A 144,179-nucleotide genomic window follows, 5' to 3' on the forward strand; every position below is an offset into this window, starting at 1 on the left:
TGCCTCCCAGACAAGTTTTTCTTCCCACATGTATTAATCAAGACCCTTGGTAAGAAAAACTCAATTGAAACCAAATTAATCAAAAGGGGAATGTGGGAGCAGAGGCCTTCAAATTCCACTTCGATGTTTTGAAAGCTGGCACTCCTTACTGAAAGCTTCCTTGAATGGTTTTCAACAGCCCCCAGAGTGTGAATGCCTCCTTTAGCCTGGAAGTCCCTGCCACACCTGGACCCTGGTTCTGTATACAGCCACATCCTATGCCTTGCTCTCCTTCCTCGGGGCCTTTGCACATGCCGTGACTTCCACCTGGGATATTATTCCTCAACCTCTCTGTATTCAGCTCATTCTTAACACTTAGGCTTCAGCTCAAATGTCACTTCAGGGAGTCCTTTCCTGTCCACCCCAATCTGTCCCCTTTGCTTCATCCAGTCTCATTTCCTTATCATTGTCTGGAACACTCTCATCAGCATGCCCCTGTGGTTGCTGTCTTTCTCCCCACAGAGTGTCCCTCACATGGGCACTTTGCATCATCTGCTACAGTGTTTTTGATATCAAATACTGCTTGCCATTTGCATGTGCTCAGAAATACTTGAGGAATGAAGGGGTAGATGACTGCCAGTCCCTCTGCCTCAAAGTCTACATCACTTGAGCAGGTTCCCATGGGCTCTCCTGGATCTCTTTATGCCCCACTCCAACCTGATTGCCTTAATGCCACTTTGTCCATGTCACCCTATGCAACACTCAGAGGAATCCCAACTGCCTTTCTGTGGGCCACAGACTCTGCACAGTCTGTCCCCTGGAGCCCGTCTTTTGCCTTCCTGGCTCTCTTTCTGCTTTGGCCCCATTCACCTTGCCCCTGCCCCTAGCTTTGTAGAGCATTTCTCACAGCTTGTTCACACACTTCTGCTGTGTCCTCCTCTACCTCACCTTACACTCTTCAGGGCAAAGACTTCACCTGGCATGCTGAGCCCAGCCCTGTTCCCGGCATTTAGTAATGCTTCTTATATATTGGCAAATAAATAGCTAAATAAATGTAGTTGAATACTTACTATATGCCAGATATTAAGCTAAAATGAAAATATGTTATCGCACTTTCTCAGCCATCTTGCAAAGTAGGAACTATTATGTTTGATTGATTGAATACAGGAATGACTAAATGGATGAATGAACTTAAATGCAGGCAGAGCCACAGTCCAAAAGCACACAGAGGCCAGGAGGTATGTAATTTAGTGGGAGATACCCAATGTAAGGCACTAGTGAATGGAAGGAACCATGGCATGTTATAGGTTGGACTGTGCTCCCTCAAAATTTGTATGTTGAAGTCTTAACCCTCAGTACCTCAGAATGTAACCTATTAGGAGATACAGTCTTTGCAGATGGTTACATTAAGACAAGGTCCTTTGGGTGGACCTTAATTCAATATGACTGCTGTCCTTTAAAAAAAATTGGAAATTTGGACACAGTGGGAAGCTCTTGTGAAGAGATACAGGGAGAAAATGGCCTTTTACAGGCCTGGAAGAGTCAGGCCTGGAACAGATCCTTCTCTTGCAGCCCTAAGAGGAACCCTGTCACCACCTTGATCTTGGACTTCTGGTCCCCAGAACTGTAAGACCATAAATTTATTTTAAGCCACTCAGTCTATGACATTTTCTTGTGGCGGTCTTAGCAAACTAATACAGCATCCAAAGGCATTCACATTCAAAAATATTTTTCAACCCCAGTAAGCCAAATAAGACTCATTCAGAGGCCACATTCTGGCCAAGGGGGCACAGGTGGCAGCCCGCAGCTTCCCAGAGCCATGTTCTGTCTATCATGCTCTGTGGAAAGCCACGGTCAAACAGATTAAATGGGAATTGAATTGTGGTCTGGAGACAAGTTTGTGAGGTCACAGATTAAATGAGGCAGAGACTGGAGTCAGGGCCTCTGTGATGCTTGTGCCCTAGGCTCCAGAATCTTTCTCTACACAGAGCCAATTTGTCAAGGAAGAATTTAAAAGAAGAGATAGATTGAAGCAGCTTATACATGGCTGTCAACTAATACCCTTAGCACATAGTAACCAATACTCTGTGAAGCCCATGGGAACTACTGTTTAGACATATCTGTTAATTATTAAAATTGGACCTATTTTTCCCACTCCATTTAGTTGAGAAATTTAATGTCACACAGGAAAGTTAATTTCAAACTAACTTCCAAGAACCCTCTGTTGGAAGCTTCTATTTCATTTTTTCCAAGAGAAAGGAATCCTCAAAATCCATATTTGGGAGTGCAGACTTGGTCTGGTTTAGCAAGTTTGCTTCCTCATTCTAGGTGCCCCAGCTGGGGCAAAACTCTTAGATGGCCTGATGGAGCTGGGATTAACCAGAGACCACTTCAAGCCATCCAAAGCCATTTAAAACGTAAGTTGTGCTGGCTTTTCCCTATAGACTGAAGACCACCATCTTTTCTACATGGTTGTAAAAGTAAAAGGGTCTCTAGTTCTGGCACCACGATGAGAGACAGTATTCTAGTGGCTACACCTATTAAGGTCTGTTTGGTCCTGACTGTGGGGAAGGTAATGGTCTACCATCTGGTGGATAATACACACCACATGGCATTGCTCAGCCTCAAGGAAGCCTAGGAGGCCTCATTTTTGTAGTGAATACTAGAATGGCATGGTACAGAGCAGGCCCTAGTCCCACAACTAAGCCTCTTCCCATCATTAGCAGCTTGCCATGGCCTATCACAGTCTTCCCAAGACTCACTTCTCCCAAGCCATGCTGGGAAATGTCCTTGTAGAAGATGGAGGCAATACTGGTTTTTATCTGCTTCCTCTGGCTCTTTAACTCCATGTGATTCCATATGGTCTCACCAGATTGTCATTATGGTACCCAGCCCCTGGGCATTACCATTGGGCCAAGCATAGGATTATATCCCTCTGTTTGGGTCAGGAATGGGCACATGACCCCAAATCCCTGGGACTTATAGCTAGTGTGTGAAGATAGTCCTCCTCTTAGAAACAATTTTTTAAAATTCTGTGCTATAGGGATATAGACCCAATGTTTAGGAATGAACTTTCTTGCCCAGTAGAGTATTTCTGGCTGCAACCGGATAACAAAATATATGGTAATGATGATGATAGTTAAATACTTAAGTAGTATTTAGTGTTCTAAGCATTATTCTAAACATACTGTATATATTACCTCGCTGAATCCCTACAACTCTCCTCTTACCACCATCGCCATTTCATATAAACTAGGAAACTGAGGTATAGAAAGGTTAAACAATTTGCCTAAGTTCCCATGATGAGCAAGATTGAAATCCAGGCAGCCTGGCTCCAGAGTCTTTCCTCTTAATCACTTTCATAGAGTGAACAAGAGAAGGATGGAGAGGTGCCTTCAATTCAGCCCCTGGATGCAGCCTGAAGTGGATTTCCCAGTAACACAAGGCAATTCATCCCCTTTGCTTGAGCTGCTTTATTGTGTTGTCTGTCTCTGGCAACCAAAGGAGTCCTGCTTAATCCATCCCTCCAGTATATTCGTCCTGGGTAGAAGACAGGCAAAAAGCACCTTAATGTTTCCTGTAGTCAATTGAACAGAGCTTTGCTTACGAACATAAAATCCCTTCCCATGGTTCTGTTAATTTTATTCCACAGACTATAAAACTGAGTCCCAAAGATTTTGTTATTCAACATCCCCTCTTGATGATGTCATTCGAGAGTCCCCTCAGGTCTCCCTGACCCATTGTCTACGACCCTGACTACCTTAAAATCTTCAGTGCCGTTATGTTGATATGAAATACATAGCCCAACTACTTCCAAAAGTAACATAACAGCTTTTTGTAGGCATACATATGCCAGAATATTAGTATTTTTAACAATAGATTTATATATAATTCGCATACCATATAATTCAACTGTTTAAAGAGTACAATTCAATAATTTTCAGTATATTCACTGAGTTCTATAAGCATCACCAAAATAATCTGCAGAGAACAATTTTATTACCACCCCCCCAAAAGAAAACCCTGTATCAGTTGTTCTTCATTTCTCTCCAACCCTCTCCCCAGTCCTAGGCTACCACTAACCTACTTTCTGCCTCTATAGATTTGCCAATTGTGGACATTTTATATCAATAAAATCAAACAATATATATAATAGAGTTAAGGCTTCTGCATATGAAACCTGGGAGACACAATTCAATCCATAACACTTAATATTCTTTGTTCATCTAGGAAATTCTTTAGCTTTTGAGCATGTTGATCAGGGTACATGTGGGGAGCATGCACCATGTGTTAGAGTATCCTGTTGGAAAGCCAGGACTGAGAGTGAAGAGCTGGGCTAACCATGGACATTGTTAAACATACCTGTCTTAGGAGCCCTGTGTTTGGATCATCACAGGCAACTCCCTGTCGAGAACCACAACTACAGACCAGACCCACACAAAGATCTTCCAGAACAGAAACAAAGAAAGGTATCACTGACACTACAGCTCTCTTTTATCCAAAACTTCAGACCACAAAACTCCCCAACTATAGTAACATTTCTCAATTTTCACTTTACAGGTGTCTAACTGACTAGAAGCAAAGAGGTGACTGGGAACATGAAATTGTGTTCAACTGCAGCCTGGCTCTTCCTTAGTACCCAGGGTATGCATATAGCTGGCTTCACTTTTCTTCCAACTCTAACAAGGCAGCAAGAATGGAACACCAGGTTTTTCTATTCAGAGCTCTCCTTGGATATGGGGAGGGAGGGATGTAGGTAGCGCAGTGAAGGAGCTAAGTTATATTTAATTCTTTCTTGTTCTTGGCCAATATTCTAATAAAGTAATATGGTAGACCAATTAATGCTCAAAATATTTGTTACCCTCTCTGTGGCACCTATCCTGTAGGATAGTTATACAGCCCTTTCCCCTGTGATCATGTGGCTTTTTTAGCTTATCACATATGAAAAGGCACAACACATGCCATCTCTAAGCAGAAGCTCAAATAGCCTGATCATGGTTTGCTATCTTTTCTGCTTCAAGACGGACCATAATATTCCAGAGTGATGCTGCTCCATCAACATGGCTTCCAGAGTAAATATGACTTGAAGAAGAGCTGTAAAAGACTTGTAGCATAGTTGACAAACCAACCTTTGTTGTTGTAAGCTTTGAAGATTTAAGGTAATTTCTTATGGCAGCAAAACATAGCCTGAGCTGACTGAGCTGGGGATTCTTCAGAATCTGCCCAACAGCTCCCCATTAACTCAGTGGCCACCGTGCTCTCTGAATAGTATAGATTTTTTTTTTTTAATTTTCAGAAATGATGTAATTTAGAAGAGAAGAGAGAGCCATACCAAAATTATCTGGATCCTTCTTAGCCTGCAGTGGCACTTCAATTTGGGACCATGAAACCAGTCTAGAATCCAATGAAACCTATGAAGACTAAGCCCAATAAAAATGTATAATTGCAATAAAAGGCACACATTTTGTAAATCATTTCAAGCAATTCACTTCAAAGATCCTCTGAAGCCCATTCATCAAGTCTTGATTTAAGTTCTAACTTCCATTTTTCTTCAAAATTTCCCAGCAGCAGAAACTAAGTTGGAAAGCTGAAACTTGATACAGCACTTAGAAAACTTTCAACTTCCAGCCAACAGGGAGGCTTAGGTAGATATACTTTGTCTCCTTGCACAACCAAAAAAAGGACAACAACAAATGAAAGCAACAACAACAACCAGAACTTCCAGAATCAAACTGTATGGAACTCCAACAACTGAGGAATTAAGGAAGAAATATTCATTCGGACTGGTAGGAGGGGTGGAGACGGGCAGATGGAACAAAGAGGATGCATGGCAAGGCAGCAGCTGGTGGGCTAGGTGGTCTTGCATTTGCATGCAGATAAACTGGGAGGAACAACTGGGGCTTGAAAAAGACCATGGAACCCAGGATTCCAATGTGAGAAAATAAAGCCTCAAAACCTCTCACTGAAAAAAATCTGTGGGGGTTTCAGCAGTGGAAGAAACTCCCAGGCTCACAGGAGAGTTCATTGGAGTCCACAGGATACTAAAATGTACACAAACCACCCACCCACCAAGGAATCAGCACCAGAAGGGCCCAATTTGCTTGTGGGTAGTGGAGGAAGTGACTGAGAGCTGGAAGAGAGCTGAGCAAATAGCATTGTTCCCTCTCAGACTCCTCCCCTCCATACAGTGCCACAATGCAGCAACGTGAGTTGTCCTGCCTTGGCAAATACCTAAGGCTCCACCTCTTACCCCATAACAGGTGGGCTGAGACAAAGAAATATGGCCTAAATGAAAGAACAGATCAAAGCTTCCAAAATAGAACTAAGCGATGAGGAGATAGGCAACCTATCAGATACATAGTTCAAAACACTGGTCATCAGGATGTTCATAGAAATGGTTGAGTATGGTTGCAAGGCAGGAAAAAGCAAAGGCTATGCAAAGTGAAATAAAGAAAAATATACAGAGAACTAACAGTGAAGGGAAGGGAACTGGGACTCAAATCAACAATTTAGAGCAGAGGGAAGAAAACATTCAACCAGAACAGAATGAAGAAACAAGAATTCAGAAAATGAGGAGAGGCTTAGGAACCTCCAGAATAACTTTAAATGTTCCAACATCTGAATCATAGGGGTACCACAAGGAGAAGAGCAAGAGAAAGAAACTGATAACTTATAATGAAAAGAAAAACTTCCCCAACCTGGTGAAGGAAATAGACTTCCAGGAACTCCAGGAAGCTCAGAGAGTCCCAAAGAAGTTGGACCCAAAGAGAAACACACCAAGGCACATCATAATTACATTAGCCAAGATTAAAGATAAGGACAGAATCTTAAAAGCAGGAAGGACTGTCACAAGGACTCCCCTCTGCTGTAGTAGGAAGCAGCTATAAATAATACATGAACAAGTAAGAGAAAGGCGACAGTTACCTACCAAGGAGTTCCCATAAGACTATCAGTTGCTTTCTCAGAAGAAACCTTGCAGGGAAGAACGGGCTGGAAAGGAGTATTCCAAGTCATGAAAGGCAAGGGCCTATATCCAGCAAAGCCATCATTTAGAATGGAAGGCCAGACAAAGTACTTTCCAAGTGAGGTCAAATTAAAGGAGTTCATCATCTCCAAGCCCTTATTATATGAAATGTTAAAGGAACTTATCTAAGAAAAAGAAGAAGATCAAAACTCTGAACAGTAAAATGACAACAAACTCACAACTATCAACAACCAAACCTAAAAAAAAAAACAAAAAACAAAAACAAACTAAGCAAATAACTAGAACAGAAACAGAATTACAGAAATGGAGATCACAGGGAGGGTTATCAGTGGGGAAGGGGAGTGGGGAGACTTGGGGAAAAGGTACAGGGGATAAGAAGCATAAATAGTAGGTACAAAATAGACAGGGGGAGGTTAAGAATAGTATAAGAAATGTGGAAGCCAAAGAACTTATATGTACAACCCATGGACATGAACTAAGAGGGGTGGGGAATGCTGTTGGGAGGGGAGGGGGTGCATGGTTGCAGGGAATAAAAGGGAGAAAAAATGGGACTATAATAGCATAATCAATAAAATATATATATTTTTAGAGAACTTCCGCCAAGATGGAGGTGTAGGTGGGAACACTGTGCATCCTCTCACAACCAAGTTTAAAGTCAACAAAGTTTCAGTAACAAAAACGCAGCCAAAACACAGAAAATTGAACCATACAGAAGTCCGACAACAACGAACCGTTCAACCTGACCGGTAACAGGGTCGGAGCCAGCAGCAAAGAAGGGTCAGGCAGGAAAGATCTCCCGACCCAGGTGTACAGGCAGCTTTGGGCGGATCCCAGGTGTGGGGTAGCAACAGCGGACCCAGTGAGGGCACATGGAGGCAGGTGACCACGGTCACACATTTGCACTCAGATAAACCAGCGAGGGAGGACCAGTGAGACAGACCGTGCAGGCCCCAGTGGCAGGAAGCAGCAGAGGGGACCACCATTGCCCCTCTCTGACCCAGCCCCCACATACAGCGTCACAACCCAGCGACTGGGTCGCCCAGCCCTGGCGAACACCTAAGGCTCCGCCCCTCATACATAACAGGTGCGAACAGACGAAACATTATGACTGAAGAACAGCTCAAAGCCCCAGAGCCTATAATTCTAAGTGACCAAGAAATAGCCAACCTTTCAGATGCACAGTTCAAAATACTGGTGATCAGGATGTTCACAGAATTGGTTGATTTTAGCCACAAATTAGAGGAAGATATGAAGGCTAATCTGATTGAAATGAAGGGAAATGCACAGGAAACCAATAGTGATGGAAAGGAAACTGGGACTCAAATCAAGGGAGTGGACCAGAAGGAAGAAAGAAACAACCAAACAGAAAAGAAGGAAGAAATGAGAATTCAAAAAAAATGAGGAGAGGCTTAGGAACCTCCAGGACATCTTTAAATGCTCTAACATTGGAATTATAGGGGTTCCAGAAGGGGAAGCGAAAGAGCAAGGAGAAACCTTATTTGAACAAATAATGAAGGAGAACTTCCCCAATCTGGCAAAGGAAATAGACTTCCAGGAAGTCCAGGAAGCTCAGAGAGTCCCAAAGAAGTTGGACCCAAGGAGGAACACACCAAGGCACATCATCATTACATTAGCCAAGATTAAAATGAAGGAGAGAATCCTAGAAGCAGCAAGACATAAGGGGACAGTCACCTACAAAGGAGTTCCCATCAGACTGTCAGCGGATTTCTCAAAAGAGAAATTACAGGCAAGAAGGGGCTGGAAAGAAGTATTCCAAGTCATGAAATCCAAAGGCCTACATCCAAGATTGCTTTATCCAGCAAAGTTTTCATTTAGAATGGAAGGACAGATAAAGTGCTTCTCAGATAAGATCAAATTCAAGGAGTTCATCATCACCAAGCCCTTATTATATGAAATGTTAAAGGGACTTATCTAAGAAAAAGAAGATGAAAAATATGAACAGTGAAAGGACAGCAAACTCACAGTTACCAACAACCACACCTAAAACAAAAGCAAACCAAGAGAACAGCTAGATCAGGAGCGGAACCATAGAAATGGAGATCATATGGAGGGTTAGCAACAGGGGAGTGGGAGAAGGAGAAGGGGAGAGAAGGTACAGAAAATAAATAGCATAGACAGTAGGTAGAAAATAGATGGGGGGAGGGCAAGAATAGTATGGGAAATATGGAATCTAAAGAACTTGAGACATGCGGACATAAACTAAAGGGGGGGAATGGTGGGGGAGAGGGTGTGCAGGGTGGAGGGGAATGAAGGAGGGAATTAGAACAACTGTAATGGCATAATCAATAAAATATATTTAAAAATATATTTTTTTTTAAAAGAAAATCTTCCACTAAAGGATGGGGACCCTGTAACTCAGTTCTAGGTCATCACAATATTTAGCACAAAGTGGGCAATCAAGAAAAGTACATTGGACTAAACACAACCTCCATTTTGGGAGGTACCTCTTGCCTGACATTGTCAGTCAAGGCCACCCAACTATTAAGTGGCAACTGGATCTGTACCCTAAATCTACTGACTTTAGATCTGGTGTCGTCCGTAGGTCCAAGCTACTCAAATTTGGGTTACATGATACTGCTTGGGAAACATGACATATTTTTCTGGGACATCAGTTTCACTAGGAATTTTTTTATCATCTGCATATAACAGAAAAACCCAAAATAATAGTGTGTGATGGTTAACTTTACCTGTCAACCTGCTTGGGCTAAGGGACACCAAAACTGCTAGTTAAACATCATTTCTAAGTGTGTCTATGAGGGTGTCTCTGGAAGATATTGACATTTGAATTAGTAGACTTAAGTCAAGAACATCTGCCCTCACCAGCATTGAGGTCCTCAACAGAACAAAAAGGTGGAGGAAGTATGACTTCCCTTTCTCTCTGTCTCAGCTAAGACATCCATTTTCTCATGCCTTCAGACGTCAGCATTTCTGGTTCTCAAGTTATAGACTGAGAATGAAATTTATGTAATCAGATTCCAGATTCTCAGGGCTTCAGACTCAGACTGAATGAACCATTGTCCTTCTTGAGTCTCCAGCTTGAAGATGGCAGGTTGTGGGACTTCTCAGCCTCCATAATTATAAGCCGATTTCTATAATCTCTCCTTCCCTTTTCTCTCCCCTATTCAGTAGGTAGTTTTCATCCTTAAGGTTACATCATACTCCGAGATGACTGATAGAAGTCAGTCAGCCATCACATTCAAGTTCCAAAATGAAAGCTTGAGGAATGAGGCAAAGCAAAAAAGTCCTGTCTTCGCCCCCGTCATCAAAGACATTTCCTACAAGTGACATGACAGACACTTCAGCTTGCTTCCCATTGGCTAGAATGTAGTTAAATGGCCGGACTCAGTTTCAAGGGCGTCTGGGGAATGTTGTCTTATCCCAGAAGGGAATCTGCCCTGCTAACAATTGGAATTCCATTGCTTAAAAAGAAGGGAAGAATAGAAATCTGGCAGCAGTTAAGAGTCTTTACCACATGATTGGGAGAGGTTATTATTCTTACATTCAAATACAGCCCCTACTAATCAGACAGACCTGGTTTTCAGTCTGGCTGTGCACTGGGCAAGGGTTGTCTGGATGTAAAGCTAGGAGTGTTTGTGCACAGTCCAGGGTGCCTGTTTAGTGGCAGGTCAATTCAGACTCTTACTTCAAGGATGGACTCCTTGTGGGCAAAGACTTAAGGGTGGGCAGTAGATAGTGAAGGTAAATGTGCTGACATCTGATAATGAAGAGAAAGGCAGACCACAATCCAGGCATGGGCTCTCGCCAGGAATCAAGCTGGTAACCTTTTTGATGCTCAACCAAGTGAGCCATGGAGGTCTTCCTCAGGGAAACTGAGCTGGTGCTGGCATTCCTGAGAGGGTTTGGCTTATGTGGTTGGAGAGACGAACTAGAAACAGAGGGAGGCTACGGACGAGCTTTCCCATTCAGGAGTAGGTGTGGGAGGGCAGCTGGCTCTGTCTCCCAACTCCGGGGGTTAGAAGATGTACCTTGCAGGTCCTTGGAACCTGTGCCTTGCTAAATATATATTTAGCCCTCCCCAAAGTAGGCTCAATGTGGCTGGGGGGCAGGCAGAAAAGTAAACAGGCTACCCCAAACTTTTTAACTGAAGCACCCATTAAGGCAGAAGAGTATATGGGGTCTTGCATTTTATTTCTAAAATCCATATTGAGGTTGTATTTCCTCACACTCCATGCTCCTATTAGACTGTTCATTTAGCTACTCCTATGTGCCAGGTATCATGCTACCTCTCTCCCCTCCAGGGAGACATACAGCTTTTCCTAGGCTGACAGGGCACTGCCGGCTCCCAATCCTCTACCCAACCCAGCAACAGACTCCTCAGCAGCCTGGGGGGCGGCGGGGGCGGGGCGGGGGATGACTTTGGAAGGTGCTGAAGTGCATATGCACCACCAAGAAGATGCCAGAGCCTTACTTGCTTTCCAGAAGAAGGGTTTCTGGTGTGCAAGGAGTCAAGAACTCACCCCAGAGGAGGGTGACTGACTTGAGAGTGGATTGGAGAGCTCTGCTGACAGAGTGTGGTCACATCTCCCCAGAACTGACAACAGAGCACAGCTTCCTCATGGCACCAGGCCACGGCCATACTGTTGGCATGAAGACAGTGGGGATATCTTCCTGTTTGCATTCGTAATGCCAGACCTTCTGTATTTTGTGGTTTCTGAGTAATCTTATATCTGTAACCAAATAGGCACCTGAGAATGAAATGAACTATCCCTTTGCAAAGCCACTGTGGTTCCAAATGTGGCCTACACAGTGGGAACTGGCAGTTGTGTGGGACAGATACCCAAGCTACCCATGGCAGGGAACTACCATTTCGTGGGTGTCTACCAGGAGTCAGGAACTCATTGGCTCCCTAAATCCTTATACTGTCTCACCATTCTACAGGGGAAAAAAAGTGCGGTTCAGAGAGACTCAATCATTTTCACATGGTCACAGGGATGCCGTTACTACCTACGATGTCTTATCCACACGTCTTTTTACTAACCCTCTCCTGAGTTATATTAATTGGTAGAATGTAGGTCAAATAGGTTTTAAAAGCACCATGTTAAAGAAAGTTAAATGGTTTTCTTTTTTTCCTGCGGAACTTCTCAGAGCCTTCGCTATGCCAATATGACTAGAGCTCTAAGAGCACTTGTATATTAAACAGCATTTACCAAACTTATTCAGAATCCAGCCTAAATGGAGTTCCAAGGAACGTATTTTGAGCAAGCTACCTTTTCAACTTCAGGAAAACTGAAAGCCAGGACTGTGGATGAGGCAGCCCTGGCTCATTTCTGATTCCTCCACTTACTACCTGGGGTAATGGGTTAAATTCCTCAACCTTGCCATGCTGGGTCCCTCATCTGTAACACAGGCTGGCAGTGGCCGGCTCCCTGAGGCCCCTCCAGGCCCCTCCCAGCCACTGAGGGCTGTCAGTGCTCACCTCCTTCACAGACCATGAGGTAATGGCAGTGCATGCCAGAGGTCAGAAATACTTTTCCCTTAAGGTGCCAGATAACAAATATTTTAGGCTCTGGGGGGCCACACACTCTCTGTCGCAAGGATTCCCCTCTGCTGTAGTAGTGGGAAGCAGCTATAAATAATACATGAACAAGTGGGACATGGCTGTGTGCCAATACAATTTCACTTATAGATGCTGAAATTTGAATTTTATATGATTTTCGCCTGTCACAAACATTGTCCTTTAACTTTTTTCAAACACGTAAAAATGTAAAGACCATCCTTAGCTTATGAGCTATGGGGATGGTGTGGCTGCAGTTTGCCCCACCGCTGCCCCAGCTGTATTCAATGCTGTCACTGTGAGGATTAAATGAGTTAACACTCTGAAAGCACGCGAAACAGTACCCATAAATTGTGCCACTTTTTGCCACTTAAATACATTTTGCTATGATGTCCCACCATGTTGAGTAGAGCTGGTTTAGAATCAGAATGCAATGAGGAGCTGTCACTGGGCTGAGAACATAAAAGGAGATCCTACAGTGAAGCATTGTTCCAACCAACCCCAATCACACGTGTCTCTGTTCCCACTTTATTCAGACTCATTTGAGCAAAAGTTCCCACCTGGATTACCAGCTTCTACAGAAAAGTGGTGAGCCTGGTCAGGTGCCCAACAAAGTGGTCCTCACCTTTTGCCGGCCACATGGGGAAACTGGTCCATCTGTCCATCACATGATAGCTCAAGGTGAATGGGAGACTCGGAATTCTCCCTTTCCTTACCCCATTTGTTGCTGGCCTGTGTGCCTAGTCAGGATGATCTCTGCTAGCAGGAGTCTCCTGGAAACTTACAGTAGAATTGACTGCAGGGTCTTGCCTCTCAGGCACACCTCAAACTTTTATATTTTCCACTCCAGCAGATTGTTATAATCTCAGCCTATGAGATCACTGTCAGCTTGTCCAAATGGGTACAAATTCCTTTAAACGTGAAGAGACAATGAATACAATTTATATATCTGCATTGCTCACCCCATACACGGAAGCTGCTGCAGTGGCTGAATTACTCACACTGATAAAATAGTTCTCATCTAGAATTGACTCATCATGAGTGTATTTATGGCTCATCTAGTGGTTTGTAGCTCTAACTTTTCTATGTTAGGGACTTGTGCCATTTGTGCCTGAATGAAAAAAATCCCATTCTGGAGTACTAGATCTACTGGGGTGATCACTTCTTAAGTTATATAAACCTGTAACCACTGGTTTGTACACCTGAAACTAATATGATATTGTATGTCAACTCTAATTGAAAATTGAAAAGTCAAATTTCAAAATCCCATCCTATGTTTAGTATTTTTAGTTTTTCCAATTATTTTCCCCTTTGCCCCCACTCCACCCAGCCCACCCCCTTTCCAGTCAATCTCAACCCCATTGTCCATGTGCATGAGTCCTGCATGTATGTTCCTTGACTAATCTCTTCGCCTTCTTTCAAGCAGTACCCCCTCCCTCCTTTCCTCTTATAGCTATCAAGTCTATTCCATGAATCTATGCCTTTGGTTTTATTTTCCTCATTAGTTTATTTTGTTCATTAGATTCCTCTTACAAGTGAGATTATGAGGAATACTATGCAGCAGGAGGAAAGAAGGAATTTGTATGTTTTGTGACAGCATGGATGGTACTGGAGAGTATCAAAATCCTATTCTCAACTAATAAGAAGCTCATACATGTGTGTTCATGTATATGTAACATAGCAACTAACATTTATTAAGTTCTTACTGTATGGTGGTGCCCAGGCACTTTGTAGATCTTTAATTCTCCCACTGACTCTGAACTTTTTCTCTTTTAATAATGACAGTACAGTAAACATTTAAACAATCAAATTTTAATGAAGAATAGCCACATTCATTGTTCACACTACTTGTAGAAACAGAAACACTGTGCAGCTGTCAAAAATACCACCGAGCTTTATTTACATGTGGCCTTTCCACCAACTGCTCCTTTTTGTCAAGAAAATAAGTAAGTAAATAAAATTTAAAAATGAGATAAAACAATTACAAAATAAATCCTCACTCGCTGCTGGTGTTGACATCTGTGAAGCATTAGAACATAAATCTTGCTCCCCATTATTGAAAACACTGTAAAATACAAGCAACCACTGGAGCATTGGCCCATGGCCCCTTGGAACAGAGAACAGGGCACTACATGGTGTTTCAGAGATGAGAAAATAAGCCTAGGGAGGCTGACTTCCCTAAGGTCCCCTAACCAGTTGGGAGTGTTGTCTCACTGGTTCACTCCAAAGGTATATATATGCTGCTGTTTCTAGGAATCCCTTTGGTGTTGTGCCTTGTTATTTGATAGTTCCTGAGGTTGACCAAACTGGGTAGGTCCCTGTGTAGCCTACATGGCTGGCTGGCCTGTGGGTCTTACATTTAAAGGTCAATACTGGACTCTTGATCTGGTCCACTTTTGAACAGAAAGCTGAGCCTTTTGAGGAGTTGAGTGTTGGACACTGATTTCTCGTATGTCCCGACTCCTGCAAGCCTCTCTCAGCCAGCCTTTCTCTTGGAATTGCTCCAGTTCCAGGGAGTGCCGCACAATTGAAGAGTTGATTAAAAACGGCCTTCTAAGGTTCCCAGATGCTTTGGGTTAGTTTTTTCAAAGGCAGGAATGACAAATGCTTTCTTCACAGGAACAGGGGTTGTGACACACATACAGCCATTTTGAGGGCTGGGAGTCTGGATTCAGCTGAAAGAGTACTGATTGATTAGTGATGTCTGGCACAAGCCTGAGGAGAATAATAGTGAGGAGTGGCATGACTTTTTTGCCAGGTGTAGGTCACAAGAACCTGCAGGAGTGGGCCATGTTCAGGCTGTGCCCTCCTCTCCACAAACGCTTCCCCGTTGGCCATTTTTAGCATTGCACTGGATGTATAACTGAGACTCTAGCAATGCCTGAGGCCCCAAAACCCCAGCCTCATGGTTAAAGCCTGGAGAGAAGGCATGTTTACCACACAGATCTTAACACATGGACTCTACTTTCAGTGTAGGGTCTGAGCCTCAGCCCATCTTCCCAGACTTTTCTTACAACCTTTTCTATAAACACCAGAGCCTTCAGTGGCTCATTTCTATTGCGCCTAACAGCCCAGGCTGCTGGGAAGATTGTCCCTTCCTGACAGACTCTACCAGGCAGCCACATTAGATTCAGCTTCATTTGATTAGCCAACAGAATCTTGATCAAGAATTTTTAACCTAACACAAGGATGGCTCAGAACCTTTAAGGTTCCTGAGTAGCTCTTCAGAACTGCTGGGAGGCCAGAGACAAGATAGACCAAAGGACTCTGACATCTCTCATCTTTTCTTTGGTGCCTCAGGCAGATGCTGAAGGCAGAGCATAAGTTTGGGCACTTTCTTACCCTTTGACCAAAGTTAAATCAGCAAGAGCTATTGACCACAATGGTGTCACATATAGCCATGGTATTCCTCAGTAGGAGTCTGAACATGTGGAATCTACGCTGGGGCCTAGCCTCTGCCTCCCTTCTCAACCTTGTAACTGGAAAAACCCACCCTTTTCCTAAAAGGCTTGTACTTCCATTATAGGGACCAACATCTTGCTGCATGCCTCTATCTAGTGTGGAAGGCAGCTTCCATCCTCCCCAAATGATGAAACCAGTGTGACCAGCAGCAGGGACGCTCATGGAGGACTCCTCAGGTACCATCACTTTATCTGTATCCACAATGGAAGTGGTACCCATCAGACACTATCTGTTCTCTGCCCTTCAAGCCTTCCGCATCTCCCCAAGAGTTCTGAGGAGCCAGACTTAGGTTGACTCGGTCCTGCAGAACAATGACAAGGAGAATGGAGTTTGCCAAGTTTTCTTTTACCAGGACAAACCGATTTTCAAATTAGGATCCTGTACCATTTATAATCTCGTCCCCTCAGTGTAAGTTCAACTGTTGACTCAGGAAAATGAAGAGTAACTGGGGATGGATCCTGAAGTTTGTAAGTGGTTTCCATATTTTTTTGGCAACAGCAGCAGTTTCCCAGCAGGCTTCCAGGTTTGACACTGCCTTTTGTTTACATTAAGCCACACATTTACCTAACTGCAGTTGGCCAGAAACAGGCTGTCTTCCGAGGATTTTCAGTATCACACGTTGAATTACCCACTAAACCATCACCTCCATTCCCTCATTTAGTTCCTGGCTGCCTATTTCAAAGGATGTCCTCACCCACATTTTTTTCAAAATTTGGCCATTCTTGTATTCAACTGCATTTCCTGCTACTACCATGTGATGAGATACGCAAACCAACTTTAACTTTTAATAAACAACTCAAGTTTTTAGCCTCCTATTCACACTGAGTATATTCTGTAAATTAAAAAATTCTGAGTTCAAAAAGGAACCTCCATTCCCTAGAGGCTAAAGTCTATACACACACAAATAAAAGATTTCAATGTAAATTTTACTATTTTATTTGTGAAAAAACTACAAGCAGAATTCATAAATAGACATTTCTATTTAAAGCAAGAAAATGATAAAGTGGCTTCTAATAACATAGTCGTGCACATGCCAGTAACAGGAATATATTAACATCTTTTATTTGCTAGACAAAGAGCAGTGTCCAATATAAATTTCCCCCAAACATTTAAGACCTGTGAATTTCTGACCAGTTCACAAAACCACCAACTGACACTTTAGCATGAAGAAAAAAACAAACCTAAGACTGTCAGCTCTAAGGACGTTACAGAGCAGAAACTCCCAAAAGCGTTATACAAGCTGTCTTTCTGGGCAAATGAAAAATATAGCTCGTATAATACATTAACAAAAATTCACAAGATTATGTTTTGACATACTTAACAAGCATTCTCTATTTGTCTCCAACAAACAAAGCTAAGGAAATAATGTAACCATCTTTACACAGTAAATTAAGGTTACAAGTCATACACAAGAACAGAACTGCTTGCGCATTAAAAACTGTTCAGCTCCATTGTCATACTCTAAATGTTGGCTCTTAAACCATTTTCGGTTACATACAAGCAGAGGTTATTATATATTCAGCAATTAATAAATTTTCAATAATTTAAGATATGGTAGCTTAAAAAAGTAGACTGAGAATGGTCTTGATAAGGCAGGTGAAACATCTTAGTGGAACTAAACTCACAGAAGCTTCTGCCAATGTTTTAAACGAACTATATTGAAACTGAAAGGTCTGGATTAAAATGTTGTGTGTCAAGATGCTTTTACCCTTTTTTCTTTCACTGCATGACTCAAACAGAGCATGTCAGGTAACTGTGTATGCGCACACACGAGCAATAGTGTGGTGTTAAAACAAATGGAAACTTGCAAGTGTTAACACTGTGCTTTTGTTTTTGTTTTTATAACCTGCTTTCTGTGCCACTGAATACCAAGTATTTCTGGCCCTCCTTTAATATATATTTTTCTAATCTACACTAGTGTTTTTACACACTGCCTACTAGGTGTAGGACAAAATGCAAATGCAGGAAGTTATAAGAATTCCATTTCCAGAATACATGCCTGAGGGATATCATCAATTTCAGAAATTAAAAGCCTCACGGTACCTACCACCTCACGACCTCAATAGAATACACAATGGCAGCTAAAAGACTGGCCCAGTAACATCTGATTGCTGAAAAAAGTTCCAATGTCAGCTGCAGTTTCTATCAAAATGGCAATTTCATCCCACCTGTTCTAAAGTAAGTCTCCCTTCCTTCACCCTTCTCTATTCTTCAATTTTATCACGGAGGCAAAATGAAAAACCAAGACTTTGGCAACCAATTAGCAGCCTATGAGTAGCTGGTTAATTAGCTTTTCCCACTAATCTAGGGGTCCAATCACTTTACATAAAACAAATTTTGAAAATGTTACAGCGTTTCTGAACAAAGTGCATACCAACACTTATTGGTTCAAGAAGCAGTGCAAATTATGAGTTTGGTGATATTTTTTTTCTTTTCAAAAAGTTAATTTAAGAAACTTAGCAATTCCTTACATATCTGGAAAATAAATATGGCTGATTAATTTACCCTCCCTGAGACCCTTAATAAAAGGAATATTAAAACTTTAGAAGGAATGTCTTTGCAATATCCCACTAATATTAAAATGTGGATTTAAAATTCATAGTCAAATCACTATGTATTATATATTCTGATGCTTACAGAAAGCATCTGATTTCCTTTGGTTCATTAATAAATACTTGAAAAATGTATTTAAGATAAGCACAGCTTGCACCCCACATACAAGCATTATTTTAAAAAGAGGGGAACATTGTCCATGCATTTTAGAATGGGACCACAGCAACAAATAGCACTGCTTTATAACCTTTGACTTTGAGAACAAAATTTAAATTATGGTATAACAGTGACTACAGAAGAGTTTTAATGTAAATGTGAAAGGCTACTCAAATCAAGCTGTTAATTTTTTTTAACTTGTTGCCTCCAGACAAAGTTACTTCTATTCTTAAGCAAATTCAGTTTTTCCACACCAAAATGTGGTGCGCCCTTGCAAATCAGCTGCCCTTGCATGAATCCCTAAAGTATGATCAAAGAAGGCAGGTGACATCAAGTTCCCATGCCTGAAAATGACTCTGAAGTCTATAAACTCTGGATGTGAATAGTTAACAGTTAAATAGAAGCGAGACTAAATCCAAACAGAGCAAAACATTTTAAACCTGTGGGGTGTGGAATCATTAGTGGTTTTTGTTTTGTGTGTGTGTTTGCAATACAGTAAAAAAAAGGAGTGAAAAATAAACTTTAAAACAGTCTACTCAAGCTATCTTTATGCCAAGAAAGAAAAGAACACAGGTTCTCAGGAAGTATGAGCTCTCCCTGCAATTCTGGCTGCTGCCACTTCAAACAATGACCACTTGAGTTCTTCCCATAGCAGAGAATTGAATAATGTCTGGACTGAATGTATGGATGATAATCATTTTCATTAAGTAAAACAAATAAGAGTAGATTTCTAAGAAAGAAAAACATGCCCACAATTGAACTGGTAGGGTAAGGGAAAGGAGGGGGCATGAGGCAAACAAATTTCAATTCCAAAACCACCAATGGAATGTCATGGGCAAATTGGAAATAGGGATTTGCTTCTTGTACGGACCAAAAATATTCTTTAGATAGTTTTAACCCTAAAACTAAGAGACAATTTATAGATTTACCCCAGACATGAGTAGGGGTCTGGAAAATGGATGGAATTCAAGTTAGAGAATACCATATTTTTATGAGCGCTTATGTAAGAACGGCAATGTTAACACATAACCGCAAATTTACACGAATACTTGGCATCCCGGAGCTAGCTTAGTTCCCTCTGAATGATAGAACCTCCCAAACCAACCACCTGTGATCCATCAGTTACTCCACTGCAAATGCAGGCTATCCAAAGCAGTCTTTATTTTGAGATCACATTGTTTAAAAATATATATTTTCATATTGTCCAGTATTCTTCAGACAGATGAGAGAGTCGAGTTCCCACGTAGGATGGAACACACTTCAGGTAAGACTGATTCTACTTTAGTTTCAGCTCTTTTGCAGAAGGGACTGTCCCAGATCTGTAACTGTTCGATGTTGTATTCACTTCACAGTGTATCAAGCACCAGCGTTGCCATGGATTGGTTTCAAATAACCCTTTATATATATTTTCATATTTATATATATAGTTATATCAAAACTGATAGTACATAGTATAACTGGAAGGAAGAACTAAACTTAGAAGGATATGCTGAAAGGATGGAGTTTGTGAACACAATAAATAAAAGTCCCTTCCAACCCACCCCACCCAACAAAACAAAAAAACAGTTGTAATGTACATGGAAAATTGTGCACAGCAGTTTTTTTTTGTTTTTGTTTTTATAAAAAGTAGATTCAGAAGCACATCCAATTATAAATGATTGTTAGGAAAAATCATATAAAACAATGGAATACATAAAAGTGTCAGGAGTAATTGTCAGGGTGCGAAATTCCTTGGTGGCCAAGTGCCCATGGCAAGCAGAAATTTTCCTGGCAGCATCACTAACAGGTCGATGTCCACAGAAGATTCTCCAGGGGTGCGAGCAGCATGGGCAGGTGGAGGATTTGAATTTCATACCCTGATCCATAGTTTTCACAATTCCATGTGCAATTTCAGAAAGATTCATCATTTACTGCTGACATGTCGCCCTTTGGAGTGGAGGAGCGGGAGGAGCCTTTGTCTGTGCTCTCCGACCCCGAGCTGCTCTGGTTCTGCTGTTCTGACCCTGCACTGGAGGTCACTGTGGATGAGGATGTGGAGGAAGAGCGAGTCTTTTCCTTAAAGTCTGTGATAATGACGGTGACATTGCCCACAGTTACTGCCAACTGCTGTGCGGTGCTCCTGTCCACGTTTTTCAGTCGGGGCCTGAAAGCAATACCACAGAGGAAGAGCCAATTAAATAAGCTATGAACTAAAAATGATTTCTGGCAGACATTATTAATACACAGAGATTTCATGACACTGTGGCAATGAATCTAGTCACCACACATGCCAAAGCTTTAACACAAAATCTGCTGGAATCTTAGCAATAACAGAAAACACCTTCAGTAAGCAAAGCCTTGGACAACTCCAAAATTATCATCAATTGATCTGTCTCCTGTTCTGACCACAGTGATATAAAGTAGAGTGTGTGTGTGTGTGTGTGTGTGTGTTTGTGGATGAAGTTAATAGTCTCATACTCTACCCCGTCTTAGCCTACAAACCCACAGGCACAAAACCATCTTGAGTTCTTGATTATGAATAAGCAAATCAGAGAAGCACTTAAGTATTTTATTCTAGTTTCAAATACCTTGAGGTGTGATTCGATTCACTGGTCTTTGTTGTAGCATTTGCAGACTGTATGCTGTTTGCTTCGCTAGGAGGATCTTTCAGAATATCGGACTTTGGTCTAAAGAGGGGGAGGTATACCAAGAGAGGCATTTAAAGATACCTTTGATTCATCTGCAAAATAATATACTATACTGAGTTACCCTGGAACTTACTTTGTTTTCTTGTTGGCATTTTTCTTGGTAACACTGGGACTAATTTCCTTGTCTTTCTCAGGTTTCTCTTTGTCTTGTTTCTCCACCTTCTCCTTCTTCTCCTTCTTTGGAGGTGGAGGGGTGGCGTACTGTTGTGCCACTTGCTGTGCCACCAGCTGTGAGTTGATTCGAGGTTTTCTAGAACATTCAAGGAAAGACTTATTTATTTTATGAATATTTCCCTCAGTTTTTTGTCTCTTAATTTCTTAGATATTTTATTACTCTGTATTTGGCACCTCAAAACTCAATTACATGGCGCTTTTTCTACATTACTGCTTCTATGTAGCATGGATGAGTCCATAAAACTTTTCCTCTTTCAAACTCACTTTCTGTACGACTGCCTTTAATGACAAACATACATGCTCAAAGAAAACAGTAAAAATGCCTTTCAGCCAATAAAAAAGAGGACACTTTCTAAGAGTGCTGAGGACACTACTTCCTTTGAGCTGTCAAGATTATATAGACCGACAGCTTTCAAACACTCCTTCCTGCTGCAGGGGGTTACTCTCCTTTTATTAAATGGACACTGGAATTCTCTTGAAAAGAGAATAAAATCAGAAGTGTGATATTCACTCCTCAATCTAATTATTCCGACTTGGTCTGCTCCCCTCTGCTTTGTGACTGGCTTGGAGAACACACATAGAGCAATAAAAGGGATTCATACTAGCTCATAAAGGGATGAAGACTGAAGGTCAATATGAAGAATCTGAGACAATACATTCATTGTATTATCAATCATTATGTCCCCACCCATCTCCAATTGACACTGGCTCTTAACGCTACTGTTTACAAATTTTAAGTGATGCTAAACACTTCTTACAACGCCATGATCATTCAGACTCAAAGGGGAAAGGAAGAAAGGAAAACCTATCTGCTGTTCTGATATAATATTAATTTTCAAAAACAGTCACATCTAGATCAACGAGTACGGCATGATAAGCTCTCCAAGTACAAGGTGGGGAAACAAACACCCAATGATCCATTCATGAGGTGAAACTGACTGGCTGCCACAATGTTATGATCCCCTCCGGGCAGGCCCTAGAACTCCCTTTCCTTTTCCCAGGATAGAGGACTACACAAAATGAAAAACAAACCTAGGAAAAACAAAACAAAAATAAAGCTTCCTTCTTAAATAATTCTGGCATTTTTGGGAAAGAAGATATTCTGGTATTTTTTGGGGAAAGAAGATAAACAAAGAAGAGTTGTTAGATACATGATACAAGGCCCCATTATGTTAAACATGGTTACTGGGTTATTCGAGCACCTCTTGGGAGCAGAATGCTTGCTCCACAACCACATCAAAGTGAGCTGAAGCGTGGAAGGCACTGAATTTGTTCTGAGTGTTTCAGTACTGGTTTGGTGGTAGTGTGGCTTTGCCAGAGAACATACCAACAAAGGTGGAATCTCAGGGCAAGCTTCCCATTGGCCTCCATCAACACACGCCTTGGTCACGGGGTGCCACACCATAAATGCCAGTCAGGTACACCTCAGCCTGGATCACAAATGGCCTCACTTGTCACTGAGCAAGGGATTCAAACACTGATGTGAAGTATCCCTAGAGAGAAAGGGAGGAATGTACTTACTCTAAAGCCTGGTCCCCAAATGTGCAAAGGATCCCACATGAAAAGTAACTTTGTTTTTACAGTTTCTAACAAAGGCAGCAGTAGCCATCTAACACATTCTACTCCTTCAAAGAGAAGTCTTGGGTTGGCCAAAAAGTCCATTATGTTTTTTCCACATGATGGCTCTAGAGTGCTTAGTTTGTCTTTTAACTTCATTCAAAATAATTTTATTAGACTGTACTGTGACAGCTGTTGTGTCAGCATGCATTATAAAAATCAAATTGGTGAATTTTTGTGCAGCCATTTTAAGATATGCAACATTTTTGGTATATGATGCTTTACTATTTCAAGAAAGGTCAAAATGCAACTGAAACACACACACAAAAAGATTTGTGCAGTGTATGGAGAAGGTGCTGTGACCAATTGACCACGTCAAAAGTGGTTTGCGAAGTTTCTTTGTACTACTGACATTTTGGGCAAATAATTCTTTCCTGTGGGGCTCTCATGCATTGCAAGATGTTTAGAAGCACCCCTGCCCTGTACCCACTAGAAGCCAACAGCAGGTGATAGCCAACATACTTAAAGTGTCCAAATTAATGAAGTTATTGGTGAAAATGTGTCTTATTTTACGGAAATAAGTCACAGAGTTTTTGGCCAACCCAATATAACTAAGCTAATACTCACAAAGAAGATTAAATGCCACTAGGAACATTTCACAAGCAATTGCTAGGGACATAACAGATGAGCTGTCTGCAGGGATTACCTAACAGTTTAAATCGAATCCAAGTGCCATACACTAACTAAGACTCAGCCAGGGTTAACACAGTGAATGAACCGTAAAACTACAAAAAACTGCACTTTGATGGAGAATTTCAATAAAACTTTATGTGTACTTTCCTTCAAAGAAACCCAATACAAAAACAAGAGCAGAGATGACACCAGTCTAAGAATATCTTTCAACAGAGACGGTCACAGGTATTCCAAATGCCTGCCCCAGAGAACTCCCAGCTTAATCAAAGGCTCACCCAATCACAGTTAAGAAGAGCTTGTCTGATACTCTAGGACATATTTATGATGTCACTTACTACACTAAATAGCCAATCAACTAACTGTATACTCCTCAATGGCAAGACTGCCATCTCAAGCATCTTTGTCAATAAATCCATCTATTGGATAAATAAAAAACAAACAAACATTGCAGAGAAAGACAAAGTAGGATGAAGATTGAGAAGAGAGGCCCAAGCTTTGGTGATGAGGAGTAGCTGCCAGCTTTCTGAAGAACAAGCCATAGGATCAGGGCTGTAAAAATGATGGAAGTAAACTGCCAGAGGAAACAGAATCCTTCTTTGAGATTTGTGATGTTGAGGTAAAACATGGCCCTATTTACTATTGCAAGGGCTTGAGGGGATTTTTATATGGGAAAGGGAGACAAACTGTGTTGTACACTGAAAGAGGGAGAAAGACAAAGGTTAAGAGATAGGGGTTAATGCATTGGACAAAGGAGATAAAGAACACACTCAACAAAGTCTTGGGAAAGAAATGGGGATACTTTTTTTCTGAGACAGGAGAGGGATACTAGGTAAAAGGGGGTTGTGGGCAGAATACAGAAAGGAGAAATCGGAGAGGAGATTCAGAAACCATACACATTAGAAATGGTGCCTGGTTTGGTGAGCAGCAGGCACTAACAGCAGAAGGGAGAGCTGGTAATGAGCAGAGAGGAAATAAGGTCACTGTACTGGTATCTCACAAATTGCCCTTAATGGTATGAGTGTGGCAAGCTTTATACAAAAGCTCTCAGCTAGCCAGACATCACGCTTATCCAGAGTTGATTATTCTCTAACGAGGCCAGTAGGCCAAGGCTATGGGTATTCTGTGGACAATGGGTAAGTCACCCATCTGCATGTCTCTGCTACTGGCATTCTCTAACACTTCAGCAAATACACCCTCAGAATTCTTCAGCACAAGAATCACAATCCAGTATCTGTAGAACAATATCTACATGTACAAAAGGTAAATTAAGAGCTATAATTCTTAATATGCAGCATGTGTGCACAACTACATGCATGTTCTCATGTGTTTCTAAGAAAATGAATTTGACTAGAATGGTTAGCTGGGTATTCCTCTCTTCTGATGGTCAGCCAAAGCAAAATTTCACAAATGAAAAGGACCCAAGGTTATAGTTACAAAAAAACATGGGTTGCTTGCCAAATCCACTGTGTTGTCAAAAATTATTGCTGTGTTCTAAATGTCATATGTCTCTATCCTAAGTAACAAACAACATAACTCAACCTTTCTCCATAAACGAACCTCAACAACAGATGAACACTTATTATTTTAATTATTACAGCTGCTTTTTCATGTTTATTCCCCCAGGGTCAGGGAATTGCAGATGAGGTAGGAAAATACACCTATTAATTTTGAAAAGGCACACAGTGTTTCTGAACAAAGAGCATACCAACACTTACTGGTTCATAAAGCAGTGCAAACCTCTTGGAAGCGGCAGGTAAAGAAAACTAGAAGGGCCTCCAGTGTGAGACCTCCCACAAGGTCTCCTGTTCTTGCAAGGAAGGTGCAACGGTGTCCGAACTGTTCTGGCAGTTTTTCCCATCTGTTCCCTCCTGATTTCTAGGCTAATACACTCTGACCATGTGACAGAATGGAAATGGCCAGTGTGCAGTAATAGAGCTACACGCACTTCACTCCCTTGGCGCCAAGCCAGCTAGCCCCCAAAGCAGACGTGACAAACTGCGCCTGAAGTTGGAGAAGTATAGTTGACTCACAGGAGGCACAGGACAGGCACACATCCTCTAGAAGAGGAATTTTTATCCCCATTTTAAATACTAAGAACATGGAGAAGCAGAAAGATTAAGAAACTTACGTTAAGTGGTTGAGGTGAGATTTTTAACCCAGATCCATCTGGACTCTCCATGGGCTTCTCTTACAAAGATAACAGCAAATGAGTCTCTCCACCTCCAAAAAAAGCCCAGACTTGTTTTTATGCATGTTTGTGTATACAGGGGGAGGGGGTAAGTAAGAGTGATGTGACTCCAGCACAGGGTACTAGGGATGAAAAACCCAGGTCATTCCCAGGCTACACTTTAGCTCAATACCACCCAAGAGCCCCATTATCCTCATTAGTCTCACCACCTTTCCTGTGGCAAGGAGAGGACTACTGGGGTGTCCTTAAGGGAAGGAGCCTGGAAGAATGTTTTCCACTGCCTTTGGAACAACTGCCTATAAGGAATGAACCCTTATCATGATATTTAAGACTGCTTATCAGTGAGAAATACTCCCCACTGATTAACACTGCTCAATGAAGTCTTCTAAGTGTCACCAAACGAAGTGTAAATAGCATGTTTAATTGGCAGATTTTCAATGTGCTGTAGAAAGTCAACTTTTTGATATAGAGCTGAGAGCCTGGATTCTCCAAAATTACCTACGTGTGTCAACTAACACAGCTTAAGTAAGCAATTAACAGACTCAGATACAGAGACCAATTTGAAGGTTGTCGGTTGAGAGGGAGGTTGGGAGACTGGGTGATAAAGGTGAAGGGACTATAAGTAAATTGGCAGTTACAAGAGAGTCATGGGAATGTGAAGCACAGCATGAAAATATAGTTGATAACATTGTAATAACCATGTATGGTGTAAGGTGGGTACTAGACTACTGTGGTGATCACTTCCTAAAATACATAAAATGTCCAATCACTATGTTGTACACCTGACACTAATATAATGTTGTATGTCAACTGTAATTAAAAGATAGAGTATTTTTAATGGATAAATTGTTTTAAAATTATTTTCTAGATCTGTTGCTACTTCAGTAGCATTTACAAATGAAAATCTGTTGTGAAATTGCAATAATAGACACCATCAGGAAAACATGTTTATTTATTTGCATTTAAACAGCTAATATTTCAGAAAAGTCTATTCCATAAAAAGAGAAGTAAATATTTATCTGGGTATACCTTAATTTTTAAAGAAGAAAAATTTTCAGAGTTTGAGCATACATGAATGAATGAACACAAGGGAGAACACAAAACAGTATGTTTTAGGATTGCTTTGATATGTATGCTTGTGCTACTTGGGGAAGACAGGCAAGCCGTATTTTTTCTCCCATATACCCTTTGCCTTTTTCACTTGTGCCCTCAGGGGAACCTGAGATCTTACCACTGGTTTCTCATGTGCTTCTCTGTCCCCCACCTACCACAAGAGCAACAAGGCCAAGACATGTCTTTGTTGTTGTTCAGGCAGCAAAGAGCTGGAGTCACCTCTTGACAAATCCTATCTTTTCCTTGATTATGTCCAGCTCTTCTTAAATTACCATTTGTGCATTTTGCCCACTTACAGAATTCTGCTTGGTGTTTCACTTTTCAATTAAAATACTTCAAAGGCCCCGAAATCAGACAACTCATCAAAGAAAAAAAAGGTGTGTGTGTGTGTGGGGGTACTTGACAACTTACAAAACATCCTCAAGTCAGCTTCCATTGACTTTTGAGTTCTTTGGACATTGCCTTTACAACTCCCCAACCCCTGCCTTGCCTTGGCAATCTGTTAGTTGAAGAATTAGCAATTGCAAAGGCTTAAGAACTCTGTGAATGCCCTTTCCCCTCAGCTCACTCTATCAGGAGCCGGATTCTTCAGGATAGATCACAAGGAGCCTCTCCAAGGTCCGTTCTCCTGTCCCTGCACTCAAAATGTCATTCTATACACGGCATTGGTCTGCCTAAGATGGATTTTTACCCACCCAACAATAACTCAGTTTTTCCATTACTGATGCCCCAAACATAATATACCAGCTTGGAACAAAGCAAAGTACTCTGTGCATATCCATTATTCAGTTTTTGAATTCAGTTTTTAAAATGTTTTTGTCAACACCTGCTGACGAAAACATTTTAAAAATAAAATGGCAGTAACAGTAAATACAACCTCAGGGAACTGAATAGGCCAAATGTGTAAAAAGGTGCTTTATAAACTGCACAATTTTTTTCTTTGCAAAGTACCCTGTTAAAGCCACAATGAAGTTAATAAATGAGATCTTTGTTTGAACTAGTCTGTGTACAGTAATGTATTTCAAGTTGTAAACAATCAAACTGCAAACACATTTGCAAATTAGTCAACATTTACATTTATCTCTAAAGCAATGTAAGTGTCAAGTATCAGACTCTGTCTATCCCAACAATACCCAGCACTAAACATGAATGGCTCCTGGTTTTGATAACTAATTCAGAAAAGAGGCCTACAAGAACTTGTTTTCTGTTCATTTTATCCACCTCGCACACTCTTTCTATTTTTTCAATACCAACGATAATGTAGAGGAAAAAATGCTGTAAGCAAAACACAGAAGTTAAGAGTTCTAACTCCAACATTAATAAACATGAGACCCCACGTCAGATAGGTATGAGATTATCAGGATGATCACTTATGTCTGATTGCTGGAGTGTATACCTGAAACTAATATTGTATTGTCAACTGTAATAAAAAAATTAAAATGACTTAAAAAAGAAATCACACACAAAAATAACCATGACACCTTAAAATGTAACATAACACTTAAAAAATCTAGAAATGTATAAAACATACTTAAGCAGGCTACTAAAAGGGCTCTTTCCCCTCCATCTTTAGTTTTTATTAAATGACTAATGTGCAACTTTATCCTCAACAATTCTAAAAGATAAGTTAGACAGCCACTAAAATAAGAGAGGGTTAACAATCAGACCAAAGAGAATCAGAATCCCTGGACTGTTATCAGTCTGATATTCTTTCAGCTGCGCCATACCAGGCTGAGAGCTTTTTAAGAAAAGGGTTTTAAATACCTTAAAATTTTCTGTACCTTTTTCATATCCGCTGTGGTATTACTAAGAATCACCAATCCAATGTAGAATAAGTAACAGATGAAATATGGTAGATCATTTGGTTTACAAGTAAATTCCCAGGGAGTTTCTTCTGATAAGTGCTTTCTTTGTCATTATTTTAGGGGACTGATAATCTTTATAGAAATCTGCTTAGCTATGGGAAGATAAAACCACACAATAGCTCCAACCTAATTCTTCCCTGACGGCAGGAACATAAGACCTTACACTAGTTGTTAGTCCCTGGTGTAGGTCTATGCCCGCACTACTCCAACCTGCTGGCTTTGCTCTTGAAAGATCAGTCAGTACTCGTGGCCAGACACTGCTTTTACCACAGTGTCTGGCCATGTCACACCAGAGTTATAAGGACTCTAAGTGACTTGGTGATCCTCAGTGAAGACAATCATCATACAATGGATAATTTAAAAAGTCAGTTGTCACATAACTTTGCCAGGATCAGAGCTTGCACAGAATTAATTTCCCTTTGATACCCAAATAGCATCTCTTCTTGCCATTATTTTCTTTCCCAAAAAAGTTTTTTCTCTCATGTAAACACCTGTCTTCATGAAATTTCTCAAATCCTTTGGCTCATATTCTAGAATGAACTACTGGGTGAACCTGAAGGGATCTTAGTTTGCATTCTAGGTTATTCTTTCTCACCAGTACATATCCTTGACTCAGGAGAACCATTCTGTCTGTATCAGCGAGCAACATTTTCCCTCAACTCTGACTCCATCTGTCCAATTAAAAAAACAAAACTAAACTAACAAAACAAGAAGAGTTCCAGTCAAGGTGGAGGCATAGGTAGAAACACCTCACTCCCTCACACAACCAAAAGAAGGATAACAACCAATCTAAAAACAATTAACAACCAGAAGTGCCAGAAAACCAAACTGCATGGAACTCCAACAACCATGGAATTAAAGATACTTCACCCACACTGGCAGGAGTCCAGCAACCAAGCAGAGGGAATGCGCAGACGAGGCGGGGCTGGCTAAGAGGATTCACCGCAAGGGAGCAGACTGCATGGACAAGGCATAGCTGGCTGAACAGGAAACTTACGACTCAAAGCTAGTGGTACACTACTGCAGGGGTTTCCACAGCAGGAGAAACTCCCAGTCTCACATGAGAGTTCATTGGAGCAAGTGAGCTACATTGTTCCCTCTCTGATCCCATGCCCACAGAGTGTGTCACAACGCAGCAAAGAGGGTTGCTTCATCTGGGTGAATACCTACGGCCCCACCCCTCACAATATAACAAGTGCACCAAGACAAAGAAATACAGCCCAAATTAAAGAACAGATCAAAATTCCAGAAAAAGAGGTACGTGACAAGGAGATAGCCAACATATCTGATGCAGAGTTCAAAACACTGGTAATCAGGGTGCTCACAGAACTGATTGTGAGCTCGGTTACAAAATGAAGAAACAAATGAAGCTCACTCAAAGTGAAATAAAAAAAATATAGAGAGAACCAATAATGAAGGGAAGAAAATGGGGATTCAAATCAATGATTTGGAACAAAAGGAAGAAATAAACATCCAACCATAACAGAACGAAAAAACAAAAATTAAAAAAAAATGAGGAGGCTTAGGGAATTCTGGGACAACTTTAAGCACTCTACCATCAAAGTCATAGGGGTGCCAGAAGGAGAAGAACAAGAGGAAGAAGCTGAAGATTTATTTGAATAAATAATGAAGGAGTACTTCCACAATCTGGCAAAGGAAATAGACTTCCAGAAGTCCAGGAAGCCCAGAGAGTCCCAAAGAAATTAGACCCAAAGAGGAACACGCCAAAGCATTTCATAATTACATCACCCAAAATTAAAGATAAAGAGAGGATCTTAAAAGCAGCAAGAAGAAAGGAGACAGTTACCTACGAAGGAGTTCCCGTAAGACTACCAACTGATTTCTCAAAAGAAAGCTTGCAAGCAAGGGGCTGGAAAGAAGTATTCCAAGTCATGAAAGGCAAGGACCCACATCCAAGATTACTCTATCCAGCAAAGCTTTCATTTAGAATGAAGGGCAGATAAAGTGCTTTCCAGGTGAGGTCAAGTTAAAAGAGTTCATCACCACCCAGACATTATTATATGAAATGTTAAAGGGACTTATGTAAGAAATAGAAGATCAAAAACTCTGAACAGTAAAATGACAACAAACTCAAAACTATCAACAACTGAACCTTAAAAAAAAAAGAAAACAAAAACTGAGTAAACAACTATAACAGGCACAGAATCAANTCATAATTACATCACCCAAAATTAAAGATAAAGAGAGGATCTTAAAAGCAGCAAGAAGAAAGGAGACAGTTACCTACGAAGGAGTTCCCATAAGACTACCAACTGATTTCTCAAAAGAAAGCTTGCAAGCAAGGGGCTGGAAAGAAGTATTCCAAGTCATGAAAGGCAAGGACCTACATCCAAGATTACTCTATCCAGCAAAGCTTTCATTTAGAATGGAAGGGCAGATAAAGTGCTTTCCAGGTGAGGTCAAGTTAAAAGAGTTCATCACCACCCAGACATTATTATATGAAATGTTAAAGGGACTTATGTAAGAAATAGAAGATCAAAAACTCTGAACAGTAAAATGACAACAAACTCAAAACTATCAACAACTGAACCTTAAAAAAAAAAGAAAACAAAAACTGAGTAAACAACTATAACAGGCACAGAATCAAGAGAAATGGATATTACACAGAGTGTTTTTACTGGGGAGGGTGGGGAGAAGAATGGGGAGGAGGTACAGGAATAAGAAGCATAATTGGTAGGCACAAAATAGATGGGAAGAGGTTAAAATGATATAGGAAATAGAATTCAAAGAACTTATACTTACAGCCCATGAACATGAATGGGGCAGGGGGGTGTAATAATGGAGAGTTGGGGGATGCAGGGCATAGTAGGGATAAAGGGGAAAAAACAGAAAACTGTAATAGCATAATCAATAAAATACACTTAAACACACACACATGCACACTCCATACACACAAAAACTCCCCCACAACCAGGTCATCCCCTTTCCCCACGTATCTTTCCTCCTGTCATCTTCACAAATGATAGGGAGGGTATGGACTTTGAGTTAGGACAGCCTCTGGACTTTCATCCAGGTTCTGCTACTAAACTCAGTTAAATTACTTGAAATGGGAATGGGGCCACACCTAATTCAACAGACTGAAGTCAAGATTAAATTAGGTAGTGTAGCCCTGGTTGGTGTAGCTCAGTGGGTTGATCACAGGCCTGTGAAGCAAAGGGTCGCTGGTTTGATTCCCAGTCAGGGCACAAGCCTGGGTTGCAGGCCAGGTCCCCAGTAGAGGACATATGAGAGGCAACCACACATTGATGTTTCTCTCCCACTCTTTCTCCTTCCCTTCCCCTCTTTCTAAAAATAAATAAAAAATATTTAAAAAATTAGGTAGTTTACTTAACTCTTGTCATAATACGTGTACACAGAAAGTATAGATATTCAACAAAATAATTTCTCTTAAAAATAAATATACACACTTCAATGCACTTTTCCAGCTGTGGATGCATACACCACCCTTTCTCAACCACTAGGAAGTAAAGATTTTTAAGTGCAAGAGGCTGGTAAGCCTTCCTCCAGAAATGGTTCTACAGGCAGATATCCTTCACATTAGCTTCCTGAAGTTAACTATGTTGTGTAGCAGCAATAGCAGCACTAAAGATCCTCACAGACATAACTGCCCATTTTTCTGCACATTTTGGTATGACAGAATTTTGGTTTTGCAGCTATTCCTTTTAAAAGAGGATGCCTTTAAGAGGCAACCAGACTTCAACTGTACAATATACACAGCACTACACACACACCAGATACAATTGGCTGCAACAGAACAAACATATCATTCTTAATTTAATAAATAGCACAATCTGAAATGTTCAACTCTAGATTCAAAATGATCATTTTTCAAATGTCTCTTAGGCCCTGAAATCACACTTAGTTAACATGTAATTAAGTGCAGTGCACCACTAAGCGAAGGCACGGCAACTTTTCTGCAACTCAGGAACATATATTAAGTAAAAGGAGGTACAAGTGGTTTAGATTTTTTAAAACAAAGTATCTATTTTTATAAGCCAACCTGGCAGCAACAGACAGACACCTCAGCCCAGTGGTTCTCAGAGTGTGGTTCAGAGACTCCCAATGGTCCTCAGCACCCTTTCAGGACGGGTCTACAGGGCCACACCTGCTTCCATAATCATTTTATTTTCCATAACAATTCTAAGACATTACTAGCCTTTTATTTTCCAAAGACTACATGTTATCACTGGTCTGACAGGCAATAAAATTTATGTTTGTATATTCTTGTGTTTTAAAATTTTCTCAGTTTTAATCTCTGATATGGGATGCATTTATAGATACAACTGACAAAAGCAAAAGTTCCCTGGGGTCCATAATAATTTTAAAAGAGTGTAAGGGATCCTCTGACCAAAAAGCTTGAGAACTGCTACCCTCGGTAATGCCAAACACTTCACTGTGCAAGTTTGCTTCATCACAGGAAGAGACTTTCTTTAGAGGGCTTAAATCCTTTCTCAGCAAAACTTCTAAAAGAAAACATGAAAAGCAGCCTCACCTTCAACTGCAGATTAAGAAAACATTCTGGGGAAAAAAATCAAACTTAGTAAGCACTAGAATAACTTTCAAGAAGTGGGCTTAAGGTATTTCAACCAAGGACTATATATAGATCTTGCTTCCTTCCTTTTATTGTGGTCATTCAAAATGTCCCATAATAAATGTGCCCTTTAGATCTCCCACAGCTTTTATACAAAACCAAGCCCACTGAAAAAGAACAAATAATTCTGACCAAATCCTCAGCAAGAAAAAGACCTATGATAAACATTTAGTCTGAATAGTGTTGTATTTTAGGGTCACTGTCTATCACCCCTACATCCTCATTGTCCGTTTTCCTCCTAGTCCAGGAACTAAACACCTTCCTCAATGGACAACACAATGTCCTATCTGGTCATTTTTCATCTTCCCTCTAGTTATCTTACATGGTACTACTGAAGCCATAGGTCTAAAAAAGAAAGTTTAACGCTTATTTCTCTGCTTGAAACCTTTGCTACCAACTAAGGCTTACAGAGGTAAATCTTAACTTCCTAGCTTGATCTAATAGGAATCCTCACAATTTGGTTTCACCATTCCTCACCAGCTCACCTTTCCTCTACTCACCATCCCAGGCTGCTTCTGAGCTGTAGTTCAAGCCACACCAAGACTTCATCTTTTCAAAAGATACTTTACCATTCACTAATCTGACGATCCCTAACATTTTTACATCACCTGCAGAACCCACACCTACTTCAAAACCCAGCTCAAATGCCACCATTTTCCCAATTTCTCCTGCCAAATAACAGTTTGAGGCCAGATCTGAGGGGCTTCCCATACCATCCTGACATACTTCTGCTACTTACTGTTCTATATTAAATCACCCTGTTTATCTGTTTCTGCCTACTCGATTATGAACATCTCTGAGGCAGAACTGACCCTTTGTACTTTATGCTATACTTCCCAAACCTGCTTCAAAATGATCACTTGCTTCCTGACAGTAGCTCGCTTGATGCTGGCTGCAAGGATGTATGTCCTCTGTATAAGGTGGTGCAGGCAGGAGATGCTGCATCAGCATGTAACATCTTATTGCATTACAATGCTGTACTTAACAGTCTCTCTGGGCCTCAGAAGTGAAGGTCTTTGTATAACTCATCTTTTCTACTACCATTCCCCAGCAAAAAGGCTAGGACATAAAAGGGTACCAATGAATACATCTAACGCAGAGACAGAAGAGCTCCCAGTTTAAAAGAGGGGGGAAAAGTAATAGAATGCTTCCTGTAAGCAGACACTGTATTGAATGTTCTACATTTTCATAACTTTCTGAAATTATTGAAGGAACCAAAGTCTAAAGGTCCAACGGTGAAAAGAAAGCTCAATAAAGTAGAGCTTAACCCAAGTCTATGCTCTTTGCACTAATCCACACTGCTCACCCAATGAATCTTAAGAAGGGAAATGAACTGAAGTCAATGGAAGCAAGGAAAACAAGCTGTAGCAAATGAGGACTAAAAACAGGTCTCTGAATTTGCCAATCAAGGTGTTTCTCTTGTGTTCCTTCACTAGATTACACATGCACCCATTACTCACGCACCTCTGCTCCTACCTGAACTATCCCTGAACTACTTTAACATATCCCAGCTACACTCACAACCATACAGGTATGAAAAAAAAGCAGGCTTTGGTCTCTCTCTGCCCCCCCTTTTTTTAACCAGCTAGGTCCGAGGACCTAGGACAAAATTCTTTAGAAGTCTATGTCCTTCAGAAATGCTCTTGGTCTTTTGTTTCCCCAAAGTAAAAAAAGATCTATGGGTAGAAACAACTGACTGCTCAAAGCTTACTTTACCCCAGAAAAACTACATTATCACAAGAGTAAGTACTGTAGCATCAAGTGGGGGAATCTCACACTATTAACTAACAAGTCCTCTAATTACAAAGATATACCTAAATCCTAAGCCTACACAAAGGGATATTTGGATAAACTGGGATGGTAGCATAGTAGAGACGTGCAAACATCTGCCATCGTTCCGATACCAGAAGTTTTAAGTCGGTATCCCATTCAATTACGTATCTCCCTTTGGTATCCAACTAAGCCAATCTGCAATGCCTTGTAATATATGTGCAACAAGGTAAGGATCTTATTATGTCCCATAAATGACTTTGAAATGTCTTTGAAAAGGACATTTCCCTCTTAAACTAAGTTGCTACAAATTTACTTTCTTCAAAAATCTTGAATGTTTGACTTACTAACTTGCAAAGATAAAACAGATTTCTCTAGTGCTTTTCTAGAATTCTGAAAATAAATTTTAAACATTTAATTTTTAACTACAATAATTTCAGAGCTCCTATATATCTCCTCACCCAGTTTCTAATGTTAACATCTCATATAAAATAGTATAATTATCAAAACCAGAAAAGTACCACTGGTTTAGTTTACAATACTGTTAACTAAATTGAACACTTTTTAAAAAACTCTCACCAGTTTCCCTATGAATGTCCTTTCTGTTTCAGCATCATGTATGTCTAGGCTCCCACATCACATTCTGTCCTCATTTTATAATCAAGATTATTTATTTATTTATTTTTAGAGAGAGGGGAAGGGAGGGAGAAAGAGAGAGAAACATCAGTGTGTGATTGCCCCTCATGTGGCCCCCACTGGGTACTTGGCCTGCAAACAAGGCACGTGCCCTGACTGGGAATCGAACCAGCGACCCTTTAGTTCGCAGCCCACGCTCATTCCACTGAGCTATGCCAGCCAGGGCTGTCCTCATTTTTTGTTTCCTGTCTACAATCGCTCCTCAGACTGTCTTTAAAAAAAAAAAATCCTCACCCGAGAACATGCTTAGAGAGGGTAAGGGAAGGGGGGGAGTTGCAGTGCGCACACCAGGGGGTGGGGTGGGGGGAGAGATATCCAACTGTTGACTCTTGTTGGTGCCTCAGTGGGGGTCCAAACCCACAGCCCAGGCATGTGCCCTGATTGAGAATTGGATCTACAACCTTACATTTCACAGGACAGTACCCCAACCAACTAAACCAACCTAGCCACACCGGCCAGGGCATATCTGATATTTTCTTATGGTCAGAATGAGGTTACACATTTTAACAATAACACAGCAAAGATGTATGCCTTCTTAGGTGTTTTTCACAAACTACACTATCACAAGAGTAAGCACTGTGGCATCAAGTGGGATATGATTACCAAGAGGTTCATGATATTTCTATATCTTACTACTGGTGATGTTAACCATGATCACTTGGCTACGGTGTTGTCCGTCAGGTTTCACTTTAAAGTTACTATTCTTTAAATAAACATCTCAGAAGAGACATTTTGAGACTACATGTATAAATATGCTATTTTCCCTCAAATGTTCTACAAAAATTACTGCTGTTCTTTGTTTTATTGTAGCCTAATGGCCATTTTCTAGTTCCTCCTTTCCAACTCCATTTGCTATTTGAAAATTCTTATGTAAGAGCTGTCTCTGCTCTATTTATTCATACAATTATCTGTGTGTATAAATTCATGATTGTTTTACCCTATAAGTTAACTTCCAGTGGTACTGAAATGGGGTAAGTAAGACCAGAGATTGTTGGAGAACAGGGGAAGACCCCAGTCCAGAGGAACTCCAAACTGGCACAAGAGGCTGTTCATCTTACTGCCAGGAGAAGGCAGTGGGGAGAGAGCTGCCCAGACAGCAGTCTGAAGCTGCCTGCCTTCTCTAAAGGGAGGAGCCATTGGAGCAGAAAGTTCGCTGGAAGCAAACTGTAAACAAAAGCAACTCCCCCTTACTAATAAACATGGTGGCTGGAGGAGGGGAAAAGGCAAATTTAGCCAGCACTGGCCCTTACTGGTTGAAAAGCTGGACATTCCCCCTTGGCGTCTGAAGCACATGGAATTCTGGGAGTGGACTTTTACACAGCAGGTGGGTAGAGGCTCCCTATCTTGGCTTCTTGGGCTATTGCTTTGCCCTGCAAGGGAGCACGGACAGGGGAGCTTGTAAAATCAGCAGATGCTGGGCCCACATGGGGCTTAGGCCCCGCAAGACTGGAAGCCAGCCAGTCCCTCCAAGGAGGCAGAGTCCCACGCTGGGATACACGCCTCACTGGGCCCTAAGACAGCGTTGGAGCTGCTGCTCCAAGAGAATGGTGACTCTGAAACCCACAAATGCATACCCCGGAGAGGATGGAGACCTGTCTGCATAGCTGAATTAGGCTCTAGAAGGACAGATAAACAATAATGAGGAATTTCTGATGTGGCTTTGGTTAGCGATCTTTTTGGGAATAAGACAGATTTTGTGTATTGCAGTAGAGCAGAGCAGCTTCATTCAGAAGCAGGAATGCTCCCAGGCTCCTCAAATTGGAAACCCTGTTAATAAAAACCTATTTCCTTCCACACAAATCTCTGTGTTATGTGTATACATAGCAACAAGTGGCCAGACCCCATGCTGCCTGGTTACACTACCATTATTTATTTTGTGGCTCAAGTTGCTCCACTGGAGCTACCACCAGGAGCTCTCCCTTCAGGTTGAGGTCTTTTAATAGGTCCCATTCTTTTTTTGTTTAGCCCTTAGAATTGAAAAATTTTTAGAAACAAATAATATTCTTTAGGCTATTTTACATTCCTAGGCACTGCAGCACTAAAAGAAAACCATTACAGGCCAGCTATAAAAAAAAAATACTCTAACTTGTCAGTTGTGCAGTGGTAAGTCCTTACATCCTATCCCAATTAGCTTTATATTCCAGACAGCAAAACCATTAAAAGCTGGGTGGTGTCTAAGAAAGTAGGAGCTCTGGATCTCATAATGATTACTTTTTTTTTTTTTCAGAATGTACTCACTAACCTCAACAGAAAACTGCTGTGTTCTAAAGACATATTTGATCCTCACATTTTGCAGTCAGAGGTAAAAATTCCAGGAAGAATGCTGATAGATGTCAGTTACACAAAGTGGTCTTAGAATATATATTTTTCTGGTATTCTGAGGAAGGAAAGAAAAGATTTCAAACTCTGTAACAATCTGGAGGTATTCTGCCCAGGAAAAAGGGTACCAGAGCAGAAGCATGTTCCTAAGAAGATTACAGCCCATAGTGGGGGAAAGAGAGAATCTTTCCTTCTGACTCGAGCCCTCTCCATAGCTCTGAAAGAACTAAAGCCTAGTGGTACTTCTAAAATCACCCACTGCTTGCTTACAGCTGCAGGCTCTCCTCCACCTACACACACATGAACAGAGGGCTAGTAAGAGCACAAACGAGTGCCGAGGGTTGCTGACTCAGCCAATTTTTGTGTAGTTATATAAATTTTAATAAGGTACAATCTAGAGAAAACAAAATGCACGTAGTTTTAAGAGTACAGTTTACATTTTGACACATGTATATAGCAGTGTAATCACAATACCCAATCAAGGTTCCTTTGTGTCCCTATTCCCAGCTTCAGAAGGCTACTAATTTGTTTTGTCACTATGGACTAAATTACACATAAATGTAATTATATGGCATATGATTTTCATTTGTGTATGATTACTTTCACTGAGCAAAGTATTTCCTAGATACATCTGTGTTGTTGTGTATTTTATTTACACACTCTCCTACTGATGGACATTTGGGCTGTCTCCAGTTTTCAGCTATCATGAATAAAGGTGTTTTGAACATTCATGTAAGTCCTTGTGTGGATATGTTTTCATTTCTCTTGGCTAAAATACCTACAGAAGTGTATATTTAACTTTAAAAAACCCCCACCAAACTGGTGATTGTACCATCTTACTTTCCTCCAGACAAGTGTGGGACTTTCAACTGTTCCACATCTTCAACAACACTTGGTAGGGTCAGTGTTTTTATTTTGAGCCATTCCAGTGGGTATACAGTAGAATCTCAATGTGTTACTTTAACTTGCAATTCCCCAGTGAACAATGATGTTGAGCCAACTTTTTGCTGATGACTGTTACAGTATTTGTGTAGATCAACAACCTTGCCAATATGGTAACTATCAAAACCGGATGATGGGAAGGGAGACTATTGTCTCTACTTTTGTGTTTAAATTGTGTCCATCTCAAAAAGTTAAAAAATACATAAACCGGAAGTCATACCCAGATAGTGTCTCAATGTCTTCACTGAGGTACAAGGACTCAGGAAGAAGAGAATGAAAGTAAAAAGACAATTACTTGTCTAGCCCTGGCTGGTGTAGCTCAGTGGATTGAGCGTGGACCTGTGAACCAGGTGATCATGGTTCGATTCCCAGTCATGGCACATGCTTGGGTTGCAGGCCAGTTCCCTGCAGGGGATGCATAAGAAGCAACCATACATTGATGTTTCTTTCCTCTCTCCTTCCCTTCCCCTCTAAAAAAAAAAGATAAATAAATAAAATATTAAGACAATTACTTGTCTAATCCAGGCACAATAATGAAATAAGGTATTTTAGACTCTGATCTAAACAGCTTTTCAAAAACTATCAACTAACTTTTTTAAATTACCCAACTGACCCAAATGATCAATGTTTTAAAAAACCAGTACATAAATGACAAACTGGAAAGGAAAGCTAGAGGGATATGTAGCACTGTAGATCAGAGAATGAAAATCTGAAGGGGTTCAGCAAATTCTAATAATGAATTTGAGATCAGACTACTGGTTTATAGAGAATACCAATATTTATGGAGACAATCTGCTTGCTGTATTTCTTTATCTAACTGTATCTGGTCTTGTGAAGAGCTGACAGGTGTTAAGAAAGCAAAATTTTAGCCCTAGTTCTTCTTACCAATTTGCAGAATGACTTATAACAAAGAACCAGTCTTCAGCCTCACTTGTCCCAACTGTTAAAAGTGAGAGAATACCTGTCCCTACATATCTCTCAATATGGTTGAGGATAAAATGTTAGAACTAGCCAAATAAAAACTTGGAAGGCAAAGTCTAGAAGAGTCATTTTGGTTTTCACATTCACACATACACATATTCATAAAGTGAACTCAAGTTTCAAAAACTTTCAGTTTAGTAAAAACAAAAGAGTATTTTTCCAAGCTTTATACCAATACATGTCTCAAAGGGTTGATGGATACTACATAAAGACTCTAACAAGAAAAAATGACAAGCATTAATTGGCATCCTGTATTTATTGAGCACCACTGGTGACTGAGTGAATTTCCCCAAAAAGTAAATCTGTCTAGTGCCAAATAGTTTTTATAAATTATTTTTAAAAAGTGGTATTCCATGTTCCTCATATTACTGAATACTACATGGACAACAGTTTAGCCTTCCGATTCATTCTTTTAGTCTGCTATTCCAGTGAGATTCCCTGCAGAGTACGCAGAGCTGCTCCAGCCTTCCGTAGCCATGCCATCGGTTGTATGGTATATGGACCATCCTACAGTCAAGCTATTTCTGTTATCCCAGGAGCTGTCCATTGTTCCTGCTGTTAATGTAAGAGCCATCCACACTCACACTCACTCAGCTGTCATTCTGAGAGACTGAAATGTATTTAAAATAATATGCTAGGATTGAGAATATAATTGTTTCAAAAGCAAATTACTATGCATTCAATTTCTGACCACTAATTCAGCATCTCCTACAAGTGTCCTAAAAAAAATTGTTCTTGTAATGGAGCTATTACTGTATTCAACCAACCAAACATAAAAAACACATTCAAAACTTCCTCCTATACATAACTGTTCTTAATATGCTAAATAAATAAATAAATAAAATAAAATAAACAGCCCTGGCTGGTGTAGCTCAGTGGATTGAGTGTGGGCCTGCAAACTGAAGGATTGCGGTTCGATTCCCAGTCAGGGCACATGCCTGGGTTGCAGGCCAGTTCCCAGCAGAGGTTGCACGAGAGGCAACCGTACATTGATATTTCTCTCCCTCTCTCCTTCCCTTCCCCTCTAAAGATAAATAAATAAAATCTAAAAAAAATTTAAAAAAGCAGCAAGCTATAGTCATGTTATTGCAATATGTATGAACGTCCCAAACTTAAATCCAGTAAGGAAAACTTCAAGAAGATACAAACATCAATATTGGTATTCATTCTGTAAGTATGAAAAACTATGGGAATGACAATACAGTAATTCAAGTCCAAAAACCTCCCCTTCAAACAGCAGCTAGGAGATACATTTTCATTGATGGGGATCTGGGTGAAGACATAGCAGTCTAACCATTAATATTTTAATCACAAAAGTGTTTCCTACCCAACAAATGACCCATCTTCTCCTGAAAAAAATCAGCAAATTCAATTCCTAATTTTTACAAAAACACAAAGCTCTAAATAATATTATCATCGTAATTTATTTATTGTGAGTAATAACAGAACTAGTTTCATTCCACTTTTTCAGCTACTTTAGAACCTTGATGATTAGGTGTTGGCAAAACTGAACAAATTATCCCATAAAGTTAAGAAAAATAAACACGTTAAAAATAGAGAAGTGATAAGGAGAGTAGTAAGTAGTTTAACTGTGAAAGAGGTACAGCATAGAGCAATACTGCCAATCTAATCTGTGGATCTGAGAACTTAGTTCTCCATGGTCCAAGATTCACAGGCTGGACAAAGGGGGCTGACAGCCAAGCTTCCATGTGGCACCTAAGTTCCTGAAGAGCCCATCTGTGGATCAATAGGATATTGCTGGAAGCCCCAATTCTGTCCATGCACAGCTATACTACTGAGAGAGGAAACCAACAGTGCTTTAGGAAAAAAAACCAGGTGCCCGTCTCTGGCTTGTGTTCTTTATTAGAGAGCATGGCGTTTCAAATCCATACACATTAAGGAGTTTCCTAAATGCAAAACTGACTCCCTACTAGGTGCTGTAAGAAAATGAAAACAGGTAAGACAGGGACCATAGTGAACCACACCAGGATAAATACCAAAAAAGTACAAAGTATATCAGAGTTTCACACAAAGAGGAAAACAGGTATAGCTGCTGTGATGAAAAATAAAGGGGGGAGAAAGCCTCCTGTTTAGGAGGCTTCAAATGTAAGGAATAAACAAGATCTTGAAACCTTTAAAGATTTAGATTGCCCTTGTAATCATAATACAATTTTACGGAAACCTAGAGCAGTTGTCAAGTAGTGCTTGGCAATGTGAAAATTCTTGAAGAAATAAATCTGAGAAACCTACCTACCTTACAGTATTCTCTGTAAGGTTCAAAATAGGTGGTGAATATTAAAGACCTAAAGACCTATGCTGTTAAATCTGTTGAACTTGGTCTTTACCCAGTGCATCCACATTTCTTTGATCACCTAATCTTTAGTTTTGCTTGTTTTCCCTGTTTATGTGCATTGGATTTCTAACTTTCGTAGGGTTTTATTTTGGTGTTCCATCTGTTTCACCTGTTGAACTAAATTACGAGGACCGGTGTTTCCTCTTCAGAGGAGAGTGGGATGAAGATGGCATTCTCTGTTAACCTAAAGAAGTTGTAGCTCATGTTTTCCTATTTTCTAGTAATAAAAGCTAACTCCCAAATGTGGTAAGTGATGAAAAGTCTGAGTTACTAACCAACAGGGTAATGAGTTTCACATTTTTACACATTACAATTCCAAGGGCAACCTTATTGCAGCTGTATTATAAAAGCTGTCCAAGAATGGTAATACTGGTATGCCTCAATTTTTGTAAGGTTTTTTTTGTATATGCCACTTCCTTTTACAAAAGACCTACATTACTATTTCAGAAGAAATCCCAAGAGTATTTTGTCTTATGAAGAAAGGTGAAAAGTGAAATAACATTCAGTGTTTGTTTTACCACAGCCATTACAGAAACAGTGTGCACCAAATACCCCTGGCATCAAGAAGGGCCCTGCTGAGCTCCTTCCCTGGGAGCCACACTCAGCATAGCATCTGAGTGTGGTTCACTCAGATGAACCACTCAAATGTGGTTCAGCATCCAGATGCCAGGGCTTTGAACTGTGTGAGCATCTACGCTTCATAGCCATTTATTTTGTGCATCCTTAGCAACACTGTCCTAAGGTATCACAAAGCCTAACAGATCTTAGCTTCTAAGGGTGTTATGATTGGCATAAAACTGGATGTAATTAAGTGTTTTGATCTTGGTGTATAAAATATATCACATGTGCTTGAGGTTGTAATGTCCACCATTCACACTATTTATACGCAAAGAGAAATAATCCTGAAAGATGGTGAAATTACTGTTGATTCTGATAGGAAAGTGGTCTCTTCTAGTCCACATCCAGTAATGGAGAAAAAAGAAAGTGTTGCTTGACTAGGTTGATGTGTGTACAAAAAGTGGTGTTCTAAGAAGTTATCACTCAATTAGTACAACCAGGTAAGTGGCTAACCAAGATTCCTAAAATTTTTTTCCCAGTTTGTAACAAAGGGTCAGTGGATAAGTAAAACTCATTCCTCTACTCCAGGACCCAACTGATGTCATGTTTTCCTATTCTTACCAAGTGTCAAAGAAATGTTTGTACTACCACTTTCTGATACCAAGTGAAATATCTACAATGTTAGTATGTGTCACCATTTCAAAAAGGTTAAAATATGGGTGGACTGGGCCCTGGCTGGTGTGCCTCAGTGGACTGAATAGCAGCCTGTGAACGAGAGGATCACCTGTTTGATTCCCAGTCAGGGCACATACCTGGGTTGCAGGCCAGGTCTCCAGTAGGGGGTGCTCGAGAGGCAACCACACATTGATGTTGTTCTCCCTTTCTTTCTTTCTCCCTCCTTTCCCTTCTCTAAAAATAATAGTATCTTAAAAAATTCATTTTTCCCATTAAGGTGCAATTTAACATCCACATCCAAGATCATTCCATCATTCTCCATTCTCGCCTCATCAGTGCCTCTTATTACAGAGGAATTAACACAGATTTTATATTTTTAACTTGCTTACCCATTTTAAATACAATTTTGCCTTGTGTACTTTATTGGATTGGTCAAAAAGTTTGTTAGGTTAAGCTAAAGTACCTTTTTCATTTTTACCAGTGACTTTATTGAACAATGTATTCACCATTTTGTTCTATTATCTTCTGCCATTTTCCAGGCAACTTCATAATTCCACTTCCCAAAATTTTTCATCTTTTAAAAAGTTTAATCTTTATTTTTGCCCAATTACCATTTAGTGTCCTTCTACACCTCTTCCCCTCATATTTTTAAATCTTTTTGAGCAAAAAACTGTTCTAGGTGTCTTTTGCAGTCTTCCAGGGAATTTACATTTCTTCCATTAAGAGAATTTTGTAATGACTGAAATAAATGAAAATCTGAAGGTGCACTGTTTGGTGAATACAGTAGATGAATCAGATCAGAACTTGCCAGCCAAGCTGTAACAATTTTTGCCTGGTCCTCAAAACAAACAAACAAACAAATAAATAAAAACACGTAGTCTTGCATTATCCTGATGGATGATTACGTGTTTTCTGTTAACTAATTCTGGGTGCTTTTTGTCAAGTGCTGCTTTCAGTTAGTCTAATTAGGAGTAATACTTGTTCTAAGTAATTGTTTGGTTTTTCGAAAGGAGTTTTTAACAGATGACTCCCTTCTAATCCCACCATATACATGTCACCTTCTTTAGACAAAGACCGGCCTTTGGTGTGGTTGGTGGTGGTTCATTTCACTTGGACCACAATCTCTTCCATTTCACATTATTGTACAGTATCCACTTTTCATTACCCATTACAATTTGTTTAAAAAACAGAATGCTTTCATTACATTTAAGTAGAGAACTGCATACACAGATGTGGCCAAGAAGTTTCTTTCCCCATTTATGTGGAACCCAAACATCAAAATGATTAACATAACCAAGCTGGTGCAAATGATTTTCCATGCTTGACTTAGCTATTTTTGAGTATGTCAGCTATCTCCCACGTAGTATAACATTTATCGTTCTCAATCAATGTCTTGATTTGATCACTGTTATATATATAACTAGCCTACCTGACCATGGAGCATCATCGTCCTGTGAGAGAGACAACTTCAGTATGAAACTTTACAAAACACTTTTGACACTTTCAGCCAGTCACAGAACCCTCTCCCTATACTGCACAAATCTTTTTTGGGTTTTAGTCGTGTTTTTACCTTTGTTGATATAACGGAGCATGATATATTGAAAATGCTGCTTTTTTCCTTCTATCTTCAATATTAAACTGGCTATACAAAAAGTCACCAATTTTGGTAAGTTTTTCTTTAATGCACACTGATATGACAGCTGTCACAATACAATCTAACAACTGTTTTGAATGAAGTTAAAGACAACTAAGTACTACTAAAGCCATCTTACAGGAAAACATGAACTTTTTGGCCAACCCAATATTTTTGTGATCAAGAACAGTTTTCACATTCTTTTTTAAAATCTGAGCTTCTGGAAAATATTATTTCAAACCTTAATATTACTAATGTCTACTATTACAGGATTGAGAGGTGTGTTTCTTTTCTCTTGTGACACCTTGAACAATAGCTCTGAATTCAAAATTTGTACTTTAAAGTCCATGCAAAAACTGTTTTTAAATACATTCCAAAAGGAGGAAATGGGTCTTTATAACACAAAGATTCGGTCAATCTCCCTCATAGCTATATCCATTGGGGCCACCCTGAAAACACAATTGATTGTTTATTAAGAGTATGGTGACCTGAAGCAGATTCCTGAGTGAACTGATGGGGGGAAACTAAAATGGAGTGGCTTGGGAAAGATGAATTTTACAGGCTTGTGTAGTAAAGCCATTCACATAAAATTCATACATGTACATACATATGTGTGTTTGTGTGTAATGAAATAATCCCAACTGAGGGCAAAGGCAGCTCCCAAAAGCAGAGATGTAGCCTCTTCTGGAGGCCTCCAAATGAGTCTCAACCCGTCCTTTCTCACCAATCAGCCTTACTTTCACATAAAACAACACTCCAGCGTCACTCTGCCTCAGCCTCCTCTCAGACACACCAGCAGCACACACTCTTTTAGACAGACACATACATATATCTGCCCACACCCCTCAAGCGACCCTCAAGTCCACCCCACACAAGAACACACATCCCTCAAATGCACAGGGTTTTCACATACACATACTCGGATACCAATAAAATACACAAACAGACCACCCAAATAAACCAGTACTCTTACTCCCACCTAAAAGATACATATTCATACACCTTCAGTCCATCACTTATCTAGAAAAGTTGCCAACATTTAATATACTTCATGTAACTCAATCATACAAGAACAGACTCCATTCACACCTCCCAAAGCATGTGCAAGCCCCTGCTTCTACCACTATCACCATTGAAAGGGATCATGCTGGTTTTAAAATCTGTCCAAATTCTTTGATACTTCTCACTTAAAACAAAACAAAACAAAACAAAACAAAACAAAACAAAAAAACCCTAGGGAGCCTAAATTTCTTCTTGACTGTGAACCATACACACTTAATAATATACATCTAATAAACAAAATAAGATTTAAGTGATTTCTGAGTTTTGGCACTGTGGCTTCTTCCTTGCTTTCCTTTGGACCACTGGGGGAAGCCAGGAGTCACGTCGTGAGGACATTAATAAAGCCTGAAGAAGAGGTTCATATGGTGAGCAACTAAGACCCCCCAGCTAGCAAGGAACTCGAAATCTTTGTCAAAATCACACAAGTCACCTTGAAAAGTTACATCTTCCAGCTGCAGTTAAGCTTTCAGGTGACTGCAATTCCATCCAACATCTTGCTACAACCTCATTAGGAACCTGGAGCCCAAACCACTCGTAAATTCTTAACTCTTAAAAAAGGGTGAGAACTGGATAAAAGTGGTCAAAAGGCACAAACTTCCACTTGTAAAACTAAGTAATTAAATGGGGATGTGATGTAAAACATGATGGCTATAGTTAACACTGATGAATAATATATTTGAAAGTAAATCCTAAATTGTCTCATCACCAAGAAACCTTTTTTGTCAGGGGGACTAAATGAGGTGATGGATGAATGTTAACTAAACTAAACTTACTGTGGTAATAATTTTGAAATATAGTTAAGTCATGTCATGCTATATACCTTAAACTTACATAGTGCTATTTGTCAATTGTCTCTTAATAAAACTGGGGAAAAAAGGTGTGAAATATTTGTTTTAAGTTGCTATCTTGGGGATGTGTTACACAGCAATAGATAGCTCTTAATAGATACAAACCTTCCACATTACCTAAACATAATTAATTTGAGGAATCCAGAAGTGAACAATGCAGTAACCCAGCCAGCCCTGACCTCATACTTAATTCTTCAGACATGAAATCAAATATTACCAATGTTTACTATAGCATTTCATTAGACCAGGCGTCGGCAAACTATTTTGGCTTTGTAGGCCAAGAGGCAAGATCAAAATGATTATATAGGCACTTCCATTAACGACCATTTAAAAATACAAGTGGTGGGCCACAGTTTGCTGACTGGAGTCTAGACTACAAAAAGTACGTGGTTTCTCATAGTAAAGCAAATCCAAAACTTTCAGTACTTTTATTTCTTTAAAAATTTTTTAAATGATTTTAGATAAAAGGGGAGAGAGAGAAAAACACATCAATTTGTTGTTTCACTTACGCACTCATTGTTTGATTCCTATATGTGCCCTGACCAGGGATTGGACCTGCGATCTTGGCATACTGACCAATGCGCTAAACAACTGAGCTACCCTGCCGGGGTTCAGTATCTATATTTCAAATGACTTCCCCATAGATTGCACATTATGCAAATCTCAATGAAAGAGCAATACAGAATAACTGCTCTTTCATGAGAGTGAGGTTTGCCATTCCAAAGTTAACAATACCTCAACAGTCTTAATAACAAAGACACATTGCTGGCAAAATGGAAGAAATCCAAATTTGTTTCAGTCAGAATACTAGAGGCAAGATGGTGATGGTGGTAATGTTCCAGCAACTAAATTTATTATAAACCAGTCAGGGGTTGAGCAGCAAACATGACATACTGACTACCCAATACAGCAAGGAATCATGCAATTCACCCTCAATTATTGCCATTATCACATCCTCTGCCTTTAAAATTCCACAAGTTAAAGTTTCCTAATTTAGTATTATTTTTTAAGTACATGCAGTTCTGTAAATACAACTTATTTGGACCAGTGGATGATTGGAATGAGGTTAATCATTAATTAAGCCCTAATAACAATATGATAGGAAACCTCCAGTGTGTAGTCCCTCTGTGACTGACTAGCTGCTCAACTTTTGCCCAGTCATTTGTGTTCTTAGGATACAGATTCTGTCCGGAGCTGACCAGCAGCTGTCCCTTGACACAAGATAGATGAGATGCATCGGCACAGCAGAGGCAACTGTGGCTGGATTTCCTGTCTATCTCTCCTTGCATGTTTATCTTTGCGATTAATTGGTGGTGGGATTTTTAGACACCTGCATTTCAGGTCCAATGATCCGCATAATTCCAATGAAGTTATACAAAATGATTTCTTGGCCAGAGAACAAAGTCCCCCCCCCCCCCGGCCCCTAATGAAGTAGCCCCCGAATATCTAAAAGTTGATGGAGTAGCAGCCCCTCCTCTATTAGAATTAGACAGGCAAAGAAACAGGAGAAGCTGGTTAGCTATTACAAACTAAGCATGTAGAAACAATTACCAAGGAGTCAGAGTCCATATTACATAAAAAGACATTTTGGACAGAAAGAAAGATAGTCAAGTTAGACATCATAAAGGCCTTATAATAAATTTCCTATAACTTCTGCTCAGTCTAGGGTATCCTTTCTCCCCATGCCAAATTCTAAGAACCTTAATAATCAATAAGACACCTAAATTCTGTACATACAGCTATTTCTAGTTGTCTGATTAATGGCTCTCCTGGTCAAAATAACTTTTGTTTAACATAACTGAAATTATGGAAATTCTTGTACTTTTCCTGGTTACCTCTGTACTGGTTTTTTCTGCTTAACTGATCACGCCATGCACTTGTTCCTTTAATGTTATGTAACAAACTCTATAAAAATAAAGCCTAAATCAAACTCTGAGAGTTCAGTCAGACCCACAGAGGCTGGCTGTTCTCCGGCATCCAATCCATCCAATCAGGTGTCTGACTTTTCATTTGTCACCTGCTCCATCCATCCTTTGGAGACCCTGAACCCTGCCGAGGCTGGACCCCTGGACCCCGGCAAGATTCCACATAATGGAGCTAGAATTCAAATCCGATTCCTCTGAATGACAAAACCCATGACTTACACTTAAAACAAATATGAAAAAGCCTAAAATAATTTAATTCCTTTTACTTAGCTGACATTATTTGGTAGGTAAGCACTGCTCTTATACTAAAAAGAAGGCAAAGAAATTAGAAGAAATTAAGGCCTGGAAAACAGTCCATTTGCTTAGGTTCTCATATTAGGAAAATTCTCTTTCTAAGAAGCCAGTGAAATAAATGTTTTCTAAAGGGAACAACAATCTCCTTGGTTAACTTGCTTTAAGACAGGGTTTGGTCTCTAAAATAACAGACCCATTCATCTTCTCAGAATTCTTTTTCCACCTGATAAAAGCTTCTTGTTGAATGTTCTTTTAAATGAAAATATCACTGAAAGCACTTAAAATCAGTCTGGTGAGCCAATCACTGACCCAGAAAACCCCCATTGGAAAAAAAGATGAAATTAAGCTCCATCTGCCACAAATGAATAGCTGGATACTCACTATGAAATTATAAAGCCTTGCAACTCACCTGGCAACATACATGGTCTCTTTCCTGGTGGCGGAGAATATTCAGGAAAGCCCTCATTACTCTATCTTGGCATCCAGTGACAGGTTAGGATCCAGTCTGAATCCAAGTACCATTTAAAGTCCTCAGTATTTTAGAAGCTGTGAGTATACATACTTAAGTAAAACTGAAAATATTAAGTGCCTTTGGAACACTCGATGTTGTAAGAAATCTTACATTTTCTTAAATTTATTTAATAAATTCAGTGGTATGCCACGACTAATCATCTTCTTGCCAATAAAACTATTTCATGTATTACTTTAATGGGATTGATTGAAGAGAAGAATAGAAAGAACTAAATGTTTCCAAGTAAAAAGTGGACATGAAACTAATATTTCATGAGCTGGTTTGGTACTTAAAAATTTATAACCATTATTATTCTCCCACCATTGTGTACTACAAAGGGTGAGATTGTTTGCAAATTTTTAAATCTCAAATATTTATATAAAAAAAACAATGCTAATGAAAAATACAAAAAATCTAAGACTAGGGAAAAAGAATATGCAACACTGTTGCTATTCAGCAATTTTCAACCCTTTTCATCTTGTGGCACACAAAAATTCTAAATTACTAAATTAACTAAAATTCTGCGGCAACCCAAAAATGTATTTTTTGCCAATGACAGAAAAAGGTGTAATTTTGATTCATTAACATGGGATGGCTATTGTGTTGGCTGCTATCATTTTTTAATTTGACAATCTAAAGGAAAAGTGGACAGTGCCCATGCCTAAATAGTCAGATACTGCAGTTTTAAAAATTCTTGTGCTACACCCATGTACCTGCCATGGCACACCAGTTGAAAATTGCTGCTATAGTTAATTCGAATTACTATCTAGCTCTGAAGTTTCCCAGGGCCCTGGATACTTCTGAAAACCACTGGATAACAGCCTTTAGAACCTCTTGATCCTTAAGGAAGAGAGTTAAGAAACAAAAATGGAGTAAGTAGTCTCTCTAATCTTCCGTTAATATCAGTATTTTGGGGGGGCGATTTTGGGGAGAAGAATCAGTTAAAGGAGTTATTTTCTAATGAGGTCCTAGATACTGGCAACTAGATGTGTAGGTAGATGCTAAAGCATGACAACTACTAAGAGGCACTTAAAACCAGGCCATCCACTGCCTGGTGGAGTTAACAGCAGAGGCAGCTACAGGCAGTTTCTTTTTTTTTCCCTTTTCTTTTTGTTATTTAGAGAGCCTACCTCAGCACAAGTATTAAACTGACTCTCTATAGTTCCTACATGACAGACCACATAAAGTGATTTATGTCTAGAAAATTTTCAGAAGAGGAACCCACCAGGATTGCAGAAAGGTGTACAGGGTGCTGCTGTGAATATTCTGGTTTTGCCAATGCTTTCTTGGGTACTGAACCACTAAATAGGCTTAGGCTTCCTGCAACACCAGACATTAGCAAAGAACAATGATAAATCCCAATGCATTTTATTCCCTGGACAATTCAAAACAGGAATAATTAATAAGAAAAAAAGCCAACCATGATCATCTTTTTACCTTGGTTTATATGTAATGATATGTTTTCTTTTCAGCTGTGAAGTAAGTCCAGACTATGTTCTGTTGATTTTTCCCACTTAGAAAATATTTAGTCTAATTTCTTCTGTTTTACAGATGACAAATATGGAATGTAGACAGTGATTTGCCACAGGGAATTAAGCCCTAATAACATTAATTAATGTGAATGCCTAACTCCTGGGTACAGTAGGCTTGCTCTTGTAATTCCATAACACTGCCTTCCTTATGAAATTTATATAAATATCCTGTTATTCATAGATATGTGAAAATACATTCCTAAGTATTAGAAATTTGTCCTAAGATTCATTTGCTATTAGAAGCATCAAAGAATTGGTTTGCCTGTCAAACCAATCTTTGAATTTAAAAAGCTATTGGATTTTCCCCATCTTAAAAAAAAAAAAATCCACCAAGAAAAGTCACACTACTTAAGTCAAATTTTGCTATCATTTAATAACAACTCCTTAAAAATTCAATCACTCTTTATTCCTCTTCCACAGGTTTCTTGCACTGACTCCTTCCTGTCTATCCGGCAATCCAGCAAAGCTCAAGGATGACCAGATCCCAGCACAAATGCACTCCCTTGCAAACAGGGCCAACATAATAGAGCACAAGAGTTCTGGGGCTCCAGAACCCTCAATCAAAATCATACTCCAGTTCCTTCTGACTCTTCCACTTTGGCCTCTACCCTAATGCCAATTAACCTTTAAAAAATACTGTTTTGATCCTTCCTCTAAAATATTTAATGTCTTTCAACTATATATGAAGTAAAAACCTAAAGTCTACAATGTAACATTAATCTAATGCCTGCCTTTTCCCAGCCTGATAACTATACTCTAAACCAGTGACTTTCAACCTTTTCATCTCATGGCACACATAAACTACTGAGATTCTGCAGCACTCCCCAAAATATATACTTTTTGCCAATCTGACAAAAAATAGGGATAATTTTGATTCAGTCACACTGGACAGCTATTGTGTTGGCTGCTGTCTTTTTTCTTTTTTTGGTGGTGGTGGGGGGGGCAATCTAAGGAAAAAAGAGATCAGTGCCTCTGACTCAATAGTCAGGTATTACATATTTAAACAATTCTTGCAGCACACTGGTTGAAAACTGCTACCCTAAAACAGACAAGTCTGGCTACTGACTCCCCTCACCTGGAACCTGACAATTCATATCCCCTTGCTCCCTACTTCTATTACCTATTTCAAAGACTTTCCTGACTGCTCCTGTCCAACACGGTATCTACAGCCTCAGAAGTCTTTAAGTTCCTATGAGCTCTGTTATTTAGTTGGTTCTACAGACACACATAGCTAATGTAATTCTTATCCACTGCCTTGCATTATTTTTCTTTCATTCATTCATTCAACATGCTGTATCTCGCACACTGAGCTAGATACTAGAAATACAATGGTGCATAAAACAGGCAATTCCTGCTCTTTAAGAACTATGTGTAAATAGGAAGACAAAGCAGAAAATAAAATCAACCAGACACAAACAGAAAATTACATCTGAGGAAATGTTTTAAAGAACAGCAACCTCAGAAATGTATTTTTAAAAAATGGTTTTAGGGTGAGGAAGTTTAGCCAGGTATGGAGGGAGGAAAGAGTTAAGACTGGCAGTCTCAGGTAGGGTAAACATGGAAAATGGGCCTGTGGTAGGAAGGGCAAGAAGGAGACTACATCAACATTACTACTTAGGGATCATGTATTCTGCTACTATAAATCCCATATACTGTTTACTACAGTACTAAATACTTGGAAACTTAAAACTCATTTCCTTAATGAAAAGTTACATACATCATTAGGAATGTGCTAAAATGCTAAACAAAATACACACAAGTTGCTAAAGAAATAGCAGCTTGGTAGACAACACTACATATAATTGATTCGCATCCATGCCTACCCTCTGATCAATGATGTTCAAATCTGACTGAATATTAGAATCAACCAGGGAGCTCTCAAAGAACAATGATGCTTTGGCCCCACCAACAGTGTTACTCATTTAATGGGTTTGACATGAAGCTCACCTAGGAGAAAGTTACTTTAAATGGCTCCCCAAGAGACTCTAATGTGAAGTCTGGGTAAAGAACCATTTGTTTTATCAAAAGCTCTCCTCAGAAATAGCTGTGCACTTCTTTTAACTCTTCCTTAAACGTGGACAATCCACCTCCTGCACTGCCTCCCCCGCCCCTCCCCGTGTATCCCAACTGCTGTGGCCCCCAAACACATCTGAGTAGTTAAACCCTAGGGAAAACATTCTTTCTACAGCCTTTCAAATAAGCAAATTGGAATTAAACATGGAGTAGGGGTGGAGTGAGGTGCTGATTTGAAACAATAAAACCATTGTGACAGTAAGCAGGTCAGTCTTGAATACTCTAGTCAAAACTGTAGTTTGTGGAAGAGGGGCAAAATCCATAAGGCGGTTGACTTCTGTCCAAGAGAGAAAGAAGCTCATCCTTACCACCAGCAGAAAAAGAACTACTTTACTCATGTTCACTTGTGTCCCAGGCAAAAAGCTTTGACAAACTTGGAACACTAATCCCGCAGTATCTCAAGAAACTAGAGGAGAGGAGTGCACTGAAAATGGCTTCTGAAGTTATAAGCAAGTAACAGTTATAATTCAACTCCTAAGCTATCAAAACTGCCTGAATATATATACACAGACTGTGGTTATAGCTAGTGTTTTGTTACATAAGAAAAATGCTAGTCAATGTTTTGTGTATGGACCCCTGAGAAAGAAGATACCTACCAAAGAGGGCTCCCTGTGGCTAAGTGGACCCAAATTTTTTAAAAGCCTACCACCCATTTCTATAAATAGGGGCTTCTCCTGTAAACAGTGCTTGAGAGAAAAGCCTTCACTGAATTGCCTGTCTGCACTGCACTCCTACTGACCTGAGCCATCCTTTTCAAAGGAGTTCCTGGAGTCCTACTGCAACCAACAGGAGAGAGGCCTTCCCTATGCAATCAGAGCTGCTATATTCCCATCAGCTTCTTCACTGACCAATCAGAGCAGCTCCATTCTGACCAATCAAGACAGTGCATTTTGGATCAATCAGACTTTGAGAATTTGGAGCCCTAATTTGCACGAGGACAGACTAATGAGGAATCAGAAGCAGGAACTTCTCTTCATATGAGTCAGCCCCCTCTGACTCTGAGAGCACACTTTCCATATCCACAGAAGAATGAAGACTGTTTCCCTAGATGGCAGGTGGCAAACACAAGGCCCATGGGCCAAATGTGGCCCTCCACCTTGTTTCTACCTGGCAGCAGCACCAAGGTCTTGCTTAACTGTTAAGAAGTAGTTACATTTATCTAGTCCTACAATTACATTTGGCCCTTTGAAGGCAACTGTGAGTCTTCTGTGACCATCTGTGAAAATGACTTTGACACCCCTGCCCTAGATGTTTCATTGGAGCAGACCAGTGCGGAGCAGGGTTGTCTACCAGAAAGAGGGATGCCTGGCCCCAGGGCCTCATAAGTTCTATTTTCACAGTGTGCTATTTGCATTGAATAAAGCTTCCTTCTTCACTGCATCCCAAATTGGGGATTCCTGATGGCGTTGAATTAATACCAATGACCTTTGGGTGACATCTGTGTTAATAGGACTCTACCCCTACTACTGTTTATATACAAAGATAATGTTTATTATTATTCCAAATTAAATTTGATATTCATTGGCTACTTTGGATTATCTGTGCGTATCTCTTCTGCATTAGGTCAACATGCAAAGCATAAAGAAGACTTTAACAAAAGATGAAATGAAATTTTCACTGTATTTTAAAACTAAACCCATCCTAAAAATAATTATAAGTGACAGTGAGAAAAATAAGCTCTAAGACTTTTCAGTTCTAAAATGAAACTCGACCAGTTGTACAACCACACCATCCAGGCACCATTAATTATTTGAGGTCATTGGCCACTGAAAGAGTCTCACATTAAAGACAGAAGCGCCTTTCATTTGCCACCCCACTTGATGCCCACAATCTCCCCCTAGTTCCACTGACCAGAGTATAGAGCTGATATGGGAATGGAATATTGGGCTTCTTAATGCCTTTATTTCCTGTTAGCTAAAGGTTGAATACTTGGCATTGTGCCTTAACTATATAACACATGTGGAAGTGTCAGCTTAATATAAAGTATCTTTACGGAGAGTCTTGAATGAATAAAAGAAAGAAAAAATAAAGGGTGCTCAGCAAATGCCTTTCAACTCCAAGCTTCTGTAACTTTCAAATGTATGTGAGATTTTTTTCCTTTAAATCCAATCCAAGAATAAGAAGATGACATTACACCTTTTGATGATATAATTTAAAACACATTTCACTCAGGTTTTTATATCCTTCTCAAAACATAGTTACACTATGGGGGAAAGATGTCTTCAAGACATCATCCAGCACTTCTAACAATGGCTATGTTCTTGGAAATGTGTTCTATTTCATCATCAGCCTAAGGCAACAATATGTCCTTGTATTTAAAAAATTAACATAATATAAATCTCAGGATTGAAAAAATACATTATTACTTTATGATGCATTGGGAATCCTTTCCAAACATGTTCCTCTTTGGTATTTAAAAGTTATTTCTATAAACTCAGTAATTTAATACTCCCCAAGCCATTTCCTCTACCTTTAGTATTTCACCAATTGAAGACATTTAGAACATTCAGAAAACATTAAACTAAATTACTGCTTTTTACTAAAACTTTGTTTAAAGTAGTGAGCCTGTTTACACTGGACTGAGACCAATACTAAACAAATGAAAGATATTACAATTCCCTTTTGGAGTTTATGATTTATAAGCAACACAACATATTCAGAGCACACAAGTAAAAAACAAAATATCTGATGCAAGCTAACTAGCGCATTAAATGAACTGGTGAATAAAATGGTAAAAAATAAATGGCAGTTTATTGCAATAAATCATAACTCCTACAGAACACCTGAACACTTCTGGATATTACAGAAATCTACATATTTCAAATCTCGAATTACTGAGGAATCTGACAAGCTGATGTAAGGCATTTCAGAAATACATTATATTACAAAGAAGGCCGGGACACAAGAATAGAAAACTTAGTGTCCTTTCTTTAGTTTATCACAAAAAATGGGAAAATTTATTCTTCCACTGCTGTTGGGGACCACTCTGCCTGGTTTTAGGAACTGTAACTACCCCCCCTGGCTAAGGATGAGCCAGTGACCTCCATAATGTGAGCCACAGCAGACAAAGCTTGTCTCTGGTAACAAACGCTGCCTCAGCTTCCTCCCCCTACCCCCAAAGCATGGTCAATGTCCATGAAGGGTAAGACTCCTCACAGCAAGGGGCAACCCTAAACCAGACACCATCACTTGGGAGGCCATCATGGAAGGACTCAGGGGTCTGCAACAAAGAGGGAGCAATTGACCCTTGCCCCCCAGGGCTATGTCCCCGGCTATTCTGACATAGCCTGTGTCCCCATGTCCTCTGGGGGAAACACTTCCTGGCTCTAATCCACTTAAGCCTGAAAGCCTGATGGGGAGGCAGTGCAGCTCTTTGCCTTGCTAGAATGGTATCCAGATAAATCTGGCATAAGAAAGAATTCCAAAAAATCCTGTGAAACCTGCTTTGCTGAGTGCTTTCATTCATATGTTAAGGGTCCGAGCAGAAAATGAGTATGTCTCCCAAAGTTTCTGCAACCCCCTTGCGTGACAGACACTGACTCAGACTAAGCCCTCAGAGATTTCTTTGAAATGTTATCTACTCTTTGATCCTTGCTGCCTGTATTCCTGTGTATTACAACCCAATAAAAGCACCTGGAGGAAGGGGCTCCTGGTCTTTTTCCTCTGAGAAATTGGCCATCTCTCCTCCCCAAGCAAATCATGTCTTGGTAGTGTTTACTTTCATCCGTGGCGGATTGGGGGACTTGAAGGCAAAGTCGCCCCCACACACTGCCACTAATTAATTATACCACCCCCTTCCTCCAAAGTATCAGCATGAGTTCCCAGATGCACTATGAGCCAGGTCTGGGTTCTCAGTTTCACAATCCACTCCCAAGTATATTCAGTAGTGCTTCTAGAAGTTCTCCTGAGGAACCTTTAGCTGGGCTACTCTTTCTGCCTCCCCACAATTCAATATATGGGGTCTTTCTTGTTAACTATTATCCTGAAGCCTCAATTTTTAGTTCACTCAAGAAATATTTACTAAACATCCACTATATTTACTAACATGTCTGACTGACAAAGAAAAATGGTAACTAGAAACCTAGATTTGTTTCTTTTCCCTGCACTTCACAATTCTACATTGTTGCTTTCTCCTTTCCAGTTGCTCATACATACTCAAGTTATTCTCTTAAAACTATAATTTCCCAAATAAGAAAACTATGAGAGACCCAGAGATGGTACCTTCTAACTAATGACTACAAAGGCAATCTCATTTGTAGCTTTTGGGTATGTAACTCCTTGAAATCTCTAGCTATCCACCTTATCTACTCTATATCCAACCATCCATTTTTTAAAAGGCCTCATCAACTTGTTCTGTCACTAATTACATACTTGTATTTAGTGATTATAGCCGTATAGCACTCAGGACACGTTTTATTGTCATTATGCCAGTAGTAGTAGTTATGGGTTCAGCTCATTTGAGTGTTCTGTTGTTTGGTGCCAAGATACACTGCTGCTGCTACTAGTGGAAAACCTTACTATGCTCGCCTATCATTACACAATGAGACTGCAAATGAATTATTCAATATTCAACCAACATACATTAGGTAGAGACAAGTCTAATAGTCCCTTGCCCTCTGGGATAAGGTTAGCAGTGGTGAGAAAATTTAAAAAATGAAAGATGCTGGTTAAGATACTAGGTATTGTGGTAAAAAAAAGAGGGAATACCAACTTTGCTCTAAGAGAAGAAGAATAAACAAATGACTAGGGAGTCTTCAATCAGCTACTCTGGCAAACAAAAAAGGGAATATCCCCAGAGGGGAAAATATATGTAAAGGGAGAGACAAACAAGTGTGGGAAACTCCAAAAGATTTGGGCAAAGTACACCATTACCAATGATAGTGAGGACTGTAGGTGTTCTTTACATGGAAACAAAAAGTATATGGGGGGAAGGGTGATGTGTCAATTACAAAGAACATCTTTATTGCCAGATTTGTTCTGCATTTGTAAACTCACATAAGAGATTATATCACTGTATTCTTCTAGGTCCACAGTCTTTCTCAACCTGAACCACACTACACAAAAAATGAGATCACTGATTATTTTCTCAATTCTCCCAAGGATATACATAATCCGTACAATTATAAATGCAGAGGGGAGGTGACTCACTATCTCCAATGGAAGTCTAACACCAGCAGAACCCCATTATCCCAAAACTGGTTAAGAAAGGCTCCTGACCCTGGCTGGTGTAGCTCAGTGGATTGAGCACGGGCCTGCGACTCAGACGATCGCGGTTCGATTCCCAGTCAGGGCACATGCCTGGGTTGCAGGCCAGTTCCCTGCAGGCCAACTCCCAGCAGGGGACGCATGAAAGGCAATCATACACTGATGTTTCTCTCCCTCTCTCCTTCCCTTCCCTCTAAAGATAAATAAATAAAATATTAAAAAAAAAAAAAGAAGGGCTCCTGGTTTAAGAAATCTGTCTTTGCAGTTACAACACAGTACATACTACTGACCTCAAGAATAAATGCCCCTGTTGAAAAGGCCTCTGGTGGCTAACTGGGGTCAAATTTATAAATAGAGCCTAGCGGCCACTGCTAAATCAAGAGCCTCTTACGCTAACTGCACTTCAGGGAGAAGCCTGCATTGAACTGCCTGCCTGCCTGCCTGCACTGTGTTGCTGCCATCTAAGTCAACCCATTAAAAGAGTTCCTGGAATCCTATTTCAACCAACAAAACTAAAGACTTTCCCTGGCCAATTGGAGATGCACGGCTATATCCCCATTAGTATCTTCACTAGCCAATCAGGACAGTGACTTCTGCACTGAACTGTGAAGATGTGGAGCATTCCTTTACTTACATAAGGATGGACCATTTGGGGGCCAGGAGCAGGGACTTTTCTCTATATACATCAGCCCCCACCCCCCCGACTTTAAGAGGGTTACTTTCTTTTCCTTTCTATCTAACATTGAGGACTGCATTTCCCAGGCAGCTGAGCAAAAAGGAATAAAGAAAAGATGTAGCCCCAGGGCCACCTCAGAGCCATAGTCCTGCTGTCTCATAATTGAGCTGTTCCCCACAGCTATGTTGTGTCACAATTAGGCTGTTAGTACTGAATAAAGTTTCCTTCTTTTCTGTATCCCAAAGTGAGGACGCATGTTGGAGTTGAATTGGTGCCAATGCCCACGTGTTGACAGTAGAGATAACTCAACTTGAGGTTTGTGACCTTATATGAAAACTAGTAAATGATTTCCATTGATGTTGTATTTTTCTCTCAGAGTTGAAAATGGAATAAGCAGTAAGGTATGTAATTTTCCAGTCTGTAAAATATTTGCAAATAATTAAGTATCTCAGATGGTATATTTATTTACAACAGCTTTATTAAAAAAATTACAATCCTGCTGAGATCAAATAAGTATAAGCTGTTCACTGTACAGATCAGAAAACAAAAGCCAAAGAAGGTTTAGGTGACTTGCCCAGAGTCACATATGGTGCTCAGGCAGAGGCAGCACTGAACTCATGATTTTCCAGACAATCCTTCTCATTTTACTACTTGTTCTCTTTTCAATCAACATACTCTACTTCAAAACAAAAGGGATTTATAATGGAGTAATAATAAAAATTGCAATGATGGAGAAGAAAAAGCATTATTTTATAATTCTTCCAAAACTTAGCATTTATACCCACTTGACCTTGCATTATAATAGCTAGGCTTAGATGGTTCTATTTGTGTGTCAACTTTTAAAAGTCTGAAATACTTTTAAATTTGTTTACTACTGTATTATTGATGTTGATGTCCTAGTCCAGGGATGTCACATTTATTTTCACCAGGGGCCACATCAGTCTCAAGGTTACCTTCAAAGAGGTGAATGTAATTTCAATTCCTTAACAGTTAAGGAGTAGTTACATTTATACAATCCTAAAATTATTTCGGCCCTTTGAAGGCAACTGCAAGGCAGATATGGCCCCCTGTGAAAAGCAAGGTAGATGTGGCCCCCTATGAAAATGAGTTTGACATCCTGTTCTATTCATTGAGAAACTGTTTATGTAGGAGAAATACTCTCTAAGGCACTCAGAACATCTAACTTACAGAGCCAATTTTGTTGTAATTTTAAAAAAGATTTTATTTCTTCATTTGTAGAGATGGGGAAGGAAAGGAGAAAGAGAGAAAGAGAAACATCGACGTGAGAAACACTGATCAGTCTGCTTCTCATACAAGAGTCAACCTGGGACCCAACCCACAACCTAGGCATGTATGTGGCTCTGACCAGAAATTGAACCAGTGACCTTTTGCTTTGCATGATGATGCCAATCAACTGAGCAACACTGATTGGTGCTATGCCAATTTTTTTAAAATTGAAGTTTAAAATACAAATTCTATCTTTGAGGTTTCTATAAGAAAAAATTTCACAAATTCAACTTTAATTAACATCTTTGCTTTATTGAAAGGTATAAACAAAGTTTGAATTTACTTGGCTTAAGCCAAAGTAATTTATTTTCATTGTGCTACAAGTTTTAATAGTAGTTACTAAGTTTTGCCATGATCTATTCAGAAACTTCACAATATATAGACACCGGAGAATACAAACCTAATACAGTCTGTATATTTTTTAAAAATCAGAAACCAATCAACTCTAGCCCAGATGACAAATTCTAGACCAACAAATAGCAACAGATAGATAGTAAAGTGTGGCTGGTAAAAGGACCAGATCAGACTACCTACACAGCTAGGCGCTGCTTTGCTAATTGCAGCCTAACAAACAACTTGTGGTTAGCCCAGCAAGACCCATTACCATAGAAGGCATGAACATTTACTTGAAATCCTTTCCAACAAACTCAGAGTAAATGTTTAAAAGATTATAACATGCATATTACAACAGTTTTCATTTTTTCACTTCTGTGCATCAGGACTGTTGTTTAAAAAAACTATACAGTTAAATGTCTACATAAGCAGGCATTGTACCTTCAAAATCCTCTACATAATTGTGTACAAATAAAACAAAGGAGAAACCCTGCAAAACAGGCATAGCTAATTTTGATGGAAGTAATCTTCCACGAGAGCTTATGTTACTCCTGCAACATGCCACGTGCCACATTTTCCCTCACAAAATTCTCTCAAATAAAATATTTCCAGTGAAGCAACACCTAAATTGCCTTTATCTTCCCCTCCCCCAATCTTATCACCAAGTTTAGCTATGTCCTTTTACTTCTTAGCAAGAAAAGTTTGTAGCTTTTAGAGAACACAATATACATATAAATTAGCAAGTGTGTACTACTTAGTTCATGCTATTGTGTTCTGAAAGGTGATCTCAGGCCCCTCTAAGTTTCTGATCTTCATCATCAGTCACTTACATGGCTTGCGGTCTATACACATTTGCACAGTGCCCCTAAGCCAAGACTGTTCTGCACAAGGGAGAGTCTTAAAAGTGATGCAAAGCATTGCTAAGCAGATGAAAAAAAGCACTCAATCTCCTTAACTTCTATCCCCATTGTGAAATCCACCCCATAGAGTTCACTTTCAATTAAGTGTTATCACTGTGTTTGTTGCCTTTTGCCTATTAAGATGACTGGGTAAGAAATCTAACTACAATTAAGTGTATGGTTGCATTTCTTCCTTTATCAAAGTTCCTCCTTTACAAAAAAAAAAAAGAATCTACTCAGATTTAGCATGCACTTTGATAATTACTAGTGAACCAATGGCAAATGAAGAAAATAACTGATGTATACAGGCATGAAGGGAGGAAAAAATGACAAAAATTTGATGTCTCTTCTACTAGAATTATAGTGTTGTAATAAATCTCCAGACAGCAAATTTTTAAAAAGCTTGCAACAAGAAAAGTCTACATTAAAAACTTACAAAATGACCCTGGCTGGTGTAGCTCAGTGGATTGAGCGCGGGCCTGCGAACCAGACGATCGCGGTTCGATTCCCAGTCAGGGCACATGCTTGGGTTGCAGGCCAGTTTCCGGCAGGGGCCAGTTCCCTGCAGGGGATGCATGAGAAGCAACCATACATTGATGTTTCCTTCCTCTCTCCTTCCCTTCCCCTCTAAAGATAAATAAATAAAAATATTTTAAAAAAAAAAACCTTACAAAATGAAAAGATGACAGATAACAGATACACAAACACACAAAAGTGGGGGGGGGTGTTATTATTTGCTCTGCAAGAACATTCCTTAACAGGTCTAAAGCGAAAATATTTCTTGCCTGTTCAATATGAAGTAACATGGCAAAACCAAACACAGGTTTATAATACATTCAAGAGGTTATGGGGCAAAAATATAGATACCAGTACCTATTCTTTTCTCTTTTGGGGGGGGGGGAGAGAAAACTAAAACCTAAGAAAACAATCAAGACAGTAACCCAATAATGTTTTATAAACAGACTAATAAAGTCATCTCATAATGCATATACATCATTCTTTCACTAGTAAAACTATCTTCTCAAAAAATGTCTTCTATAACAAAAAAATAGGATAAATTGAAGTTCATCAAATTTAAAAACATTTCCTCTGCAAAAAACATCGTAAGAAAAAAAAAGGCCTATTACCAGAATATAGTTAAGAATTCTTATAATTCTAAAAAGGCTTATAACCCAATTTTTTAAATGGGTACAAGAGAGGTTCATCATTAGTTCTTTGAGAAATGCAAATTGAAACTACAATGAGGTAGACTTCCAACCAAGATGGCACTGTAGGCAGACATGGCTTGCCCCTTTGCACAATCATGTCATAATTACAAGTAAAATATAGAACAACCATCACTCAGAACCATCAGAAATCCAGTTGAATAGAAGTCTAACTACAGAATTACAGAAATGATATTCATCCAGACTGGTAGGAGGGGCACAGATGGGGGGGGGGGCGCAGCCCACAGATGCAGAAAGGGCTGGTCCCTCACCCACATGTGGTGGATAAAAACTGAGGGATTATCTCAGGAGCAAAGAATCCTACTCCACACCAAGCCCACCAGCCCAGGGTTCCAGTGTCAAGAATTTAAGTCCCCACTTAAGTCCCCCAACTTTTGGCTGCAAAACCTAGCAGGGATTGAGTTGGTGGAATACTGCTGAAGCCCCAAGCAGTTCCTCTTGAAGACCTCACAGGTGGACTCATCTACTCATATTCACTTGCTTTGGGCTCCAGCACCAGATTAGCAGCTTGAATGGCACACAGGGAGGAACTGTGTGTCAGGCATCAAGGTGAGCAGAGGCCACTGTCCCTTTTCTAAACCCTCCTCCCACAGAACTGACAACCCAGACCACACCGAGACTCCATCAACCTGGCTAACAATGTCTGACCTGCCAGTGGAGATCTCTAGAGACTCTGTCCCACCCAAGCTGCTTTTCCACATGACTGGCTGGTCTAACTCAGGCTTCACAACTTTCTAAATCCTCTCAAGCAAGCAAAGCTGGCCTCAAGGAGCCTCAGGCCTAGCACTTGGAGCAACCAGCCTAGATTCACAGCTTGGCTTTACCTGGGAAGTCTCCAAGCCCAACACAAATAGCAGCCATCTCAGATTGCTTTATTCTAGCCCGGATGGCCCCAGGGCCAACCCACCCAGTAGACAGCTACAGATCATGTCAGATCACCACTACCCTACCCTGCACAGCTGATCCTCCATGGAGGGTGGCGGTTGGTGGTCAGAGTCAATTTTTGCAGCTGACTGGCCTGGGGAAATCCCTCCCATTGATCTGCCAACAACTACCAAGGCTCAACCACAGAGGAGGGTGACTGAGCCCACACAGAGGGCACACGTCAATTACCGGGTATGGGTGATAGGGGAGGTTGTGCCACTGGATCCTACAGGACATCTACCACCTTAGGCCACACGACCAAGGCACCGAGTCAAAGCAGCCATACCTAATACATAGAAAGAAACACAGGGAGACTTCCAAAATGAGGAGACAAAGAAACATGGCCCAAATGAAAGAACAGATCAAAACTCCAAAAAAAGAGCTAAGTGAAATGGAGATAATCAATCCAGCAGATGCAGCCTTCAAAATACTGGTGATAAGGATGCTCAAGGAACTTAGTGAGGATCTCCACAACAGTAAAAAAAAATCCAGTCAGAAACAAAGGATTCACTAATTACAATGAAGAACAATTTACAGGGAAACAACAGTGGAGTGGATGAAGCCGAGAATCAAATCAATGCTATGAAACATAAGGAAGCAAATAACAACCAATCAGAACAACAAGAAGAAAAAAAGAATCCAAATGATGGAGGACAGTGTAAGTAACCTCTGGGACAACTTCAAGAGGTCCAACATTCAAATCATAGGGATGTCGAAGAAGAGAAAGAGCAAGAAATTGGAAACCTATTTGAAAAAATAATGAAAGAAAATTTCCCTAATTTGGTGAAGGAAATAGACACACAAGTCCAAGAAGCAGAGACTCCCAAACAAGATGCATGCAAAGAGGCCCACTCCATGACACATAATTGAAATGCCAAAAGTTAAAGATTAAGAGAGAATCTTAAAAGCAGCAAAGCAAAGCATAGAGTTACCTTCAGTGAAGTTTCCACAAGACTGTCAGCTGATTTCTCAAAAGAATCTTTGCAGGCTAGAAGAGACTGGCAAAAAAATATTCAAAGTCATGAAGAGTAGAGACCTACAGCCAACACTGCTCTACCCAGCAAACCTGTCATGTTGAATCAAAGGGCAGATAAAGAGCTTCCAAGACAAGAAAAAACTAAAGGAGTTCATCATCACCAAACCATTATTACAAGAAATGTTAAAGGGCCTCAAATAGTATCATAATTATGAACAATAAATACTTATCTAGCAAAAACTGAATCTAATAAAAAAAAACTAAGCAAATAAGAACAGAGACAGAATCATAGATACTAAGAGCATTTTGATGGTTGCCAAATGGGAGAGGGGTGTAGGGGGATGGGTGAAGAGGTGAGGGCACTAAGAAATACAAACAGGTAATTACAGAATAGCCATGGACATGTAAAGTACAGTATAGGAAATGAAATAACCAAAGAACTTATACACATGACCCATGGACATGAAAAATGGTGTGGGGAATTGCCTGAGAGAGTGGGTAGTGCTGGGGGTAGAGGGGCAAAAGAGGAAAAAATCAGGTCAACTGTAATAGTATAATCAATAAAATATAATTAAAAAAAACTACAGACTGGTGGCCAAGATGGAGGCATAGCTGGAAACACTGTGCCTCCTCCCACAACCAAGTTTATAAACAACAAAGTTTTAGTAACAAAAACGCAATCAAAACAGAAAATTGAACTGTACGGAAGTCTGACAACAACGAACCATTCAGCCAAACTGGTAAGAGGGTCGGAGTCAGCGGATGGCAGAGCAGGGTCGTGCAGGAAAAAGTGGCCGGACCCACCCAGGCACGCAGGCGGCAGTTGGTGGATCCCAGGCGTGGGGTGGCAATGGGCAAACCCAGTGAGGGGGGGCAAGGGGACTGGTTGACTGCGGTCACACATTCGCATGCAGATAAACCAGGCAAAAAACAAGCAGTGAGACAGACCATGCAAACCAGGGGGGAAATAAAGTCTAAAAGCACCAACTGGAAAACCTTTTGGGGGTCAAGGTGCCAGGAAAGGCACCCAGACTCAAAGACAGTTCATTAGAGAGACCCACAGGGTCCTGGAGGGTGTACAGCCCACACATCCGGGAACCAGCACCAGAAGGGCCCAATTTGCTTGCAGGAAGCAGCAGAGAGGACCAAAATCCAAGACAGAGAGTGGAACAAGCACCATTGCCCCTCTCTGACCCAGCCCCCACATACAAAATCACAACCCAGAGACTTGGTTGACCCACCCTGGTGAACACCTAAGGCTCCGCCCCTCATACTTAACAGGCGGCAACAGACCAAAACATTATAGCTCAAGAAGAACAGCTCAAAGCCCCAGAGCCAACACTTCTAAGCAACCAAGAGATAGCCAACCTATCAGATACACAATTCAAAACACTGGTGATCAGGATGCTCACAGAACTTGTTAATTTTAGTCGCAAATTAGAGGAACAAATGAAGGCTAAACTAATTCAAATGAAGGGAAATGCGCAGGAAACCAATAGTGATGGGAAGGAAACTGGGACTCAAATCAATCGAGTGGACCAGAAGGAAGAAAAAAATGACCCAACAGAAAAGAATAAAGAAATGAGAATTCAAAAAAAATGAGGAGAGGCTTAGGAACCTCCAGGACATCTTTAAATGTTCCAACACTGGAATTATAGGGGTACCAGAAGGAGAAGAGGAACAGCAACAAGTGGAAAACTTTTGTGAACAAATAATAAAGGAGAACCCCCCCCCAGTCTGGCAAAGGAAATAGACTTCCAGGAAATCCAGGAAACTCAGAGAGTCCCAAAGAAGGTGGACCCAAGAAGGAACACACCAAGGTACATCATCATTACATTAGGCAAGATTAAAATGAAGGAGAGAATCCTAGAAGCAGCAAGACATAAGGGGACAGTCACCTACAAAGGAGCTCCCATCAGACTGTCAGCTGATTTCTCAAAAGAGACCTTACAGGCAAGAAGGAGCTGGAAAGAAGTATTCCAAGTCATGAAATCCAAAGACCTACTACAGCCAAGATTGCTCTATCCAGCAAAGCTTTCACTTAGAATGGAAGGGCAGATAAAGTGCTTCTCAGATAAGGTCAAGGTTCAAGGAGTTCATCATCACTAAGCCCTTATTGTATAAAATGTTAAAGGGACTTATGTAAGAAAAAGAAGAGAAAAAATATGAACACTGAAAGGACAGCAAACTCACAGTTATTAACAACATCTAAAACAAAAGCAAACTAAGAGGATGGCCAAATCAGGAGTGGAACCATGGAAATGGAGATCACATGGAGGGTTAGCAACAGGGGAGTGGGAGGAGAAGGTTCAGAGAATAAGTAGCATAGATGGTAGGTAGAAAATAGATGGGGGAAGGACAAGAATAGTATGGGAAATACAGAATCTAAAGAACTTGTGACACATGGATATAAACTAAAGGGCGGGGAATGGTGGGGGAAGGGGTATGCAGGGTTGAGGGGAATGAAGGGGGGGAAGATGGGACAACTGTAGTGGCATAATCAATTAAAAAAAACTACAGTGCAGTATCAAAATATACTCACTAACAGGGCTTTATCAAAAAGGCAATACCAAGTGTTAGTGATAACATGGGAGAAACTGGAACTCTCACATATTTCTGGTGGTTAATATAAAAATAGCACAACCACTTGGAAACCAGTACACATTTTCTTAAAACGTTTAATATACAATTACCACATTAAGTCAGCAATCTACTCCTAAGGTTACCTGAAGAAAAATAACAATGCACACACACACGCACACAAATTCTAAACAATCCTAATGCATTTACTGGTAAATACAGAAAAAGTAGTTTACCTATGCCAGGTGACTGTAGTAATGTAGCAAGGTAGACAGACCTCAAAAACACTATGCCAACTGAAAGAAGCCTGACACAGAAGACTATACTGAATGATCATTGACATAAAATTTCTGGATATGCAAAGTGAGGACTGACTACAAACAGGCACAAAGAAATTTTTTGAAGTGCTTTAAGTGTTCTCAAATTGGGCTATGGTGATAGCTATACAACTGTTTCAGTTCAAAAAACACAGAATTATTTGATAGGTGAATTGTACAATAAATTATAATGTAAGAAAAATGTTACGCACATGAACAAGTATAAAGGACACATGGACAATAACTAAGGTGGGGGGCGGAGATGGGAGGGAGGTGGGGAGCACTGGGGGGCACAGGGCTGGGAATACAAGAAAGAAAACTGTACTTGAATAAGAGTTAAATAAAAATAAAGAAAAAGAAAAATGTTAAAAGTGAATACTAACAACTGAATTCCCTCAAAATTTTTAATATTGAAGTTAATTTACTTTTCAAAATATTCTTATATCTTACCCCTTATTTACCAATATACAATTATGTTTTCAAACTTAAACTGTTAGCATTAAAGGAAACTGGAGGTGGTCAAAGTTTCCCATATTAAGTCATGCTGTTCAGAAATTTCTAACACAGCACCCATATTCTAGTCTCAATGTACTGCCCGGTAACTGTACTCCTAGGCATTTATTCTAGAGAAATAAAACTTATATAGAGGGTTGGGCAAAGGTAGGTTTATAGTTGTTAGTATGCAAAACAGAGTTTATTCTTGTATTATTATTTAATGATTGTATTATTTTCTATATGAACAATGATAAATCTACTTTTGTAGGTATTATCCACCTTGTATTCACACAAAAATCTATACCCCAATATTTATAGCAGCTTTGTTCATTCATAGCCAAAACCTGGAAATGACCCAAATGTCCTTTTATGGATGAATGTTAAAAGTGTAGTACATCCATACCATGGGATACCAACCACTAAGCAATAATAAAAAGGAATGAACAGTTCATACACACAATTTGAATGGATTTCAAAGGATGTATGATGAGTGAAAAAAATATCAAAAGGTTGTGTATGTGATTCCATTTACACAACACTCTTGAAATGAACAAATCATAGAGATGGAGAAAATTCTGTAGTTTCCAAGGAGATTGGTGATGGGGTAGGTGACTGTGGCTATAAAACAGTATCAAGAGGAATTTTTATGATGGGACTTTTCTAAATCTTGACCGTGATAGTATTACACAAACCAGACATGTGATAGATAACATTATGTAAACGTAGATGTGCATTCTCATATTCTCCAACACTGCTCTCACAACTCCACACACAGGTCCAAGTAAAAGGAGAAGAATCTTATTCAGTTTGTAGATTGTATCAGTGTCAATTTACTGGGTGTGATATTCCACTACAGCTAAGGGAAGATGTTACCATTAGGAAAGACAGGATAAAGGGTATATGAGATTTCCTTGCAGTATTTCTCATGTATGAATGTACAATTATTTCAAGAGTTAAAAAACACCCAACATATTATATATGCACTACTACTTCTATGGAATACCAATATATCACAACACATGTGGCTAACTTACACTGAAGTCTTGTAATGTATTATTTCTATGAAGCACAAACCTTTTCCTAAAAAAAAAAAAAATACACCTAACAAAAGCTGTGATTAAAATCATTAACTAGAGGTAAAAAGGTAGAACAGAGATTCAGCACTTAAAACTTCTATATGAAGCCACATAAAACAATCTCTGGAGGTGGATTATAAATTTTCACAGAACAAAAGAACAATCTCATCAATCAGGAAAGTATTTTATTTGGTGTGATATGGATAGAACATTCAAGACTATAAACACACAAACAGGCACATCTTTTGTTAAAAATTCCAGGTTTAGCCCTGGCTGGTGTGGCTCAGTGGATTGAGTGCCAGCTTGTGAACCAAAGGGTCACAGGCTCAACTTCCCACGGTACATGCCTGGGGGTATGGGCCATCCCCCTCAATAGGAGATGCGTGAGAGGCAACCTTACAGTGGTGCTTCTATCCTTCTCTTTCTCCCTCCTTCCCCTCGCCCTAAAAATAAATATAACCTTATAAAAGAAAATTCCATATTCATCAAGCAAGTTCAAATTACCAACTTGTGTTCTTAGCATCTTGACACATAAAGTACATATGACAGGATATCTGAGCATTTAGTTAGTGGAAAGAACTATCACAATAAACTGTCATTCTCCTTATACTCCAGTCTTTTGAGAGCAAGATTTCATCTCCACCCACTACCGCCATTTAAAGACTAGCAAAGCTCAGTCTCTTGAATATAGAGACCTACTGATGGTACCCAGAAAGTCTTCAAATGGAATGAATAGCTAGTTGCCAGGAAAAGGAGGAATGCAAGTCAAGGTGAAATGGATGGTCTCCATTTCAAAAAAGAAGGCGCTGTAAAGGACCCATTTGAAAAATCTTAACATTGCCTGATATTTTTAACCATACAAAGAAAAGCAAGATGTGCACATACTATAGACCTTTTGTACCCAGAACCAAACAGACAACTAAAAGACAAAGGATAGAAAACATAAGAAGAGACTATAAAAAAATCAAAGGAAAGGACTTACGGACTTTTGTCTTGGCAGGGTGACTCAGTTGGTAGGACTGAGTCCTGTACACCTCCCCTTCACAAAAAAGGATTGCAGGTTCTATTCCAGGTAGGGGAGCATACAGGAAGCAACTGATAGATATTTCTGTTTCACACCAATGTTTCCCTCTCCTTCTATAATCAGCAACCATGTCCCGGAGTGAGAAAGAAAGGTAGGAAGGAAAAGAGGTAGAAGGTAGGGCATAGGAAGGAAGGACTGACTTTGCCAAAGTTCACATTATAACTCAAGGAAGTATGTCCAAAAGATTAAACCTTCTCAACATTCTAACATCACAGTGAACAAATACAGAAGGATTTAAAATAGCATATATAAAGATATACCATGTTTGAGGACTGGAAGACTGTTGTTAAGAAATCAATTCTCAAAAAAAACAAAAAAAATTAAAATTGATTTCCAGTCTTATTATCCACATTTTAAGTAGCCAATAGTCAAATGTTGCCAGTAACTACCATATACTGAACAGTACAGATACAAAACATGACCATCATTACAGAAAGTTATATTGCTACCAAATAGTTCTGATTTATAGATTTACTGCAATCCTACCAAAATCCAAGCAAGTTTCATAGAATTTGACAAGCTAAGTCTAAAATTTACATGAAAAACTAGAGTATCTACTATAGTCAAAAACAATTTTGAAAAATACCAAGTTGAAGGACCAGTGCTACCTGAATGATTTATGCTGACTGCTTATAGTAGTCAATGATAATGCGGTTTTGGCAACCGCCAAAGGGCAGACACAGAGACTCAATGGAACAACAACAGTCCAGAAATATATCTACACATGTGGTCATTTGATTTTCAACCAAAATTCCAACATCATTAGATAAAAAAGAGTTTGTCAACAAATCAAAATATCCATGTGTAAGAATTAAGAATCCAAATCCATACCTATTATCCATAAAATAATGATTAACTCAAAATAGATCATACATATAATTGTAAAACCTCAAACTTAGAAAACTTCTAAGCCCTGGCCAGTGTGGCTCAGCTATTTGGCGTATCATCTTATTGCGGTTTCAATTCCCAGTCAAGAAACATACATGGGTTGCAGGTTCAATCCTTGGTCAGGACGCCTACAGGAGGCAATCTATCTGTGTTTCTCTCTCACACTGATGTTTTTCTCCCTAAGCATATTGTCAGGTGAGGATAAAAATAAAAATAAAAGTAAAATTTTTAAAAAAACAAAACCTAAAAAAACATAAAAGAAAATCTTTATGATCCAGGTTTCCTTAGATAAAACATAAACCATAAAAGAAAAACAATGTTATATTGGTTGTGTTCATAAACACTAAACATTTCTGCTGTTTAAAAGACACTATTTTTTCCAGTTTTATTGAGAAATAATTGACATACATAGCTGTTTAAGGTGTACAGCATGATGGTTGACATATATATTGAAAGTGATTACAATGTTTAGTTAACATTTATCATATAGCTACTTTGTGTGTGTGTGTGGGTGTGTATAGTGGAGAATATATATATTTTCCTTGTAGCCACAGCTTTTAGGATCTACTGTCGTAACTGCCCTTTACATCATACAGCAGGGTTAACTATAATCATGTTGTACACTACATCCCTAGTACTTATTTATTTTATAACTGGAAGGTTACACCTTTTGACCACTCCCTGCAATTCCCCACCCCCCAAAGCACTGTTAAGAAAAGAAAAGCCGCAGAAATAGTAGAAAACATTTATAAAACATGTATCTCATAAAGAACTGTTATCCAACAAAATTTTTAACTGGGCCAGTATGGAGTCACATCAAGAAAAAGATATATGGATTATTCACATCAGCACATGAAAAGAGACTTATGCTTAGTAGTAGAGAAATGTAAATTAAAACAGCAATGAGATGCCACCTACTATACTAGCTATATTAAAGATAAAACAAGCAGTGTGGAGGATGCACAGAAATTGGAATTCCTAAACTGCCGAGGAGAGAGCAAAATGGCACTTCTTAGGACAACAAAAAATATTCTTTTTTTTATTGTAATTACAAGACTTAGTTCAACAAAATTCATAGACCTGTATTCAAATATTATAAAGGGTTAATTTTATAATATTTAAATAGATCAATAAAAGTGACTTTTAAGAAACTGTCAAATTTTTAAGTATTTTCTCTGAAATATTTTAATATTTAAGGTTTCCATTCAAAAACTCCACTCATATACTACTAATAGCCTTCTGAGTACCTCATGTAACCAGTTTCATCAAACCTCAACACTGAAACACAAGATGACCTCATTTCCTGCATTATTAAACAATCTGTTTCAAATGCATAGGAATGTACAACCAACCGGTTAAGCTTCAAAAAAGATAAAGACAGGTAAGGTATTCTACCACTTCAAAAATACTGCAAGTGCAAGAAACTCATCAAAAAGAATAACCAATATGGAAGGATTCTAAAAACAAAGGGAAAGGAAGTACTATGAATGTGATATAGAAAACATGTCAAGAGAAAGTAAGTGCATACCCTAAATAGGCCCCCTTGTATCAAATAAGAAGTTACCTTCTCAAGCAAACCAAATAACAGACTGTCTAAGACAACATTTTGAAAGTCTAAGACAGTTATAATTACCAAAGAAAATACTTCACGTAAGTATTTGTATGGGGGAAAATAGGAGCTGGAAATTGAGAAGAAACTGTTATTTCATTATGAAACACACACATACCTGCCATAATTCTGAATCTTAAGAGTTAAAGAAATCCTGAAATATACAGCACAGCAACAATCTTACTGCATTAAGAGCTCAAAGGTATACACCTCTAGCCATCTTCCTAATGTTTGGTCTATCAGAGGTGGTGTAAACGATGGGAAGAGGACAAGGCTGGCCCAGAAGTCCATCCAAATTCTAATACTACTAATCTGCTCCATGACACTGGGCCAGTAAACCTCACTGAATTCTAGTTTTCTTGGTTATAATGTTGGAAAAAATTATCACTAAAGTGCAATCTAAAGAAATTTTTTCTGGAATAAGAAATAGTAGACAAGGGCAATTCAAAGCACTCTAGCTCTTCTATGATATTATTTCTTACCAGTAACAGGTTTACCAGTACCTCCCTTTTTATGACTATATTATTTATTGCCCAGTAGAATTTGAGCTTTAAGTAAAAAGCAAAATACTGTTCAATAAACCTCAAGCACAACAAACTTTAAAACTATACCAAGCCCTATCATAAACAAACCGCCACAAACCAGTGATAAAGAGAAATCTTTAAAAGCAGTCAAGAGAAAAGATGCATTTTATATAGGAACGAAGAGTAAGAATGGCAGCATATTGTTCATCAGAAATGATGTAACCCAGAAGAAAGTGAAATCTCTTTAAAGGTGCTAAAATCAAAACTGAGCCTACCTAGACTTCTACACCCACTGAAAACATCTTTCAAATCAAGGGAAAGAAACCGAAAGCCTCATTCACCACTGTTGGGAATGTAAAACGGTGCAGCTACTTTGAGAAACAGTATGGCAAGCCACAAAAATGTTACCATTTGCTCCAGCAATTCCAATCCTAGTTACATATTTAAGAGAAATTAAAACATCTGTCTACTTATAAAAGTGTACACAAATTTCATGACATCATTATTCAAAATAGTCAAAACATGGGAAAATTCAAAACACCCATCAACTGATGGGTGAATGGATAAACAAAATGTAGCATACATCCATACAATGGGGTAATATTTGGCTGTAAAGAGGAATGAAGCATTGATGCACAGAACAACATACACATTTCCAAGGTGAGCCTTGGAAACCTTATACTAGTAAAAGGATCCAGTCGCAAAAGACCACATATTCTATGATTCCATTTATGTGAAATACCCAGAATAGGCAAACCTTCAGAGACAAAAAAGTATATCAATGGTTCTTAGCACTGGGAATGGGTGTGTGGGGCAGGGGTTGGAGCACCCAAAAGGTTAAGAGCTATAAAGCACGGATTTGGGGGGTGAGGGGAGGTAATGACAGAATCACAATTCTGTGAATAAACAAAAGACACCAAATTACATATTCTACATATGGATGTACCATATACTATATGAATTGTATCTTAATAAATTGGTTAACTGAAGAAAAAATAAAATTTTAAGACATAAAAAACAAAACAAAAAAAATCAACCACCAGCACACCTGCACTATAAGAAATGTTAAAGGAAGTCCTTTAGGCAGAAGAAAAATACTACCACATGGAAATCTGGATCTATAAAGAGGAATGATGAGCACCAAAAATGGTAAATATGTGAGAAAATAAAAAAGATTTTTTCATTATATTTTGAAATCTCTTTAAAAGATAATTGATTACACAAAGCAAAAATTGACTCCACAAAGAGTTACAGCTAAGAAGTTAAGAAGGACATACTGGGGTTAAAAAAATCCCCAAAAAAGGCAAAACGGGGAACAAAGAATGAACAGGGAAAAATAGAAAACAAGTAACAAGACAAGTAGATTTCAAACCAGTCATACCAATAATTGCACTAAATGTAAATAGTCTTACCATCACAATTTAAACACAAACATCAGAATATTAGATATTTGATTAGAAAAACAAAACCCAACTATATATTGCTTAAATAAACTATATATTAGAAACCCATTTCAAATACACAGACACACACACACACACAAATGTATGCCATGCTAAATAATCCCAGTCAAAAAAAAAAAAAAAAAGGAGTGGCTGTACTAATACATGACTAAGTAAGTATCAGAGCAATAAAATTACCAGGGATAAAGGTCATTTCATAATAACAAAGGGCTCTATCAAGAACTATTCTAGAAATGTAAGGCCAACATGAAGTGTAGGTGGATTCACTCTGCTTCCTCGTACAACCAAAAGAACAATAACAAAAAAATTTAAAAACAAAAAATAACCAGAACTGCCAGGAAATCCAACTGTATGGGAAGTCTAACAACCAAGGAGTTAAAGGAGAAACACTCATCCAGACCAGTAGGAGGGGCAGAGATGGGCAGCTGGGGTGGAGAGGACTAGGAGCAAGGCCAAGGCTGGAAGACTGGGCCCAGCAAGGTGGTTGCTGGTGGAATGGGAGGTCCCACATTTGTGTGCAGATAAACTAGGAAGAACAACTGGGGAGCGAGACAGACAGTGCAACACAGGGTTCCAGCACAGGGAAATAAAGCCTCAAAGCCTCTGGCTGAAAGCACCTGTGGGGGTTAAGGCATCAGGAGAAACTCCCAGCCAGTTCATTGGAGAGATCCATAGGGTCCTAGAATGCACACAAAACCACCCACCTAGGAATCAGCACCAGAAGGGCCCAATTTCTTTGTGGGTAGCAGGAGGAGTGACTGAAAGCCAGCAGAGGGCTGAACAAGCCTCACTGTTCCTTCTCAGACTTCTCCCCCACATACAGTGCTACAACACAGCAAAGTGGGTTGCCCAGCCCAGTGGCTCCGCCCCTTACAACATAACAGGCTCACTAAGACAAAGAAATAAGGCCCAAATGAAAGAACAGATCAAAGCTCCAGATAAAAACAAAAACAAAAACAAAAAACTAAGTGATGAAGAGACAGCCAACCTACTGGATGCATAGTTCAAAAACAGTGGTTACCAGGATGCTCACAGAAATGGTTGAGTATCGTTGCAAAGTATAGGAAAAAAGGGAAGGCTATGAAAAGTGAAATAAAGGAAAGTATATAGGGAACCAACAGTGCAGGGAAGGAAACCAGGACTTAAATCTACAGTTTGGAGTAGAAGGAAGAAATAAGCATTCAACCAGAACACATTGAATAAACAAGAATTTTAAAAAATGAGCAGCTTAGCAATTTCTGGGACAATGTTAAATGTGCCGATGTCTGAATCATATGGGTGCCAGAAGGAGAAGAGCAAGAGCAAGACACTGAAAACTTATTTGAAAGCATGATGAAGGAGAACTTCCCTAATATGACAGAAGAAATAGACTTCCAGGAAGTCCAGGAAGCTCAGAGAGTCCCAAAGAATTTGGACTCAAGTAGGAATATACCACAGCACATCATCATTAAGTTACCCAAGATCAAAGATAAAGAGAGAATCTTAAAAGCAGCAAGAGGAAAGGAGAGAGTTACGTACAAAGGAGTTCCCATAAGACTATCAGCTGATTTCTTAAAGAAAATCTTGCAGACAAGGGGCTGGAAAGAAGTATCCAAAGTCATGAAAGACAAAGACCTACATCAAAGATTACTCTATCCAGCAAAGCTATCCTTTAGAATGGAAGGGCAGATGAAGTACTTTCCAGAGAAGGTCAAGTTAAAGGAGATAATCACCACTAAACCTTTATTATATGAAATGTTCAAGGGACTTATCTAAGAAATAGAAGATGACCAAAACTCTGACCAGTAAGATGACAACAAATTCACAACTACCAACAAATGAACCTAAACAAACAGAAAAAAAAAACTAATTAAGCAAACAACTAGAACAAGAACAGATTCACAAAAATAGAGATCATATGGAGGGTTATCAGCAGAGAAGGGTGGGGGTAGAATGGGGAAAAAGGTACAGGAAATGAGAAGCACAAATGGTAGGTACAAAATAGACAGGGGGTGGCTAAGAATACTATGGGAAATGCAGAAGCTGAAAAACTTATATGTATGGCCCATGAATATGAACTAAGGTGGGGGAATGATGGTAGGAGGTGCGTACATGGTGGAGGGGGATAAAGGGGAGAAAAAAAATGGGACCACTGTATCAGCATAATCAGTAAAATATATTTTTTAAAAAACTAATTCTAAAGTATAAATCTAATAACAATACTGACATAAATTTAATTATATGTCAAAACAATGGTTATCTGGAAAATCCTCATTCAGAAACTAAACAACGTAATTCTAAACAAAAAAAAAAGGAAACGAAATAACATAATTCTAAATAAAGTCATGTATCACATACCAACATCTTGGTCAACATCAGGCCACATATACAATGTTGGTCTCTTAAGATTATAATAGAGCTGAAAATTAATATTGCCTAGTGACATCACAGCTATCTTAATGCTGAAGCACAATACATTACTCACATTGTTTGTGGTGATGCCAGTATAAACACACCTACTGAGCTCCCAGTTGTGTAAAAGTACAGTACACCCAAGTATAGTAGTGATACCATTTAGGTTTGTTCAGTGCACTCTATGATGCTTACATAATGAGAAAATTACCAGACACATTTTTCAGAATATATCTTGGTCATGAGGCAGCACATGACTATAATATATCAGTTAAAAAATTAAAGAGAAAAGTAGAAAGTATTTTGAACTAAATGAAAATGAAAGCACAACATTATCAAATTTTATGGAGTGTAATTAAAGTAATACTTGAGAAATTTACAGCACCAAATGTCTGTACTTAAAAATCAAAGTCTTCAAAAAATGACCTCAATTTATACCTTATATAACTAGATAGAACAACTAAAACTTAAAATAAGCAAAATAAAATCAATAGTAAAGATGGAATCATATATAAATAAAATACAAAAGTGAAACAAAGAAAAACCAGTGAAATCAAAAGCTTATTGAAAGCAATAAAATCCTGAGAAGCCAAACTAATCAGGAAAAAAGACAACAAATTACCAATGAGGAGTAAGAGAGGTAACATCTCTACAGATACTAAAAATATAACTTGAGAATATTATAAACAACTTTATTTTATAAAATGAACAAAATCCTACACTTCTTGAAAGACATAAACTGCCAAAGTCCACTAAAAACAAATAATTTGAATATTCCTATAAATTTTAAACAAATTTAATTTGTGGTTAAAAATCTATTGGGGTGCCTAAAACGTTTTTCCCCCATAAGATTGCTCTAGTAGCGCTTAAGTTATCTTTAACCTTATTCAAAACAATTTTGTTAGACTGTAATGAGACAGCTGTCATATCAGCATACATTTAAAAAAACATCAAAATTGGTTAATTTTTGTGTAGCCATTTTAATACTGAATATGGAGAAAAATATGCAACATTTTTGGCATATTATGTTTCATTATTTCAAGAAAGGTAAAAAATGCAATTGAAACACACGAAAAAGTATGTGCAGTGTATGGAGAAGGTACTGTGACTGACTGAATGTGTCAAAAGTGGTATGGGAAGTTTTGGGCTGGAGAATTCTCCCTGGATGATGCTCCAGGGTTGGGTAAACCAGTTAAGCTGACAGCAATCAAATTGAGACATTAATGGAGAACAATCAATGTTATACTACACAGAGATAGCCGACATGCTCAAAATATCTAAACCGATAAAGCTATTGGTGAAAATGAAAAAAAATGTGCATTTTATTTTACAAAAAAAAAAAAAAACTAAAAGAACATATTGGCAAACCCAATACCTACAAAGAAAACTCTAGACCCAGATGACTCCACTGGTAACTTCCACCAAACATATCCAACAAGGATTACTGCCATAAGAATACATCATGACAAAGTGTGATTTATCCCATGACTGCAAGTTGGTTTACAATTCTAAAATTAACCAATGTAATTCAGCATTATATATGAAAAACCATATAATTATCTTAATAATTGACACAGAAGGAAAAATGTATCTGACAAAGTCTAACTAACATCTTAGCAAACTCTAGGATAGAAAATTCTTAGCAAAATTCTTAGCAAACTCTAGGATAGAAAGGAACTTTCTCAACCTACCAAAACAAAATCAAACAAAACAAAAAAAACCAAACTAGAATTAATACCATACTTAATCTTGGCTTGCCCAAAAAGTCTACTTAAACACGGTTTTCATTTTCACCAATAATTTTATTGATTTGGATATTCTAAGAATGTCAGCTATCTCCCATGTAGCATAACGTGGATTTTTATACATTTTTGTATCCTGGAACCTTGCTAAATTTAGTATTCTAGCAGCTTTTTTAGCTTTTGTAGAGTTTTTCGCATAGATGCTCATGTTTGTGAATTAGGTGGTTGCACTTCTTTTCTAATTTGGATGCTATGATTATTTTTTTTTTTTACTTGCACTGACAAACCCTTACAGTACAGTGTTAAATAAAAGCTGTACATGTGAACATCCTAGTGTTGTTCCTAACTTTTAAGGGAGTAAGGCATTATACTACTTCTATAAATGAGCTACAACCAACCAGAAATTGTGAAACTTAAAGCAGTAACATTTATATATCATCAAAAATGTTAAGCATTTTGTGATAAATTTTACATAAGATATGTAAGACTTGTACACTTGACAATCTAAAAACATTGCTGAGAGGACAAATAAATGGAGAGTTATATCATGTTCGGGATTAGAACACTGAATCCAATATTATTAAGATATGAGTTTTTCCAAACTTTATCTATAAATTCAATGCATTCCAACAAAAATTTCAGCAGGCTTTTTTTGTAGATATTCACTAGATGACTGTAAAACTTATAGAGAAATGCAAATGATCTAGAATTGCCAAAATACACTAACTCTGGGAATGAACAAAGCTACATTATATAAAGCTACATTAAGACAGTAGTACCCATGTTTAAAAAAAAGAAAAGAGACAAATAGGTCAATGGAACAAAGTAAGAGTCCAGATACACAGCAAACAAATATACAGCTAGCCAATTTTCAACAAAGATGCGAGGGCAACTAAATGAGGAAAGAACCATCTTTTCAATAAATGGTGCTGGATAAACTATATAGACATAAATAATAAAAACTTACCTCACCCTTACAAATTTGTATTAAAATAGTAACTCAAAAAATAGTGAAAACCTAAATGTAGGAGGTAAAACTAAAACACTGGAAGTAAATAGCTGAGAAAACCTTAGTAATGTTGGATTTGGCAAAGATTTCTTAAATGACACAAACAGTAAAAAGTATAAAAAATAATAAACCGGGACTCATCAAAATTAATTAGTCTGCTGTTCAAAAGACTTTGAAAACATATATGAATATAGAAAAAGAAAATGTATACAGATGGCAAATAAGCACATGAAAACAATCTCAACATAGTTATTAAGGAAACACAAATTAAAACTATAATGAGATACCCTGTCTCAGTCTAAAATTAAAAAGACTAACCACATCAAGGTTGGCAAGGATATGGAGCAATCGCAACTCTTATACAGTGCTTTGGGAATTGTAAATGATAAAACCATTTTAAAAAACAGTTTGGCAGTTAAGTTAAGCATAATCACTAATCCGCCCCTAGGTATTTACTCCAGAGAAGTGTAAAAGAGGTCTACACAAACACTTGTTCAGGAATGTAGAGCAGCTTTATTTCTAACAGCCAGAACATGGAAACCCAGAGATCTGTCAAACAGCTGAGTGGATAAACAAACACCAGAATACACATACAATGAAATATTATAGAATGGATATGGATGAATCAACATAAGCATGAAAGAAGAAAGACCAAAGAAGTAAGAGTACTCAAGACAATGCAAACTAATTAATAGTGACAGAAAGCAGATTAGTGGTTGCCTTAGGGACAGAAAAGGGCAAAAGGAATTACTGAAAGGCAAGAGAAAAAATTTTAGGGGTGACAGATAGGATTATTATCTTGGTTTTGGTGGTTATTCTGGTTAGTCTCTGAAGTTTCTTATATGCCAATTATACTTTAATAACGCTGAATTAAGTACAAATATTACGCTTTTCCTCCTAACTGCAGTATAAGATTTTTTGTTTTGCTCTTTAAAATAGAGGATTACTTAATACAAAGATCAAGTAATAAAGAAAAACTATACATTGGTGTACTAATTTATTTTATATAAGAATTACTGTTTATCATATTTCAGTGTCAGGAAATAAAAATCTACTTGTTTATTACTATTTGATATACTCTAGAAGTGCTACAAATAGAGCAAATTTTTCAACAGCAAAGTATTTTCTCACTAGCTTGTATTTTCAAAATGTTGTGTTTTCATTCCTAGCAATTTTAATTGTCAATAGATCCTAACTCTTTAGCTGTAAATTTAGTATCAATACCATTATTACACACACACCCTAGAAATTAGAACATGAATCCCTTCAGAAACAATCTGTACAGCTGGGTTTTACCACGGCATAAAGTGGTTTTCCTGACTGGAAGACATCATAAATCTAGCTTGTTTACAACTTCAAGTAATTGAGGTCACTATGCTATTTCTCATATTCCCTACAGTAGAGTAACCCTACTCTTCTTCCTTATCTCCACACCAGCATCTGGTCTAAACATTTTTCTGTCCAACACAAGAAAAGATGTGAAAGAAAAGAAACAGCCAGGCTGAGTTTACTCAAAAGTCAATTATCTACCTAGTTAGGTCTTTCCTGTTTCATGTCACCTAAAAGTTTTCATGCAGCTGGACAAGGGGAGAAGTGGGGCTTAAGACTTTTGAATCTCTAAGTCTTAAAACACAAAAGGTAAAGGGAAAAAAAGGTTAATCAATTCTTATTTGTCAGAAGCCTTCTTTTGTTCATTTCCAGGGTTTGTCCCCCCCCCACCTCCCACCCCCACTGGAGAGGGGAAAGGTGGTGGTGATGGTGATGAAAAAGTTGAAACTAATGACTGAAATTAATTTTAGGGCTACACAAGGAAGTTCTAAATCATGAAAGATAACTGGAAACTGGGGCTAATTGCTCTGCATTCATCATTCTTATGTTGCCTTCTAATATAAAGCAGAAGAGAAGCCAACAAGATGCTGTTTCTGATTCTAAATAGCCAGTGTTAAGAATTAAAAATGTACCCTGGCTGGCGTAGCTCAGTGGATTGAGCGCGGGCCTGCGAACCACACGATCGCGGTTCAATTCCCAGTCAGGGCACATGCCTGGGTTGCAGGCCGCTTCCTTGCAGGCTAACTACCAGCAGGGGACACACAAAAGGCAACCGTACATTGATGTTTCTCTCCCTCTCTCCTTCCCCTCTAAAGATAAATAAATAAATAAAGTTTAAAAAAAAAAGAATTAAAAATGTGTTCATTCATATCCAGTAAAAAGTATTCCACGACTTAATGTGAATATCTGCTAAATTGAAGGTCAAATTATATACTCAAGAACAGAACCATATAAAGTCTGATTTATCTGCTACACATATTCTAACTCCTAAGGAACAATCCATCCGTCGAAGTCTATTCTTTAAAGGAAGAAACATAAAGAACACAAGAAAACCACATACTGTATCTTACTTTCTAAAATTCAGATGCATGTACTCAATTACATAGCGATAAGAGTTTTAAAATAAAAAACTAAGTAGTAGACATCACGATAAAATCAAAGTTAGAAGCTTCAGCTATTTCATACCTCTTTCCTTAAAAAGCTAGTTCATTACCACTAGGAATAGAAAAGTTACAATGACACAAAAATGTCCAAAATATTGAACACTCAGTCAGAGAATAAACATTACTATAAATTTGAATTCCACTTTATAGACAAGACAGTAGTAATAAAGAGTTACAAATAAAAATCTCATTTCTAAAGCAGTATTTCATATAAAACCACAGGGCCTAATAAAGGAAAGGAGAACTAGAAAAAGATAACTAGTACATATTTATTTATTTTTAGAGAGACAGGAACGGAAGGAGAAAGACAGAGAAAAATATCAATATATGGCTGACAGAGAATTAATAAAGCTGAATTAAGTACAACTGAGCCCTCTACTAAGGACCTGGCTGGCAACCCAGGCATGTGCCCTGACTGGGATGCCAACCAGTGACCCTTTGGGTCACAGGCTGGGGTTCAATGTACTGAGCCACATCAGCCAGGGTAATAAGGGCATTTTTACTTCACAAAATCACAAGTGGAAATAAAATAAACTTCCAATGGTAACAAAACAAAATTAAAAAGTATACTTTAAAGATTATACTGGTCACTGAGACAAACTTTGTTCCTTATACCAATTTTCTGCAATTATATTATCAATAAAATTAATTCAAATTCTGAAAATAATGTACAACTTCCAAAATGACTCATCAAGTTACCATTAATGGATTTACCCACTGGGATTAGGTCTAAGACTAAATTTGTGAAAGATTATCATTTAGGGAACAACCTGATTGCTATGTACTGAATTTATTCATTTTTGAATAGTACATTTCCAGTTTGTAAATACTTTTGATTTTATTTTAAATATTTTATTTATTTATTTTTAGAGACAGGGGATGGGAAGGAGAAAGAGTGGTAGAAAAACATCAATGCGTGGTTGCCTCTCAGGTGTCCCCCACTGGGGACCCGGCGGGCAACTCAGGCATGTGCCCTTACTGGGAATCGAACCCGTGACCCTTTGCTTCATAGGCCCGTACTCAGTCCACTGAGTTACACCAGCCAGGGCAGCAGTTTGTAAATACTTTTTAAAAACTAGGTATTACTCAACAAAAGTTTCCATATAACAACTATTTAGAAACCAACTCTGAGGTTCAACATTAATCTATTATTTTCATTGACAATTTATTTATTCTCAAAGTTTGTACTCCAGTAAATAATTAATACCCCATAGGTTAATTTAAAATGTAACGAATCCTCTTTTTAAGAAAACATCCAATTCATGAGAAGTATATATATTTTTTATTTTTTAAATTTATTTATATTCAGAGGGGAAGGAAGGAGAGAGGGAGAGAAATATCAATGTATGGTTGCCTCTCATGAGGCCCCTGCTGGGAACTGGCCTGCAACCCAGGCATGTGCCCTGACTGGGAATCAAACTGTGATTGTGTGGTTCGCAGGCCCGCACTCAACCCACTGAGCTACACCATGATATTCATGATGAGGTCAGAGAGTTCTAAAAATACTAACATACAATTCTAAGGCTTCATTTATAAAACAGTACAAGCCTAAAGGGAAAGTACAAGCCTAAAGGGAAAGATCATCTAGGACTTCATTCCTGAAAAATATTAGATAAAATTTCAATATATAAACTATTAGTAAGTTACAAAACTTCTGCAGTTAACCTCTTGGAAAATCCTTTACTAAGAGAATTAGTACCATTCAAAGTCCTAAGTCAGCTGCAAAATTTCAAAGAAAAATAGACTTCAGGATCTTGCCAGTTTTAATCTACCTTTACCCCTTCTCCAAGCTATTACCTTAGTCTAGAAAGGTCTCTTAGTCTCTATAGTCAATGTTTTACAAACCTTTTGAGATACCTTTGAGATACCTGTTTCCACAACCTTAAGCCAGCAAGCACAGAACAGAATGGAATTTAAGAGGAAGGCATTCTTTAAGAGTTCTCCTGAGAGGGATCACTTTCTAAAACATTGCTTCTGAAGAATTCTATTTTGTAATCTATTCCTATCTCAGCTGTGAGCAGTAAAGCAGGTATAAACTTGATAGGGAGATAATTGAGAGACCTATCTTAAGAGTACAACAAACTATGCAGAGTAAAAATAGAAACTAAAGGAAGTAAAGCAGTGTGGCATTATTTCCAAGTCCTTTACCAAGTGTTTTTTTTAATTTATACTGAATAAATATAAATATTATATTAGTTTCAGGTGTACAACATAATGATTCACTATTTGTACATATTGTGAAACCACCACCACAATAAGTCTAGTTAACACCCAACATAATACATAGATTTTTTTTCCTGTGATGAGAATGTTTAGTATCTACTTTCTTAACATAAATATGCAAGGGTTCCCATTCCCTTTTCTGTATGCTTACTATGGATGAATGTCTAAAATGAAGTCTATAGATTGGGTGGCTGTACAGATCATAATGCCATTATCAGAGGGGAAAGAAAAAAACCTAAGGTGAAACAATAAACAGGTAATCCTGTGAAGCCAGAAGGGATGAGAGTCAAGGGCATCTCTGCTATGTAACTTGTGTTAGGAACTTGCTCTAGGTCAGGGGTGTCCAGCCTTTTTGCATCTCTAGGCCACACTGGAAGAAGAGTTGTCTTGGGCCACATGTTAAAAATACACAAACACTACCCCTGGCTGGTGTAGCTCAGTGGATTGAGCGCGGGCCTGCTAACCAAAGGATCGAGGTTCGATTCCCAGTCAGGGCACATGCCTGGGTTGCAGGCCAGTTCCCAGCAGGGGACACATGAGAGGCAACCATAAATTGATATTTCTCTCCCTCTCTCCTTCCCTTACCCTCTAAAGATAAATAAATAAAAAATCATAAAAAAATACAAACACTAATGAAAATTGATGAGCAAAAACAAAGGTCCTGCATCATTTTCCTGATATCTGCCACCACAGATAATCAAAAAAGTCTTCGCATCATAACCCTAATTATGCAGTGGCCCTGTCAATAATCTTTTAAAATCATGAAGCAGTTCCCAAGTTGTAACACTAATATAGAAAATGTACATATGTAAGTTTTATTACTTAGTAATAAACAAAGTAATATTTTAAGTAAATGCACACTTTTGTGTTCCGGCCACATCCATAGCCATCCTAGGGTACAGTCTGGACACCCCTGCTATAGGTCTCATTTCATTATCTGTACAATGGGGATGTTATCTATGTATGTATCATAGACTCAAGGGTTAAATGAGAACGCATGAAATGGATTTAACATAGTGCCTGTACTATGTTAAAGGCCTATTAAATGTTGGCCCTTATAATCATTATTAGTGGACTGGATGCAGAACACCAATGCAGCTTTTGATGAGCAGTGCCCCACTGTTCTTCTTATTAACTAATGATGTTCCTTCTCAGTCTGTGTCACACTTAGCAGCACCCAACTCACTCAGTAAAAGTTGTTCAAAATTGCTAGGCATGAAAAATGAGCAATGTACATCTGCTTTATTAGAACCAAGCATTGCTCTGGGGCTTGATCCAAGTAGTAACCGTTTCAATAATATAAACGTTAAAAAAAAAAGGATGAACCAGAGTTATTCTTTTAAGCAATATAGTAAGAACTAAGTAAAAACTTCCCAAGGGCTGCAGTACACCCGTATGTACTTAAAAAACCCTCATCTTCTATACCAGGTGTTCTGAGGGAAAGCCCTTATCTTTATTCAGGTATTAGTAATTAACAACAATCTATAGTCACACACAGATATCCAACCTTTTGGCGTCTCCGGGCCACATTGGAAGATGAGTTGTCTTGGACCACACATTACATACACAAACACTAACAGAAACTGATGACCGGAAACACGTTTTTTAGTAATAAACAATTCTGTGTTAGGCTGCATTCATGCCATCCTGGGCCTGTGGGTTGGACACTCCTGCTTATAGTGTTTTGGTCAGTCTGTAATGAATTTAATTTCTTAGACTGGAAAAAGTCAGACAGAAGGATTTGTTACCCATACATGTGGGATTTCAAAATAAAAACATTAACTACAACTTAAATAAGGAAACTGTTCAGCTACATGTGAACTCTATAATGCCAAAATATTTTGAAAAATAAAGCTTTCCTACTTAGAGACTCTGAAATTTTTAAATACCTACTGATACATTTTGGGGTAGAAGAGGTGAGAAATTACAAATAAATTATTTCTATGTTTTTAGACAAGTAATTTGGCACTGTGATAGTTAACAGTCATTTTATTATTGATACTTATTATGAATTGCCAAAACTAATACAACAAAACACAATATTTTAGAACTGAAGGAGACACAGAAATCACCTAGTTCTGGAAATTTCAAAACATTTCAAATATTAATTGCAACCCACATTTTAAAATGCAAATTTAGCATACACATCTTCTGTACATATTTATCTTACAGTGAGATTATTTTTAAAGTTTTTATTGACAATAACTGCAGTAACAGAAGTTGTTTGTAGTCAGACTTTTTAAGAAATCCTAGGCATTTGAGATTTCCCCTGCCACAACAGAAATCTTTGAAACATGATTGATTGCATTAGATAAAATTTCATCCCAAAGTTCAATCAGGATAGCTACAATTCCACAATCCTCATAACAGTCCTTCAATAAAGTACCAATGCAGAATTTTACATGGCTAAGATTCACAATGATTAGAAATGATGAGTACTTACTACAGGATTCTGATGGGTTCTTTGCATAAGACTTATAGTCCTAAACCTACAGTTAAAGTTGAGTAAAAGGGAAGAGAGAAACTGTCAGGCAAATAATGCTGAGCTGAAGGGGAAAAAAAAACCCCGAAAATGTAGAGAACCAGGGGCCAAAGAACACACTACCTACGTACTTCCCGCTATCATTCTGGTTAAGAACACCAAGATATAATTCCTGTTATAAACACAGATTATTGATGCACACCAAAAGTAGTTGTAAAAATGAGGTGATACTCTGACCAGTGTGGATTGGTTGGGCATGGTCCTGCAAACCTAACTGTTCCACCAATTAGATTCCTGGTCAGGACACATACTGAGTACGGGCTTTAGTATGTGGTTGGAGCACGTATGAGAGGCAACTGATTGATGTTTCTCTCCCTCTTCAAAAATATATAAATAAAAAATCTTTAAAAAATAAAGCTGATAGTTTACTATTATATCATACATTTTTGTCCCAGAGTACTCAACAATAAATTCAATGTCATGTCCTCAAGTTTCCTAATTGGAGAAGAAACTGGAAGCCAGCAATGTACAACAGTGGAAGCAGAATCTACATATTAGAACACGAACAATGAACACCTAATGACATACACTACATCTGACTCTGCCCAAGAGACAAGTGCCTTCCACTGAACCCCTCCCCTATCTTGGGAAAGTCACTCATTCATAACCCCAGTAACCTCACTAAAGGCAGTTAGCATGTATTTCATATTCCCAGCCCATTTTTGTGGATATATTTAACCAAGAAATAGAATGATAAACTCTATAAACAGAAATATCACAACAAGCAAAAGAAATCAACTAGTAATCTATACAGGCTGATGTTAACTTTTTACACCATACGTGATCTGATTAAGCTAATTATCTCAGGATAATTCTGAGGGAGCTATTCAACTGACACAGTATCTCCCTCTTCTAATTCAAATGGCCCTGGATAAGGCAAAGGTAGAAGGGAAAGAATCGAAAGAATGCAGTTTCGACACATGTGGTACCACACTAATTTGTCCATTTAGTTAAGTCACCTTTCTATTTCTTCTATTCTACTGAGCATGTAATCAACTAAGTCACTTCACTGTTCTAAGCCCCCGCTTCTTCAACTATTAAAGTTGGAATAATGACTACCTATCAGGATGGCTTTGGGTATTACATTGGGAAAATACATATAAAGCTGGCATGCAAAATGTAAAGTACTATGCAAATTCATAGTATTTGAGGGTATTATCTCAAGACTTACAGCCAGAAAGTTCAAGTGACTGGCACAGTATTTTGCACATGAGTGCTCAAGTACTTGTCTATTCAGCAGTCATAATATGAAGATTACCCCATGTACTATTTATATATTTATCCACTGGTAATATTATAAAGAAATCAGTTGTGTCTTTAGAATGATTAGTCATTCAATCCAAGACACACTCTACTGGAATGAAAATAACATTACCAACAGTTGTATATTGCTTACAGTATGCATTCTGTGCCAAGTCCTGTGCCTAGCATACTACACACACTCACTCATTTAACCCTTACAATACCCACCACCTAAAGCACAAGTTCAAGTAACATGCCCAAGGTCACAAGGATAGCAAATGGCAGAGCTGGTGTTACAGCTCTGCAGAGGTGGCAAAGCACGTCTGACACCGAAGACCTGGCTCTCAACTACTCTCCAATATGGTAGCCACTAACCACATGTGGCTACTGAATTGTGGCTAGTCTGGAACTGAGTTGTAATTGCAAAACACACACCAGACTTTGAAGACCTAGTATAAAATATAGAATAAAAGACATCTTGCTGCAAGTTTATAATGATTACATGTTGAAATTTCAATATTTTTATATAGTGGGATTAATATAAAATGTATTATTAAAATTCATTTCACCTGTTTCTTTTTATATTCTTACTGTGGCTACTAGAAAGTTTTGATTTCACATGTGGCTTGCAGTGCGTGTATTTATACTGGACAACACTTACTTACATCATACAGGATATCTCATAAATACAAGAACATAAAACAATCCTGAATTTACAAAACAACAAGTTTTAGAGTACAGATGCTTTCCAACCTTAATAGCTGTTATAATACCAAGGTAGTGTAAATCAATATTAACAAACTTTAAAATCCCACAAAATATAATTCCACCTATTTAAATTTCAATATTCCACAATTAGATCATTTTTTAAAATGCCCTCATAGGAAAACTGGTCTTTTGGGCTACAAATATGATACCAACTCATCCACCCTGTAGAAATTACGGAAAAGTGCACACATAAAAAAGAATCCATCACCCCACCACTTACAATCAATATTTTGATCAGTCATTACTTCTAGGTGGTTAGCAATTATAGTATGAATACTACATAAAGTAGGATCATACTGCTTATCATTTTGCATCTTGCTTTTTTCTATTATGACAATGATTACAGATCATACCAGGTCCCATATACCCTTCACCCAGGTTCCTTGAAGTGGTTGTTGCATCTTCTTGATGGTATTGCAATATGAAAACCAGGAAATTGACATTGGTACAAATATGTGCATATAGGTCTTTGCCATCTTATCATGTGTAGATTCGTGTAACCAAGACCACAATTAAGATACAGATCTGGAAGCAGGACTGAGGGTGGGCAGTGGAGGGGGATAGGGTGGGGGGAAGTGGTGGTAGGAAAATGGAGACAACTCTATTAAACATCATTAAAGAAAAAGATACAGATCTTTTCACCACCACAAAGATCTCTTTCCTGCTACCCTTTTATAGTCACACTCACCTTTCCCAGGCCCCCATAGCCCTAAACCCTGGCAACCACCAATCAGTTCTCTCTGGCTAATTTTGTCACTTCAAGAATGTATGTGTGACCTTGAGATTGGCTTTTTTTTCATTCAGAATAATGCTCCTGAGACCCATGACAGTTGTATGTGTCAATAGTTTGCTCCTTTTTAATCACTGAGTAGCATTCCATGGTATGAACATACCATTCACCTACTTAAGGACATTTAGGTTGTTCACCATTTTAGGCTATTATAAACAAAGCTGCCACAAACAGGTTTGTTGTGAACATAAGTTTTTATTTCCCTGTGATAAGCAGCCATGAGTGCAACTGCTAGGTAATACGGTAAGTAAATGTTTAGCTTTGTAAGAAATTGCTGAACTTTTCCAGAGTTCTCCATTTTACATTCCCATCCCCAATGAGAGAGCTGCAAAATATTCATGACTATTTCACACTTTCTAACAACTCCTGCTGATTCTTATGTGGGCAATTTTTATTTTTGGTTACAATAACGATGCAATTAATATACCTGCATTTACACAGAAATTTTTACATACAGATCACACAAATTCCTAGAAATTAAATTACTGGGATCAGGGCACAAATATTTCAAAGAAATTTGATACCACGACCACCATAATGGACTTCAGAAACTTTAAATCAACTTATCCACCCATCAAGCATCCATGAGAGAATGCCCATTTCCCAGCCTTACTAAAATTCTTTTTAAATATTTAATATTTGGTTTGCCAAAATATGCTATATTGTTTTATATCTACTTGAGAAATGGGAAGATTATATATTTCTTATCTTTCCTTAACTTAACTTGTATTCTTTTTTAAAATTTTATATATTTATCTTTAGAGGGGAAGGGAAGGAGAGAGAAAGAGAAACATCAATGTATGGTTGCCTCTCGTGTATCCCCTGCTGGGAACTGGCCTGCAACCCAGGCATGTGCCCTGACTGGGAATCGAACTGTGATCCTTTCATTCGCAGGCACGCACTCAATCCACTGAGCTACACCAGCCAGGGTACTTGTATTCTTTTATGAACTACCTAATCGTGTTCTTTGCCAACATGTTGATTTACTGATTATAAAGATCTGTTTGTCTCTCCAACATATGATGAAAAACGGGATTTTAAAATACATATATCTGAAATCCAATGCAAGTGTCAGCAATGTAAGACAACAGCTGATTTTAGAACATACAAAAGATACAAGTTTAGCTGATATAGTAACCCAATTTATAAACATTCCCACACTTCACATGATGATAGTTAAGGCATCAGATTTCGTGCCAGCTTCAGAATGGCCCCTAGAATGCTGATCACTTACTTGTAACTTCACTTTGACAAGTTTGAAATGCCAAAACATAATTTTCCACAACCAACATCAAAAACTGTCATCAGCTTTATTAGGAAGCCTGGCTGGCTCTTCCTAAGTAGAATGTAAGGTCATCTAAACCAACAGTTCTCAAAAATGCAATCTCCAGACAAGCAGCATCAACATCACCTAAGAACTTGTAAGAAATGCAAATTCTCAGGCCCTACCCCAGACCTACTTCATCAAAAATTCTGGGAGCTGGACACCAGAATTTCAACAAGGTTTGTATTTTAACAAACCTTCCAGGTGATTCTGACGCATTAAGTTTGAGAGCCACCGATCTAACCAAACTTAGCATAAAAACATTAAATCAAGGTTGCCTTGTATACATAATTGTTCTTCAATAAAAAATTTGGGAAAGTTAATTATGCTACAGATATTAATTATTCCTCAACATTTTCATTATTCCTCAAATGAAAACAATCCAAAAAGAAAACCGTAACCTGGATTTTAGCCTTATTTTCTAAAAATACAAATCCTAAAACCATAAAATGTTCACAAAAATTTTTTCTTAGAATACAAAATGAACCATATAAACAGATCACAGAACACGTATTTTTTAAATCAAGAGACTGTATTTGTCTCATATTACATACTACCTGATTCCCCAACTCCCACATGGAACTACCACCTACATCATTTTGAAAATTCAATGAACCAGTATATTAAAGCACAACACATGGAAAACTATATAGTTTCTTAAATATCTGTGGTTCAGTGACAAATAAATTGCTCAGTAAGTAAAAATAATTCTGGATGGCAGGATTATGAGTGGCCTACTGTATGCTTCCTCCCCTTCCTGCAACTCTCTGCAATAAGTATTACCTTCATAACTAAAATAAAGGACAAGGCCCTGGCTGGTGTAGCTCAGTGGATTGAGCACAGGTCTGCGAACCAGAGGATCTTGGTTCAATTCCCAGTCAGGGCACATTCCTGGGTTGCAGGCTAGTTCCCTGCAGGCCAACTCCCAGCAGGGGATGTGCGAAAGGCAACCATACATTGATGTCTCTCTCCCTCTCTCCTTCCCCTCTAAAGATAAATAAATAAATAAAGTTAAAAAAAAAAACATATAAGAATAAATATACAATTTAAAAAAAAAAAAAGGACAAAGAATCAGTGGCCATGTATGATGATACAGAAAATCAACCTACAGAACATGAGCATTTTAAAAATTATACCACTGCTCATAGACAATCTTTTTTTTCTATGTGATAAAAATTAAGAAGGTACTACAGTAAGAAATTAATTATAGTTCGAATTTAGAACTGAACCTATCATGAGTATTAATCCAGTAACAAAACCCAAAAGTAGTACTAAGCTACTGCAGCTACTTTCTATCCATCTACTGAAGTGTCCCATCTCCCTTCAAGTAACAGAGCCTGCAGATGTGTTAGATTTGGCCAGAGTATCCCAACCTCCAGGCAACCAAAAAATGGTCCAGGAATTGGCCAAGTGACAGGGGTCCTCCTTCCTGCAGTCATTCATTTGATTTTGAGTTCAAATGGTATCCTTGTCATTTGCTGGTTATGGGGCCCAGTGAACTCATTTTTTAAATTTTGTTTTGACTTAATGTAATTTGAGTTAAATTCCTATCTCTTGCAACCTTGAATATTCTTGCAGCACTTAAAGTATTAAAACAACTTTTAGCTTTGTAAAAGAATAAAGAACAGTGCATAAACTTCATAACCTACATATATCTGATCTGTTCTTAGAAGCAGTCACCAGGTTTGTTTTCTCCCTTTGACCAATCACCATGTACTTACTTGATGTGTTTCAAGACCCAATATGATAATGAAACTGGTATCCTCTGCATCCTTAATTTCCTGTCCCTCCCATAGACTATCCATCCAAGTTTCATCTTAAATTGTATTCCTAATGCTCTTAGAGAAAAATGTTTTGAACAAGTTTAAGATACACTTTACATATCCCTTCCACCAGTTTCTTTTCCCAAATAAAGAAAAAATTAAGTACATTTTTCTAAACTAACAGAGGGGAAAATACTAATCCTATTAAAAAATTAAAAGTGCACCGTTTACCCTGTGATTTCAACTATTCACAATTTCTGAGTAACACAGTTCTCATCTGTGTTGTCTTTATGGGGAATTCACCTTTGACACCACAGTCTGTGTCAATCACTGCATAGAAGAGAAATTATAGCTAAATAAATGAAAAACATGAATTAGTCAAGATTTCAACCTAACAGAAGTAATTCATCCAAATTACTAAACAAAATAGTAATGTACACTATGTACAAGGTACAACTATCAAGTTATGGGTATATTGACACAAAAGAGCTTAGACAAGTGGACAGCATGACACTGTTAACACCCAAAATGCTCTTCAGCCACTAGGTGCCAGCTTACAAATATACCCATCTAGTTCCTTATTACACCTCAAAATTGGTTTTGCACAACAAAATGGGCCTCTGCTTTATTACCAGACTTTTCAATATGACTTTGGGTTGCTTAAACCACCAAATGGGCAAACAGAAAAAATTAAGAAGCATTTTATAGTTCCTGTTTTTTAGTTGAGTGTGCTAAAAGCTCTAAAGCTGAAACCACTCCAACAAGTACTGAAATGCACTGGCTACACAGGGCTGTCAAACTCATTTTCACTGGGGACATCAGCTTTGCAGTTGCCTTCACAGGGCCGACTGTAATTGTAGGACAGTATAAATGTAACTACTCCTTAACTAGGGACAAGGAGTTCAGTGATGCCGCCCAGTAGAAACAAGGGGAGGGCCAGATTCAGCCCACGGGCCTGTATTGGCCACCTGTAGCCTACAGCCTTCAAGGCTCTAGTTCTATGTTCAATTTCTAGTACATGTTTAGAACACAAAAGCAGAAAAACAGGACTACTACTGTGGGAGAGAGGAAGAGAGAGGGGAAGGGAGAGAGAAGAAGGAAAAAAAACATCAATGTGAGAGAGAAACATTGATTGGTGGCCTTTCACAGGCACCCCCAACAGGGACGGAACCTGCAATCTAGGCATGTGCCTTGAGCAGGAACCAAACCCACAACCTTTGGGTTTGCAGGATGACACCTAACAGAGCCATTCCAGCCAGGGAAGGAATACTACTTTTAAGGACATACTTCATACAAACAACTTTTCTCTAACCCATTAATATTCACATACACAAGACACAAGCCCTAATATGAACAAATATTTATTAGAACTCTTAAGTAGTATAGTTTTAAAGGGGACTCCACTGAACCCCCCCCCCACCGTCTTCATTTATTTTATATATATTTACTGACCCACTGCCAAGTGCCAAACACGGTAACAGACATAGCAAAATAAAGCTATGAAAGGAAAGGTCCTGTCCTCAACAGCAAAGGTGATCCAGTGAATATAACAGTTCAAGTGTCATGAGGTATAAATCAAGAGTGATGATGGAAAGGCTCCCTGAGACATCCAGAAGGACAAATAGGAAGGAGTCAGCCTGGACACAAAAGGAAAGAAAAAGCATTTGAGAAAAAATCCAGAAAACAGAATGTGTAGAGGTATGGAAACAATACATCCTTGTCAGTGGTTCAAAAGCACCAAGCAGTTTGGCATGAAAGACACATACACTGTATATGGAGGGCAGATGGGGTGATAGCAGGCTGCTACCAGAAATTCCAAAGGACCAAATCAGAAGTCCATTGTGATGATCAGGATTTGGACTGTATCCTAATGGCAATTAGAACCAAGAGATAATTTAAGTTGTCCAAGAGGAGAGGCCCAAGAGCCAATTAGATTTTTGTCATGGGTATGTGTGCATGTGGTGGTGACAGGTGGTTAATAAACAATATTGGGGAATTGCCAGTCTGTGGAGATAAGTGCGAATGACACCTGAAGAGAGAGTAGTTAGTAAGTAGGTACAAGGAAGCAAAGAAGTAATTAACTTGCACCAGCTTATAGCAGGGATATCCAACCTTTTGGTGTCTCTGGGCCATACTGGAAGAAGAGCTGTCTTGGGCCACACATTAAGTACACAAACACTGATGAAAACTGATGAGGAAAAAAAAGTTTTAAGTAAATGTTCGATTTAGTGTTGGGCCACACTCACAGCGATCCTGGGCCACAGACTAGACACCCATTAGACTAGAGCAAACCCTACATCCAAGAACCATAAAGGCCTAGTTTAAATCCTAGGTTGAGTGAGGCATTCCTCAATGCACCCCCACAGACTGACGATCTCTCCCTCTTCTAAAAGGCTCTCATGTTCTCTACCATGTACTCATTCATTCCATGGGTACTGTGAAATTCATTCACATCATTGAGTGCCTTACATCATTAGTTATCTTTTTGTGGCCTTAACTTTTCAACAAGTTTGTTAGGTTCTTTGAAAGTGGAAATTTTGTCTATTTAACCAACACACTTTGAAATAAAAATGACTAATGAACAATAATACCAATGAGAAACAAAGTTTACTCCATTTATGCACTCTAGAAAAAAGTTCTACACACCAGGTTTTGTTCCTTTGTGTTCAAGCATGCAGGTGATTAAGAGACACTGAAAAGAGACTCTATCTCTAGAATGCACTCCTGTAAGGGTTTGCGTGAAAAGACTTGAGCTCTAAAATATTCTTAGGATTAAACAGCCCTGGTAAAATAAGCAAAAACCACAATGGGATGGGCCTTACAATCCGGAAGTGTACATGCCATATGACTCTAATTACATAATGTTCAAAAACAAGCAAAACTCATCTCTGCAATTAGAAGTCAAGAGAGTAGCTTGGGTAGGGGGAGTGACTACAGAGTACTACGCAAAGGGCTCGTCCTGGGGTTCTCATGATATTCTGCTTCTTAATCTGGGTGCTGGTTACACATGAGTGCTCACTTTGTGAAACTTCAAGCCTTACGATTTATTTGCACACTTCTCTGTAAGTATGCTACATTCCAAAACATTTGCTTAAATATCACCAGGCAAAAAACAGGAGGGGAGCACCAGTGATGAGGACTATAAAGGAAGATGCCACAAACTGAAAAGGCCCTGGTGATAGGGCAAAACAGAAAATAAGAGCCAAAAACACTGCAGAATGTTTTAGTAGATCAAGTTGGAAAGCAGACATTTAGAGACCTATAGTCACCTAAAGTACTAATGAATTGAATTAGTGCTGATAACTATTTTGGTAAACTATAGCTACTTAAGGAAGTTTATAATTCATCTTAAAATGTCTTCAACATCTACAGAAGCACATAGTAAATGTATGTCACATTAAAAATATGTAACTGAATCCACCCCTAAGAAGATATACTGGCAAGTCAGCTGGCCTGGGTTTTAGTCTGTGACAAGCAACTAAAAACAGTTGAGTCACCTGTGCACAAAGGTTCCATCCAACTCCAAACTACAGGTAAAAACCTTACAGAAATACCTATCCCTTTGTTCCAAAAGAAAGCAGCATCAGTGTTTCCTAAAAAGGCAAACCATAGATTGTGTATCTCCACAATCTATAAAGGAGTCACTCCACCCAGTTCTCATTACTCTAAAGTTCCCCCACGCTGCTCTAAATTCTCTGTAGCACTTTTCACTAGCTGGAATTACTGTTTTTGTTTACTTGTTTATTTTCTTTCCATTGCATTTCAAGCTCTGTGAGAACAAGACCTTATTTGTCTTTATACCACTGTAGCCAGAACCCACATGGCTGTGTGCTCAATAAAAACTTGTCAAATAACCACAACTACTCAGGTAATTTATTCTAAGGTCACCAAGTATACATAAGATCAAGTCAGTACCAATAAATCAGTAGATTCAATGTAGCAAATACAAAATAAATTATCACCCTGTTTCTGGGTAAGAGTAAATGGTCCAGCTTTTGTAACAGGTTTGAGGCCGGAAGGTTTGATCCTTTGCAAGCCGGGTAATTTTCTGTCTTTTATAATGAAATTGTATGAAAGACAAACACTATAGCACAACCAATATGGCCCTGAACATGTGGCAGTTGGGTTAGAGCATAATTCCCTACACCAAAAAAAAAAATTTATGGATTCAATCCCCAGTCAAAGCATACAGGAAACAACCAATTTATGTTCCTTTCTCACATCAATATTCCCATCAATTCTCTCTCAAAAAACAAACAAACAAACAAACAAATCCCTGGGTGAATATTTTTTAAAAAACCAAAATCACTATGACCAAAGGACTAAAAGCACAGTGGTGGATGACCCAGGACCTTGGAGAGGCCTGGCTCTGCTACAGGTTAGGTGCCTACTCCCTCTGCTTTCCGGGAGTTTGCCTAATCTACAAAGTATTACAGGAAGATGAGCTTTTGAACCTTCCAGCAAAGATCCAAACTTTGACATTATCACTAATTATGTGTGTCTTCCCATATAACTTCCAAAGTACTTCATGACTAAAGAGACTTTCAAGTTGTCAGTATGGGTATGTGAATTTAAGGGGAGAAAAAGTCCAGAGGTTCAACTGCAAACAATCAGGGAACAGGGGAAATACTTTCCACACAAAACAACTGAGTATCAACTTCCAATTCAACATCCTAGGTACCAACTTTCTGATTAAGCTATACTTATTATACATCTAAAGTAAACTCTTCACTTTTACAGGTCTGGAAAATCTCTAAAAAGAGACCACTTTTCAGAAGAACAGTATTCAAATAATCAGGGATTAAATAAAACATGATTTCAACTCCACACCATGATAAAATCTAGAGGTGAAAATTAATCAAGTTCTAAATCTATGGCAATTACACAAAGCAAAATACCTCCAATTTTTCAAGTGAGTGTGATTTAAGCAGTAGCTGAAGGTCAAGATGTACACTATTACCAAAGAACCATTAATCAGCAACATCTCGGTAATTTTATCAAGACATCACTGCATTCAAAGAAATTACAAGACCAAAAGTAAAATATATTTATCACCAAGTCTAAAAGTTATTCTGCCCAATACTCAGAACTTCAACTTAACAATGGTTAGATAAAGTGATAAATTTGTGGGTTGTTTTTCTTTTAAAAGCCGGTATCCTCTTTCATGAAACTGGCAAAGTGGGCTGGGAAATACTACTAGCTATTACCTAGGAAGAGATAGTGTTTCTTCCCCACTTACCACCTCACTACACATACACTTCCTTTATTTATTTATTTATTTATTTATTTATTTATTTATTTAAGCTTGAAAGTCATAGAGTACAGCAACATGGGGCGGGGGGAGGGGGGAGAGGCACGTGTAGAGGGAACTTTCCCAACTGCAGGTGACTCCTCCATGTACCAGTATTAAAAATACTTAAAAGTATATCACAAACAGGAAAGAGGAAATCACATTATGAGATGGAAATGTTCTAAACTGATTTGTAGGGATGGTTGCACAACTCTTTAAAATTACTAAAAATCACTGAATTATACATTTACAATTGGTGAATTTTATGGTATATAAATTATACCATAATAAAGCTATAAAAATATAACCAGCAAGAGGTAGAGACCTAACACATAATTGACACAATACATCCAAAATATAAGATCTCTACTTCCCTCTGAACCTCCAAGTAGACTACTGAGTATTCCCTCCTTCTTCCTTTAACATGTTCTTTAAGGGTTTCTGACCTTCCTTTCACTTTGCTATGCTGCTCCAAAAAGAATACCTCCTGAATCACTTCCATGATTCCTTCTATAGAATTTCACTTTCATGATTCCTTCTATAGAATTAAAAGTATTTGGTACACACAGCAATAGTACTGGAAAGTTGGTGGGTTATTCTGTAGAAATCAATTGTTCTGTCCAGAAGAAATAGGGGGAGGGAGACTCCTAAATGATCCCCAAGCCAGACTGTGCCGACCTCCCACATCTCTTTATACCTCTCCTAGGGACTTCGTAACTTGGAGTATGATCATTCTGGTACATTTCTTACCAACCTTTAACACCCTCTTTCCCTCCCCAATGTCTTGAGCAGTGGCTTTCAACATCTTGGGAACTTAAAAATGTTCTTTGAAAAGGCGCCAATATTTTCCTAAACAAATTAAGGAATATTCATTCTATCCTCAGAGGGTAAGTACGGTTGTGCCTATTGGACTACCACTAATTCAACACTGACTTCTTTGGTTGACTGGTAAATGACAGCAACAATTATGACAAGAATGACGAATTACCTCAAAAATGATCACAGGCTAGCCAACCAGCTACACTGTTCTAAAAACAACCACCACCTTAGAAAAACAAAATCCAATACCTATGCCAGTCAACAGGTTAGAAAACCCCTCTTAGTATTTAGATATTCTAAAAGCCACAAATTTTTGCATATTACCCACCATCCAAAACCCAGCAACAAGCTTTCTATTGCCATAAGTACCAAGTCTCGTTAAAACATTATAGAAGGCAGAAAATGTCAAACCTTTGAGGTGGCGTACATTACAAATGTTATTTGCCTTTCAACCTGTGATGACTTCTAGAATAGCTCTGAAACACCAAAATATTGGCAATAACCAAATAAAACAAATTTAGGTTGATACAAATTTAGTCTAGGTATTATGAATGATAAAGAGTTTAACTCATCAGAGCTCTGAAATTTGTTTTCAAAACCTACTCAACAACACATACCAATAAATTACAAAAAAATTCTTAAAGACCCTGAGTATCCTGTTTCTGAATAGACTTTAATATATTTTCATTAACCATTTTCATTTAATGTTTGCTTAAAAAAGTTTCACTATCATAAGACTCTGAAAAAACTTTAAACATCGTATTGTTTTTAAAGTCAAGATCTACCATGTGCTTACAAAAAGTTGATGAGTCAGATTTTTAATACATTCAGAAACTGAAATACATTTCATTACGTGATGTAATTGTTCCTAGCAACACATCAATGTGTAACTTTTGAATTTGACCTAACTTTCCTTTCACCAGTAAAGTTTTCAAGTTCTTAGGAGTTTCATAGTCATTTACTTGAACATTAGCCACAATAACATTCAAAACAAAACCACAATAAAGAGTTATGGCCTCTGAGGGATTCTACATGTAAAAACAAAAAATTACTCATAAATAAAATATATCTGCTATTGCTTTTAATAACATACATTTCTAAACTTTCATGCCATTTGATGGAATTCCCTGTTCTGGACAGCAAAACAGAATCAATTAAGCCACAATGAGTGTTATTTGAACTAAATAAATCTATTCCATAATTTTAAAAAAACTGACATGCATTTACTTTAAAAACTATTTATGGGGAAATATCTTCACTTCTCGAGTGTTTTTATTCAAAGGTCTCACTACTTACAGTGGTAGTGGAATTTACAGAACTGTTCCATCAGTAACTGAACCAATTCATCTGAGTTATATTCTTTAGGTTGTCCAGTATCATATTTAATTCCAGGTATAAATAAAGCAATGATATCCTAACAGGCACACTCATTTAGTCAAAGAACAATACCCAGTTAAAACTAACAGCCATGTTAAAATGCCACCTATTCAAATAGAAGTACCGGATGAAATGAGACTTTTAGCAATCAAAATTAAGTATTCAAGGATAAACCAAGGAATTTACTCGGTGTGTCTCTTACACACACACACACACACCCCAATATCTTAACATTATATGACATCAAGGATAGCTTAACTTCAAACTCTATCATCACTGAAACAAATCCAAGATATGTTAAGAGGATTCGAAGACTACAAAATGAGCTTTGATATACTACTCTAGTACATCTACTCATTTTGATACCAAATGCAGTTTACTTCCTTCACCAAAATGTTCTGTTCATTATAATAAAGTTTTAAACACAAACTTCAATATAGCCACACTATTCATTTCAATTTTGCAAAATCGCCTTCCGTAATATAACCAGAAAAAACAAACAGCCCAGCCTTCCAAAAAATGCACTTTTAAAAAAATCGAAGCTCAACGTTTATTTTCAAGTGCAAGAAAATAACAAACATTTGCAGCTCGAGACATGAAAAACACAACCAGTATTACTATACAACCATCACTAAATTTCTCAAAAGAGAAAAATAATTCAAGACAGGCAAATTAAAAACATTCTGCGCATGGTAAAAAGGTCTTCTGTCCTACTATCCACAGCAAAAGTACTGCGCTTCCTCTCTTTATGAGGCAATACCAGTGAGCCAATGGATACAAGTATAAAATAAACTCAGTATCTGAAATAAGAGGAAAACCTGAAAAAATTCCCTCCCACATTTATTCAACATGAGGCTTTGCACCCAACACAAAATACAACCAAAACCATACATCACCCACCCCAGAAATGCAGAAAAAGCCATAATCAACAAGTGGGAAAGAGGGCAAAACGAATAGCCCGCTACCCTCTCTCCCACTCTAAGAAAAAGAAAAGTCCTGTAACAAAAGGTAACACAGATCTTCAGGTACCTGGTGGAGGTGCCTTTTCTCACATCACAGATGCTGCATTTAAAGGCTTCCGCGCTGTTTCTGAAGGTGCATACGCTACAATCCCAAAAGCCTTCATCTGCGGCAGGTTTCGCTTGTCTTTTTGGCCTTCGGAGGAGTGGGTAGTGAGCAGAGGGAGAAAGGGGAAGGGAAGAGACAGGAGCAGGAAAAAGGGGGAGATAGCAAATCACAAGCGCTGGTGAGCCGTCTTAATTTCGCAGGGCTGGAAACTTCGCTCAGGTGACCACCCACCCACCCTTTTCTGTAACTAGAAGAGGGACTGGGGCCACGACCGGAGCCTCGAAACCTCTGGGCCGCGTGGCCTCCGGTGGCGGCTCCTGGAGAAGGGCCGCGGCGGGCGCAGGAAGCGGGCGGACTTGTGGACTAAAGCGTGGGCCTTGTGGGGAGTTGGGGGGGCCGGGAAGGAGCCGCAGCCGGATCTGGAGGGGGCGCGCAGGGGCCGCCGAGGCCGGCCGGGGTGACTGGGCCGGTCCCTTCTCTTCCCTTCCCCTCCCAGGCTCGCGCCCGCCCTCCCCCCCTCCCCACCTGGTTAAATCTCCCTTTGTCTGGGAGGAGTGGCGGCGGCAGAGGGCCGCGGAGGAGGGCCGCAGAGGAGGGCCGCCATGGCTGCAGCGCGCAGGGCCGCGGGCCGCGAGGCGAAGCGACACCGCCTCCCGCCGCTGCGGTGGCCGCCTACCCCCGCCCCCAGATCTCCATCTTAGCAGCGCCACCCCCACCCCCGCCCCGGGTTGCTCTGAGGCCTAGTCGTCGTCGGCCCCCGCCGCTTCCAGTCCTCCCTCCCCTTCCGCCTCCTGGCTCGCAGCAGGTACCTGGTCGGGCTCTTCTTGTCGCCCATGGTCAGGGATGGGCTGGACCCCCGCCCCCACAAAGTCGAAACCGGCGCCGCTCCGAGGAGAAACGCCGTCTGGGGAAGTCGTCGCTGACCGACCCCCCTCCCTCCCCCGCGCGCACCCGCCCTCAGCCGCTGGGGCTCAAGCTCCAGCCGCCGCCGCCGCCGCCGCCGCCGCCGCCGCCGCCACCAGTCCCCGGACAAGACTAGTCTCCGACAGCGCCGCCTCCGCCGAGTGACTGACGAGGGGCGGAGCCGGGTGCCTCGCGTCACGCTCCGTGCGGCCAATGAAAGGGCGGCAGCTTGAGTCGCCGGGGCAAGGGCGGGGCGCGGGTGAGGGCGGGGCGTGGTGGACCTGGGCCGGGCTGTCTCTGTGCGTGCCCTGGAGTGTGTGCACGCCGGGGGCGCGCGTTCCTGGTGGTATTCCCGCTGTCCTGCGCGGCGGAGCGTGGGAGCGTGGTTGGGCGCACGTGGCCAAGCCCGAGAGCTGGCGGTGGGCTTTGAAACCCTCAGGGTGGCCTACTGTGGATGCCCTCCGGGCCTGCACCCTGAAGTCGCCCCAGGGAAGTAGGTCTCAGCAGTTAGCGAGCGCTTCTAGGGCTTTCAACAATCACGCTGATTCTTACGCCTCGAGACTTGCAGGGCCAAGCAAGCCTGCAGGGCCCGCTTGGCCTGTGTTCGCTTGCGCCCTTAAACTCCTCTGCTATACCCAGCTTTATATCTGCTTCTCCTTAAGTCCTGCTTCAAGTCCAAATCCCCCACCCGAGCCCCTGGCGAAAGAGGGAACTGTGCAAAGGGGCGTAGCACAAGAAAAGGTTTCTCAAGGCTGGACCCTGAGCTTCCGCTTGCCAACTCCCTCTGTAGCCCACCAAGAGCCGAAATAGGGCGTTTCTGTAGGGAAGTACTTGTTGGATTCCAGGCAGTCACGTGCCAGCAGTAAATCCTTGGGCCTCAGCTCCTGCATCTCCAAAACAATTCTCCTAGGACTGGAAAATTCAGAGACACAAGTATGAAAGGCATGCAGGTTAGTGCCCGACACTTTGGAAGGACCAATGCAAAATACTGGGTTGAGAACTGCCATAAGGGGGCTTGGGTTGTACACCATTTCCCCGACTTTAGAAGATTCTTGACAAGGAACGTGCAGCTCCCTTTACTTTCTGCCCTGCTCCAAGAAAGTTTGCTAAATTGACATGAATGTGGCTCAGGTCCCTCTGCCCTTAGGCACTGGGGAGTCCTAGTAGGAGCAGGACCCCAGATGGTAAGATAAAAAGCTTGGTTGGGGGTGAAGCCCTGAGTGAGGGTAGGGACAGAGTCAAAGAATGCTTCCTGAGGTTGGGAGTGGGGAGAAGGGTGTAGAGAGAAGATAAGACTAGTCCTCAGCATTCACTGTGATAAGCCTGTTTTATATGCAAATGCAAAGTGGGAAGCTTACTGAGACTGAGTGCCCAGGGAGCAGAAAGTCCTAGGATCAGTCCAAGGATCAGAAGCCAGAGAATAAAAAGAGGGAGGGAGTGTGTCAACTCTAAGGTTGATCAGCACACGCTGTCCTTTCTAAGCAGATACACCCTAGAGGGCCAGAAGGGACAGCACTATTTAGTAAGGGTCAACAAGCCCCCTGGACACTCTCTCTGTCACTTATCTTCTCAGAAAGGGAGGGAGGAAAGGAGAAAGAGGAGGAAGCAGACAAGGAGCAGAGGGCCAAAGAGGCCAGAGAAAGCCAAGGGGCATGCACACAAGCCATGGCCCCAGTGCCCACGGTGTTGGCTTCTGGTAGCTGCATGGCATGCTCCCAGGATTCCTCCCCTGAAGTGAAGATACTGAGCTAAAAGGGGTGGTAAAAAATCCCAGCTGTAGGAGTGGCCTCTGGGGAGAGGAACTGAAGCTGGGAGCCACAGGTAGTGGGAAGAAGATTGACTTTATTATTCTTTATGTAGAGTAAAATGCATAAATCATTTGAGGCTCTGTGAATTTTTTTATCCTCACTCAAGGTTATGTTTAATGATTTTAGAGAGAGAGGAACGTAGAAGATGGAGAAGAGAGAGAACATCCATGTGAGAGAGAAACATCAATCAGTTGCCTCCCAGATGCACCAGGAGTGGAGGGGAGATTGAAACCACATCCTAGGTATATCCCCTGACCAGGGATCAAACCTCAACCTTTTTGGTGCACGGAACAAAGTTCCAACCAAGTGAGCTACCAGCCAAAGCCCATGAATTTTTTTCAATTTTTATTTATTGACAAGAGAGAGAAACATCAATTTGTTGTCCCACTTATTTATGCACTCATTGGTTAATTCTTATATGTGCCATGACCAGGGATCAAACATGCAACCTTGGCGTTAACAGGACAATGCTCTGACCAATTGAGCTACTCAGTCAGGGCTTCTATACAGGGTCTGGCAGAACTAATGCCTGCTTGAATGTGGTTGGTAGGATAATAATATGGGTGTGATAATTTATAGCTTTAATTTGAACATTTCACCTAAAATATCATGGTGTGCTTGAGTGTGATAGTGTTATGTTACAGAATTACATGCTTATAATTTGGTAATAAAATATTTTGTAATAAAAATGGGGCATTACGTGTGCTGGGCCCAAATGTATCTACTACACCTTTGTACCCACAACCTAGATCAACATGTAGAACATTTTTATCCTTTTATCCCTTCCCTGGAGGTAACCACTATTTTAACTATTATCAAAGACTAGCATGGCTTGCTTGTATGTCATATACGCAGGTCATATAACATGTACTCATAAGGTTGGCACCTTTTTCTCAACATAATAATTCTGATACTTATCCATATTGTATCCACATCATTAGTTCATTTTTGTTTAAGTGTCTAGAATTCCATTTCAAATACAAGCTAATTTACTCATTTAGAGGAGGTTGACTTTTCTAGTGTGTCTTTAAATCTTTGGCCTGTTTTACCTTTTCAAAGAAAGACATAGTTTAAAAAACATTTTTAAGGAAAAAAGTAGTGCCAGAATAGAGAACTAATTTCTAGGAACATATTGGACCCACATGTTACCATGTGGTTGTAACTGTAGAGGCTTTAATTTCATTTGCATGTTGGAGGTAAATCATCTACTGAAAGTCTTCTTACAGTGACAGGGGCCAGACAAGACTACTTCTGAAGCACTGTGCTGCAGAATAGCATGGCTCTAAGCAGAACAGCAGACCATATGATTCTTAGAGTCATGGTTGCAACCTGAGCTGGGGGAGGAGGGCAAACCTTCCTCTACAGTGTTGCCTTGAACCAGTGTGTTGTGCAGAGATGAGTGGGAGTTGACAGAGAGCCCGCCCCTGCTCCTCTGAATCCTATCTTGAACTTCTACTTCGTGTTTCATTTGAAGGCAGGTTTCTACTGCTTTAAAAGTTATTTGAAACCCATGGTTTAAAAACAGATGCTGGTTAGAAGTGCTACCCAAGAAGTGTCTCATGTGAATGATTTCGCTGATGCATACCACAGATTAAAAGACCACGTTCTGCCCTGGCTGGTGTTGCTCAGTGGATTCAGTGCTGGCTTGCAAACCAAAGGGTCACTGATTTGATTCCCGATCAGGGCACATACCTGGGGTGTGGGCGAGGTCCCCAGTAGGGGGCACGGGAAAGGCAACCATACACTGATGCTTCTCTCCCTCTCTTTTTCCCTCCCTTCCCCTCTTCGTAAAAATAAATAAGTAAAATCTTTTTTTTAAAGACCACATTCTGTCCAAGTCCCTCTACTTTAGTCACAGTGGCTTCTTTGCTATTCTTCAAACTGTTTTTCTCCCACCTCAAGGCCTTTACACTTGGCTCTTGTATCTGCCTGAAATGATCTTTCCCCCCAGATAACCACATTTTTACCTGCCTCAGTTCCTTCAGGTCTTTGTTCAAAAGCCTCATTTTCAGTGTGGTTGCCCTGGTCAAACCAGTATAAAAATTTCATACATCAGCCCATAGCCTAATGCCTCATATTCCCCTTTACTATTTTACTTTTTTCTCCTTACCAGTTATCACCATCTGACATACCATGTACTTTACTTACATTGTTTAGCAGAATTGCCCCAGTAGATTATAAGCTGCATACATGGCAAGGATTTTTTTCTCTTTTCATTCCACCCCCCAAATGAAATATTTTCATTTCACAAGAGCAGTTTAAGAACTTCCAGTCAAGGTGGCAACATAGGTAAACACGGCTCATGTCCTCGTACAACCGCATCCAAATCACAGCTAAAATGTAGAACAACCATCACCAGGAACCATCAGAAGTCAAGTTGAATGGAAGTCCAACAACTGCAGAATTAAAGAAACCACATCCATCCAGACTGGTAAAAGAGTCAGAGATGTGGAACAGGCTGGACCCACAACTATGTGTGGTGGATAAAAATTCGGGAGGGATATCTCGGAAATGCAGAGTCCCAGCTCTACACCAGGCCCCCAGCCCTGGATTCCAGCACCAGGAAGATAAGTCCCCATAACTCCTGGCTGCAAAAACCTGCAGGGACTGAGTCAGAGGATGAAACTGCTGGGATCCCAAGCAGTTCCTTTTTAAAAAACCACCAAGGGACTTAGTGAGACTTATTCCCTCTGAGCTCCAGCACCAGGATAGCAGCTTGAAATGCACCAGTGGCATACAGGGATGAACTAAAGTGTCTGGCATCAAGGCAAGAGCTGGGGGACAGCTTTCTCCTAAACAGAAAGATGAGCAGAAGCCATTGTCCTCTATTTGAACACTCCTCCCCCACAGAGTCAAGGAACAGGCAGGTAGGTACCATAGCTGAGACTCCATTGACCTGGCTAACACTGTTTACCCTACCCTGAGATTCCATCCCAGCCTACTCACCAGCAACATCCAAACTGTTAACAGTGACTTTTCCATATGAATGGCAAGTCTTGGTTCATGCTTCACAATTTCCTTAATCCTCTCAAATAAGCAACAGCTGGCCTCAGTGAGCCCCCAGATCCCCATACTGCTTGCTGAGTGTGGTGACCAGGCAGCTACCCTAGATTCACAGCTTAACCTCACTTGGAAATCTCCAAGTCCAGCACAAGTAGTAGCTATCTCAGATTGCTTTATAGCTGAGGCAGGGTGGCCCCAGGCAGAACACAGATGGGGTGCTGTCCTTGGCCTGCACTACTCAGGAAACCCCAGAGCCTACAAAACCAGTGGACAGCTACAGACCACATAAGAGCACCACTACCCTGTCCCTGCATAACTGATCCTTTCCATGGAGGGTGGAGGTTGGTGCTCAGTGGCCACAGGACTTCCTTATAGCTGACTGGCCTGGGTGAATCCCTCCCATTGACCTGTCAATAGCAATCAAGGCTCAAGTACAAGAGAAGAGTGTACTCAGCCTGCATGAAGGGCGAACCTTGAGCCTTGAGTACTCAGCTTGGGTTATAGGGGAGGCTGTGCCACTGGACCCAGTAAGACACTTACTATATTAGGGCACACTACAAAGACAGGGAGTCAAAGTAGCTTGACTTGATACATAGAAACAAACTCAGGAGGCTGCCAAAATGATGAGACAAAGAAACATGGTCCAAATGAAAGAACAGATCAAAACTCCAAAAAAAAAAAAAGAACTAAGCAAAATGTAGATAAACAATCTATCAGAGCAGAGTTCAAAATACTGGTTATAAGGATGCTCAAGGAACTCGGTGAGGACCTCAACAGCATAAAAAAGATCCAGTCAAAAATAAAGGATACACTAATCAAAATAAAGGACATTTACAGGGAAACGACAGTAGAGTGGGTAAAGCTGAGAATCAAATCAATGATGTGAAACATAAGGAAGCAAATAACAACCAATCTAAACAACAAGAAGAAAATAGAATTTAAAAAAACAAGGATGGTGTATCCTCTGGGACAACTTACTTCAAGCATTCTAATATTTGCATCATAAGGGTGCCAGAAGGAGAAGAGAGACAGCAAGAAATTGGAAATGTATTTGAAAAAATAATGAAAGAAAATTTCCCTAATTTGACGAAGGAAATAGGCATGCAAGTCCAGGAAGCACAGAGATTCCCAAAAAAGATGGATGTGAAGAGACCCACTCCAAGACACATCATAATTAAAATGCCAAAAGTTAAAGATAGAGAATCTTAAAAGCAGCAAAAGAAAATAACTTTTCCACAGGGAAATTTCTGTAAAACTATCAGCTGATTTCTCAAAAGAAATGTTGCAAGTTAGAAGGAATTGGCAAGAAATATTCGAAGTCATGAAAAGCAGGGAGCTACAGCTAACATTCCTCTACCCAGCAAAGATATCATTTAGAATTGATGAGCAGATAAGGAGCTTGAGAGACAAGAAAAAAACTGAAGGAGTTCATCATCACCAAACCATTATTATATGAAATGTTAAAGGTGGTTATTTGAGGAAAAGAAGAAGATCAAAAGTACGAACAATAAAATGGCAAGGAATACATACCATATTTTTTCAGACTATAAGACACACCTTCCCCCCAAATTGGGGAGGAAAGGTGATGCATCTTATAGTCCAAATGTAGCTTACCTGGCTTGCTGTGTGTGGAGTGCAGTGGTGGAGCGGGGTCACAGGTTATTAAATATTTGACCACATTTTTTGCTTCAAAAATTTTTTTCTATTTTCCTCCTATAAAACCTAGGTACATCTTATGGTTCAGTGTGTCTTATAGTTCTAAAAATACAGTATCTAGCAACAATTGAATCTAAAAAACAAATTAAGCAAACAAGAAGAACAGAGACAGAATCATGGATTCAGAGAGTGTTTTGATGGTTGGGAGGGGGGTGTGGAGAAATGGGTAAGAGGTAAGGGGATTAATATGTGGTTACAGAATAGCCATGGGGTTGTAAAGTACATTATAGGAAACGGAATAGCCAAAGAACTTATACTTATGACCCATATACATAAATAGTGGTATGAAGATTGCCTTCAGGAGTTGGGAGAAACTGGGTGAAGGGGAGATAAAGGGGGAAAATTGGGACAATTGCAATAGTGTAATCAATAAAATTTAAAAATACAATAGCATTTTATTGAGTAGCATCTAGGTGCAATGCCCCATTTTAGGTACTGGAAGATCGGATAAACAAGACACACTTGATTCCTATTCTTTTGAAGTCAACATTCTAGTTGAGAAGCCAAACTTTACACAATTAATTATGATTGTAGCAATTGCTAAAAAGTCAACAGGGTTGTAAGGGATGGAGGGATCCTTGGAAAAGTTAAGATCACATAGGAGAAGTGAAGGGAAGATTGCTTCCAGATGTGGTGTTTTGGGAAGAGCTGAAGGCAAGTAGCTGTAACCAGAGCCCTGAAGGAGAGGAGATATAAAGCTGAAGAGGTAGATTCAGACTATATCCTGTATGGGAGGGTAGGCTTAGCTGGGACTTCAGTCTTGATCCTGAATGCATGGAAGCCATTGTGTCAGTAAGAAACATCTAAACCTGTAGAGAATTTTTATGACTTTATTTGAGCCCAAAATGACAGCAGTTGCTCAAAGCAAGATCTCAAATTCTCTGGGGAATAACAGTTTACAGTTTCTTTTATGCATTTAGAATTAAGGTGAGAATATACGAAAGATTACATGGAAGTGAGAGAAAGCAAGATGTGGATTGGATTACAAGATAGTTAAAATTATATATTCTTGAGGGGTATTCTGACTTTTCAAAGGTGTGTTAATCTAGATGCTCCAGAACAATAAATTGATAGGGCTGGTTTAAAAACCTTTCACTTAAGAAGTTATAGCCCTAGGGTATGACTGCCCAGTTAGAAATTTATGATTTATTACAACACCACTTTTTTCTTCACACCATTGATGAGTTTCCCAAGAATATTTGTCTACTTTGGACTTTCTGTGGTCTGCCTTAATGAATGAGATGCTGGGAGAATGCAGCCCTTTTACAGTAAGGAGGTCATGAGAGGACCTTTATATTGGCCAGAGAAATGGACCAGGAAGTGCAGCTTGCATGAGCTTCCCTCTTTTATTTTACTCAAGAAAGCAAAATCTACTGGTGACTTCCAAAATAAGGGTGTGGATCATTATCAACTCAACTTCCTCCTGACTTTAAATTTGCAAGTACTACTCCCAGGCAGAAAACAGAAATGCTCACTAAGACCTGGATTTGAACTTTAGGAAAACCCAATAAAGTTAACAAGTAAAAAGCTTTATCCAAATAGCTCAAGGCTTAACCAAGCATCCGAGTTACATTTTCTTTTGGTCTGAGTGTCAAAATGTAGTTTGGGGTGGGGTTTGTACCAATCTGCACAAATTGAGAAAACTAATGGATAAATGTATAAATACTTTCCTACATTCAAGTAAATTACCCACAGTTGATTCTTGGGAAATACTTGTATTTGGAGATTATATCCTTCCATATTTTTTCTTTTCTTCAAGGGTTGGGTAATTTTTTAAATTATATATATATATTTTTTTCAAATACAAGTTAAAGTTTATTTAGAAAGTCACAGAGGTAGAAGAAGTGAGCCATAGAAGAAAGGAACCAGCGGAGCTGTGTGAACTCAGGAAACAAATTACAGAGGTGAAAGTATGGTTCTTGGAACTTAGGAGAAGGGAAGGCAAAGAATCAGCCTGGATTAAGGAAATTGGGAAAGGTGCAGGTGCTCCAGAGAGAATGTGTCTGGAGAAAGAAAGGGCTGGGGAAAGGAACAGGCATGAGAGACAGACAGACAGACAGACAGAGAGCCCCCAAGATGGTTGGGTAATTTAAATGCCTTGTTTTTAATGGAGTGATGACAATAGTAGATGGTAGTTGCCTTTCTTAAGTTGTACTCAATTGGATATTATCAACACATTGATAATTCTGTGTGGACTTCATCACATTCTTTCGCCTTACCAATTTTATTCTTTAAGTTTTAAGTAACCAAGATCTAAATGATTTTAATTAAATATTAGAACCAGTGTTATTGAGGGGAAGAGGAAGGTGAAAATATTATCATATGGTGACTAAAAAAGCCACTCAAAAAGGACAGTAACCAGGAATCTTTAAGATTTTGAGTCTAATTGCTAAGATTTAATGCCCTGCTTTGTACTGAATGTTAGTTCAGTAGTTTAAGAGAGAACATTGTTTCTTAAACATTGTTTCCTGGAGTATCTAAGGAATTGGGGAGAATCTAGGTCATTTCACTTAAAGAATCAGGCTTGTCCCTACCCAACTTGTTCCCCACCACAAGCTGTTTCCAATGGCTTTTCCATATAAATGGGCTGTCTTGGCTCATGCTTCAGATTTTCCTAAAATCTCTCAAACAAGCAGCATCTGACCTCAGAGTGCCCCAGATCTCTCACTAAGTGGCCCTAGGTCCAGCACGAGCAGCAGCTGGCCTAGGTTTATAGTTTGGCCTCACCTGGGCACATATAAGCCCAGCACAAGTAGCAGCGATCTGCATACCACTTTGTAGCTCATGCTGGGTGTTCCTGGGCAGAACACAGATAGCAGCTGACCTTGATCTGTACCTCCTGTGAGGCTCCAGAGTCCGCATACCTTGTGGACAGCTTCACACCACATTGAAGCTTCACCACTCAACCACCTCCACAAGAGATACGCTCAAGGGGTGGACTAAGCAGGTGCCAAAGCCCCACTGAAATAAGCCCTGCTCCATGGGCTGGGCTTCTGCATAGCTAATACTCCAGGGTGGTGAGAGGTCCATGGTCCATGGTTGAAGCCAGTCCTTGCAGTTGATCGTCCTGGGGGTAAATCCTCTCACTGACATGCCAATAGTAATCAAGACTGAACTGTAAGAGGAGGTTGTACACAGCCCACATGGTGGGACACAACTAAAGTGCCCAGCTTTGGTGATTGGGGAGGCTGTGCTATGGACTCTACAGGATACCTACTATATTAGGCCACTCTATCAAGCCAGGGAGACACAGCAAGCTCTACCTAATACACACAAACAAACATAGGGAGGCTGTGAAAATGAGGAGACAAAGAAACATGGCCCAAATAAAAGAACAGAACAAACCTCCAGAAAAAGCAATCTCCTAGATGCAGAGTTCAGAACACTGTTTGTAAGTGAAAACCTCAACAGCGTAACAAAGGACTAGTTAGAAATGAAGGATACACTAACTAAAATGAAGAATAACTTACAGGGGATCAATAATAGAGTGGATAAAGCCAAGAATCAAACAGTGATTTGGAATATAAAAAAGCAAAAAAGACCCCATCAGAATAGCAAAAAGAAAAAAATAATCCAAAGAAATGGGGATACTGTAAGGAGCCTTTGGGGCAACTTTAAGCATACCAACATTCACATCATGGGGCTGCCAGAAGAAGAGAAAGAGCAAGAAATTAAAAACCTATTTGAAAAAATAATGACAGAAACTTTCCCTAACCTGATGAGGGAAATAGACACATAAGTCCAGAAGCACAGAGATCCCCAGCATAATGAACCCAAAGAGGCCTGTACAAAACACATCATAGTAAAAATGCAAAAGGTTAAAGGAAAAAAGGGAATTTTAAAAGCAGCAAGAAAAATGTAGTTAGTTACCAACAAGGGAACTTCCATACGACTGTCAGCTTATGGGGTCAACAGAAACTTGCAGGCCAGGAGGGAGTGGCAAGAAATATTCAATGTGATGAAAAGCAAGGACCTACAATCAGGATAACTCTATCTAGCAAGCTATCATTTAGAATCAAAGGACATATAAAGAGCTTCCCGGATGAGAAAAAATTTAAAAAGTTCATTACCACCAAACTAGTATTCTATGAAATGTTAAGGGTTCTTCTTGAAGAAGAAAAAGAAGAAGATGATGGTGGAAGATGAGGAGGAGGAGAAAATATGAACAATAAAATGGCAATAAATATATATCAACAAATCTGAAAATCAAAATAAATGAACAAAGGAATAGACTCATAGATACAGAGAACATTTTGAGGGGTGCCAGGTGGGAAGGGGATTGGGGAATAGGTAAAAAAGGTGAAGGGATTAAGAAGTACAAGTTGGTTGTTACAGAATAGTCATGGGGATGTGAAGTACAGCATAGGAAATATAGTCCATAATGACATAGTTATATATGATGTCAGATGGGTGGGAGATTTATCAGGATTATCACTTGGTAAATTATGTAATTTCTAATCACTGGGGTGTATTTTTGAAACTAATAATGTATGTTAACTATAACTGAAAAATAAAAATGATTTAAAAATAAAAAAGTAAGAATCTGTCTTGTGCTAGTATCACTGAGACTCAGGTTTGTGTTAGTGCCACTGGAGGCTTCTGCAGAGTGATAGTAAAGATAGAAGTCATTTATAAAGAAGCAGCCCTGGAGCCAAAGAGAGGTGGAGCTTCCTTGACCATCTGGGTTTGAATGTTAACCAGGTTTTGCAACCAGCTGCAAAGCCACTTGTGCACATGCTTATCAGAGATGTGAAGTTTTATTGATCCGCTTCTTGCACAGTGGGAAATACCACCCGTCAAAATTGTCCTGGGTTATACCTCACACCATTAAAAAAATTAATTCAAAATAGAGATTACAGACCTGAATGTAAAGCCTAAAACTATGGAACTTCTAGAAAAAAAATATAGAAGAAAACCTCCGTAGCCTTAGGTGAACAAAGATTTAAACAATCAAAACCATGGTCTAAAAGAGAAAAAGTTGGTAGCTTGGACTTCATCAAAATGAGAAAATTCTGCTCTTTGGAGGACACTGTTAAAAAAATGAAAAAGAGAAGTGAAAACTAATAGAAAATATTTGTAAAATATTTATACAAATCTGATAAAGGAATCATATCTAAAATATAAGAAGACAAGCAATCTAAGGAAAACATGACCAAAAGATTTAAGTAGACTGTTCACAAAAAAGAGATATATTAATAGTTAATAAGCACATGAAAATGTGCTCAACATCATTATTCATTAGGGAAATACAGATTAAGACCACAATGAGATATCACTGCACTTTGGAATGGCTTAAATTAAAACATCCTGCCCTGACTGGTGTGGCTCATTGCACTGAATGCCAGCCTGTGAACTGAAAGGTTGCTGGTTTGATTCCCAGTCAGGGCACCTGGGATTGTGAGCCAGGTGCCCAGCTGGGGGTGTGCAACAGGCAACTGATCCATGTGCTTCTTGCACATTGATGTTTCCCTCCCTCTCCTTCTCCCTCCCTTCACCTCTCTCTAAAAGTAAATAAATAAAATCTTTTTTAAAAAATCCTAAAAACACCAGGTACTGGGAAGGATGTGGAGTCACCCACCCACAGTGCTAGTGGGAGTGCAATATTGTACAGTTCCTCTGGGAAAATGGTTTGGTCATTTCTTGTAAAGTTCAACATATACTTATCACATGAGCCAGCAGTCCCACTTCTAGAAATTTACAAAGAGAAATAAAGACATATGTTTACAGAAAAACCTGTATTTAGATATTTTTATTTTATTTATAATCACCAAAGGCTGGAAAGAACCCAGTGGCCTTCTGCTGGTGAATGATAGACAACAATTGGGCCATCTACCCCATGGAAGAAAAAGGAGAAAACTATTGACATGTGCAACACACATTAGTCTCAAATTCATTATCTTAACTGAGAGAAGACACTCTTAAAAGGTCACAGAGTCTGTGATTCCACTTATGTGACATTCTAGAAAAGGCACAACTATAGGGATGGAGAACAGATCAGAGGTTTCTAGGGGAGAGGGGTGGTGGAGAGAGGCTTTGACTACAAAAGAAGGAGCAGCAGAAGGGACTTTCGAGAGATGATGGACGAATTTACATGTTGATTTTGGAGGTGATTACAAGACAAAATGGATTTGTCAAAATTTGGACCTATATGCCACAAAGAGGAAATTTTACTGTATATAAAGCACACTTTAATAAATATGGCTTTTAATTATTTTGGATGAAGATGTCCCCAAGACTTTACATTCTATATTGCCTGTTCTCTTAATAGTAATAACCACAGAGCTAGCATTTTGTAGTTTCCAGCACTGTGGGTAATTCTGTGCTTTTCTAAGTGTTCTTTTCAGTCCTTAGGTCAAGAATCTTGGAGTCCACGGCTCTTCACTTTCCCTTATACCCTACATCTAGTTCATTAGCAGATCTTTTGTTTTTGACCTTCACTATACACGTGTATGCTGAATCTGACCTCTTCTTTTCATCTCTGTTGCTGTCACTCCATTCCAGGTGAGGATCATCTTCCAGTCTCCTCACTGGCCTCCCCGCTTCTCCTGCTCCTTGAACCTGATAGAAGATTTCAGATTGTGTTATGGTTATGACTCCCAAATCTTCATGATTTTCCTTGAAGAGGCTGAATTCTCACTGAAGTGATATGTTCACTGCAGACCAGCTACAGCTCTGTCCCATTCCTCCTCCCCATGACACTCAGGCTGAAGGAGCAGACTCCACCTGAATATTGTTGGTAACTGGGACACAAGAAGCAGGAGCTTGGGATTGCTTCACATTGAGAGTTAACTGCTTGGAAGTGGCACTTGTGACTTCTGCTCATAGATCATTGGTCAAAGTTACATGTCCCCACTCGGCAACAGAAAGTGTAGCCCACCATATTCCCTGGAGTTGGAGAGCTGGAAATATTTGGCCATCAGTTTTCTTATTACTATGATTCTTTAAAATATCTTCTTCATACAGTCACAGGGTCCTTTTAAGATGTATATGACAAAGTCACCCCCCTGATTGAAATCCTCTAACAACTTCTCATAACACTTAGATTAAAATTCAGAATCTTCAGACAGAAAACTGTACTTGAAAAATAATTAAATAAAAAAATTGGGGAAAAAAAATTCAGAATCTTGACCCTCAGTTTCAGGATCCACTAGTCAACTCCAGGCACACTGACCTTGGGTGATGTTCTGCCAAGCCTGACCATTCCTAGGGCCTTTCCACCTGTTCTCCCCCAGAAATTCTCATGACCACGTCTCTCTCCTCATCCAAGCATCTGTTAACCTACCCCCTCTTCAGGGAAGAACTTCCTGACTAAGACATTTTATGTTGAATCACCCCTACTCAGTGCCATTCCTTATCCTACTTTACTTTTCTTTATATTCTTATCAAGACCTGGGATTTCGTGATGTATTATTATTATTACTATTTTTGCCTGAATTTTCCAGTAGAATTTAATTTCTATCAGGACAGTGATTTTGTGCCATTCTACATCTCTAGTAAATACAGCAGTATAGTAAACATTCCTACTCATCATAGAAACACAAAAAATTATTTATAGAATGAATGAAGCATTTTTACACATGTTACCCCAAATGACTCAGTGAGTAAAACCCATTGTTACCCTACTCTATTTGATAGATGAGGAAACTGAGTAAGTGAAGTCATTTGCCCAGAATCAGGGTCAAAATCTGAATACATTCTCAGCATCTGACTTCCCAACTTCATCCCTAATATCTCTCTTCACTATGCTGCTTCTAAAGCACACTGTTATTGAAAAGGAATCAGCCAGTTTTGGAGAGTGCCTGAGAAAGGTGAGCAGATAGGGAAGTTGAAGGGGTCCTTTCTGACACAGTATCCCAGGGTCTTCTTAAAGATAGGGAGGTTTGCTGGCTCTCACACACCTAGTTTATAAGTCCATAGTACTGTGAGTTCTTGCCAAAGTAGACACACCACATATGGCAGAACACAGGGAATGAATGATACACTTGGGCATTGCTCCAGTTTGGGCCTTAGGAATATACAAGAGTTGGGGAGGGTTCCTATAATAGCATGATTTCTTTCATTGACTCAACAATACCTATTGATGCCTTGAGCCCAGAAATTCCTTACCTAGTAGCTGGTTCTTGATACTTGAATTTCCACCCTTAGAATCAGAGTCATAGACATGCGGAGGATGGAAAGGAGAGGCAAGACAATTCATCTAGTTTAATCCTTTGAGTTCAGAGGCAAAAACTCAGGGGTGTGGAGATTATGGAATGCTTTCACACACTTGTTGCCCATGATCTTCACAGCCACAATTGCTTTAAGTGACCATATCCTCCTCAGGAAGAGGACAGTTTCTGAGGCTCCAGCAGGGCAGGTGACTGGCCCAAGGTCATAGAACTCTGAGCAGGCTTGAAGCTCGGGCTTAAAAACTGAGCTCAAAACCTGCTTTTCTGATTCCAGATTCTTTCTACTATTACTACAAACAGAATCCCTAGAACCCAACCATCCTGGGATTCATTAATTAGGAGTTAGATTAAGAAAGAGGCTCACCTATAGGAACATCTAATGTTGTCATGGACTGAATTCCCCCTTAAATTGATTAAGGCCTAACCCCCAGTTACTCAGAATGTGAATATATTTGGAGATAGAGCCTATAAAGTGGTGACTAAGCTAAAATTAGGCCGCTAAAATGGGTCCTAATCCAATCTGACTGTGGCTTTATAAGAAGAGGAAGAGAAACCAGGCTATACGTGCACAGAGGAAAGGCCATGTGAGGACACAGCAAGGAGGTGGCCATCTGCATGCCAAGGAGAGAGGCCTTCGGAGAAACTGACCCTGCTGACACTTTGATCTTAGACTTCCGGCCTTTACAACTGTGAGACAATAGATTTCTGTTGTTTAAGCCATCTAGTCTGTGGTATTTTGTTATGGCAGTCCAAGCAAATTAATACACATATTCCCCACTTTGTGTATAGCTAGACACATTGCCTGTGGAATAATAACCTATATATATGGAATGTTTACTTTGGCAAAGTGCTAAACACTTTAAGTGTTTCAATTCAATGAATGCTAACAATAACCAACCCTGTGAGGTAGGTTCTATAATGAGGTCTCTTTGATAAATAAGGAAAATAGGACAAAAAATGTTACTTGCCCTGAGCTACATATTTTGAAAGTGACAGGTCTGGGATTTAAACCCAGGAGACCTGGGCTCCTGAGCCCATTCTCTAAAAAATGTAATAAAGTTAGTTTTTCCTATTTTTCACATAAGGAAACTGAGACTCAGATAGTTGTCCAACATCCCACAGTCAGGGTGGGGTGGAACCATAATTTCAAGTTCTTTGTACTTAATAACATACTGAATTTCTGGAACTCAAGAATCCTAAAAAATTATTAATTAGAGAGAAGGAGGGGGTCCACCTGGAGGGCTAAGAGCAAAAATCTGTGTACATGCAAAATGAATTTGCAGGGGCATCTAATATAGAAGGTTGGGCCACTTGAAGAGTGAGAGGAGATGCTAAAATTGAGCCAGAACCTGGGAAGGCTAGGAAGAGGAGAATGGACAAATGACAGAACTCTGAGGATCACTGTGTCCCTCCTGTCATCTTGGGAACCTTCCCTCCTATTGCCTAAGGTCATAAAACTAGGAAGACAGGATTTTTATTTTATTTTACTTATTTATTTAGAAAGCGAGGAAGGGAGGGAGAAAGAGAGGAAGGGAAGGAGAAAGGGAGAGAAACATTAATGTGTGGTTACCGCTCAAGTGCCCCCTACTGGGTACTTGGCCTGCAACCCAGATTTGTGCACTGATTGGGAATTGAACCAGTAACCTTTTGGTTTGCAGACCAGTACTCAATCCACTGAGCTACACAAGGCAGGGTAGGAAAGGCAGTTTTGGCAGTATTCATTGATGTCTCCTTGAATTCAGGTCAAAGTCCATTATTTTCTTACTTTTATTTTTAATTTTGAGAGCTATTTGTGGGGCACTGACTATGTGCCAGATACCAGGTGCTGACGACACTAAGATAAAGAACACCACAGGCCTTGGCCATTAGAATGCAGTCTGGGAGAAATGGGCACATAAGCAGATAGTGATAGCAGGGTGGAGAGGGCCTTGAGGGTCAGGGGATGGCAGCCATCCCTCTATGTTCTTTTGTGTCCCTGTATTGTTCTCTTTCCCAAGCAGTTTACTGGGTCTGTTCTCTGTCTTAAGGAAGAAACATTTTAGAATGAAATCAAAAAGTCCTCTCAGTCTTTGCCTCTTGTGTTCCATCACCTTAACCTCTCCTTAGGGAAAGTGGAGGACAGACAAATGTTTGGAAGAAGGAAGTGGAAGGGAGTGCTTTTTCTGAACAAGAAAAGTCTTCCCAGCTGCTGGCAGGGGCAGTGAGAAGGCAAGGAGGTACTGAAAAGGAGGGGCTGGGGAGCAGAGAGCAGAGTGGTCTGTCAGCAAATAGGGCCCAAGGAGGGTAGCAAGACCTCAAAGCAAGAGTAATGAGATGCCCTGGCTGGTGTAGCTAAGTGAATTCAGCATGGACCTGCAAACCAAAGGGTCACTGGTTCTATGCCAGTCAGGGCACGTCTGGGTTGTGGGCCAGGACCCCAGTAGAGTGGCACAAAACACAACCACACATTGATGTTTCACTCCCTCTCTTTCTCCTTCCCTTCCCTTCTCTCTAAAAATAAATAAAATCTAAAAAAAAAAAAAAAAAAAAAAAAAAGACGCTATTGCCTTGCAGAGATTCCAGGGCCCCAGCATGGAATGGGTGTTGTCAAGATGATCCCTGGACTTGAAGGAGCCATGAAAAGGAAACCAATCCTATGGCAACCTGTGATGAAGAGATGCTCTGACACCAGACAGACACTGCCCTCAGCAAGCTGACACTAGAGACTAGAACTTAGATACAACGCTGGAGAAACTGGAAGCACCAAACTGACAATGAGAAAGAAATTCAAAATAAAAATCAAGGGGAGGGAGACAAAAATAAGGAAAGATATTTCTGGCATGCTTGAAATCTACGCCTGCTATGTCATACTAGAGGCAAACCAAGGTGCATTGGAAAGTACTGGTCAGCCAGGATTGTCTAGGGAGACTAATCAGTGAGGGCATCCCTGGCACAGGGCACCACACCTGCAGTAACAGTAAGGAGCAGTAGCTGGTAGACCACAAGGATATCGGTGGGCTGGAACTTAGTGTATTTGTGGAGTGGTGGAGGGAAGAGGCTGGAGAGGTAAACTCTGTCTTAAAGCAGCTTACAAACCATTAGGATCCATCAAATTTTGTCTTGAAGATAAAGGTAGCTTATAGACACAGTTTAATCAGGGTAGTTGCGGGATTATCATTGAGTTTTTAAAATATCTTTGGGAGCAATGTAGATGGTGGTGGCTGGGGTCAGAATGAGAATAGGGGCAAAAAACCAGTAAAAGTGGCAAAGAACTGCAAAGAATAAGGAGAGTGTTCATGAAAAAAAAGAACAAGAGATTTCCAATGGTAGACTCTCTTGGACTTAATTCATGATTGGACCTTGGGCAGTGGGGAGGCAAAGGAACGAGTCAAGAATGGTGCCCAGGTTTCTGAGTCAATCACGGTAACATTAACAGATACAGAGTCATAGAAGGGGAGGCTGTTTAGAAGAGGAGTTATTGAATTGAGGTGTGAATATGATGAATTGGATGTGTCACTTAGGAGGCTTTTGACTGAAAGGAAGACCAACTACAAAATAAAAACCCATAAGACAATGAAAAAAATTATTATTTAACATAATATGAAGGCCCTGCTCCAGATAAGATACAAGTAGCTTGTCATTAAGGATCCAAGTTCTTTCACTTATTGCATTCACTTAACCCTCAGTGGTGCAAATGGTTGTCACCACTCCAATATCACAACATCTAGAGGCCGAAATAAAACTATCTTTAATGTATCTTTTTAAGAAGGAGAAAAAGCTCTTCTAGATATTCCTAGCAGTCTCCCCCATCGTGTCTGACTGGCAGAATTGGGCCACATGCCCTCTCCTTAAGCATTCATACTTTTGGTCAGTCATCAGGAATGGACTGATAGTGGGGGAGCTGACAAGGTGATGGTGTTACACACAAGTAGAGATAACTTGGAAACAGATGGATTTGAGGATCAGATGATAGATTTTGGCTGAAGATATCAGAGAGGTGCATGAGAGGAGGGATGAGAGCCTCATCAGGGAATAGAATCTGTCAGGGACAGGGGCAGAAAGAAGAAAAAGGGGCCACACAGATCTCCAGAGATCATTCTTCTTCCTCTGAAGAAGAGAAATTACAATGAAATACCTGAGAACCTGGCTCTAAATTCAAATGGATGTGGATGGGAATCCTAATTCTGCCACTTGCTAACAGTATGACCTGGGTGAGAATCCCTTCATCATTCAGAGCCTTACTTTCCTTGTTTGTAAAGTGGAACTATTAAATCTTACTTCCTAGGGCTGCTAGAAAGAGTTGGTAAGAATATGTTCACAAAGCCTCCCCTGACTTCAGCCCACAGCAGCTTCTCATAGCTGTTGTCGAGAAAGAGAGCTGCCTAGAGAGGGTCTGAGAAGGAGTGAGGGGGAAAGCTGGGAGTAGCCCTGAGCGTCTGGTGTTATGGGAAGCACAGGTGGAAGGATTTCTAAGAGGAAAGAGTGGGCAAGTATGTCTTCTACTAAAGACAGGTTAGGTCAGAAGTAGACTGAAAGTGTCCTTTGGATTTAGCAATTAGAAGGTCACTGGTACCCTTGACAAGAACATTTTGGATGACATTGTGGCTGGAAGTCAGGAAGCTGGGGGTCAACAATCAAGATGGAAATTCAAGTTGTCAAGTCAACATCCTCTTCACTATGCCAGGAGCTGCTTCATTTTGAAAGCTCCCATTTTAAGAGATGCCTCAAAAATACTCAGTTGTAGAGCAGTAAACAATAGTATTCCACAATATGTGAACGTACCAGCTCCTCTGCATCATTTTTATTTTGTGGTTAAACCAAAGGTGGCTATTTCCTTTCATTAGAAATATGCTTTACCCTTGGAGGGTTTGTGTTTACATTATCATTTTATTGCTATGTGGATCTTTTTTATATTACATATTTTGTAACCCTAAAAACAAACAAAACCCAAACAACATATGTGCTTTGCATTAAATTCAAAAAGTTCAAATCCTTTACTCTGTGCACACTTTTGAGGCAAAGTGTGGGACTAGGAAAATCCTAGAAGAACCAGGCAATTTGGCAAATCCTCTGTTAATAAATGATAGCAGTTGCTTTTGAGACCCCTTTGGTCATACAGATCATGTTTGTCAGGACTGTCATTAAAAGCCTAATATTTTTTTCTGGTGCAGAATACCTCTAAGTAATCAAAATGTAGGTAGGGGCTAAGCACGGTCAGTGTCATGACCTCCTTCCTGCTCCTCATTTCCCCTCCTGGCTGGCTCAACTCCCCAGTGGTTGATCCCTCAGCACTAGCAAGGCTGCAGCTGCTACTGTTTCTTGACTCTGGCAAGGAAAGTGGGCTTGGGGCCAAGTCTATTGTCCAAGGCTTCCCCTGGAAGATGGTAGGAGAGCGCACCAAACATCTGGATTGCAACGCACAGAGTTCAAAGGTCTAGCATGTGTGTCTGCACCTGGCCTAGCTGTTTAAACAGAGTAAACCTCAAACTAAACACTGGGCTTATTTATGTGGAGTGTTGCATACCAAATATAAATATTAACTTCAGCATCTTCTCCCCACGTGCCTTTGTGTAAAGGATGCATGTGACCCACCTACTGGGCACAAACAGCTACACAGCTCTTCTCTGAGTACTGAACTCTTCTTCAAAAAACCAGTTTGAATGTTTGTTCACTTTAATAGTATCACATCTCCACCTGAAACTAATGCAAAATAATACTGGATGTAAACTGTAATTGAAAAATAAAATTTAAAGTTCTTTTTTTCTTCTTTAATCCTCCCCCAAGGATTTTTAAATTGATTTTAGAGAGAGAGAAACATGGATGTGGAAGAAAAACATTGGTTGGTTGCCTCCCATGCACACCTGACAGAATTAAACTCTCAACCTTTTGGTGCATGGGATGATGTTCCAAGCAACTAAGCCACCCAGCCAGGGAAAATTTTAAGGTTTTTTTAAATTAAAAAAAAAATAGTGTCACGGCCCTTTTTTACTGTGAAGACCTCTGTAGGCTCTTGCACTTCAAATCATCAGGTGCTGGGCACAATGCCAAAGTGGGTCTCCCATTCCTGGGAGATGCTCTGAGCGACATCACATTGTGCTATTAAGATGCTATTAAGACATCTCAGAATCCAGTGCCAAGGCTGGGTGCACAGTCAGGGAAGAGCAAGGCAACATGGCAGCGTGCAATGAAAGTGGGTTCTTAGTTCTCAGCCGCTCTGAGACATTTCTCCTCTGTGAAGTCAGTTGAGGAAAATGGATGGGTATACATGTGTGGCAGGTGTGGCAGCCAGGGCCAGTACAAGGGAAGGGTAGACCATGATAACATTCCTGGTCACCAGACGGGATGTAGTTTTTCTGTTTCTAGAGAGAGGCCTGAAGATAGAGCATGATTTAATTTCCACAAACATTTATTAACAAATTGATTGTAATTATTATCCAATGTAATTATGCTTGAAGACAAGGCTATGCACAAAATATTATGGGGTAAAGAGAAGAAAAGACTAACCTGGACTAAGATAATTAATAAAAGTTTCACAGAGGAAGAAGTGTTTGAATAGGATCAATCTTTCCTTCATTGAACAAATATTTATGGAGCCCTATCCCATGCTAGTACTGGACTGGATACTATGCAGATGTCAGACATTGTTCTCACTGTGGATCTCACTCTTTTGTGACACTAGAATGTATGCATACTGGGTGCCAGACCTGGGAAGATGCCCTATTGGAGATAATAGTCTGTTGGAACAGATGAGACTATTAGACAAGTCACTTCAAAAATGTACCATGGCCTGGCTGGTGTGGCTCAGTGGATTGAGTGCTGGCCTGTGAACCAAAGGGCTGCAGATTCAGGGACATGCCTGGGTTGCAGGCCAGGTCCCCAGTTGGGGGCGCTCAAGAGGCAAACAATTAATGTATATCTCACACATCAATATTTATTTCCCTCTCTTTCTCCCTCCCTTCCCCTCTCTCTCAAAACAAGTAAATAAAACCTAAAAACATGTGAAAAAAATGAGCCATGGGTGTTATCATCAGGGAAGAACACAAAGCTATGAGATGATCAGAAGACTTCAATGGTTTCAACCAGAGACAATTCTGCCCATCCCAGGAGACATTTGGCAACATGTGGACACATTTTTGGTTGTTGCAACCGGGGGAAGAGGGTGACTGGCAGATGCTTCTAAACATCCTGCAATAGCCAGGACAGTCCTCACAACACAGAATTATCCAGCCCCAAATGTCAATAGTGCCAAGACTGAGAAACTTTGGTCTAGTGTTAGACTCAAAGAATGCTTTGAGGAAGAAGTGCATTTTGATTTGAGGAATGGAGGATGCTGGGAGTTTAGAATGCTAGGGAGTAGGAGGTCAAGCATCAAATCTGAGAGAGTAGTTGAGGGAAAGAGGAGTTCCCCAGGAGCTCAAGCACAGGATGCAGGGAAGGTGGGAAGGAAGATGGTAGGAAATGAAGCACAATTTCTAGCCTGTACTTAAAGTGACTAGAAGGTCTTCTGTGCCATGTTAGGAAGTGTGCACTTTATTTGACAGGCTAATAACCACCGCCCTGCCCCCCCACACACACACACATCTACCTCTTTGGCAAATTTTAAATCCAGTGATACAATTCAATTCATCTTTAAAAAATTCACCCTAACAGCAATGCATATCATTAAAAAAAGAAGAGGTAGAAGGTGCATGAGAGCCTTCTGCGCTATAGAGATGATGAATGCAGGCAGTGGCCATGGATGTGGGGAAGCTGTAGCAGACTCATGAGAATAGAGACAATTTATACTTGTTGATTACTTGGAGGTTGGGAGAGAGGAATTGTTTAGGATAACTGAGGTTTCCAGCTGAGGGCTAGTGTGAGTGATGATGAGTATTATAGGAGAGAAGTAATTTTCAGGGGACATAGTTCACTTTATAAATATGGTGTTGATGGTCCTCTGGGATTTACAAGTAGACATGCCCTGTTCACAGAGAAGATGGTGAATCTGGTGCTGAGGGAAGATTTGCACTGGAGATGTGGATATGGGGATCACTGGGACCCATGAGTAGTAATCAAAGTCTTGGAAGTGGAGAAAGCTTTTAGGAAAAAAGTTTAATGTAACAAAGGGCAGAGAGTTAGGGATTATATGCAGTTAAGGAGCAGAAAGAGAAGAGACCACGAAGGAGGGAACAGAATGGTAGAAAGAGCAGTACTCCCACCAAGAGGGGGACTAACTTTAAGAATAAGAAAGAGCTGTCCAGTGAAGTAGAGATTGAGCAGGATGCAAAATCAGTAGAACCTGTTGGACACATCAATCAAGAGGTCATTTGAAGAGGACCTTGAAGAGGTCAAGAGGTGACCTTTTCAAGAGCAGTTTCACTATAATGGTGAGTGTGGAATTTATTTAAAGATGTTTGATTACCCAAATGTGGAGGAAGAAAATGGAGATTAAATGTCTTTATATCTTGTCAGAATTTGAATAGCAGTCATTTTCAAAACAGAAAAAGAGCATATCAGTAAAGTACAAAAAACCAGATTAACTATAAGTCAAACTATAAGAAGAGTTTTTGTGTACTGAAAAAAAGCTTTGGAGGCAAGCAGCCCAACATTCAATTTAGCAGCTTAGCAATGTCCTTAAGAATCCACACTCATTCTATTTTCCTGTTCTGCCATTTTATACATGTTGACTTTTGTCCTCATCCTGGTAACAGCATGGTTGCAAAATGTCAGCTGCAGCTCCAAGCATTACATCCTCACATGACACTAGACAGTACCTAAGGTAGAAAGAAATAGGTCAGGGACCAATGTGAGGCTCACCTCATACTCCTTTGTCATTGTATTGGAAGACTTACCCTTTATATATCATTGGCCAGAGCTCAATCACATGCCTTCCCCTAAAATAGTTAAAGGTAAATGGAACTGCCATAACTGGCTTGCACCCATCGTGATTCCTCTCCTGGGGCTAACTAAGCACAAGGAAGAAGGGGGACTAGCAGTTGGTGTGGCAGCCAGCAGTGTCTGCCATAGGAAATCATCCCTTCCTATCCTTTCATAGCCATAGGGTGGGGAGTAGGGAGGAAACAAAGACATTATAGCATGGGACAAGCTCTTGGAGAGCTTTGAAAAGGGGGATTAGATTTTAGAGTTGATATTCACAATAAAGACATGATAACATCCACCATTTACTGAGTGCCAATTCTGGTAAAAAGGCGGATGCTTTATAGATCTTATATCATAATCTCAGCAACACCAAGATACAGGTCATAATTATGATGCTGCTGCTGGTGATAAAGTATACTTATTGAGTGCTTACTTTGTGCCAGGCACTTTACATTCATTGTCTCAATTAATCCTCAAACCAAGTGAGACAGATAGATGCTACTGATATGTCTGTTTTGTAGAGGAGAAAACTGAAGGGTGTGGAGAGTCAATAACTTGCCTGGATCCCCTCAGCTAGCAGCAGCCAACCCTAGGCTGCCTCATCCCAAAGTCTGTACACACACTGACTATGCTCTATTACCTTTTCAGATAAAAAGAAGCCACTGAGAAGTTTTATTATGCCCAGAGGTAGAAGCAATTGGGTGTAAGAATGAAAAACTTGCTGTCATGACCATTCTGTTATACCAGTGTCCTGAGTTTTCAGCATTTCATATTCCACACAACTTTGCAACTAAAGTAGATCCAACAGACATCTGGTTCCTTCAAGCTTTGCACTCTTGTTTAACAAGCTCACTGGTCTTGCATTGCACCCCTGAGACCTGAAGAACAAGGTGGTTAAGCATGCTTATGGGCCAAGTGACCATTTTGGTCAATGGAACTTCTTTCTGGTGAGAGTAGTGACACAGATGACATTTTGGGCACAAAGATCACATTCTGATGGCACTCACATGGAGGGATGAGGGAGCCTCCAACAAAAGGAAACAAAAAATGTCATGAAATTTCAACAAATTCTCTACCAGAATTTAGGTTCACATCTTGAGACAAGAGAAGAAGAGCCAGCATTATGAGTGATATGTTTTCGGCTCTGTGCTCACCAACTCACATGCATCATCTCACTGAACCTTACAAAGAGGCTATGGAGAAGCAACTTTTATTATCCCTATTTTACAGATGAGGAAAATAAGGTTTAGACTGTTTAAGAAATTTGTTTAAGATTATACAGCTACTGAAAGGCAGAGATGAAATCTGAACCCACCCAGACTGTCCCTCTAGACCGATTGTTTTTAACCTGTGTTTTACTGCCTAGGGTACTCCCATTCAGTAAAATCTCCAGGTATTGAATGAACCTGGGGTAAGGCAGAAGAGAGATCTGGAAACTCATCATAACTCTTCTGTTGTTTTTTTTCCAATCCCAATTCAGTTCTAAATATATTCCAAGGTGTGTATATTTTAGGATGAGCAAACATACATAATTAAAATCATGGCAGCAAGTTACCCTACTTAACAGTACTTAGAAACAAGAGTAAAGAGATCATACATACATTGTAACACCTAAGCTACACACAGAATGTCCTATGGTTTGGGGTGAAGGATCTCTCAGTTTATCCAGAAGGGAAGAGCTCTAAGGCAATTCCTGCCTTTCTTGGAATAAATATTGGCCTGCTCTAAGCTGGGTTTTTGTATAGTCATTTTGCTAAATTTCAGGTTTTTTCTTCCCCATTCCCCAAACTGTTAAGATTGCCTTCTGGCCCTTGGATTAAGGGCTTTGGGTAGACAGGTGGGAGACAAGCTAGGAAGTGATAAGGAGGAGACCCCACCCTTCCACTAACCTGTGGAAATCCAGTTCCAGTCACTGATATCAACCCCTCTCTCCCTTCGGAATGACTTACAGAATTTGAATTCCTCTTGCCAGCAGGGGTGACCAAACTTTGGGCATCTCTGAAAGAAGAGTTGTCTTTGGCCACACATTAAATACACTGTGACACGTGATTACAAAAACTCTTATAATATTTTAAGTAAATTTATGGTTTTGTGTTGGGCCACATTCACAGCCATCCTGGGTTGTATGTGACCTGTGGACCACAGGTTGGACACCCCTGGTAGAGATATTACCCAGAAATGACATTATCACAAGTCATACTAAAAACCTAAAGCAGGAGGAATTTGAGATGACGTTATATCTATCCTAGGCTGCCTCCAGCCTGCAGTGACCCCACTGGGTGCCCTAGGACATGAGTTCAGTATGGCCTGTCTTCCTGTGGGGCCAGGCTTTGGTGAGTGGAAGGCAGCCTTTATTTCAGCCCTCACTGTGCAAAGCACAGTACAGAATGGCAGCTCTGACCCAGGTCTTGTCCCAGAATGTTTTCCAGGACTTGAAAGCAGAAAGCTGCAGGATACATTCTGACCCAGCTTAAAGGTAAAGGAGTGAAATTCTGAGAACTTTTTGTGTATTGTCGAAATACTTAAATCCTGCAGCTTAGCCTGGAATGACTCAGTTAAGAAGAGGTTTAGGAAACGTCAGAGCTGTGAAAGAAAGGCCCAAGGCCATGTTCAAAAAGCTTTCAAAAATTGTTAGTACAGAACAATTTTGTTTAGTTCACAAAATTGGCATTGGCCCAACCAACATCTCTCCTCTTAGCCTCATCTCTCAGCCTCATTCCCAACCCTTCATAACAAAGGAGGAAGTACAATGCTTAAGAGGGCTGGGCTACAGATTTAGGGTTAGATCTGTCAACAGTACTTTGGAGCTTTTTGACCTTGAGTAAGTTACTTACCTTCTGAGTTCTGGTTTTATCACAGGGTTATAATGGTGGATAAATGGGATAATGATGTATAAAGCACTCTACATTATGATTGCCCCTTGGGAAATGGACAAAGCCTGAAAGCTATCACTAACCCAAGCAGTGCTGGAAAGAAGCACTAAGGAGTGCTGGCTCCTCTGACTCACCCTCTTCTTCCTGCCTCAACCCTGAGATGGGTTATAGCCATCCTGGTAGGAACTATTAGAGTTATGTATGACTAGATATGGACACGGCCAGCTTTATGTTTTTACTTGTTGAACATCTTCTATATATGAGGTACTGAGGTAAGAATGGTGTAAAGATAAAGATGAGAAGAAGTTCCTTACCCTTAAGGAATTTGCATATTGGTTAAAAAAAAACAAAACCCAAGTAGCAAAGAGCCATCTGCTATTATCAGTTAAGAAAATACTCTGGAAATATGTATCATTTTCTCTCTGCCCCATCTGTCACCTGCAAGGGCCAGCCCTCCATGTTTTCTGATCCCTGACTCATCTTGGGTACAGCTGATTGGACCTCACCATACCAACCCAATCAAATTCTCCCATGGGGATTTAAAATGGAATGAATTAAAATTCAGATTCAGGATGAAGTTAGTCATAATGGTGGGTACAGAAATAAAAGTGATGAAATTCTCACTTTGGGCAGCCAATTAGTAAGCAGAGAATTCCAGAGGAAATAAATGATGAGAGGCTAGGTAGCTCCAAAAAGAGATGAGGAAGAGATGGAGGCAGTATCCTTTTTTGGTTCCTAATGGACTTTCAGTTCCTGTGAGGCTGAGCTACCCTTTTTTCAGTGAGGTTGCACGGATCTCCCCTCTAATAAGTCCCTTTGTGTTTGAGCAATCAATGCCCCTAGTTCCTAAGAAGGGCTGAGTGTAAGGGACCCACTAATTGTATATAAAAAGCTGCCAAAGACCAATCAGATATGATTTCTTTCATCAAAATAACTCCCTCTTGAAAGCCTGACCAGGTTAACTATTTGGTGTTTAATTCAAACAACTATATGGCAACTGAGACCATTTGAGTAATTCCAGGAAAACAGGGCTATCGCCACCTTTTTTACACAGAGCAACACCACTTTATGTGATGGTAGACCTTTCTAAAGTGTTCCCTAAAAAATACATACTCTGGGGAAAAATATAAAATATAAAAATATATAAATATAAAAAATATAAAGTTGTAGATAAAAGAGATTACAATTAAATTTCTTTAGACTCTTTTAGTCCTGCCTTGCTCCCAGGCTTTGGACACCCAGGTATGTACTTATTTTTATGGCTGGCTTAATGAAGACTTCATGCCAGGGTCACCCATTTGTGTATAAGCTGGTCAACAATCCAAACACAATGTCCATCCAAAATACCTTTTTACAAAACATAAACACAACTACTGCCATCCACCCTGCCTTTCTAAATACCTTGTGCTGGCTGGTACATTATTAACAACATTATTGTGCCATTGCCAAAGTTTTAAAATTAAAGTCAGGGAGGTACATTAAATGGGTATTGTACTTGAGGAATATGCATATTGTCTGTATATTGGTTGGCATTTTGGGACTGCCCTGGGGCACAGAGGCCTGAGTTTAGTGATGCATGGAGTTGTCTTAATGGTAAGTATTGATTAGTAGCCTCAGAGAAAAGGGCAGTTGGCACTTAGTCTTCTCCATATGCCAGGCTCCCAAAGAAGGAACTCTTTTGCAGAGATCCTTGGAAAACAATGCGTGGAACACTCAGTTGTAGTGCAAAGAGGTACTAAGAGAGTGGAAAATGACAACATCATTCAGCATCTGCATAGCTGTGATACCTGGTAGGAAAGTACTGAAAATCAATAAATATATACATATAAATATATTAGTTTTCTACTGCTGCCATGACAAATCACTCTAAACTTAGTGTCTTAAAATGACACAAATTTTTATCTCATACCTCCAAAGTCCTGGTTGGCTGGACTGACTTCTCTGCTTTGAGTTTCAGAAGGTCAAATCAAGACACCAGCATTCCTTTCTGGAGACGTCAGCATTCCTTTCTGGAGACTTCTGAGGTGAATAGCTTCCAAGCTGGTCAGGTTTTTGGCTGAATTCAGTTCCTTACAGATGTAGGACAGAAGTCCCACCTTCCTCTCTGACTGTCAGCCAAAGCTGTTCCCTTTCCTCAGAGGCTCCTGCATGCATTCTCATGCTGTACACATTGCCCTCCTCAACAAGGGTGGGTTCCTCTCACACTTTGAATCTCTCCTACCATAATCCAGAAAAAGTTCTATGCTTTTAGGGTTCATGCGTTTAGATTAGGCCCAGGTGGGTCATCCAGGATAATCTCCCTATTTTAAAGTTTGCAATCTTAACTACATCTGCAAAATCCCTTTTGCCAGATGACATAACATATTCACAGGTCCCAGAAATTAATTAGAATATGGACATTTTGGAAAGCCCATTATTTGGCCTACCACAATACACATATAATATACTTATATATCACGAGAAGCAGAACTGTAGCCAGAGAACTGGTGGGGTCTGCCCTGCATTCAGACTAACTTACATTTTACATTTAAGCAAAATGTAAGTAATTCTGTGTTAGTTATCTATTGCTACATAACAAATAACCCCCAAATTTAGCAGCTTAAAACAACAAATCTTCCATGTGTCACCAATCTAATACAGCTCAGCTGAATGCCTTGAACCCAATGTCTTTCATGAGCCTATCCAGCTACAGGTTCATCTGAAGGGGGCTTCATTGATCAGAGGCAGGAGGGCAGGGCAGTTAAAGATCTACTTCCAGGTTTATTTACATGCTGCCAGGTCTCCAAAGATTCACCTCCCAGCTGGATGAGTGATCTGAACGAGCCAGAGAAAGAGAGCAACAACAGAGACTGAGCATACCAAGAGACTGAGAGAGAGTGAGAAAGATTGAGACAGAAACTACAATCTTTTTTCTTTTTAAACCACCGTAACTATTTTTAAGTGTGCAGTTCAGTGGTGTTAAATGCATTCACATTGTTGTGTATCACATCTCCAGAACTTTTCTCATCTTGCAAAAACAGTACTCTATATTCATTGAGCAACTCCCTATTCCCCCTCTCCTTAGTCTTGGGGAACCAAACATTCTACTTTCTGTCTTTATGAATTTGACCACTCTAGATAAGTCATTTAAGTGGAATCTTTCAGTATTTACATATTTATTGGTTACTGGATCATTTAACTTAGTATAATGTTTTCAAGTTCATCCATGTTATAGTATGTGATAGGATTTCTTATAAATATTTAAATCTGAATAATATTCCAAGTATGTGTGGACCACAGATTATTTACCCATTTACCTGTCAATGGGCATTTGGGTGCTTCTACAAGTTGGCTATTGGAAATAGTGTTGTTGTGAACACCAATGGGCAAATATGTTTTCAAGATACCACTTCTAATTCTCCTGAATATATATAACCAGGAGTGGAACTGCTGGATCATATGAAAATTCTATTTTAATTTGGGGGGACCCTCTATACCGTTTTCCATAGCAGCTGCACTATTTTACATTCCCACCAACAGTGTACATAGGTTATAATTTCTCCACATTCTCACCATCACTTGTTATTTTCTGTTTTTTATTGTAATAGTTGCCATGTAATGGGTACAAGCCTGTACACAAATACACTATCAGGATTTTAGGGTAGTCCTTGATGTTGTGAATGTTAGCTTGCTAATGTGAAAGAAGTAATGATGAATGAAATGGTCATTACCAAGGTGATACCACTTGGAACCAGCAGCCATTAATATTTCAATTCAGGGTATATCTCCTGGGTTTGAATATAATTAAGATTTAGAAACTAGAAAATTTTGGCGTTAGCCATATTGTAAATATGGATAAAATGGTCACTGATATATCTCTCCCAATTTAAAAATATGTTAAAATATGTATATATAAGTTCATAATATATTTAATATATAATATAAATAAAATATAAATATATTTATAATATATAACATTTATATATATTGAAGTATATAAATATATATAATTCCTATATATTTATATATTTTAAATGTGGATATATATATATGTCAATGACCATTTTTCCATATTTATAATATGGCTAAAGCCCAAATTTTCTAATTGGAAGTAACAACGTTTCAGTTTAGCAGTTCTACAATTTCACTGTATATTAGAACATCTGGGAGTGTTTAAAAAGATACCTTTGCTCAGCCCCAACCCTCAAAACCTCAAGAAATAGACTCTATGGCCAGAGGTATAGCCAGAGGTATTTTAAAATAAAGCTCCCCAAGTTATTTTAATGTACAGTCATGTTTATAACCACTGTTCTATCTCCTTAGATATCTAATAAAATGAGAATAATTTTAAAACTTTGAGTTTTACATCATGTTTCTGAGAAAGATTTTTACCCTGAATGGGATCACAAAGAATCTTATTCTGTCTTCCTACAACTGAGGAATTATAATCAATGACATTTTTGTCCAGATTTGGAATTTACTAAGTGTTTTCACATACACATCACCACCCAGATGATTGTTTAAGTGTCTATCTATCATATCTTTTTTGCTAGGAGTTCAAGGTGGTGGTGGATTCTCCTGTCCATTATAAAGAGGATTCCATTAATGAAGCTTTTCTTTTTAGAATTTTAAATAAGGTGAAGAAAAAAAGTCAGAAAACAAGGCAGAAATATTTACCACCAGGAAACTGTGCTATGTAATGACACCAGGACTCCTTGAACATCGAGCGTTGAGATTGGGTTAAATTCAACTTCAGAGGGTCACAGACCCTTCAGGTTGAAAAAATGATGACAAAGAAGCTGGGGGTGGAATGGGGAGGGGGATGTCAATTCTAGACCAGTGTTTTTCTTTTCTTTTTTAAAAATTATATTTTTTACTCTTTTTAAAAATACATTTTATTGATTATGCCATTACAGTTGTCCCATTTCCCTCCATTTATTCCCCTGCACCCTGCAAACCCCCTTAGCCCCCATTCCCCTCCCTTAGTTCATGTCCATGTGTCACAAGTTCTTTAGCTCCTACATTTCCCATACTACTCTTGCCCTTCCCCTATTTTCTACCTACCATCTATGCTACTTATTTTCTCTACTTTCTCCCCCTTCTCCTCCTCCCACTCCCCTGTTGCTAACCCTCCATGTGATCTTCATTTCTATGGTTCTGCTCCTGATCTGGCTGTCGTCTTGGTTTGCTTTTATTTTAGGTGTGGTTGTTAATAACTGTGAGTTTGTTGTCCTTTTTTTTTTATCTTCCTTTTCTTAGATAAGTCCCTTTAACATTTCATATAATAAGGGCCTGGTGATGATGAACTCCCTGAATTTGACCTTATCTGAGAAGCACTTTATCTGCCCTTTCATTCTCAATGAAGCTTTGCTGGATAGAGCAGTCTTGGATGTAGGCCTTTGGATTTCATGACTTGGAATACTTCTTTCCAGCTCCTTCTTGCCTGGAAGGTCTCTTGTGAGAAATCCATTGACAGTCTGATGGGAGCTTCTTTGTAGGTGACTGTCCCCTTATCTCTTGTTGCTTCTAGGACTCTCTCCTTCATTTTAATCTTGGCTAATGTAATTATGATGTGCCTTGGTGTGTTCCTTCTTGGGTCCAACTTCTTTGGGAATCTCTGAGCTTCCTGGACTTCCTGGAAGTCTATTTCCTTTGCCAGATTGGGGAAGTTCTTCTTTATTATTTGTTGCTCTTCCTCTTCCCCTTCTAGTACCCCTATAATTCCAATGTCGGAATGTTTAAAGATGTCCTGGAGGTTCCTGAGCCTCTTCTCATTTTTTTAAATTCTTATTTCTTCATTCTTTTCTGTTTGGTTGTTTCTTTCTGCCTTCTGCTCCACTCCATTGATTTGAGTCCCAGTTTATTTTACATCACTATTGGTTCCCTGTGCATTTTTCTTCATTTCACTTAGTGTAGCCTTCATTTTTTCATCTAATTTGTGACTAAAATCAACCACCTCTGTTGGAATTCTGATCACCAGTATTTTGAACTGTACATCTGATAGGTTTGCTATCTCTTTGTCGCTTAAAAGTATTGGCTCCGGGACTTTGAGCTGTTCTTCTGCTTGAGCCATAATGTTTTGGTCTGTTTGCATTGGTTATGTATGAGGGGCGGAGACTTAATTGTTCACCAGGGTGGGTCAACCAAGTCTCTGGGTTGTGATGTTGTATGTGGGGGCAGGGTTAGAGAGGGAGCAATGGCGTTCACTGTGCTCTCTCTCTTGGATCCCCGTTCCCTCTCCTGCTTCCCACAAGCAAATTGGGCCCTTCTGGTGCTAGTTCCTGCGTGGGTGGGCTTGTATACATTCTAGGACTCTGGGTCTCTTCAACGAACTCTCCTTTGAGGCTGGGAGCCTCCTCAGCACCTCAACCTCTAAAACTTTTTCCAGTCAGTGCTTTTAGGCTTTAATTCCTGTCACTAGGGCCCTGGGTTGCATGGTCTGTCTCACTGCTCGTTTTTTTGCTGGGTTTATCTGTGCGTGAATGTGTGACTGCAGTCAGCCAGCTGCCTTGCACTCTCACTGGGTCTACCTGTTGCCACCCCACACCTGGGATCTGCCAATCACCACCTGTGAATCTGGGTTGATTGGTCCACTTTTCCCCACTACAACCCCTCTCAGGGAGCCATCAACTTCGCCCCTCTTACCAGTCTGGATGAATGGTTTATTGTTGTCGGACTTTGGTACAGTTCAATTTTCTGTCTGTTTTGGTTGTGTCTTTGTTTCTAAATCTTTGTTGTCCTTAAACATGGTTGTGCGAAGAGGTACAGTATTTCTGTCTATGCCTCCATCTTGGTTGGAAGTCGACTAATTATGATGTGTCTTAAAGTGGGCCTCCTTGAGTTCCTCTTGATTGGGGCGCTTTCTGTTTCCTAGATGTGTGTGACATTTTCTCTCATCTAATTAGGGAAGTTTTCCATCATTACTTTTTAAAACAGGTTTTCTATTCCTTGCTCTTTTTCTTCTCCTTCTGGTATCCCTATTATGCATATATTATTATGTTTCATGTAGTCTTGCTGTTCCCTTACCACCCATTTGTTCTTTCTGAGTCTCTTCTTTTTCTTGCTATCTATCTGGGTGTTTTTTCTACCTTCTCCTCCAGCTAGCTGATTTGATCCTCTGCTTCATCCAGCCTGCTTGTAATTCCTTCTAGTGTGATGTTTATTTCTGAGATTTTATTTTTCATTTCTTCCTGGTTTTTGTTTATAGTTTCTATTTCCTTTTCCATACTATTATAACTCTCACTTAGTTTCTTGTACTTGTCTGTGAGTTCTTGAGCATCTTCATAAGCATTATTTTTAATTATATTAAAAATAGAAATAAAATAGAATTTAATTTTAATAGAATTAAAATTCTATTAAAAATCAGATATTTTTAATATCTGATAGTTTGCTTATCTCCATTTTATTTTCCTCTTTTAGTGGAGGGTCTTCCATTCCTTTTGATTTTATGTTCTTTTTTGTCTCCCCATTTTAGGTGACTCATGGTTTGTTTCTGCTCTTCCTGATGTTTTGCTTTGCTAGTGTCTTTGTAGCATGAACTTCTATGGTAGGAATTCAATCGGGTTCAGTGGTGCGATCTCTTAGATCTCCTTGTCTGGATGCTCTAGGTATGCTGTTTCTTCTGTTTGTGTGGGCTCTCCTATTCTACTTGGGTTTTTACTTTTTAAAATTTTTTAAATATTTTACTCATTTATTTTTAGAGAGAGGGGACCAGAAGGAGATAGAGAGGGAGAGAAACATCAATGTGTGGTTGCCTCTCATGTGTCCCCCACTGGGGACCTGGCCTGCAACCCAGGCATGTGCCCTAACTGGGAATCAAACCAGTAACACTTTGTTTCACAGGTCCACACTCAATCCACTGAGCTACACCAGCCAGGGTGGTTTTTACTTTTTGATTGTTCCTTCATTGGTGGTGTCTCTCCTCTAGCAAGTATACTGATATTTGCAGGTCCTACCTATTCTTGTATGTGATCAGTGGCAGAGGGTAGTCAAAATATATTATGACAATGGGAAAGTATTTATGGCATTTAAAGTACCAGCAAGTAGAGACTAGATAGAAGATTCTTTGGATAAGTATGGTGTTAACTGTGATATTTCACCCAACTAGCCACTTTTTATAAAAGGTGAAAGAGAGATAAGACTCTTGTTAGAGGAGAGGAGGATTGTGAACTGAATCCAGAAAACAGAGCACTTGTGCAAGGTTAGATAATGAGATGTAGTGAGAGTAAAGACAGAAAGTAGGTGCAGTTTGTGAGAGAATAGAGTTAACCATAACAATAATGCTCAGGAATAGTGAAGTGGGTAAGATCAGGGAGGGTTGCTGTGTAGTATGTATAATTGTATGGAACAATAATATTTACAATAGTACTGGGAGAATAGTAATATGACAAGAAATATATGATTTAGATAATTAGAATAGAAAGTACTTAATCAAGAGTAGTGTGGACTTCCACCAAGATGGAGGCGTAGATGGAAACACTGTGCCTTCTCCCACAACCAAGTTTGAATACAACAAAGGTTTAGTAAACAAAGATGCAGCCAAAGAACAGAAAATTGAACTATACGGAAGCCCAACAACAACAAACAATGCAACCAGACAGGTAAGAGGGGCGGAGCCAGCAGCGGAGTGGGGACAAGCAAGAAAGATCCCCCGACCCCAGGCACCCAGGCAGCCCCACTTCAAGTGGACCCAGTGAGGGCTCTGGGCAGCGGGCAGGCTGTGGTCACACATTCACACGCAGATAAACAAGCCGGGGAGTGAGCAGTGAGACCGACCCAGCAGTGGGCTGACAGCGGTTGCACATTTGCGCGCAGTGAGACAGACTGCGTGGCCCCAGTGGTGGGAAACAGCAGAGGGAACTGCCATTGCTCCCCTTTGACCCTGCCCCCACATACAGTGTCACAACCCAGTTACTGAGCAGCCCTGCCCTGGTGAACACCTAGGGCTCTGCTCCTCATACATAACAGGTGTGAACAGTCCAAAATATGGCTCAAGAAGAACTCAAAGCCCCAGAGCCAATAACTCTAAGCAAAACAAAAATAGCGAACCTCTCAGATGCACAGTTCAAAATACTGATGATCAGGATGCTCACAGAACTGGTTGATTTTAGTCACAAATTAGAGGAACATATGAAGGCTAAACTAATTGAAATGAAGGGAAATGCACAAGAAACCAACAGTGATGGAAAGGAAACTGGGACTCAAATCAAGGGGGTGGACCAGAAGGAAGGAAGAAATGACCCAAACAGGAAAAAGTGAAGTTACAAGAATTCAAAAAAATGAGGAGAGGCTTAGGAACCTCCAGGACATCTTTAAACATTCCAACATTAGGATTATAGGGGTACCAGAAGGGGGAAAGAAACAGCCACGAGTGGAAAGCTTATTTGAACAAATAATAAATAAGAACTTCCTCAATCTGGCAAAGGAAATAGACTTCCAGGAAATCCAGGAAGCTCAGAGAGTCCCAAAGAAGTTGGACCCAAGAAGAAACACACCAAGGCACATCATAATTACATTAGCCAAGACTAAAATGAAGGAGAGAATCCTAGAAGCAGCAAGAGATAAGGGAACAGTTACCTACAAAGGAGTTCCCATCAGACTGTCAATGGATTTCTCACAAGAGACCTTCCAGGCAAGAAGAAGCTGGAAAGAAGTATTCCAAGTCATGAAATCCAAAGACCTACATCCAAGACTGCTCTATCCAGCAAAGCTTTCATTTAGAATGGAAGAGCAGATAAAGTGCTTCTCAGATAAGGTCAAGTTCAAGGAGTTCATCATCACCAAGCCCTTATTATATGAAATGTTAAAGGGACTTATCTAAGAAAAAGAAGATAAAAATATGAACAGTGAAAGGACAGCAAACTCACAGTTACTAACAACCACACCTAAAATAAAAGCAAACCAAGAGGACAGCTAGATCAGGAGCAGAACCATAGAAATGAAGAACACATGGAGGGTTAGCAACAAGGGAGTGGGAGGAGGAGAAGGGGGGAGAAGATACAGAAAATAAGTAGCATAGACGGTAGGTAAAAAATAGATAGGGGGAGGGCAAGAATAGTATGGGAAATATAGAATCTAAAGAACCTGAGACATGTGGTAATAAACTAAAGGGGGGGAAAGGGTGGAGGAGGGAGTGTGCAGGGTGGAGGGGAATGAAGAGGGGGAATAGAACAACTGTAATGGTATAATCAATAAAATATATTTAAAAAATAGTACCAAGAAACTTCGCAAACCACTTTTGACATGTCTGATCAGTCACAGCACCTTCTCCATACACTGCACAAATCTTTTTTTGTGTTTCAGTTGTGTTTTTACCTTTCCTGAAATAATAAAGCATAATACACCCCAAAAATAAAAGAGTAGTATGTTATTAGAACATGAGTGAAGTGAAAGAAGGAAAATTAAAATACAATAAAGAGAGAATAAGGAGAACCAGTCAAACAATGCAATTAAACAGAGTAATAAAATGAGAAAAACTAAACATAAGAAAAAAATTTAAAAAAACTAATACAATAAAAGTGGTTAAAATAATAATAATACAAATAAATAATAAAATGCCAGCTCAATGGGATAGCGAAGTGTCATTTGCCTCAGTTTCTCAGTTTTGGTGGTTAGCCTTGTTATCTTCCTTTGGATTTTTTTCTGGACCTTTTGTTCCTCCAAGTCTTATTGTCTCACTTGGCAAAGAAAAAAAGAGAAAAAAAGATAGAGGGGGAAAAAATAAGTTTCCTGCTGACTTTAAACCAGTTGAGCGAGTTTTGCTAGTGTTCCTGAATGCCACAGGAAGAGGGGGCTGGGCTTCACTTTTCTCCCTTCCCAAGTTTTTGAGAGGATGGGGACCAGGTCTGGGCCACAATATTCACGGTTGCCCAGCCTCCAGCCCATCCTCCAGTACACGGTCCTCCATGAGCTGCCAGGCTCAAATCTTCCAGTCTCTGGGTGCACAGCTCCAGTCAAGCTCAATTGGGAGGTTCCACTTAGCCGCTCAGTCTCTGGGAATGTGCAGCTCAAATCACCCTGGGGCAAGCCAGCTGCTTTTTTGACAGTTCTCTATAAGACAGCTGCCTGTGGTTCTTAATAAGCGCACGGCTTTTCACACAGGCCAATCTGGAGACTATCCAAGTCAGGGTCCGACACAACCCAGCTACTTCCTTCTCCAGGTGTCACCTGGGTCCCCAGTTTCTCTGGTGCTGGCATCCACAGTCCCAGCAGATGTATACTGCCCCTTGTCTCCCAGTTCATCTCTATTACCCCCAGCACCTTCCAGCATCCGGGTTCCTTCTGGCACTGGGCTGCCCTCCTTGCTCTGGTAGGGGAGGGAACTGATGATCTAATTCTCCTCCCTGTATCCTGAGGCAAGCATCCAGCCAGGGCCACAGTGGTCTATGTCCCTGCACAGATCCCAGGGATTTTACCACCCCAGGGCAATCTCCTCACTGTCTGTTTTTCAATGTCCTCTACAATTTTTTGCCTCCAAACTTCATATAAGGTGGGATTCTGTTGCCTGTTCACTATGTTTCTCAGAAGATCAACTAGGTGTTGCAGGGGGCACAGGGAGAACTGGGCTCCACTCCCACCTACCTCACCACCATCTTGAGCACCCCATCTTATCCTTTCTTTTGTATTCTTTTCTATTCTTGTTGTTGTTCTCATTCATTGATTTTCTTTTTTTTGCTTTCTTATATTCCAAATCATGGTTCTGCTTCTTGATTTCATCCACTGTACTGTTCTAGCCATGTAAATTATTCTTTATTTTAATTACTGTACCCTTTGTTTCTGACTGGATCTTTTTTATGCTGTTTTCACTAATTTCCTTGAGCACCCTTATAACCAGTGTTTTTAACTCTGCATCTAATAGATTGCTTACCTCTATTTTATTTAGTTCTTTTTCTGGAGTTTTGATCTGTGCTTTTATTTGGGCCATGTTTCTTTGTCTCCATATTTTGGCAGTCTCCCTGTGCTTGTTTCTTTGTATTAGGTAGAACTTCTTTCGCTCTGCATCTTGGTAGTGTGGCATAATGTAGTAGGTATCCTGCAGAGTCCAGTGGCATAGCCTCCTCTATCACTCAACCTGGGTACTTGAGGTGCGCCCTTTGTGTGTGCTGAGTATACCCTCCTCTTGTAGTTGAGACTTGGTGGCTGTTGGCAGATCAATGGGAGGGGTTTACCTAGACCAGTCAGCTGCAATGATGGCTGTGACCGCTTATCACCAACCTCCACCCTCCGTGGAGGATCAGCTATGCAGGGGCAGTGTGGTTGTGCTCCTATGGGGTCTGTAGCTGTCCACTGCATCTATTGGGCCTGAGGTTTCCCAATTGTGCAGGCCAAGGTCAGCCCCACCTGTGTTTTGCCCAGGGCTGCCCTGCCTGAGCTATAAAGCAATCTGAGATAGCTGCTACTTGTGCTGGCCTTGAAGATTCCCAGGTGAAGCCAACCTATGACTCTAGGTTGGCTGCTACTAGTGCTCAACCTGGGGTTCACTGAAGCCAAATCTGTATTTGATAGAATTTAGAAAGTTATGGAAAAGCACCATGGGTAGGCCTATAATTTGGGCTGCCCAAAGTCTCTGGGGATCTTTAAGGTGGATCAAACAGTGTTAGCCAGGTGATGGAGTCTCAGATATGGCACTGGCTTGCCGGCTCAGTCTGGATGGATATGGTTTCTTTAATTCTGTAGTTGTCCGCCTTCCATTCAATTCTATTTCTGATTGTTCTGTGTAATGGTTGTTCTATATTTTAGTCATAATTTTCATGTGGTTGTGAGAAGAGAGATGCCATGTCTGCCTCAACCACCATCTTGACTGGAAATCTCCCAACCAGTGCTTTCCTAATTCTAAATTGCAAATGAATCCCCCAGAGATCTTGTTAAAATGCCTATTCTTTTCCAGTTGGTCTGGGGCTGGTAAAATCCTGTGCCTTTAATAAGCTTCCAGGCATTACCTAGCTCCCAGAATAAATTTTGTGTGGAATGATTCTACAAATTAGGGACAGGCAACTGGAAAGGGGTCAGGAGATTCATTTTCTGCCTAAGGTGACTCTGCCATAGAGTCACCATGAGACTTTGAAGATGTCACTTTATTCTCAAAATCTTAGGTTTTTCATACCCAAAATAAGGTCAGCTTTGTCTAGATCATATATGACAAACGATTTACCCTTGTGACTGCTTCCCAGATGCTGTAGAAATACAGAAGATTCTGGAAGCACAATAGGCACAATTTCTAGTCCTACAGCAAGAAAATATAGGTGGTATCTTTAGGAAATGCCTAATTAATTGTACATTGTCACATATTCAATTTGTAGCCTGCTAACTCTTTCATCTGGATCTGACTGTCAAAAAATTAGGTATTAGAGTCATACTAGGTATCTATAAGTTTCGATGGGAAAGAAGTTGCCACAGTGAAAGAACCTGGAGACAGAAGAGCCAAGTCCATAACATAGATGCCAAGAGGGAAGCAAGGGGTCCAGCAGGAGGTTGGTAGGGCAGCCCCAGGGGAAACACTTAATCTACTTCTTCAGGTCCTGGTCTTAAGATTTTCATCTGAGACCTTGGTCTTCCTAGGATTTTTCAGCTTCAGGCCCTGAACCTGAAGCAGAGAAAGGGCCTCTCTTTTCCATCCCAAGCAGAAGAAGGGAAACCCTATGGACAGATCCTGCTTGCATTTCTCCCTCAGGACCCAGTACTCTTTTTAGTCCTGGTTTATGCACACTGGTGCTGGAAGTGTAGCTACTGGGACATCTAGCTGGTCCACTTGTCTCATTGTCTAGAGCAGGGGTGTCAAACTCATTTTCACTGGAGGCCATATCAACCTCATGGTTACTTTCAAAGGGCTGAATGTAATTTTAGGGCTGTATAAATGTAATTACTCCTTAACAGTTAAGTGAGAGCTCAGCGCTGCCGCTGGGTAGAAACAAAGTACTGGGCCAGATAAAACAACGTGGAGGGCCAGATTCAGACCGCAGGCCCTGTGTTTGCTACCTGTGACCTAAAGTTATACTTCAGCATCTCCTAATTACATGGGGAGAAGGCTCTGTATCAATGAACAGAGACAATGTTCATGAGAGGCCACACATAGGCAAAATTTATCAACTCACTTCTCTGGCAAAATCCTAGTGGTTGTGTGGCTGGCACTACTTTCAGACTTTCAGGTGTTAAGGAAGGTGTTCCCACAGGGGACATGTATATATTCTGAAATACAGATGTGCTAAGTCACTATGCTGAGACCTATCACTTTTATCTCATTTAAGGAACATAACACTGCAAATTTAGTGTTACTGTTTCTATTTCACAGATGAAGAAACTGAGGCTTAGGGGGCAACAAAACTTCCACAACTCACACGGCTGAAATCTAGATGATCAAATGTCAGGTCCAAATGAACTGACATTTGATTCCTGATTATCTGACGCCAATAATGCTGCCCTCTAAAACATGGGGTTGAAGGAGGACTCTTCAGAAGCTGAGACTAAATGGGACTGATGAAAAGAAGCCAACTTTGTTCCATTTCTCTAGTTCAGTACAGGACATGTGCCCAACACATTGGAATACTTCTTGAAGTTCTTGGAAGATATGGACCTGGTTTTTCTATCTCTAGGTGGTGGTAATATGACTTTGAGGGTTCTGAGTTATAAACAGATGACCTGCAGAAGGTGCCCAGGATGCAGATTACCACCTTGAGGAGGGCCTAGTTCCTTCTAGATAAAATTACAGATGCCATTAGCAACTATCACGTGTGTACTCCAAAATTCTGCAGTTAAGTCAAT

The 144,179-nt window shown here is 39.7% G+C and overlaps 1 protein-coding gene and 1 long non-coding RNA gene across 2 annotated transcripts; one reads left to right on the forward strand and one right to left on the reverse strand.

Annotated features, from left to right (window-relative positions):
• Positions 1-16,882: 16,882 nt before the first annotated feature.
• Positions 16,883-103,069, reverse strand: RYBP (RING1 and YY1 binding protein). Its single transcript, XM_037040968.1, has 5 exons — positions 102,944-103,069; positions 102,096-102,221; positions 21,432-21,608; positions 21,239-21,337; positions 16,883-20,814 (listed from the first exon to the last, which is right to left on the reverse strand). Exons 1-5 carry the CDS (start codon positions 102,967-102,969, stop codon positions 20,562-20,564), a joined length of 681 nt encoding a protein of 226 aa, XP_036896863.1. The 5' UTR covers positions 102,970-103,069; the 3' UTR covers positions 16,883-20,561.
• LOC118983446 (uncharacterized) lies at positions 86,445-97,103 on the forward strand. The gene is made up of 3 exons (XR_005065727.1): positions 86,445-86,456; positions 94,011-94,014; positions 97,009-97,103. It is a non-coding gene; the product is annotated as an uncharacterized LOC118983446 (long non-coding RNA).
• Positions 103,070-144,179: the final 41,110 nt, after the last annotated feature.

Source organism: Sturnira hondurensis, unplaced genomic scaffold, assembly GCF_014824575.4.
Source record: "Sturnira hondurensis isolate 20B ecotype Veracruz unplaced genomic scaffold, ASM1482457v3 Scaffold0002840, whole genome shotgun sequence".
NCBI lineage: Eukaryota > Metazoa > Chordata > Mammalia > Chiroptera > Phyllostomidae > Sturnira > Sturnira hondurensis.

What these genes read in the sequence shown, in the direction of transcription:
- RYBP (XM_037040968.1), bottom strand. Translation starts at nt 102,969, where the DNA reads ATGGGCGACAAGAAGAGCCCGACCAG. An exon ending in GACAAGAAGAGCCCGACCAG is followed by an intron (nt 102,222 to 102,943) that starts GTACCTGCTGCG and finishes ACTCCTCCGAAG; the next exon opens with GCCAAAAAGACAAGCGAAAC. An exon ending in AGAAAAGGCACCTCCACCAG is followed by an intron (nt 21,609 to 102,095) that starts GTACCTGAAGAT and finishes TGAATGTTCTAG; the next exon opens with AAAACCTCGAATCAACTCAC.